The sequence below is a fragment of the Macrotis lagotis genome, chromosome 1, assembly GCF_037893015.1.
Source record: "Macrotis lagotis isolate mMagLag1 chromosome 1, bilby.v1.9.chrom.fasta, whole genome shotgun sequence".
Classification (NCBI taxonomy): Eukaryota; Metazoa; Chordata; class Mammalia; order Peramelemorphia; family Peramelidae; genus Macrotis; species Macrotis lagotis.
The window spans coordinates 50,996,353-51,140,531 of NC_133658.1; the positions used below are offsets into that span (position 1 = coordinate 50,996,353).

Genomic DNA, 144,179 nt, shown 5'->3' on the forward strand with positions numbered 1-144,179 from the left:
TACTGTTCAAATCTATTAAATACTAAGGCAGACCTCATCTTTAATATCAGCAATTTTCACAGCCATCTGCAGAATTTTTACCTTGTAAGCTTATTTAAATAACTTGTCTTTCTTTATATATAGAAATGCCTCTTCTTCATCCTATCTTCACACCTTTTGATTGGTAGCTAGACTAAAAGCAACATTTTGTTTTTTGCCTCAGTCAATATAATCATGGACTCATTAAGATTGAAGGCTGGGAAGGCACTTTTTCAGATGAGGAAACTGAGGGTTTGAAAAGATATTTTTTTAAAAGCTTTTCTGTTACTATCTTTTATTTCAACATGTGTGCTTCCCTCCTTCCCCTTTTTGTATTCCTATCACTTAGCACAGTGCAAAAGTGCTCAAATCCTAATTTAAGTTTTGAACCAATGAAAAAAAATACCCAGCTCAGCCAAGCCAAGCAACAGGACTTGGTCTGCTCACATGCAGGTGTAGCAGCACATCCCCAGGCTGCCTTCTTCAAAGGGAAGGTAGAGCAGTATAGTAAAGACCAGATCTGAGCTGAAGCCAGGTCACCACTGCCAATGTCTGTCCAGTGCACCTGTTTACACTAAGCTTAAATCAAAGCAGCGGCTTTATTTCCAGCGGAGCCTCTTTTGAAGGGATCCGGGTCCCCAGGGTTTGCCTGGGTGTACTCGCCACACCCTACAGACTTCTTGAATGCTGGTTTAGGGTCAGGGATACCCACCTCTCCCTTTGGACTCTTGGTTCAAATCTAGACTTTGGTCTTTTTCTAGAGGACCAGAAGGAACAAGTTAAACCTCAGCACTTAGTAGGTGCTTTTTAAAAGCATGGGGTGGACTTTTAAAAGGTCAGTGGGGATCAAAAGGCTAATAAAGGGAATGTCCGTATCTTAGAGATATTTCCCTTCAGGTTGCAAGCCTTTGGACACAGGAACCCCATCATTGCCTAGACGTGGAGGATGGACCGCTTAGCCCCCACCAGCCAGCACCAGCTCTCCCACCCCCCTCCACTCCCATAGTTCTCAGGTTTGGTTTTTAAATTATCTTCTCCCACTAGCACCAGGTCCTCGAGGACCCTACTGCACAGGGTCTGGCACACAGTAGATACTTAATGTTTGCTTACTAGGGAAAATGAGATTGGCAGTTCCATTGCATCTTTTCATTTGTTCCAGTAAAATCTTTTATCAAGATTGTTCCAAAGAACTTACACCAGCCCCACCTAGTGGTGACATGCATTTCTTCTCATAAATCAAGACCCTCAGGCACAGTCTTGATACCATCATGGTCCTTTCCACAAGGAATAATAAAAAAAAAATTTGCATTCTTTTGTTGCTAACTAATTTGCACAAGTTCTACCATATGCAGGTTTCTTAAGTCTATCATAAGTACAGCCATGACGGCAATAAAACATCTATATGTAGTAGGTACACAAAATCATCAATGAGAAAACAATTCACCCAAAGCCTACAAACAAGAAACAGATGCGAAGACTGGCATATTAAACATACATGTTTAAGTACAGCTAGGTAATGCAGTGGATAAAACACCAGTCCTGCAGTCAGGAGGACCCGAGTTCAAATCCAGCCTCAAGACACTAATAAACTGTGTGACTTTTGGGCAAGTCACAACCCCATTGCCTTGCTAAATTAAAAAAAAAAAAATTAAATGGATGTTTAGAGAATCCCAAATGACTCAACCTTTCTGCAGATCAATTTGCAATTTCATAATATCCTAGAAGAGGGAAAAATAGAAATTGAGGGGCAGCTAGATGGCCCAGTGGATAAAGCACCGGCCCTGGAGTCAGGAGTACCTGGGTTCAAATTCAGTCTCAGACACTTAATAATTACCTAGCTATGTGGCCTTGGGCAAGTCACTTAACCCCATTTGCCTTGCAAAAACCCCCCAACAAAATGGAAATTGAGAGAATCCACCAATCTGCCCCCCCAAAAGAGATCCAAAAAAAAAAAAACCAACCCCCAGGAATATTATAGCCAAGTTCCAGAACTCCCAAGTCAAAGAGAAAGTATTACAAGCAGCCAGAAGGACCCAATTCAAATATCATGGAGCTGGAGTCAGGATCACACAGGACTTAGCAGCAACTACATTAAGGGCTCATAGGGCTTGGAATATAATATTCCGGAAGACAAAGGAGCTTTGAATGCAAAACTGAATGTCCTCTTCCAAGGATAAAAGATGGCCTTTCAATGAACCAGGGGAATTTCAAATGTTCCTGTTGAAACAACCAGAGCTGAACAGAAAGTTTGACCTTCAAGTACAGAACTCAGGTGAAGCATGGAGCAGAGAAGGGTACAATATGAGGGACCTGCATGGAAAGATGATACTGATAATGCTTATATGAAACTTCTCATTTAATAGAGCAGGTAGAAGGAGCTTTTATAGATGAAGCACAGGAGAGAGCTGAATCTGAAGATTACTATATTGTAAAAATGGAGTTAATGGCTAAAAGGGAAATGCACTGGGGCTAAGAAAAAGGAGAGGTGGAATAGGATACGATATTTTGTATAGATATTTTTTTTTTACAATGAGCTTTTGCAATGATATGGGGGGAAGGCGAGGAGAGAACCATCACTCTCATCACAAATGACTTAGAGAGGAAACAGCATACACACTCAAAAGGGTAGATATCTAGAGTAAAAAGGAGAGGGGGGGAAGGGAGGAGGGGAGGGATATGGGTGATAGAGAGGGTAGATCATAGGAGAGAATAGTCAAGTGTAACATTTTTTTTTACTTCTTGCAAGGGGCTGGGATTGGGTGGCCTGTCCAGGAACATGGGTGGTTACTAGGTCTCAGGGGTGATATGTGGGCTCTGGGCCTCCTGGCCCCAGGGCCAGTGATCAGACCACTGTATTACTCAGCTACCCAACAGCACATTTTAGAAGAGGGACAGCATGAAACAGAGAAAATATAGTATATGGTAGTGGGGAGGAATGGATGGAGGGAATTACAATCAGCAAAAGCAACAGTGCAAAAATATGGAAACTTATGAACTGATCATAAAAAACCATAACCCAGACAGAGCTTATGGTATCAGAACACAGAACGACATTTTTTTCCTTTCCTTTATTTCTCATGAGTCTATTTTTTGGGGGGAGGGGGTATTGTTTACTCTTTAAACAAGAACATTTTAGCAATGTATAAAAAATTATTTGTACTAAAATATTCATAGCAGCTGTTTGTGGTGGCAAAGAATTGGAAATTAATGTAAATGTCCTTCAATCAGGTAATGGCTTAACAAAATGAGGTATATGTACTAGACGGAACACTTTCGTTCTATTAGAAGCCAGGAGGGATGGCAAAGATTTGCATGGACACTGAGTAAAATGAGCAGAACGAGGGGAACATTGTGCACCCTAGCAGCAACATGGGGGTCATGACCAACCTTGATAGACTTGCTCATTCCATTAGTGCAACTATCAGGTGCAACGCTTTTTCTTCCTTAAGGATATGATTTCTCTCACCACATTCAACTTAATAAACCATGGAAACAATGTAAAGACTAAGACTGCCTTCTTTTTAGGGAAAAATTGTAAAAACAAAAATTCAAAATTAGTCCTCTACAAATTTGTCCCCCTCCCCAAAAAATAACTAGGCTCTAACTGCAGTAACTCAATCAGTTAATTCTTGAAAGAACTAAAGTTAATTGTCATCAACTGGGTAACGGTTAGAGAGTTCAATAACCCTAACTCTCCCAACTCCCAAAATGTGCAATATCAATGTACAATAAAAAGATGAATAAGCCAACTTAAAGATCCTGGAGAACTGTTAAAAAGAAAATCTTTCCACCTAACAAGGAGTATATATGGCAGAATGTCAGAAATGACTGATGTGCTGTTTGTAAGGGCTGAGAGCACTGTCCTCAACCATGCATGTGATTGGGGAAATGATCAAATGAAATGCAGGTAGTTGGTTTAATTAAGGAATGCAGAAATGAGTGATGAGCTAGCTTTACTGCCAAAGAAGTTCATTGTTAATTTAAACCCTGTTAAAATTAAGGTTCTAGGGGCAGCTAGGTGGCACAGTGGCCAGAGCATCTGCCCTGGAGTCAGGAGTACTGGAGTTCAAATGCGACCTCAGACACTTAATTACCTAGCTGTGTTGGCCTTGGGCAAGCCACTGAACCCCATTGCCTTGCAAAAAAAAAATTAAGGTTCTAAAGGGGCTACTGGCACAGAAGCGGAAAGTAGAGCTAGCAATGTACCAAGGGGATGTTATAAGGTCACCTACCAAAAGTACCCTAACAGAAAAAGAACCCCCCAAACCCTCTTCCCTTTACTAAGGCTTAGGTGAAAGAAGCCTCTGAGTGGGCTAATTGGCTGTTTTAAAAATAGAGTACCCAGGGGTGGCTAGGTGGCGAAGTGAATAGAGCACCTGCCTTGGAGTCAGGAATACCTGGGTTCAAATCCGATTTCAGACACTTATTACCTAGCCAAGTGGCCTTGGGCAAGCCACTTAACCCCATTGCCTTGAAAAATTTAAAAAATAAAAATAAAAATAAGAGTACCCAATCACTGAATAAATGGTAAAAAAAATCTTCAGGACAGGTCATGTCCAACAAGGAAATTAAGGCACTCAATGGCAACAGAACAGCTGAAGGCTGTCAATAAGAGTTGGATCAAGGTCAGGTGTTCTGTCCCCAAGACCCAAGCTTCTGTCAGCAGTATTTGTATGGACCACAGAACCTAGTGAATGGCCCAGAGTGGCTTTTTAATCCCTCTCCAGTTCTTCGCAGCTGATCCAAGACAATGTCACAAATATTTTGAATTATTTTATTAATTAAAGTTCTCAGAAGCTGTTTACTTTTTCTTCTCCACATCTTGCTCTGCAGCCTCCTTGGCTCGCTTTGCACGGATTCCAAAGAGACGGGCATTGGCCCTGGCCATACGAAGACTGGCAAATGCCTTGAAATTCTTCTCGTCTTCAGTAATGACACGAGCTTTCTCTTTCTTGTAGACCTGAAGGGGCAGAAAGACCTCTAACTTATCTCATTGGACATTATTTCCATCTAAGTTCCCCGATAACCTGACAGTGTGAATAAGCCCTGTAGACTTTGCTGGGAACCCCTGGATTTTAATTGTTACTAACAACTTGAGATGATCAAAACAAAACTTTCCATTTTGTCCTATAAAGACACCACCCAATTGTAGCTTCTGTGTTTGGCAATGTCTTTCCCTCTTTCATCTCCTCCAAAGAATCATGTGGGTTCTGACCCACCTCTGCTCATTAATATGTTCACTTACATTTCTGATGGGCATAACTGGTCCTGTAAGCTGAGATGCCAATTTGAGTTCTTCAGCCTGTAATAAGAGAATCAATATTTAGTATTTTGACTACATTAGTAACACTAAAATATTCATATATCTAAGACTGCTTTCTTTGGTCAGATATGGAAGGAAAGGGAAAAATTTGATGTAACTTGTCATATTAAAAATTAAATAGGATTTTAGACCTTGTTCAAAAGCAAGACATACATTTTGCAAAGTGTTGCTGCAAAGACCTCCATAACCCCAAAGAGTAAACTTTATGCAATAATGTGCCTGAGACAGGGGAAGGAGGATATTCTCCCAAATTCAAATGTTCATCATTATCAACAGAGGTGTCCTCAAATATCATAAAAATTTTTTGCATAGAGCTCTGTACTTTTCAGACATCAATGAATTTGTATCACTATTGATTTCATTCTTGTTAGTGTCTAGTAAAGAGCATAGCGTTTTCATTTGCTCCTTCCAGGCCAGGAATATCCCCCCCTTAATCACTTCTCTACCTCTTTCCCTCCCAACCTAAAGTCCAGTGACCTGTAGGAAGCCTTTGTTGGTTAGACCTACTTATGTCATTGCCTTTCCTCTGTTGGTTATTTTCCCTCTACTATGCCTGTCCTACACTTACAGAGCTGTCACCCTTCTTGGGTGCAGAGGGTTTCCTTGGGAAGAGGATCAGTTTGGAACGATATTCTTTCAGTCGCTGCACATTTGCCTGAAGAGACTCTGTAGACTTATTTCGGCGCCGAGGGTCCACAGAGATACCAATGGTCCGGGCCACTTTTTTATGAATTCCAGCCACCTACAATCCAGAAAGAGATATATTAATGCTGTTCATATCCTATGACTTCTACATCCTAAAGAAAGCCCAGTCATCAGATGGAAAAGGGTTCAAATATAATTCATCAGAAGCAGTACAGAGATTCCGGAGATTTTGTCATCATTGACTGTGCAACCAAACAGGAAGTACTATGTTGCATTTACTTAAAACATTTAACTTACCCGAAGTTCTTCCAAGCTGAAGCCTCTACCAGCACGTACTTTGGTATGGTATCGGACAGTGGGGCATCTAACAATGGGTCGGATAGGACCAGATGCAGGGCGAGGAGCAATTCGACGGGCTTTTGCTAGACGGACCTTCCGCCTGTTCAAATAAATTTAGTTAGTTTCCTTCTTTTCCTTGAAGATCAGTCCATGAATAAGGCAAAAAAAGTTATGTCTTCAAGAAATTTTGTTTTGCACTGATACACAAACATTAACTGCTATCAAAAGCCTGTGGTTTTTATGTGCCAATGTAAGAGATCACAACAGTCATCAGATGGAAAAGGGTTCAATTGTACTTTCATCAGAGGCAATACAGAGATTCCGGAGAATTTGTCATCATTTGACTGTGAGACCAAGTTTCTGCTAAGATATCAAACCTCTGGTCTAGTATCAGACTACAGCCCAATTCAACCAAAATGAAAATTAAATATAACTACAAAAGGACCAAGAGGTATGCTCCCCATTTTAACAACTACAAGGGGTATAAAGTGGATGCATTAAGTTCTATCTTTCTGAACCAGAATCAGAGCACTAAGACCTGGGATGACTTCAAATAGAAAAGTAATGGGTCAACTAAAACCTCTCAAATTACTTACCTTCTGATCTTCCTGGCTGGCTGATTAAACCATGTGGCGACTCGTCTTTGCCAGTCTTTGTGAAAATGGGGCTTCAAAATCATGCCATTTCGGCTGGGCGCCATGGCTACTTAGAGCCCTGAAGACAAGAATGCCACGTTATATTCATAGAAAAAAAAGACATTCAGGACTACCTAGTTAGAAGTTGTATTTGCCATTGTAGCTTTTGGTCCACTTTATGCTAAACTTATGCATCCTATTGTTATAACCTACTTTTATGATAAATTCAATAAACACTTCCTAAGTACTTTTGAAAAGGTGCTGAGCTAGATGTCAGTTGAGTCTTTGTTCTCAAGATCTTATACTAGGGAAGAATGTTGTATTCCCAAGTATAAGCATAAAGTAGTGCTAGGAAGAGATCTGGGAACACTGGGGCTGAAGGATAGATAGGAACAATTTTATCATTTCTATTTTTTAGTTTTTGCTAGGCAATAGAGTTAAGTGGCTTGCCCCAGCTAGATAATTATTCTGTGTCTGAGGCTGGATTTGAACTCAGGTACTCATTCCTGTGCCACCCTATTTTTATTTTTTAAGTTTTATCTTGAATTATATCCCTTGGAAATGATAAAACTTAAAAAGCTGATTCTATTTGAAGGATCAAGGATAGAATATGAGGTTTCAAAAGTGAGTGATGAAAATAATATCTAGTTGTACATGGAATACAAATGCTAGAAAGATAGGAGACTATAACATGTTTGATGTCTTTATGATGTCCAGCAGGCAGCTGAGGAAAAGATCGAGAATTTATCTGCATGAAAATATTTGAAATTGGGAGCTGAGGACACAGAGGTAGAAAAACTAGGAGAGTAGTTGCAAGAAAACTTAAGACAGTGCATTGTCTTCCCCCCTGCATTAAAATTAAAATTCATCTGGGCCTCCCTTGCCCTTCTCTTTAGGCCTGACAGGTACTTTTCTCCAGTGCAGTAACACTGGCGCAGCAACTTACTCCCCTTTTGCTAGTCTCACCTTCCCTCCTAACAGTGGAGGAAAATAAAGCCTAACTGACTCGCCCTGGGATGGTATCTAATCAATTCAAATCGTTCCTCTGTTATCTATGAATCAACCTATCATTGGAGTCTTTTAAAGCTTTTAAAGTTAGTCTCTTCGGCGTTTCCGGGCAGAGCTCCAGCCATGTCCCTCCTTCTGGAGGGGCCTTCCAGGGCTCCGCAGGGCTTCAGAATTCCAATCCACTCGGGCGGCCCCGGTCCGCGGGGCTCCGGCGGGCACTCCGGGTCTGGGCACGCCAGCCGGCTCCTCCCCGGCGCCACTCTGCCCTCGGGAGCCCTGGGGGCACGGACAAGGGCCAAGCTCGACTTGAAGGCCGGGGACAAGGAGGCCCGGGGCTCCCGGGGCTAGGCCGAGCCGGTCCGGCGTGGGCCCCGAGCGCAGCGCCCTCCTCCGCCCGGTCCCCGGAAGCCCAAAGCTCCCCCAAGCCCCGGGTCCGGAGGCCGCCACCTGGGGGCTGCAAGAGCCGCCGGGGCCGGTCCCCACCCAGGAGGCCGCGTGGCTCTCCCTGAGAGTCCCGCTCCCGCCGGCCGCGGTAGGCCCGACGTCTCCCAAGGCCCGGCGCCGCGCGCCCCGCGGGCAAACAAGAGACCCACGGAGGTGGCCTCGACTCCGCTCCAGGGCCTCACGGCCCACGTCCAAGCCCATCACTGCCGTCCGGCTCGAGAGCCGGGTGCGATGAGCCAGCCTGAGGCCGGATGGCAGCGGATAGCTTCGGCCACGACGCGCCCTTACCTCCTCACTGCTACCTCAGCCGAGCGGAAAGGAAAGCTGCGCCCCGAAGCACGCTGGGATAGCGATGATTTCAGCCTATCAGAGCCCTTGATGCTTGCTAGCCAATCGGATTCTAAAAGCAGGCGGAAACGCGAAGCAAGGGCAAAGGGCAACCTACAGACTAATGATTCCCTTCCCAAAGATGGCGCCAACCTTAAAGGTCCATGACTTTATTTTCACCACTTCCGCTGCAGTAAAACTTGAAATCACCCAAGTGATATGGTCGGTGTTACTTCCTGTTGGTGTGCAAGAAGGCACAAATTCTCCTTCCTTAAGGATGTGCCTCCCCCCAAAAGATGCCAATGCAGGGAAAACAGCAGTGTCCTAAAGCAGACTTGGTGCCTTTCTGGCAGTGAGCAAGTCTTTTCATTACTGGACTGGCCTGGTAATTTAGGGGTCTTTTTTTTTTTAATAGTACTTGTTAAAAAATTTTTATTTTTTTAAGGATCTAGATTTATTTTATATTATTACAATAATTTTGTTATAAGAGTAAACATAACACCCCCCTCCCCCCGAAGATGAGAAACCTCAAGAATAGGGAGAGAGAAATAAAAATATTTCAGTCTGTGTTCAGATTCCACTGGCTCTGTCTCTGGGCTGAGCTGCCTTCATCATAAGTCCACCAGAGAAGTTGCTTCAATATTTTCCCCACAGTTGCTATCACAGCTGTCCCTCCACCCTATTCCTCCCCACTCTCATGTATTCTGTTCTCTCTCTCCTCATCCTGGCCCTGTCCAAAACTGTGTTGCTTCTGAGTACCCTCTCTCTCCATCCTCCCTCTCTTCTATCACCTATTGCCCCCTTCCCTCCCCCCATTCCCCCTTATCCTATCCCTTTCTTCTCATTTTTCTCTAGGGTAAGACAAATTTCCTCACCCTATTAAATGTGTATATTATTGAGTCATTTATTTTTTTTTGGCAAGGCAAATGGGGTTAAGTGGCTCGCCCAAGGCCACACAGCTAGGTCATTATTAAGTGTCTGAGGTCACATTTGAACTCAGGTCCTCCTGACTCCAGGGCCGGTGCTTTATCCGCTGGGCCACCTAGCCGCCCCTCTGAGCCATTTCTAATGAGAATGAAGGCTCACTCATTCCCCCTTGCCTTCCCCCTTTCCACTCCATTGATAAAGCTTTTTCTTGATTCTTATGTGAAATATCTTGGCCCCTTCTTCTCCTTTCCCTTCCTGCCAGTACTTTCCTTTATCACCTATTGACTCCATCTTTTTACTATATTATACCATCATATTCCACTCCTTCCTTTGTCCTGTCTATATATGCTCCTTCTAACTGCTCTTACAAATGAGAAAGTTCATATGAGTTATCAATATCTTCTTCCCATGTAGGAATACAAACAGTTCAACATCATCAAGTTCCTCATAGTTAGTCCCTCTCTTCCACTCCCTCTATGGTTCACCAGAGTCCTGTACTTGGAGATCAAACTTTCTGTTCAGCTCTGCTGGTCCCGATAGGAAAGTTTGAAAGTCCCATTTCATTGAAAATCCATCTTTTCCCCTGAAAGAGGATATTTCTGGGTAGTTGATTCTCCATTATAAACCAAGATCTTTTGCCTTTTGGAATATCATATTCCAGTCCCTACAAGCCCTTAATGTAGTTGCTGCCAGATCCTGTGTAATTCTGACTATGGAGCCTTGGTAGTTGAATTGCTTGTTTCTGGCAGCTTTTAGAATTTTCTCTTTGATTTGGGAGTTTTGGAATTTGACTATAATATTCCTGCAAGTTTTTCTTTTGGGATCTCTTTCAGGAGGTAAATTCCTTCAATTTCCATTTTACCCTCTGCTTCTGGGATCTCAGGGCAATTTTGCTGTATTATTTCTTGAAAAATGTAGTCTAGGCTCTTTTCCTGATCATGGCTTTCAAATAGCCCAATAATTTTTAAAATATTTCATCTGGATCTATTTTCAAGGTCAGTTATTTTTTTCAGTGAGATAGTTCACATTTTCTTCTAATTTTTGGCTTTTTGGAAGAGTTTTATTTCTTCCTGCTTTCTTGCAAAGTCATCAGCTTCCTTTATTTCCATTCTGCATTTGAAGGAGTTATTTTCTTCAGAGAGCTTTTTTATCTCCTTTTCCAGTCGGCCAATTCTGCTTTTTAAGGCATTCTTGTTCTCATTTGCCTTTTGTTTTGCTTTTTCCATTAGGCCTAAACTGGTTTTTAACATATTCTTTTCCTCACTATTTTTTTGTATTTCTTTCACCAAGCTGTTGATTTGGTTTTCATGATTTTTCTGCATCACTCTCTCCTCCCAATTTTTCCTCCACCTTGCTTCTCAAATTCTTTTTTTGAGCTCATCCATAGTCTGAACCCATTTTCTATTTCTCTTGGAGGTTTTGGATACAGAAGCTTCGATTTTGTTGTCATTTGAGTATGTATTTTGATCTTCCATGGGACTAAAGTAATTCTCTATGCTCAGATTCTTCTTTTTCCCACATCCCAAGAATAATTTGCAACACTTCCAAGGCTTTGGGGTTTTTTCCTTAGAACACCCCACTGGGATCTTTATTCCTCCAAGGTCTTATGCTCTCTTTCCTGTGCTTTGATATATAGATGGCCACAGACTCTCCCCTCTGTCCTGGAGGTGTGAGGAGGGTCCAGACTCAGCTATCTTAGTATGGAAGGTCAAACTACAACCTGGATCTAAGTGTGGGCAAACAGCAGAGTCCTGCCCCAGGGAGAGCAGAGAGACTTCTTCAGTCTCCCTGGAACCCCTTAGCATCTGTGGGCTGTGCTCTGGAGGTTCAGGCTGGCTTCCCCGATTCCTGCTTCATGTTCTCACTGCAGGGCTGTTCCTCGTGCTGGCGCTCCTCACTCCTCACTCACTCTGGTGCAGCAGAGTTCTCTCACCACCCCTTCAAGATGTTCCTGTGATCCCTGGGCTGCACTGCAGCCGCCGCTTTTTTTCCAACCCTGGTCCCGGTGAAACACACCTTTCCCGTGGAATTTCTAAGTTATCTTGGACTGGGAAATTGTATCACTTAGTCTTTCTGTGGCTTCTGCCCCTCTAAATTTTGGCTAGAGTCATAATTTGCCAGCTTTTGGAGTTTTGGGGGGAAGGAGTTTCTGGGAAATCCTGCCTTCATGCTGCCGTCTTGGCTCTGCCCCCTGCTAACTTGTTCAGTCCTTACAACATCCCTGTGATCTACTCTTACAGATGAAATTGAAGCTTACTAGTTGTGTGACCTTGTGAGAGAATTTAAGTGACTTATGCAAGGTCACATAGCTAGTAAGTATCCCATGAATGATTTGAAGTCAGGTTTCCTGATTCTAACACTTTATCCACTGTATCCTGAGTTTCTAATCACTGGGAATCTCTTAAGTGGTCACTGGATGGTCATTTGGTTATTTATCTGTTATATTATATTGATTGATTGATGATTGATGTTTGTCTTTTTTCTCCAAGAAGATCATGACACCAGGGAGGTGACACCATGATAAACAAGTGAACTGGATTTGAGTGTGCTAAGTCACCAGCCTCACTTTCTGTTTCAAAATCATCTGGGTTTCATGGCCACATATGAATCAAGACAATTGGAAATGGTCCTGGATGTGAGGCAGTCAGGGTTAAGTGACTTGCCCATTGTCACATGTAAGTTTTATATATACATATATATGTATATATATGTGTGTGTGTGTGTGTGTGTGTGTGTATGTGTGTGTGTGTGAAATGTTATATAAGAGATTCCAGATTGTTCTATGTGATACCAAGAGCAGTCCTCAACTTGAGGTTCCATGTACTGAAAAAAAATCAACAAGAAAAAATGATTTCGATATAATTGAAATATATAATCCTTTTTATTTGATTTTGTACATTTAAAAACATTATTCTGAGATTAGATCTAGAGACTTTCCCAGGTTACCAGAAGGATGTTTGACACCAAAAATCACCAGAAAGTGATTAATCACTTAATTTCCATTTCAATAGCAATAATAGATGTTTAAATCACTTTCCTCTCAGCCATAGGTGAGATCAGTAGTACAAATATTTTTATTCTTATTTTGCAGATGATGAATCTTCACTTGCCTAAGGCCACTAAGTAATGGCGGATCTGGGGCTAGAACTCTGGCCTCCTGGTTCTTTCTTGAACAAGACACTGTTTCTGGACTCTGGCTATTTTCTCTGGCCATAACCCAGATCTAGAACTCACTCTCTCCTCACCTCTTGCCTTCCTACCTCCCTGGCTTCCTTCAGGTCCCAGCTAAATCCCCACCTTCTACCAGGTTTCCCCATTTGACTCTATAATACTGGTGCCTTCCCTTATGGATTAGTTCCACTTGATCCTGCCTATAGCTTGTACATTTTTGTTTGTATATATTATCTTAGCCTGTGACCTCCTAGAGAGTAGGACCATCTTTTACCTTTCTTTGTGTTTTCAGTCATTAGCAGTGATGCCTATTTACAAAATAGGTGTTTAATAAATACTTTTTGGGGACGTTAGGTGGTACAGTAGAGTGCTGGACCTAGATTCAAATTCAGCCTCAGACTCCTTTTGCATTTCAGCCAAGTCATTTAACCCTGATTGCCTTCTCACATCCAGGGCCATTTTTAGTAGTCCTGATCCAAATCTGGCCACTGAACCTAGATGGTTCTGGAAGAGAAAGTAAGGCTGGTGATTTAGCACAGCCTCCTTCATTCAAATCCAATTCAGGTGCATTTTATGGCAACACTTCCTTGATGTCATGGGCTTCTTGGAGAATGAAGGACAAATAACAAAATGACTTGGAGAAGAAAATGTCAAACTACTCCAGTGGTTGTCAAGAAAACCCCAGATGGAGTCACAAAGAGTCGGAAACGACTGAACAATAACAACAAAAATAAATATTGACTGATTCCATAACTAGTATTCACTTTCAAAATCACAGATAATTCTTGATTATCAGGGGATGTTTATTTAAGCAGAGGGTCTTAGACAACTCCAGGGGTTCTTGTATAATTCAAAACCGATGAAGAAATAATTTAGGGTTCTGGAAAGTGCTCACCCACTCTCTTCTCACCTGTCAGCCAGGAAGCCAAAGGAAAACAGCTCTGCCGGTCTGGGGCTGAGGGGTGAGGATCTTCCGGAGGAACTTTGGGGCTAGTCATGGTGATGCTGGACAGAAAGCCACGGGTCCTTTGCCTGTGCTGACCTCCCCAGGCTAGGCCAGACTGGCCACCCCCTCAGCCCACGGAGGGCAGTGTGCATGACTCTGAGACCTCCTCCTAGAGAGGGGTGGGTCTGCTGCCCAGTGGCCGGGCCCCTCCTCTGCCTGCCAGAACCCCGCACCCCGAATGTACCATGCCCAAACTCACTGCACCATGGAGTGTGCTCACTGCCCCTGAATGTGCCCCCTTCCTCCTGCTTCCCTGTGCTAGCAGAGGGAGCCCAGGGTGGCACCCAGGCCCTAGGCCTGGCCCCAAGTCCTTTCTCTGTCTGTCTGTCTCTGTTGCTTCTCTCTCCCTCTCTCTCTCTCTCTCTCTCTGTCTCCTCTCTCTCCTCTTCTCTTCTCTCCTCTCTTCTCTCCTCTCTCCCTCCCTCCCTCTCTCTCTCCAATGTCTCCCTATCACCTCCACAATTATAGATTTCTCTGTTTGACTTTTAAAGTCCTTCATAACTCCCACTCACCACCTTTCCAGAGAGGTCCAGGTTCCACAAATAGGATATTACCTAGTACTCTGTAGGTGTTTTATAAATGTTAATTGACTCAGTTTCTTCAGTCATAAATTGAAGGGAGGAGGGCAGGTAGGTGATACACTGGTTAGAGCACTGGCCCTGGAGTCAGGAGGATCTGAGTTCATATCTACCCTCAGATACTTGATACTTTCTAGCTGTGTAACCTTGGGCCAATCACTTAATCCCATTGCCCTACCAAAAAAAAAATAGATAATATGAAAGGCTATGGACTAAAGAAGCTATAGATCTCTACACTGTGCTGGTCTATGGGGATACAAAGAAGCTCCCAGGGAGCTTCACAGTCTAATAGAGGAGACATGAAAATAATTATGTATAAACAAGATAAATATAGAACAAACTGAAGGTAACTACAGCTACCAGTATTAAAGACTTCTTGTAAAAGGAGGGATGTCAGCAACCTTTGAAGGGCTCCAGAGAAGCCAGAAGTGAGAGATGAGGAGCGGAACACTCCAGGCCTGAGGGTGTGTGTCTAGGGGGGTGTGTGTAAATGTCTGGAAGCAGATGAAGTGTCCAGCGAGGCAAAAATGGAGGATCCAAGGTTACTGGCTCAAAAAGCCTGCAAAGTAGGCAGGAGGCAGGTGATGAGAATGTTTAAAAGCTAAAAGGAGAATTTTGAATTTGGTCAAATGGGATATGTATGTTATGACAGGGTAAGACCTTTGCTTTTAGAGAGATCATTTTGAAAGAGAAGATGAGAAGGACTGGAACAGACAGAGATTTGTGACAGGGAAACCAACTAGTAGGCCATTGCAATTGTGAGGGCAATGAGGCCCCTGCATCAGGGGTAGAGATGTCAGAGGAGGGAAGATATTATAGTAGACTTGGCTATAAATTCATAAGAGATGAATGGGAGGAGTCAAGGTTTATCCTAAGAGGAAAGAGAGATAGGGGCAGCTAGGTGGATAAAGCACCGGCCTTGGAGTCAGGAGTACCTGGGTTCAAATCCAGTCTCAGACAATAATTACCTAGCCGTGTGGCCTTGGGCAAGCCATGTAACCCCGTTTGCCTTGCAAGAACCTTAAAAAAAGAAAAGAAAAGAAAAAGACAGAGGAGAGAGATATGCTAAGTAGATCCATGATTCTAAAATAAAATATTTTAGGGCCTTAATGATTCCCTTACTACAAAATTCATGACTTCTTAAGTAATTTTTTAGTAAATCAGTCCCTCCGATGCTGATGATCCCGATATTTATTTTCTACTCCAGAGTGCCAGTGTTAGATGGACAACTTTATCTCCATCTAGATATTCTAATAGTACTTGAAACCCATCCTCATCAAAAGTGAACAGGTTGGGGCAGCTAGGAGGCATAGTGGATAGAGCACCAGCCCTGGAGTCAGGAGTACCTGAGTTCAAATCCAGCCCCAAGACACTTAATAATTACCCAGTTGCATGGCCTTGGGCAAGCCACTTAACCCCAATGCCTAGCAAAAACCTATAAAAACAAAAAGTGAACAGGTTGCCATTTTTATAAATCCTACCCTTCCTATTACCTCTCTATCTCTGATAAAATCCTCCTAGTTTCTAGGGATTGAAACTATTTTATTATTATTTCAGAATTATTTTGGTCTCATCCCCCACTTCATCACTTTCTAATCAATTGACAAACTCTTGTCCTTATCATTCTCTAGTATCTTTCATATACTGGCTTTACTGTTACCACTAGGATTTGGCAGAATTTCCTTTCTTTAACTCCAAAACTTAATGTTGTATTAGTGTTTACATTTTTGTGATACCCATTGCCCCAACCAAGAGTTCTTGGGGGTTCATAAATTCCTTGGGAAATTTAGTGACAACTATTTCTCCCACATGTTAAAAACAATTTTTACCATTTTTTTTAAGTTTTAAGTTTTTAAGTTTTTTAAGTTCAAAATTCTATCCTTTCCTACCCTCACCCTGAGAAGGTAAATGATCTGACAGAAATTATGCATGTAGAGTTATAGAAAATATTTTCATATTGGTGATTTTGTACAAGGAAAGGAAGAAAAGAAATGAAAAGAAAGAACAAAAAAGAGAAAGTGAGAAAGAAAAGAATGAAAAAGGAAGGAAGGAAATAAAGAAAAAGAAAGAAGGAAGGAAAGAAAGGAAGGAAAGAAAAAGGAGGAAGGAAAGAGAATGAAAGAAAGAAAAAAAGGAAAGAAGGAAGAAACTAAAGAAAATGAAGAAAAAAAGCTAGCTTCAGTCTGTATTCAAACAACATCAGTTATTTTTCTGGTTATGCACAGCATTTTCCTAATGAATCCTTTGGGACTGTCTTGGATCACTGTGTTGCTGAGAATAACCAAGTCACTGAAGTTGATCATCACACAATATTGATGCTACTGCAGTGTTCTGCATCAGTTCATGTAAATCTTTCCAAGTTTTTCTGACATCATCCTACTTATCATTGTACAACATGATAATATTCCATTACAATTATATACCACAACTTGTCCAGCCATTCACTATGGTTGGATCGGTTCACAACTCTACCAACATGCATTGGTGTCTCAGTTTTCCCACGTTCCTTCCAACATTTGTCATTTTCAATTTCTGTCATTTTAGCCAGTCTGAGTTGGTTTTGATTTGCATTTCTCTAATCAGTAGTGATTTGGTTCTTGTCCATTATTGAAGAAGACCAAAATGACCTCACTATATTAGATGAGTTACAGTGTGTCCAACCGTGGCAGATCAGACTAATATAAGCTCAGAATGCTCTACCACAAGTGGGGCACAATTAGTCCATGTGAACATCTGGGGTGATTACTCTAAACTCATTTATCTCATGTAGTGATTTAGAGAATTTTTATATGAATATCTATATACAGATATTTATTTGTCTATTCATAACCTTTAACCATTTCTCAATTGGGTAATGACATATATATATTTCACACCGTTCTCTATATAATTTAAGAAATGAAGTCTTTGGGGTGGCTAGGTGGTACAGTGGATGGAGCACTAGCCCTGGAGTCAGGTGTACCTGAGTTCAAATGCCACCTCAGACACTTAATAATTACCTAACTGTGTGGCCTTGGGCAAGCCACTTAACCCCATTTGCCTTACAAAAACTAAAAAAAAAAAAAAAAAAAAAATGAGACCTTTATCAGAGATACTGCAATTTTTTCTACTTCCTAATTTTGGTTACATTGGGTTTATTTGTGCAAACACTTTTTAATTTTATATAATCAAAATTATCCGTTTTACATTTTGTAGTATTTTTTATTATATCTTGTTTGGTCCTAAATTTTTTTCCTTAACTAGAAATCTGGCAGGTAAGTTATTATGTGCTATTCTTTGGGAAACCACTGCATGTCCACCTGAGAAGGGGTAGAGTTACATATCAACAGATATGTACATTCCCAGGAATAAGTAGTTTGTGGGCAGAGACTTTCATTTTTGCTCCCATTGAATATTATTTTATTGTTTTTTAGGAAATGGAACTCCGACCCTGTCACTGTCCTATTGAACAAACTCCAGAGCTCATCATTACTCCCAGGATCAACTACTAAATCCTGTTTGGCCTCAAAAACCCACCTCCTCCCTTCCCCTCTCTCACACCTGATTGGCCCATTGTACTCTGCCATCTAGAGATAATGGTCTCCTTGCTTTCCCTCACACAAGATGCTCCATCAACCTGAGCATTTTCCCTACAGGTCCTCCATACCTGCAGAGCTCTTGCACCACATATCTATCTCTTGGCTTCTTTCAACCTCAACCTTTCTTTACAAAGTTGAGCCGACTTGATTTGATTACAGAGGAAGCTAGGTGGCGTAGGAGATCGAGTATTGGCTTAAGCGTCTGAAGCCTGGAATAGCTCAACAAGCCACACTCCAGGAAACAGAGCTCGTACCCATCCCTCAGGGATGCTACGAAGATCAGGTGAGATAACGTATGGGAATGTCATCTGAGTGAATATATCCTGCCAATGAAGAAAGGGACTGAGAGACAATATAAGGGAAAGGCTATGCCATCCTTGAGAGTCATATATACAGAAGAGTTAATATTCTGGTACAAAACTCATCTCAAAGGCTCAATATAGGTTGAATTGAAATGTTTTGATTTCAGGGCAGGGTTGGTTCCATTCCCTTCCTCTCTCTACACTGCCTTGGGCATACCCCGAGGCCTTAGACATTACATATTTAAGGTCTAAAAGGAAAGAAGTTGGGAGAATAAAATGATATGCCTTTGTACTAAGCTTTCCTGTAAATTTGGGAGGTAGCTTTGATATAGTCAATGGAGGCCAAACTGAAATCATAACCAGAAAGCCCTGGCACAAGTACCATCTCTGACCTATAAGGTATCTCAGTTTTCTGCCTTGGTAAAAGAAATTCACCTAGAAAGCATTCCTTCTGCCAATGATATCACAGAAATGGTACCAAATATGGGCAGCTAGATGGCTCAGTGAATAGAACATCAGATCTGGAGTCAGGAGGACCCGAGTTCAAATTTGAACTGACACTTAGCTGTGTGACTTTGGGCAAGTCACTTAACCCCATTGCCTTGCAAAAACCTAAAAAAAAATGGTACCAAATAAAAAAGTTCCTGCCCACTGGATGTTTGGCTATAGGCTTAGGTTTGCTGCAAATAATTTGGTCAATTATTACTTGATTAAATTTAGGAACTCCTTTCCTAACATTAGTAACTATTTCCAAACACCTACCTGCAATCCTTTAGCATCTTAGTCCTTCATTTCCAGTGTTCACACTAACTCTGGGGAAGATTTGGTTCTTTCCTGATACTGATAATCTTTTTTAGTTTTTTTTGCGACTCTGAATAAACCTACCCAAATATCTAGTGTCTGAATTCCTAATTAGCCAGTCACAATGAATGTTTGAATAATCGAGGTGACCAATTTGTTTATAGATGCTTCAAGAAGTTTATATCCTTTTAGACATTTAACAAGGGTAAGCATGTCAGGAAGGACAATTCCTTTGCAAGCCTCCTGGAGAGCAGGGCCTGTCTTTTAGCTTTCTTTATGTTCCTGTACCAACTTATAGTAAATTTGTTGACTTGCTGACTTGTTATTCTTCTGGATTATACTTTTTGATCTGCTTTGCTTAATCATAAAAAAAGAAAATTCAAAAAAGGGCCCATCTTTAGAAAAAAGAGCAAAGAAAGCTTCATAATGTGAAGACAGCTTTGACCACCAATGCTGTGCACATTGACATAAGGTGCTATCTACTTCCATGTTCCTAGTTCAAATCCTTTATAAGAGTTGCTAGTTCTTTGGGCATTTACCACACTATCAATTGCTGATTATTATTATTATAGTTATACCTAATATATTTTAGTTTCAATTTTCAAGTAACTCATGCCTTTGGCCTTTCAAAAGGCAGGTAAATCAAATGTTTTCTATTAAAATTTAAAGTTTGAGCAAGCTAGTATACAATGGTTAAGAAAAGAAATGGTTCTTTTCTTTAGGCTACTTCTAATCTCTACTTTGGAGATGAAGCTGGTATAAAGGGTAACACAGAGATTTAGACCAAACTTGAGGAGAAAGCACTTTTAGTTGGGGAGACAAGAAGGGTTTCCTCAAACTGCGCCTGGAAGAGTATTTAAACTGGTAGAGATGAAGGAAGGGGGAGGATTGAGAGAGAAGGTTGACTGGACAGGGATGGTCTCTGAGAATGCCAGGTGGTGACTGAGGCCTCACCTAAGGTAGTCTAGTGAAGGTGACTATAAAATAAAATTGGAACATGAGGGTAAGGAGTAGGTATTTCAACACAGAGGAAACCAGGAGCCACTGAAACCTTCAAACTTTGGTGGGCAGGAATTGAATTGTTTCTATTTTTTTAAGATTCATAGTAATCATGTGAAAGATGAATCACATCAAGTAGGAAAACAAAATTAGAGATAAAAACAATACTTAAGAAACTTTTAAAATTGAAAATAATGAGCTTTGGTCTCCATTTAAACTCCAGTTCCTTCTCTGGAAATGGACAGTATTTTCCATGGCAAGTCTTTTAGAATTGTCTTTGATTATTGTACTGCTGAAATGAACAATTCACATTCATATACCACAATTTGTTCAGCCATTCCTCAAATGATGGATATTCCCTCAATTTCTGAATTGAGTCATTTCTACCAAAAACAATTAAGTTCTAATCAAGTTCAATGAGTCCTCATGCTGGACTAGTCCAACAGATTTTATGAATGTCCATTCTCCATGGGGTTGCCCTCTGTGGGTCATTACTCTGGAGAACCTTCAGCAGTTCCTCCTTGAGAATACATCATGAGGGATAGCTAGGTGGCAGTCAGGGGAACCTGAATTCAAATCTGGCCTCAGACACTTAATGATTACCTAGCTATGTGCACAAGTTACCTAACCCCACTACCTTGCAAAAACCCAAAAAAAACCCAAAAATCAAAAGATTAAATCATGGCCTCTGTTTGGCAAATCAAGTCCTTCACCAGCTTGATTACAGGACACTTTTTCAGTCTCATTTCACATTCCCCACTAGACGGTGGCCAAACCCAGGGACTCTAGGTTTGGTAACCACCTCCTGCCTCCTCACCTCCTCCCTCAGGTGTGGGATTACTCACTTCTGCTTCTTAGAATCCCTTATGTTGACCTCCTACAACATTTTCTCTTTCCTCAAATTGTCATCCTTAGTTAAATTTACATATAGCATTGCTTCCAGTAGAACGTAAGCTTCTTGAAGGCAGGAGCCATTTCTTGGTCTGTATCCTCAGTATCTAGCACAATTCATGAACTTGAAAAATGCTTGTTGAGAGGCAGTCAAGATGATGTGAAGGCAGGATTCTCCATTTACTCCTTCTCCCCCAAAATTCCAAAAGCTGTCAAATTATGACTCTAGCTGAAATTTAGAGGGGCAGAACCCAGAGAAAGACTGAGTGATACAATTTCCCAGTCCAAGACAACTTAGAAGTTCCACAGGAAAGGTGTTTCACCGGGACCTGGGGTTGGAAAAAAACCTGCAGCCGTAGGGCAGTGCAGCCCAGTGCAGCCAAGTGATCACTGGGAACATCTTGAGGGGGCAGTGAGAAATTTGCTGCACCAGAATGAGTGCGGGGTGAGGAGCACCGGCCTCAGAACAGCCCTGTGGTGAGGACTTGCAGTGGGAATTGGGCAAGCCAGTCTGCACCTCCAGAGCACAGTCCACAGATGGTAAAGGGGTCGGGGGGAGACTTTAGAAATCTCTCTGCTCTTCCCCGGCTGTTTGCCCACACTCAGATCCAGGTTGCAGTTTGGGCTTCCATGCTAAGGTAGGCAAGCAGGGAGCCTCCTCATAGCTCCAGGACAGAGGGGAGTGCTTTTGGTCATCTCCATATCAAAGCATAGGCAAGAGAGCATAACCTTGGAGGAATAAAGGTCCCAGTGGGGTGTCCCAAGGAAAACCCCAAAGCCTTGAAAGTGCAGTAAATTAGTCTTAGGCTGAGGAAATGAGCAAGCAACCAAAAGAAAAAGAAGAATCTGACCATAGAAAATTACTTTGGTCCCATGGAAAATTCAGAAGACAACAAAATCAAAGCTTCCATATCCAAAACCTCCAAGAGAAATAGAAAAATGGGCTCAGACTATAGATAAGCTCAAAAAAGACTATGAAAAGCAATTAAGGGAGGTAGAGGAAAAACTGGAGAAGAAATGAGAGCAATGCAGATAAATCACAAAAACCAAATCAACAGCTTGGTGAAAGAAATACAAAAAAATACAAAGAAAAGAATGTAAAAACCAGTTTAGGTCAAATGGAAAAAGCAAGAATTCTTTAAAAAGCAGAATTTGCCAGCTGGAAAAGGAGATAAAAAAGCTCTCTAAAGAAAGTAACTCCCTTAAATGCAGAATGGAACTAAAGGAGGCTGATGACTTTGCGAGAAATCAGGAAGAAATAGAACTCTTCCAAAAAAGCCAAAAATTAGAAGAAAATGTGAAATATCTCACTGGAAATACAAACCAACCTTGAAAACAGATCCAGAAAAATAATTTAAAAATTATTGGGCTACCTGAAAGTCATGACCAGGAAGAGTCTAGACTTCATTTTTCAAGAAATACAGCAAAATTGCCCTGAGATCCTAGAAAAATGCTTGTTGGGTCCCTTTGGTAGGACTGGAAAACTACGAAGGGATTGTCCTTCAGTTGGGAATAGTTGAACAAATCAAGGCACATGAATGTTCTATTATAGTGCAAATGCAGAAAAAAAAATGGAGGCCATTCTCAGTGAGCTCTCTTTTCTTTTCATCATCTCCTCTCTGTCATGTTTTCCACTACTACTCTCTTCTCCTTCAACTATAGCATGATAACTTGCCCTTACTCTTAGCCAAGGCTAATCCCTCTAAGTTGTTCAAGTGATCCCATTCTACTCTTCCAATAGACTGAGCCCTTTGTCTTCCCCACCGTATCAATTTTTTTTTAAGGTTTTTGGAAGGCAAATGGGGTTAAAGTGGCTTGCCCAAGTCCACACAGCTAGCTAATTATTAAGTGTCTGAGACCAGATTTGAACCCAGGTACTCCTGACTCCAGGGCCAGTGCTTTATCCACTGTACCACCTAGCCGCCCTTGTCACTTATTTTCAATCTCTTGCTCTACTGGCTCATTTTTTTTCTACAAATATGCTGTTTCCCTCATCCTGAAAAATTCCTCACTTGATTCTACTATCCATGCTATCATCCTGTATCTCTTATGTCTTTTGGAATTATAAAGTGCCTCCAACTTTCTCCCCTCTCTTCTTAACAACTCATAATATGGCTTCCAACCATATTTCAATTTACCAAAACTACTCTCTAATCAATAATCTTAGTTGCCAAATCCGATAGCCTTTTTTTCAGTCATTTATAAACCAATTTATAGACCTTGACACTATTGATCACTCTCTCCTCCTTGAAAGTGTCTGTTATTTAGGTTTTCCTCCTGCCTAGCTAACTATTCCTGCAGTCTCCTTTTTGCTGAATTAACCTTCCCCCCCCACAGACCTTAACTTCTCACTATTGGTGTCCCTCAGGGTTCTATGCTGATTTGCCTTTCCTAATATTATTAGTGGAGAGGAGGAGGGTTTAGTGAAGATAATGAATTGTTTTGAGCACACTGAGTTTAAGATGTCTACTGAACATCTAAGTTGAGATGTCTGAAAGGCAGTTGGAGAATTCAAGATTGGTGGTCAGCAGAGAGTCTGAGGCAGGATAGGTAGATTTGTTAGTCATCAGTTTAGAGATATAATTAAATCCATGGAAGCTGATGAGATCACCAAATGAAGAGGGACATAAAGAGAGAAGAGTGAAATTAGCAGGAAAAAACCCAATTTATATAAGAACATTGTAAAAACAGAACTTGAAACAAAAAAATTGATCAAAGCAATGAAATGGTTCCAAAAGATCAATGATGAATCCAAGTCATGGATGCAAGGTACAGAGTGAATCATATTTTTCTGGACATGGCCAATGGAGGAATCTGTTTTGCTTGATATATTCCTTAGTATTAACAATGTGCTTTTCTTTTATGTTTTCTCCCCACTATTTTTGGGGGGGAGGGAGAGAGGCATTTTGAGAATATCAGAAAATCAATTTTTGTTCAGAAAACTGTTGGCTTGGATTAGTACCAGAGAAGTAACAATGTTTAAAATACATCACTCCAAATTTTTAGGAGATGGTACCCAGAACTGTCTACTATCCTGTCTTCCTTCTTTCCATCTTTACCACACATATTTGTGAATGTTATAATCCAAGTTTCCTCATTGTAAAAAAATTTAACACTTTCAGAGGAGTGCCATGCAAAATCAACAATAAATGATGTTGAACTGAATTTGATGAAATACATGCTTCACTTTGCTATTCAATAGTTAGCAATATATTGAAGTAATTTGCAACAAGTCTCTTGCCCTATGCAGTATTTTGCAAAGATTAAAATCTTTAAATCATGTGCCAAATAGTTATTTTTTAAAAATCATATAACTGGGGGGAGCTAGGTGGCACAGTGGATAGAGCACCGGCCCTGGAGTCAGGAGTACCTGAGTTCAAATCCGGCCTCAAACACTTAATAATTACCTAGCTGTGTGGCCTTGGGCAAGCCACTTAACCCCATTGCCTTGCAAAAACCTAAAAAAAAAAAATCATATAACTGTAAAATTAAAACAAGTTAGCAAAAGACAGAAGAAAATTATGTGCAACTCCTGAATTTGGATACAACCATTCTTTTCAACAGTCAATAAAATGTATATTGGTAGAGACAGCAGATAAATGACACCAAATGGGTCTCTTTCAGTTCAGGAAGGGGTACTTCTGTCCACACAATGAATTGGTTCTTAAAATCATATGTGAACTAAATTTTTGAGATGAAAGACCAGAAAAATTTAATATAAATTTTACCTTGAGTGCCTTGCACAACAAATGAAACTTTTTTCCAGATCCTCTCTTTCCTATTCAAGGTTAGAGATTAGATAGAAAGAGAGAGAGAGAGAGAATTTATGTATGTATGTATGTATGTATGTATGTATGTGTATATATGTGTGTGTGTGTGAGTCTATCTTATTAATTCTACTCTAGGAAGTTTCTCTCTGATTTTGACACTCTTCCTGGAATTTTGTCTCAGTGATTTTCAGCCGGTACAGAATACCTCCCTCAAAATTTGGGCTAGGATCTATCAATGAATAAAAAACAATCTAAGACCCTATCCTGTAAGATTCTAGGAATATGAGGGGCAGCTAGGTGGCAAGATGCAGAGTACCAGACCTAGATTCAGGAGGACTGGAGTTCAAATTCAGCCTCAGATACTGGTTACCTACTGGTTGGTGACCATGGGCAAGTCACTTATCCCAATTGTCTACCCTTCCACCCCTGCCACATGCCTTGATTCTAAAATATACCTGAGCATAGCAGGAAGAAATTTAGTATTCCATTGCATGGCAGGACTCAAGTGAGCCAGAGGCTTCACTGTAAGGCCAGGGCATGTTCATCAACAGCTAGCTTTCTTTCAGCTATGTGTAGTGCCTGCAGACTCTGGACAGATTCCAAAGCTAAGCCAACATGGTGCTGTCTTAGGAAGTTCTGGATCAGCAGTCTGGAGGACTCCCAGGAGGGTAGATCAATTCCAGGGCTTTTGGAATTCCATCAGTACCCTTTCCAACATGCACAATTGCCATTCTACAAGTGTTTACAATTATTACACAACTGGCATTTCTTCCTGCAAAATGATTCCTAATCCAACACAATGAGAATATTTAAATAACATTTAAAGGTTTACAAAGACATATATGTGTATGTATGTATATATTTATCTGTATATATACACACACACAAATGTATTTATAATCTTAGTCTTCATCACAACCCTATGTCACCTCTGTACACAGATGAGAAAATCAAGGTTCCAAGAAGTGACGTGTACAAGGTCACCCCACTCACAGATGGTCTCTGCCAATTCTAAGTGTACCACTATTCCCACTACATCAGGTTGCCTCTGTTATGTCTAAATCAGAATTGGGTTTATTTCATTTCCTGAACTCCTCCAGACTCATAACAGATGATTTGCTAAGCTTAATAGGAGAATAATTCACTTGGAGATTTAGTCACAGGGTGGCTGTGAACTAAATTGGATGCCCTTTGGAGGCTTTTCTGGAAGGTCATCTGAATTCTGCATACCAAAATCAATTGTGAGCCCAAGCTATCCTGAGCTTAGTCGAAAATATCTGGTTAAGAGGGGGCTAGGTGGAGCAATGGATAAAGCACTGGCCCTGGAGTCAGGAGTACCTAGGTTCAAATGGGGTCTCAGACACTTACTAATTACCTAGCTGTGCGGCCTTGGGCAAGCCACTTAACCCCATTTGCCTTGGGAAAAAAAAAATATCTGGTTAGTCCAAGTTTCTGGTGGGCTATGGAAATCTACTAACTTCTGGAGGCCAGTAGAGTGCTGTCTGTGCATAAAGCAGCCCTTGATAAAAATCAATTTGATTTAATTGGGGCTTATGCCCAAAAGCAATATGGCAAATCTATTTCAGTGCCCTCTCAGAGATAACAAATTTGCCATCCTAGAATTCCTTCCCTGCAGGTATTTGTAACTGTTACTTGATTTCACATACCTAACACAAACAAGACATTTCTTCTTCTACAATGATTCTGAGAATAGCAAATTAATATGTTAAATCTGATTCCATCATGACAGTACCCTCACATCCATGCCTCAAAATAGTTTTTTGTAAATAAAATTGAGGGATTGAGAAAACGGTCAAACACATCAGAGACATATTTTTATACAGTTGTTTCCCCTTCATCAACCAGGGAAGAATTATTGCATCTCTATCTATTAATAATAAAAAGGGACTTTTAGGGGCAGCTAGGTGGCACAGTGGATAGAGCACCGGCCCTGGAGTCAGGAGTACCTGAGTTCAAACCTGGCCTCAGACACTTTAATAATTACCTAGTTGTGTAGCCTTGGGCAAGCCACTTAACCCTGTTTGCCTTGCCAAAAACCTAAAAAAAAAATAAAATAGAATGGGCTTTTCCAGATAGTATATGATGTTTGTATTGAGAGATTAAAAAATTATTTTAATACATGGCTCCTACAAAATGGGCTTTTTACTAGAGCTACTCTAACAGTGGAATCTACAACTTATTATCAAAAATAAATAAATAAATAAGGGGGCAGCGTAGTGGATAAAGCACCGGCCCTGGAGTCAGGAGTACCTGAGTTCAATCTGGTCTCAGACACTTACTAATTACCTAGCTGTGTGGCCTTGGGCAAACCACTTAACCCCATCTGCCTTGCAAAAACCTAAAAAAAGAAAAAAAATTAAAAAGACACATAAACTCAACCACTCCCCTCAATGAGGTCTGTTAAGTTGTGCACAGCTGAATGTCATCCTGCAAAATTTATTATTCAAACATTACAACAGTTCTCCAGTAAAAAGGAAGTTGTCATAAATACTTTGAAAATAAAGCATTAAGAATATCTCTGTAAACATAATATCCAGTTAAATAGCATCAGGTGAAACTATTTTAATTCCATAACTTTGATCTCATTTACTGTAATATTATAAGCTCATTTACCAGGTGACACAATGAGAGGGCTCACAGATAAGAGGTGCAAAAATGATCAGATCCGTGTAATTGTAGAGTCCTTTCTTGAGCATTTCATTATTCTGATAAAGTCAGAAATCAGGGGAGATGGTCATATATCAATTGTCAGGCAGACATGGGATTCTTAAGAAATATCACTATTGCTCTTCATGAGCAACAGGTCAGCACTGCTCTATGTGTTTACAAACCTCTAAATACTAGGTAATATGCAATACCTGTCTTCTGTGATGGAGCGTGTCCCCGTAGGGGAAAAGATATAAAAACCCCAAATCCTCTGCAAAGGGATTTATTAATGGTTAATGATAGCTCAGACCTGTATCTGGCGATTTGTGTGATATTATTCTAGGTTTCAGGGTATTGTTGGACACAAGAAGCCTGGTTTAAATGAAAACTAGTAGGTCAAAAGATTGAGATGTTTGTTTCCTGCTTTCTGGAGGAAACGCTGCCTCCTTTGCTAGCCTTCTGAGCAGGAGTTCAGACTATTTTTGTTGGGATGATTCTTCCTCCTCCAAGTCCTCCTCTCGGGGGTGCCGTGGCAGGGGAGGATCTTCTTCCTCGGTGCCTTGTCTCTCTTTCTCTGCATCAATCCATTTCTGCGGAGTGATCATTTTTTTAGGCCCATGGGGAGGTGGACCAATCAAAGCTTCAATGTCCTCATAGTTTATCACTTCCTTCTCCAACAAGGCATTAGCCAACTAGAAAGAACAAATATACCAGTGTATAAGCAGTGAGAGCAGGCTCAAAGATATAGACAAGAGCCTTTTGAGATCAGAATATCAATGAATGAAAGAGAAAACCATTCACCAGAATATCTATGCAGGCTAACAAACTTCAGAGTAAAACATCTCTCAGCCTTCCCAGGATCCAGGAAATGAAGCTCAAAAGGGTATTTCTATGAGTAGTATATATCAAGCTCTAGGACAAATCATTTTCCCATGAAAGCAGGGAAAAAATACAGGCTGGGGGACAGAAGAAGGATACATCCTGAGAATGATGCTCTACCTCCCTCATTCCTCATTTTTCTGGCATTAAACTTTTTACTGGCAGTCAGGGTTTAGGATATATATTATGAATTTATTTTATACATATATTTACATTATACATTAGGATTATTTATATCTATATACATACATAAAACACTCAGTGGAGCTGGGGAAAGAGAAGGGTACAGTCAGCAATGGACAAAGAAGAGGAAGGGGAAGGGGGAAAATCATCCCTGACACTAATTATAGTATAAATTTCAAGTAAGTAGAGCTTTAAATTAAGAGATAAAGGAAACTGCAAAGCAAAATTAACAGGACTAGCTCTATTGTTCCTCCACCCAAGTGCAAAGAATGCCACCAGAATAATACATTTCTTGTTTCTGGTTAGCCAAGTCCTTGCCCTCAAGGAACTTAAAGGGGGAGATTAAAAGACAAATAAGGGTAAATGTGATAAATACTCCTGAAAGAGGTATTTGTGATGGGACCTGAATGGCAGGATTTTAACAGACATACATAAGGGTGATTGGAGCAAGGAACAGAGGTAGGAAAATTCAGGCTTTGATAAGTTCATGTAATGAATGAAGTTTGATTGAAATACATTGTACATGAAGAAAAATGGTGGAAGCTAAGATTAGAAAGCAAGGGTTAGGGCCAGACTTAGAAGAGGGTTTCAACATCCACCATGACTCTCTGATGATAGGATTTCCAACAACCACCCAACACATTTCTGCTCTGAAGGACCCTGGAGGCCCCTTGTTCAGGGGCTATTGAGAGGGCAAATTAGTTAAACTACTGTTTTTGTGATTCTTAGCTCAAAGATTGGGTTCCAATTCAAGCAACAGATAAACTACAACTATTCTAAGGTGGTTATGAAAAACAGATTAAAGATAGTTTTTCAAAGCTTTAATCTTCTTGTTCCACAGCTTACCTAGCTACTGCTGTAGTGACAATTTGTATCTATTTTTCAATTCATCCTCAGAAAGCATCCCATTCCTTATACCTTCATTTCTAGTAGTAGGAGAAAGCTAAGAAATGGGGAGTCCCCATTGAGGACTCAAAGGAGACAAGAATGAGAAAATGGAACTGTCTTATTTCACTTTTGATTCTGCAATCCTAAGAAAAAGAATCAAGATGTGATCTGGAAAAGCTATTTTAAGGATTTCTCATATGAATAAACTGCAAACTCACAAAAAAGTCAACAGCAATCAAAAAGAAGAGTTAACATTTGGACCGCTTCTCCTGCTAAGAGCTTTATCCTAGAGGAAAAAACTCATGGGCAGAACAATGGATCACAGACTAAGAGCTGGAAGGGACTATAGTCAGTCAGTAAACACATACTAGGCAGGGATGATTTGCTGGGCACTGTGCTAAGCTCTTGGCAATGCAAAGAATGGCAAAAAGCATCAAGCCCAATTCCTTCATTCTATATTTTCTATGTAGGAGCCAGGAGTTGCAGGAGCCGACCTCACCTTAAACTCTGGGGACACCGACTGGAAAGGTGGTGAAGATGGGTGCCCTGACTCCACCCCTTTACCACCCCTGCCTTCATCAGGACAACTCTGCCTTGTTGTCTCTGTAGCCCCCAGCTCCCCACAATGTATGGCACATAGTTAAGTACTTGTTCATTTGTTTGTTCATTCATTCATTCATCATTCATTCATCTGTTCTTTCCTTCACAACACTGCCCCCCTTGGAAGATGGAGTGAATGGATGAGAGAACAAGTGAGAGATGTTAAGGTGAGGAGTTTCTGAAATGCAGAGGTGGGCTTCCTCTGGAGCCACCTTTGGCCCCTCCTCACAATGGTTGGAAAGCTTGCTCAATGATTCTGAAATTTTTCTCCATCTCACAGAATAAATCAAAACCTTCCAAAGGGACAGAAAGGAGGAGTCTGGGCTTGTAGGTATGGGATCAGAGTCAAGTCTTAAGCCTCCCTTCCAGCCCAGCCCCTCCTGCCTCAGTCAGATCCATACTTGATTCAGCCCTCCACATTCAGCATGTCCATCATGGTCTTATCTATTTTCTGAATCTCCTCCTGATGTCATGTCTACCAAGGGCACATCCCTACCCAGGCAGCTTGAGATTGAACTCATGATGTTGTCATTGCCTCTTCCCGCCTCTGACCTCTCAAGAGCCCAACCCTATCAATTCTGTCACAATAAAATGCGGTCATCTAGAGACCATCTCTCTTGAGATGCCCTCTTGTCAGGAGCATTTTTCTTCAACAATCCTGCTCTATGCTAGAAATTCCTTTGGTTTTTCAAGCTTCCTCCTTGTACATCTGACATGAGTTCCATACCATAGCCAGACCCTCTTCTACCACTAATATCTCCTCTTTTCTGCAACCTCAGCCCCACATGATGATAACCAAAAATACTTGAGCAACCCTGGCCACTGGGTCACCCTGAAACATGACCTTTGAGGAGCCAAGCCTCAAATTCTTAGAGTAACATCTTCCAAATTTCCTGGGGAATAATAACTGCTCATGGAGCCTGCAGACTATGGGACTAGAGGCTCTAGAGAAGTCATGGGTAGAATCTTTACCTTCCCCATTCCCAGATCCTCTCTGGAGTTATCAGTCCCAGACTGTCTTGAGCCTACTCTTTTCTTATGGTCACTTCTCTGGACTTTCTCTTACCCAGAACTGACAGAAAAGTCTCCGTCTTGGGCACTGGTTGGCTTATTCAATTCTTCTGCAAAGCTTGCCAAGGCCTCCTGCTAAGGACCTGTGCTATTCTATCTGACATCACTAAAAATACCAAGTCGTACAGATCTAGAGTCAGAAGAGACCAAAGGTCTCATAAGCCCTTAAGGTCAGCCCCTGAGAGGGCCAATTAATCAAACCACAATCACTGATCAGGTTCTTAATCTAAAGCAAGTAGAGACAAAGAAGGAAGGAAGTTCTTGTCCCCTAGGAGCTTCCATCTAAATGGGAAAGACAATACATGCATACCAGCCCTTAACAGGGCCACAAACTGTGCTAAGGCAAGAGGCAAAGGATAACCCCTGCTCTCAAGAAGTTCACAGGGGAGACAACACACAAACCACACACACAAATAAGATTTCCAGAATGAAGAGTACAATGTAGGTGAAGAGGGAGAGTACCAGTAGCTGGGCTGATCAGAAAATCTTCCTGTAGAAAGCAAGGCTTCCAACAGGGAGAGGGAAAGGGAAAGGGGAGAGCAGGGTAGGAGCTGGGGACAAACAGGGCAGAGGCTCAGAGATGGGAGATGTAGTGTCTTGTGTGAGCAAGTGAGCACAGAGACCAGTATGGTTGGACCTTGGCATGTGTAAATAGATGATAAAGAACGGAAGCAGTGACTGGTCCAAGGTTACACAGGGAGTCACTAGCAAAGGTGGGATTTGAACTGGAGTCTGACACGCCATCTGACTGCCCACATCATGGAGGTATCCTCCTGCTACCAGGCTAAGCTGCATAAAGGCAGGGCCTGGATTTTAGGTTGCTGTTGACTCTGAACTACCTAACAATCAGTAGTTCCCAATGTGCCACAGTAAGGCAATTTGTGACCATCCAGTATCATCCATATTTCACCCAGTCTTTCCTTAAAAAATTCAAACAAGGGGGGGACCCATGACTATAGCCTATTCTACTTTGGAGGAGCTCTGAAGTCAGAGGATGTGGGTTTAAACCCTGCCTCTGAGCCTTACTCTGCTGCTGTAACCCTGGCAAAGTCACCTGTTTTCTCCCTTGTAAAAGGAGGGGCTGGACTAGATGGTCCACGTGCCTTCTAAAACTCTAGCTATTCTGGACACTTCAGAATGAAGATTGAAGGAGACAAAGCCAGAGATTCCTGAGTCTTCAGAAAGGACTGAAGCTGACTTGGGTCCCTCCCTATAGGCCCATCAGCCCCAGATGGGTGTGTAAATGTCTGTTTACTTAGTTACCTAGCAGCACCAGCTCTAGGCAGACCAAGTTATATAAGTCTACATGTGATAACCTGAAGGATGGGAGGGGTCACCAGGAGGCCTCAGAGACAAAAAAAATCACAAGCTAAACATCACTAACCTTGCAGGTTTTTGTTTTTAATTTTAAAAACCAGAATCCAATTGTTGCTTTCTTTCTAGTCCTTTGGATAAAATGGTATTTCTGAGTCTTCCCACCTTATACAGTCTGAGAATGATGGTGATAGGTTAACCCTGAACCCTATATTCTCCTACAATTTTGGGAATCTTTATGTGGGTTAGGCTTAGGGGTTCATGAGATTGAATAGAGTTCTTCCCCTTTATAAAGATAACACAGGGGACAGAACCAGGAAAAATGGTCTCTTTATTAATAGGCTCTCAATCAGTACAAGCAATTTCCTTTGCTCTGTGAGGGAGGTATGCCAAGACATGCATGTGTTGAGTGAAGGGGTGCTGTGCTAAGTCACTGTCATCACTTTTTTTTTTAAGGTTTTTGCAAAGCAAATGGGGTTAAGTGGCTTGCCCAAGGCCACACAGCTAGGTAATTATTAAGTGTCTGAGGCCGGATTTGAACTCAGGGACTCCTGACTCCAGGGCTGGTGTTCTATTCACTGTACCACCTAGCCACCCCCACCTTCCTTAGCTCTAAGGGCTACCAAACATTTCTTATGGATACTACTAAGGAGAAAAGAAGAACAGAGCAGATGAAAGAAAAGAGGCAGAAAATGCACTTAGTGGAGAGGGAGAACCCCAAGCTCAGTGGGCCACTGGTGCTTTCCCCTATCCTTAGCCCTGGTTCTAACTGGCCCAGATCCCAGGGAGATAGCTTACCGAATGCAACTTGGCCTGGTTTTCTTGCAGAACCTTCTCTGTGTGTCTGTATGCTTTAGCCACCAGCTGTTTTGCTTCCTGGAGGAAAAGAAGAAAGGATTCTATGAGGTGAAGTTACAATAGACAGCTGCAGCTCCTAATTTATTTTTTGCTTTAAAAAAATAAATTTTTATTTGAGCAATTCCCTTTAATTTTGGGAGGGAAAGGGTTTCTTAATCAGTAAAACAATAAGATGAGATTAAATAAACTCTTTAAGATCCCACTCCCAGCTCTAAATCCTAGAAGTCAAACCTCCTGGGAAGCTCAGATTTGGTCTGCTCCTGAGGCTGTCCCTTCCCTCTCTCCCAGGAGGCATACAGGTCCTCTTTGGCAGCAACCTAAGGTACAGGCACAGGCTCTTTTCATAAACAGAGCTAAGCCAAGCAAGGTGCAGTTCTCTCTGCTGTGGTCACTTTAACTCCAAAGGTGGTTCAGCTCCCTCTCAGGACTCTTCCTAGGTCATGGTGTTCCATCTTCCTAGCTCCCTGACCCAAAGATAACTTTAAATCTGGAAACATATTAAAAAATAATAAAGTCTAGATAAAATAGACAGCAGCCTGAACTGGTTCGTAGAAGTTGGAGAAATCTTAGAAAAATAATTTTTTTACTTCCCAATGTTGGTTAGGGAGGAGAAAGGGGAGCTATTTTTTGTGATCTCACAGTAAACATAACAGTTGGGACAGCACTATATATTCTAGGAGGGCAGACAGTACTCACTTTTCCAGAATAGGATCTGATCCTCAATCCGGAAATAAGATAAAAACCAACCAAACAAAAAAGGTAGATGACACTGAGTTGATGTTAACTTCTTGTCAAGTGTTGAGAAGATATTTTCATTATTTACTCTATTTAGAGTGAGTTTATGGTCCTGAGTACTTTTTGCTTTATTTTTTTATCCCTTCCCTTTTGTTCCCTTTTGATCCCTTTTATTTTTTTCTGGTTTTTATAAGGCAGTGGGGTTAAGTGACTTGCCTAAGGTCATACAGCTAAGTGAGTATTAAGCGTCTGAGGCTGGATTTGAACTCAGGTCTTCCTGACTCCAGGGCCAGTGCTCTATCCACTGCGCCACTTAGCTGCTCCAGTTCTGAGTTTCTTTCGCTCCTTGCTAATTTTAGTTTGTATTTTATTTGGGGGGGGGGGGGAGTAGAAGAGATAGTAAGAGTTGGCTGATTCACATTTTTCTTTAAGGTTACTTAGGGACTCTAGGCAAATCTCTATACTATATACTATAGTGAACCTTCTTCTATCACAAAAGAAACTCATCAAGGATTAATTATTCTGTGGAATACCCTTTGAAGGAAGGGCTAGAGTTTGGGAGGAGCCAGACTTTTCTATTTCTGAGGATATGATCTTGGCTAAGTGTCTCCTCGAATTAGATGCTTGATGTGCAAATTAGTCAAAGTGTCATTGACTGCTGCATTTCATATAACAAGGAGCTCACAAATATTAAAATATAATATTCCATTTGTCAAACCTTTTCCATATAGAAAAGAAATACTAGGTAAGTAAAGGAATCAATCAGTCATCTCAGTATTTCTCACATATGGTTCATTTAATTTTATCCTGAAAGAATGACATTGTCTTGTTTGGTACTGGATTATCTCAATGGTTATTGGTTCTACTGAGCAGTTGTTTTCTGTTAATTTGTGATCAGAATTTGTATCACTGGCATAGAGTAGTTTAGCTGTATAAACTCTAGAGTCTCTTTCCATAAGCAATTCTTTGGTGTCCTGAATTTCAGTCTATGGGTAGCTATGATAAAGGAGCAAGAAAGGGAACATAATACTGATGTGTTACATGCTAATCTGTCCACTTAAATGAAAAAAGAAAGTAAATTTATTATTTTCATGTATCTTAAAGTATAACAAAAATCAACTCTAAAACAAAAAAAAAATCTTAAAAGGAAATCTTCCAGGATTTCCAAGCTGAGGGTATACTAAGCTTTTAAGCAATGCCAATCACTTTGTTCAGAGATCAGTAAAACAGAAAGATGTGAAAAGATATGGAAAGCTAGAATCAACTAGTGTTAACACTAGGTAGATAACACTGAATGGTGGGAAATCCTGAAAAATTATCAGTTTTATGAAGATAAAATATAGTAGTGAGTGAGCCTTTACACATTGCCCTCTCTGCTCTCCTGGACAATAAGCTTTAGGGTTCTGGAAATGAGGAAATCAGAGCTGCTCATACTGATGGGGATAGGAGCATTTGGGGCTCATTCCTAGTGAACTTGGATTCCCTTGCTAGGGAATTTGCACATTCAACTTTAGTAATAAAATATCTGTGATCTTGCAGTTAGATGCCTTTGTATTCTTACATGATCCATCATTTGTTGAAGGCCTTGGCTAAAAGGTCGTCGACCTATGCCCGAAGTACTCTCCTGCTGCTCAGGAAAGGAAATAGGACCAATGCTAGGCACCATCCCAAATTGCTTCACCATGGAATAGGCAATTTTAGTGACTTTCCTGAGGTCATCCTGTGCCCCTAAACAATCAGATTCAAAAGAAATAAAAGATTTTTTATGTTGGTCAATTTAATGGATTTCTCTAGTTAAGACTTCATTCTGAGCACAAACATGAATCTCAAAATAGAATTTAAGACATTCCTCGATGTGATTTCCCATTAAAAAAAACCTAATCAATTATTCCCATATCTAATTCTATCACATAAATAATGGGGGAAATAAAACTTAATTTTCTAGTGTTATTAAAATCAAGCACTAGATAAATGAACAATAATTATGAAATATGTACTTATATGGCAATGGAGATAGTTCCTTTCACACTATCTGATTCATTAGATTCACATCATTTGATAAAAAAAAATTCAAGTGGGCAGGTAGGTATTGCAATGGATAGAACACTGACCCTGGAGACTGGAGGACCTGAGTTCAAACTCGGTCTCAGACACTTAATAATTACCCATGTGACCTTGGGCAAGTCACTTAACCCAACTGCTTGCCAATGACCAAAACCAATAAAAAGTTGCAAGTTAATGCTATTTTGTGAATTTAGATTAAAATCCAGTACCAATACAGCAAATTTCCAGAGTAAGTCACCATGAATTCAAATCAGATGAAGATTTCACAGCTGAACTTCAGAAGATACTTGTTTGGGTTTGTGCTTTAAGGCCCCAAAGAGTATTAACATCTGTAGGTTCTTAATATTTGAAAGAGGATCTGTACTCAGCACTAAACCAATATGGATTTTTCATGTTTAAATAAATGTTCTTCTTCTTTTTTTTTTTTTGGTTTTAATGTTGAGACTCATGTGGGTACCAAAATAAAGGTTCCATCTCAACAAAGTGGTCATAAATAAGCTATTTGGCTTCTTTCTTACTCCTGGGAATAGATGCTATCTCTATGGTAGATAGTAACTTGATTATGTGGAACTGATTTTTACTGAAATATTTGAATCCAGAATTCTCAAACAACAAAATTAACTTACAGATACAGAATACATATACACAAAAATAAATACACTTTAACTTTAGAGAGTTTTAAAAAATTATTTTCCTAGTTCCATATTTTTTTGGTTATATCTTCTCTTTTGAGCACCTGAATAGGATGAATATTCAGGAAACAGTCTAATTTGTTCCAAATTTTGTGACCCTATTCATGGACACTGACACTGAAAGAAAATAATCTGGCTTTGAAGTTGCTTCTGTAAAAGAATATTATTGTAGTATACCCAATGCTAAGAAACTTTTCACTGATTCACCTTAGAGCTAGCTTCTTACCTGAAGTAACCTTATTAAAAGAAATTGCCTCAGATACTCGGCCTCCCAAAGCCATGCACATCCGCTCAAATAGCTGCTCTTTAGTAAAGAGATATTGGTCTTTAGGGAGAATCTGAGAAAATCCCAGGGCAGCATTTGTCCGTGGTGCTATGGAGACCTGCAAAATGTCAAAATGGACCTCAAATTTCACAAACATAATGGAGATTTCAAAAAAATAAATAAATAAAAGACTCAATCTGAGAGGAAGTAATGAAACACTGATGCTATTTTTAATTTCAGGATCTAAAGAAATTAAAACATACATACGAATCTTAAAAATCAAATAGAATTCCAATACTGAAATAGCATAGTTCAGAGAAGTAGAAAGGAACTTTCAGTTTAGAGTCACTATAACAGTTGTTTGGGGGCTGAAAGTATTCTGAAGCATGCAAAGTGCCAAAGAAAAAAGCATCAGAAAATAGTATCAATTACTAACCAATCAGAAGACATACTTTGTAGTGGGGCAACTTTTATAACATAGATCCTATATTAATCCATTGCTTCCTTAATTCCAGGATAATTCCCGAAATATAAACATGCAGAATAGAGCCTATGAAATCACAAATACCAACACCCTACAAACTGGAAATAAATGACCCTGTACCAATTTGGAAACAGTACATCTCTGTCCCTGGCACAAGTAGACTCTGAGACAAAAGGAAATCAGGTAAGATGGTCTGAATGGTAGTTTTGCACACCCTCCCAACCTTAGCTATAGTACTTCCCAATTTGATGTCCAAATATGGGTTCCTCCTCTCCATACCTGTAATCAGATTACAGACTTCCCTCATCACCTTTCTAAATCTTTCCAGGTGTAAGACTTTCAACAGCTGCAGTTTTCTCTCATACTTCATCCCTCGACCCACTTTGGTAATGTGTGGTTTCTTGGAATACATAGGCATTATCATGTTCTAGATGCTGGCCATGTGATAATGATCATCATTCTAAACATTTATTTTAGACTACACCTATGACTTTTCTTGGCAAAGGGAATTCCTAATGAGGAAACTCCCCTTCCCACTACAGGTTGGCACTCACAGCACTGCTGGGGCCCCAAGGGGTTGAATGACAGCCCAGGGTCTGTTCATGTGAAAGGTGGCCCTTTAAGCCAAGTCTTCTTGCTTCTGAGGCTGGGTCCCTAAACATAGAGATGGGATAATCATTTCTGTGTTGGGAGCCAGGGTCTCTCACACCGCCTGATGGAACAACATTTCCTTCTTCAATATATATATATATATATATATATATGGATTCCATGTATACCAATATTTGTAGGTCTAATATTGATTGTAAAACTTACTCATCCTAATAGTGGAATGACTATAAAGGAAGGCTTTCAGAGAAATTCCTTGAATAAAACAGATTGCAAACTGTCCAAATGATAGGACTGCCTCTCCCTGAGGCATACAAAAGGCTTCAACATTATGAAATCTCTGGAAAACCCAACACTGGGAATTCCAAGGAGATGTCAGAATATATACAGGGAAAATAGACACAAGATGGGTCAGAGAGAATTCCAGGGAAATTAACAGTTTTGCCCCCCCTTACCATCCATAGGAATATATGAAAAAGATGATGAGAGAATAGTTAGTATAGGTGACTGACAAGTGAACTCTAACAGCCTTAATTTCGTGGGGAAAAAATAAAAAAGTCACAGTAACAGTGGTTTCTACCAACAAGGGCTGAAAGGAAAATTGGTTATTGAAGAAGTCAACGGATGGGTGGACAAACATAACTACCCTTACTATAGGTTGTCAAGGGAGAGTATCAAAAAACATTACATATGCAGAAACATAAAAAACATGCCATTAAGCAAATTGTATCAGAAGATTATTATTAGGAGAGACCCTGCTTAATGAATAACTTCACATGCAGCAACAAACTAGGTAGCAGACAGGTTGAGGTCATCATGGCCTGAGCAGGGATAAAAATTAATTAACTACATGATTGATAATCAAACTTGTAACCACTACATGATCAAATTTGTAACCATATGAATTATATGATTGATAATGAAAATTGTACATTTTTGTAACCAAGGAAATGACCTTAGCTTGTTTGCTTAATGCATACATGATTCTGAGACTATAAAAATAAATCTGAGCAGCTGATGGTCAGTCAACCTGCTCCTGCCTTTAACCTTTGTGTTGACTCAACTCATTTCACCGACTCTATCCCTCCTGCCAGGTTCCAAGGACCCCACAGAGGCTGGACCTCCACATTTCTGTAGCCCAGGGAAGTCTGCCAAGTATTTTATACATATATATTCTCATGTGTGGGCCTCACTTGGGCTGGGAGGATAAAGACTACAAGAACTCTTAACCCAAATTTAGAAAGTAATAAACTGAGGCTGAAGGAGGTTAAGTGCTCACACAACTCCAAAGGGTCAGAGAGGGTTTGACTCCAAGTCTACCTCTCTACCCACTAGATTTTCTTCTAAACAATCAACAAATAAGGATAAAGCACTTATTAAATACACCAGGTACTGTGCCAGGCCCTAGGAATAAATTTTTTTTTTTTAAAAAGGGCTTTTGGGGTATTTACAACACATATAGTAAAGAAAAAGGGATTTTTGGGGGGGGCGGGAGAGGAGGAAGGGGATGGAAAGGGTAGAAAGAGTTGAATAAAAACTGGTGGAATCAGTGAAGTTCCCTTGAAGGACAGAGAGTCTGTGTAGTCTTGACGGAATCTAGAAGTTCCAAGAGGGAACTATGAAGGAGAGCAAAGGTCAGAAGACTGCAAGTAGAAGGTTGGGCTCGGGGCCCAGAGCCAAGAGGTCAATTGTGTGTGTGTGTGTGTGTGTGTGTGTGTGTGTGTGTGTGTATGTGTGAGTGGTGTGCATGAATGATGTGTGTGATATGCACATGTGTTGTGTGAGACATGCATATGATGTGAGATACACATGTGGTATATATTATGTGATAGGTACAAGTATATAATGTCTGCGTATGTATCTATGCTTGTGATATGGGTGTGGTTATGTGTGATGTGTAACCTGCCTGTAAATACAGGCTGGAGCTGGTCTATGAAGAGTTTGAAATGCTACACAGGGATTAGTATTTTACCCCAAAGGGGTTGGGGAGCCACTGAAGCTTATTGAACAGGGGGAGACCTAGGCTTTAGAAGCTTCCACTGGGCAGCTGTTTGGAGGATGATTTGGAGAACTGTCAGGGCAGATAGAGGTAGGAAGATGACATGGAGACATGAACTCCAGTAGCTGTGGTGTGAATAGAGAGAAGAGGACTGAGACAAGAGAGATTGGCACCAATCAGCTAAGAGAGGGAGATGAATGAGGGTCCAAGTATCATAGATCTGTGTGCCGTCGGCAGCTTTACCTTCATCACTGCCTCGGTGTGCTCAAGCAGCCAGCCAACCAAAGCATGGCCTGACTCGTGAAATGCCACAATCCTTAGCTCCTCCTTGGACAGAATCTTGCTTTTCTTGGCAGTACCTAAAGAAGCACCAAAGATTTTAGACCTGTCATGCAAAAGTAAAAGTCCTTGGCAATACCTGGGTGAAGTCTACCAGGCACTGTCTTGCTCACAGGTCCTATCTCTACCTTGTATAATCTAAGAAGTGAGGTACAAATTATTCAATTTCTCCAGCCATCTTGCCCTTCTGGATCAGTCTCCCATAACTTCTGTTCACTTAAAAAAGGTTAAAATAGGGCAAGATGTAGTTAGAAACATTTTCCTATTCCTACTCAAATTGTTTAATTTGCCATTGAGTATTCCTTAGCCAATGATGCATATTAGGAAATAGATCTGGAACTTCCAAAATGGCAAGGACCTGAGACCACTAAGTCCAATTCCTTCCTTTTACTTCTAGAGAGTCTCTGATCCACAGATATTAAATGATTTGTCCCAGGTCCCCACGTTAGCCACAGGTGCAGGCCTGAACTGAGAATCTGGCCTTTTCCCATTTATTACATCATACTGCCTAAGAAGCTCAAAAACTTCCTAGAGAAAAAACAGGCTATTTTTCAAATACATTTTAAAATCTCCTTCAGATGAAATTTAAGTACAACATGGCATAGTTGGTTATCACGCTGCTAGAAGTCTCTATTGGATATTTTAAGAAGTGCCCATTAGGGTCGAGTTTGAAAGAATTTATAGCATTATCATAGAACTTGGCATTTGGATGTAACAGATGGAAAGCACACTTCTCAAATATGGGTCACAGTTTCAGATTAGATTTAATTATATGTGGCACATAAGGATGTGATGATTTATGAACCTCCATCAGGAATAAGTTTGTTCCAGGTCACAGAGCCTATGGCATAATAAAAATGTTGCTGAAAAAAAAGTCACTACAAAAATTTTTAAAATAGAAGGGGAATGTCTACAAAATTCCTCCAAAATGTAGGATACGGGGTGGGGGGGGGGAAGGAAGGGATTGGAAAATCTGGGTGCTTTGTCTTGGTCCTACCCTGGGTGTGCCTTGGGGCAAGTAGCCACACTTGGCCTTAATTTCTCCTCACTCTGCTGACCTTACAAAACTATTATCTCCAGTATGATAAAAAATAAAAAAGCATTTTGACAACTGTGAGGCATGACACAGATTTAAGGCAGTATTAAGATTACTGCTTTGACAAGATGAGCAGATCCAGAAAAACATTATACACCTTAACAGCAACATGGGGGGTGTGATGATCAACCTTAATGGACTTGCTCATTTCATCAATACAACAATCAGGCACAATTTGGGGGTATCTGTGATAGAGAATACCATCTGTACCCAGAAAAAGAATTGTGGAGTTTGAACAAAGACCAAAGACTATTACCTTTAATTAAAAAAAAACACGTTATTTTATAATATAATTTTGTTATCTTTTATATTTTATTTTTTTCTTAAGGATATGATTTCTCTCTCATCACATTCAACTTAGATCAATGTGTACCATGAAAACAATGTAAAGGCTATCTTCTGTGGGGGGTGGGAGGAGAGAAGCAAGATCAGGGGAGAAATGCAAAAACCCAAAATAAATAAATAAATAAACAGCTAAATAAAGTTTTAAAAAGATTACTGCTTTGAACTAGTACCACAAGCCTAGTCCTCAGCCTTCATCTTTTTGTTGTTCTAGAAGTGTTGGAAAAACCAAAACTGTCTTCTAAATAAAGCAGTAATCATCTTGTACTGTCCCCCTTTCTCCTTTTGGAAAAGCATAACATCATCAGCCAAATGTCAGTCCTGCACTTAGGAGGCCTCAGAGAGTCTTTGTTATAAAGCACCAGAGGTTCATCTTCTTTGTTCATTTGGTTTAGTTTTGTTTTGAACCAGTGATTTCACTGGTAGAAAAAGGGAAAACCTTCTACTGCCAATGCAGGTCAGTAACTTTTTTGATAGGGATCAGTCTGTGACACAGAGAGGTTAAGGAAGGGTCCCAAAGTCATACAGATCACATCTGTGAGAAAGGGAATAGGAAAGCAGGTCACCCAGTTTGAGGCAGGACCTCCACCAATTACACTTTTTTAAAAAATTCATCTTAGATCAGACAAGAACTTTTCCATTTTCCCCATCTTAAACTTGTTTGATTCCCCTGTCAAATTGTAGTTACTTTTCCCGCCCAGTTTGCAGGGCAATGGGTTAAGTGACTTGCCCAAGGTCACACAGCCAGGTCATTATTAAGTGCCTGAGGTTGAATTTGAACTCAGATCCTCCTGACTCCAGGATCAGTGCTCTATTCACTGCATCATCTAGAAAATTGTATCTGTTGTTATGTCCTTTATTAAAAAAAATAAAGTCAAGTCAAATAGGAATCTTCTACAAAATGAAGGTTCTATAGATATATCTTGGTTAAATTCCCTTATTTGACTGAAAGCAATTCCCCAGAGGAAAAAAAGGTCTTCAAAATTAACAAAAAAGAAAATTAACATTTCCCAATATGAGTTATATCTATTTCCCAACATATCTACTTTTGTAGTTAGAAGATTACAAGCTAATGATGAAGAGGACAAGTTTAAAAAAAAACATCCTGACCATTTGTATAGATTTTTTTAAAAAAAGGATATGAGAATATTACAGGTATTTCCTTAAAATAAAAACCTCAAAATCCTACTGCTATTCTTATTTGAATTTACTTAGTTAAAAATGTTGGATACTTTCTAATGACTTATATGTAATTTTTCTGTGTTTTAGTCTACAGACAACTAGAAATTCTCTGAATCAATGGAAGGAAGCATCGCAATGGCTAGTCCAAAAACAAGCAAACATTTATTAAGTGTGTGCTAAGTGCAAATCACTGAGGAAAGAAAGAAAAAGAGGGGCTTATAAAGATAAAAATTCACACACAAATAAGTATTAAAAATGGCAGTTTTAGGAAGGAGCATTTGGTGAAGAGCAGGGCAAGCCACAAGTTAAAGTAAAAGTGATACATCATCTGACCCTTGAAGAGCAGAGAATTCATTTCAAGGTTCACAACTATGGCCAAAGGGCCAAATCCAGTCCTGTTTAAAGACACTAAAATGCTATTTAAAAAATATAAAAATCCTTTTTAGCTGGGGAGAGGGGAAGGAGGAGGCAATTTGGCCCTTAGTTTGCCAAATCCTGCTCTGATCTCAAATTTCTTGCTGTTTTCTGTTCTGTTGCTGTTCAAATCTATTCAAACCCTAGATTGCTCCCATCATCCACATTCTCCTCTCCTACTCATGTATTGCTCAGCTAGATAGATTAAGCTGTATAAACTTAACTGAGTTCCAACAAACTAATTTCAATCTCCATGTGTTTCAATTACCAGCTCCATACTTCAGATGTCCTGTTAATGTATGTTTGATTGTATACACATGATCTCCCCATCCTCAAGGCCCTATTGGACATTCTAAGTGGATGTTCTATAGGCATCTCGAAGTTCTGTGAGCATCTCAATATCCAAAAGACAACTCACCCCTCTTCTGAACTTCTTATCTTTCTATTCATTCAGGTCACAACTTCAGAGCTATTCTCAACTTCTCCCTCACCTCATATATTCATTCACTGCAAAATCTTGTCATCTCTATCATGACCAGATCTCTCACATACATTCTGTTCTCACAACCACTATCCTGTACAGGACCTCATTATCTCTCATGTGGAAGGTTGGCAATGGCCATTTAGTTGGTCTCCAGTCTTTCCCTACTCCTGTCCCTTATTGAGCCCTCCCCTCCAGTGATTTTAGTAAAGTTGAAGTTTGATTGGGTCACCTCCTCTTAAATTCAATAACTCCTACTATGTTGGAGATAAAATATCATCTCCTCTGTTTCACTATTTTACATTACTGAAAGCCTGGTCTTATCCTATCTCCTAATCCTCTTCAGGCATTTCTTAAGCAGGTCTTCCAATTCATCTTATTCATCACTCCTTTCTACACACTCTATGACCAGCTAACTTGTCTTTCAGTTGCTTAAAATGACTCTCCCATCACTAGTATTTATCCATGATTTTGCATTGGTTGTCCCCACACTATTTTTCCATATCATAGAATCCATCCCTGATTTCCTTTAAGACTTTACTCAAACACTATCTTCTGAATGAAGTTTTTCTTGGTCCCTATAAATTCAAGGACCTTTTCCCTCCATGGTTAACTACTGTGTGCCTTCTGTGTTTTATATATGGCAGAGATGAACTGAGATATAATAAGGAAACTCATATGGAGACAGCCCACAATGGGTCATCCTCTTGATTGAGTGTGCATGGAACTTTCCAGGCAACTTCTGGGCAAATATCTGGTTTGAAGCTGAAGACCAATGACAGTAGGCTAGGGATAGTGCATTGAATTGACTACAAAGAGAAACAGCTTCCTTTTTGTCTTTCTTTTATTGCCACTACAATGCTGAAGTGAACTGTTCTCATGTGGAAGCCAGCACATGGACTGACTTAGGCAAGCTAGAGACTGGAGCTCACAGGCCACAGCTGCCACTTCTACTTGGTGTCTCTCTTGAATAGATGACTGAAGAGGGTTTGAGTGAAGGATGTCTAGCAGGTTTTTTGATTGTTGGGATTATTGTTTTAATCTTACCTACAATTTGTTCAGTCCAATCAGAAAGTACTGTTTACTTAGATCTGAGATTTGCTTCCTAATGTTTTGTTTTATTGTTTCATGAAGTTAAGAAGGGAAAAGATCCTGAGTCCATCAGTCAGAGGTGACTATAAGCAGCTGAAATGTTTTACACTGTTCTTGGAGAAAAGGATGACAAGACAGTTAGCTCAAGCCCTAGTCCACCTACCAGAAGACTTGGTCTTAAAGCTGAAATGATCCTGAAACCCTGAATTAACTTTCTTTTAAAATGTTTCCAGGCGGTTAGGTGTCATAGTGGATAGAGCACTGGCCCTGGAGTCAGGAATACCAGAGTTCAAACTGGCCTCAGACACTTAATAATTACCTAGCTGTGTGGCCTTGGGCAAACCACGTGACCCCATTTGCAAAAACCTAAAAAAAACAACTTTTTCAGAGTAATGTTGTTACCTCTCAACCTTTTAGGAGTTATACTGCTACTTGTTTATGTCCCTGTTAATATATACTCATGAATCACTCATAGTAAACATTTCTTTTGTGTGGAGAAAATAATTAAGTGTCCTACATCTAATTTATATTGACATTACATACCTCTGTACTCCTCTCCTTGAGACCCTCAGGCACCAACCAAGTCTAAGTTTGTTTTTGTTTTTTTTTTTGCAAGGCAAAAGGGGTTAAGTGGCTTGCCCAAGGCCACACAGCTAGGTAATTAAGAGTCTGAGGGCAAATTTGAACTCAGGTCCTCCTCATTGCAGAGTCAGTGTTCTATCCACTGCACCACCTAGCTGCCCCCAAGCCTAAGCTTTCAATGATTTTTTTCCCCCTAGAACTTTGGGGTAAGGGTATAAAGAGTCAGAGTTCAAAAAAAGAATCTAACCCTTCTCTTATAGAGGCTAGATCATCCACCAAGACTGCATCTGGGTCTTTTCATTCCTACAGATTCAGAGCTAAGAGGGAACTTTAGTGAGTTAGGGAGAGGACAAAGACCAGTACCAGCTATTTGTGTTACCACATATATCTGTCCAGGTATAGGCTATTTCTTCTGTTAGGACATAAACTCTGAGGACAGGACTGTTGTCTGCCTTGTACAGTCTTCATCCCTTTAAGTACTTAATTAACACTTTCTGATTAATTGGTCAAAGAGTTCATGAGAAATGGTTTGAAACAAGGCTGGAAAGATAGGCCAACAGTCTGTGTGAGATGGGCTTTAAAATACCAGCTAAGGAGTTTGTGTATAACCAAGAAGGCATGGCCTTTAGAAGAACATATAGTCAGGCCTTAGGAATATTATTTTGGCAGTGATATGAAGGACAGAATGGAGAATGGAAAGCCTGGAAACAGGATGAATAATCAGGCAAATACAGGAATGCAATTGCAATTGAATAAAAAGAGTAAATAAAAGAAAATGAGTTCCTGAACTAGGGCAGTGACCATGTGGATAGAAAGAAGGGGGCAAATGTCAAAATTTCTATATAGAAAAAATGAATGAGACTTGAAAACAACTAGATAGGGAAATTATAGAAAGGAAAGATTCAAAGATGACTACAAGCTTATTAACCTTGGGTGACTAACAAGATGAGAGAAATAGGGAAAGCTGGAAAAGGATGGGTTGTAGTAAGATAGGGGAAGAAAAGGCAAGAAAAAAAATAATCAGTTCTATATCAGACATATTGTATTTGAGATGCCAGTAGGCATTCTCAGAAATGAGCAACTGATGACAGCAAATAATCCAAATAGCAGTTAATCAAAAAATAATATTTTAGAATTTATCTTAGTGTTACTTTTTCAGTTATGAAATGTTAATCAGTAAGATAATAGCTATACTGTGAAGAATTCATAGACTGATAAAATTTTACTGTTAAAAAAGTTCTTAAAATTCATTAATAAAATCCAGATGCATGAATAATACTAAATTACAATCTTTTTTTAAAAAATATCCCACTAATAATAACCTATTATATTAAGAAACATCTATTTCCATTTCCAAACAACTCTAGTGGTTGGAAGTGTTTTCTATACAATGTCTGCAATCCCATTCTTACAAAGACTTTGGAAATTCCATGTGATAAGAGCAATTCCTCTAATACATAAAAGTTGCTCAAACATCTGAAGGGGAGTGATGAGAATCTGTCCCAGATCTATTCTTCCTTGAAGCAATCTTCACATGCATGGCTCTATAAGCAGATTCCATCCCCATCTTGGCTATTCTAGTTCATATCCATTCCAGGTTATCAATGATCATCTGAAAATATGCCAACCATGACCGAACTTCTTATTCCAATGTAGTTTAATTACTAGAGAGCAGAATACTACATTTATTTTTTTAGGTTTTTGCAAGGCAGTGGGGTTAAGTGGCTTGCCCAAGGCCACACAGCTAGGTAATTATTAAGCGTCTGAGGCCGGATTTGAACTCAGGTACTCCTGACTCCAGAGCCAGTGCTCTATCCACTGTGCCACCTAGCCGCCCCAGAACACTACATTTTTATTAATGTAGCTTGATTTCTCCAGGCAAACTCCCTCCCATTCCTCCAATTAACCTTCATATAGCCTGAGTTCCCTGCCTGTCCTTGTAGTTCTCTTCTGCACATAGTCTTCATATCATATTCTAAGAAAAAGAGGCTAATTGATGTGAATTTCCTCTTATTCCCCCCACTCTAAATCTCAGCTATTTGACAGAATATTCTACATCCTACTCCCTATCTTCTCCTTTAATCCATATACTGATAAAGAATGAATGAAAAGGCATCTTTATTAAGCAGAGCACTATGCTAAATGCTGAGAATACACAGAAAAGAGTAAGATGGTCCCTGTTCTCAAGGACCTTGCATTTTGGTAGTTGGGGATGGGTGGATGGGACTGCTGTGCCTGGGGTTTGAGAACTTACCTGCCAAAGATGACTCATACCTTCTGTCATGTCTAGAGAATTGCCCTTACAAATCATTTCCAGTACTACTAGTAAATTCACTAGCTGTCTAGAAATACTACTAGGTTTCCTCCATCCTTAAAAAAATGCACACATGACACTTAAAGACCTTAGCTATCATATTATATCTCTTCTCCCTTTCTCAAATTCCTAATAAAAGTTATTAAAATTTGTTGCCTCCATTTACTCTCCTCTCACTCATTTCTTAAATCCCTTCAATCTAGGTCATCACAGAAATGAAACTGCTCTCTCCAAAGTCACCAACAAGCTCTGAATTGACAAATCTCATGGCCTTTTCTCAGCTCTCATCATTTGTGACTAATCTGCAGCATTTGAAACTATGCTTATTCTCTACTTCCTTGGTTTTGATGATATTACTAACTTTTAAGTTTTTCTTGCTGGGTTTTCACTCATGTCTATCCTCCTAACTATAAATGTACCCCAACGCTCTCTCCTGGACCCTATTCATTTCTCTACCAACAACTGCTCTTTTGGTGATTCATTAGCTCCCATGATTTCAATTAGTTTCTCTATAAAAATGATTCTCAGATGTCTATATCCATCACTAGATACTCTCCTGAATTCTAGTAACATGTCACCAATTGGATGTCATATAGGTATTATGAAATAAACCTAAAACAAAAATCATCATCTATTTGCCATATCCGAGCCCTCTTCTGAACTTCCCTATTTCTGTCAATAATACCACCAACATTCTTCCAATCACCCATATTTATTCAACTGTAATCAATTTTGACTATTCATTTTCCCATCACTCCATATATTACAACAGTTGTCTTTTGCATCCCAATGTGGTACAGTGGATAGAGCCCAGGTCTTGGGAGTCAGGAGGATGGGAGCTTGAATCTGGCCTCAGACACTTGATACTTACCAGCTGTGTGACTTGGACAAGTCACTTCATCCTGAATGCCTCACATCCACAGCCATCTCTAGTCTTCCAGATTCATATCTGGCCATTGGACCAGATGGCACTGGAGCAGAAAGTGAGGCTAGTGACTTAGCATAGCCCCCCTCACTGAGATGCAATTCATGTGCTTATCATGCCATCACCTCCCTGATGTCATGGTCTTCCTTTGAGAATAACGGACAAACATCACCACGCTTCTCTAAAGTCACATGGCTACCCAACTAGATCAGATTTTGACCACTTGTCCCATGAGCTACTGAAAATAGCCTCCTAATTCTTGTCTCAATCTCTCCTTTGGTTAATTCATTCTCCACACTGCTGTCAAAGTGATATTCCTACATCACATATAAGATCATGTCATTCCCCTACTTGATATACACCCCATTCCCATTAGAATAAAACAGAAACTCCTTTTTTTTTGACATTTAAAACTCTTCATAACTGGGCATCAGTCTCCCTTTTCCAACTTTTTAAACCTGACTCCCTTTCATAAATTCTGCCATCTGGCCAAGTTGACCTTCTTGCTGTTTCCTATAGAGGCAAAAACATTTCTTCACCTTCTCAGTGCCTTTGCACAGTCTCTATTCATGGAATGAACTTCTCCCCTTCCTCTCTATCTTTTAGAATGTAGCCTTTCTTTTAAAGTTCAGCTCAACTGGCCCCTGCTATGTAAGGCCTTTCTTGATCCATTCAGCTGCCAGTGAAATTATCTTGCATCTCTTTTGTATCTATTTATCTGTGAATGTCTCCCTGAGAGAACCTAAGTTCCTTGAAGCCAGGGACTGTCATTTTTGGCTCTGGATGTCTAAGGCCTAGCACAGTTTTAGGCACTAAGAAATGGGCTTGATAAATGTTTGTTGCTTGATTTCAGAGAACTTAAGGTTGTTTTTACTTATCTTATCTGATTCCTTAACTTTTCTTTTCTTCCCAAATCATATAAAGCTCAAATCTAAAATGAGATGATTCCAGTCTGTGAGGCTGCTGTATGTTTAGGAGGGATAATGAAATATTTTTTATATAATTGACCTCCTCCCATTTTACAGGTTTATCTATTCAGTGGATAGTTCAATAAATATCATATAATATTTATTTTTATTACACAATGAGAGAAAATACATTGTTAAGAATGGAAGATAAACAATTTTACAGAAATAGAGTCTATGTACCTGCAATTACTCGCTCCACAGCATATTCAAAATTAAATGTATCAATTGATTTGTGTCCTTCTCTTGCAGCATGTAGGGCAGCTTCATTACATATATTTGCAATGTCAGCTCCTATTGGCAAAATGTTTGACAACATTTAATATGTTTAGTAAGAAACTAGAATAAATATAGAGAATTCTGTTATAATATTTATATGGTAAAACATAGGAATTGGTGAATGACAAATCCTGAGGCTTTCCCAACAAAAGTGAGACCCAGAATAGACACAGATAGTGATGTATTTAGTTTGTGTATAATATTATTTCATGTTATTATAGTGGTAGAGCTCTAGACTAGAGTCTTCCTGACTGAGTTCAAGGGTGATCTCGATCTTACAGTGAAAACACAAGGGGTCAAATAAAAAGGAATGAATAAATTATAATGAATCATTAGGATAGAAGATAGAATCTGGATTCAGAATGAGAAAGATGTAGCAGTCACTTTTGTGACTGGCAGAATGTGTTGGGATATTCCTAGAATTGCCAAACCAAGCTCTCTTCCCAGAGCAGTGAGAACATATGGTCTGAATTTGTGGGTAAAGGAGGTAAACGCTTGAAATAAATAGTAGAACCAGTGCACCTTAAGGCCTGAGAGAACAAGAAACCAAGGAAGGAAATTCCAAGTCTTATATGTGCAAACAGGCCCTGCAAAGTCCTAGAGGGAACACTGCAGTGAAGTAGCTTAGGGATAGGAATATTGCTGCAGACACTGAGTTCTTTATTTAGGATTGACCTGCAAGAAGTGGGTGGTCTAACTATATAGTAAAATACTCTGTTCATTTCCCCCCTGGGTGGGAAAATGGCTGTTATTTATTTATAGCTTATTGACTTAACTTATCTTTCACCTGCCCTACAATGCAAAACTTATTCTCAACTCAGACCTCCTTTGAATTGTTTCCCTCAAAGTGAGACAGGAAGGGCTGTGGGAAAAATACACAAAGAACAGTTCCATACATACTACAAAGTAGTAGTTACCTACATAGCTGAAAGAACCTCAAAGAATTCTGACACTTCCTCAAGACAAAACTGAATTGTCCATCTCTACTGGCATTAAAAGAGATGACAAACAAATCCAATACAGACTTAAGAGAATTCTTTGAGAAGGGTCACTAAAATTCAGACCTTTAATTTAGCAATCTCATTATGAGCATATATTTAAAGAAGGTCAATGATAGCAAATAAGATTCTCTGTATAACTAAAAATTCATGACATCATCTGAAAACAGATTATTGGAGACAAAGGGGGTGTTCATTCACTGCAACATGACTAAATTGATATAATACTGCAATAAAATATTATTATGCTATAAGAAAGGAATGAGTAATTTAAAGAAATATAAGATTTGTGTGAAGCAAAGTGACAAAGAAGAACCATAACAGAAACAATGTCTATAATACCATAAAAGAAAGCCTAAGTCAAAGGCAGTCAAACTGATGAATAATGGTGAACAACTGCAATCCTCAAGAGCTAATGAGGAAGCACAGAGTGTTGAGGAACACAGATGTGGGACAGGTAGCTAGCTGGGAGGGTTGAAAGTCAAGTGGAAAAGTTAATTGTTGGGGGCAGAGGTAGTGAAAGGCAACAAGAGAACAAAAAGGGAGGGGGAAAGACCTTAGAAGCACAAACTCTAGGGACTTACAGAAGTAGCATAGAAAGAGATCCATGCACAGCACTAAAGGAACAAAACATTCCAAAAGAGAAAGGAATTCCCATACCGCTAAACCCAGGTGTGAGCTCTGCTAGGCGCTGGGAATAAAAACTACCAGTCTGGGTCAGCTTCAGACTCTTCAGATGCTGTTCAAATATTTCCCTTCTTTCCTGTCATAACAAAAGGACAGACAAATATTTTTTTGGGGGGACACAAACAGACTGGGGGGGAGGTGCCTATGGGATTTGTGTACCTCAGCCACAAATCTTTGGAACAATGGCTCTGACCACCCAAGGAAGGGGCCACCTTCCCCGACACTAAGAAGAGACTTGGTCATGGTTTGGCTTTCAAATACAGCCTGGTTGTGCAGGGTTTTGCTGTGTGAGTCACTAATTTGCCTTCCCAAGCTCCTCTCTAAAGGTGACAAGAACAATTTTGACTTTGATTCGGCTCAAGAAACCATTTCTCTGTCCCCACCACCCTTTGCCCCCTTGCTTTTGCTCCCACAGGACCAAAGTTCCCCTGCAGGCTTGAGTTCCTGTTCCTGGAGGTGCTGCTACAAAGACCCTCTTCTACCAGCAGAGGCTGTGTCCAACCTTAGCTGGGGGGGGAAGAGGGGTGGCAGGCAGCCAAGGAGTGAATGACTCAGCTGGTCCAGGAGGTCCTGATTAAAACACTCAGAGCTCAGTTGCCAGGGCTTTTTTCCCCTTCCTCCTTCAGGGGCAGCTGCACAGTTCAGGCTTTCAGTGCCAGATAGTATCAGGCATTTAAGGTATTTAAAATGAAAACTCTGAGGATGTCTACAAAGCTGCAGATGGAAGGAAGAGATGCCATGCAAGAAGAATGGGATTCTTTTACTTTTCCTCTCTGGATTTGGTTTCAGAGAATTTGCTATAAAACTCAATCCAGGCAAGCAAATTCAACCCCAGATGCTCGGGGAGAAAGAGGAAAAACAACAGTGGATGAACAAAAACAAGTTGCAAAACCAAAGAGAGAGCATTGAGCCAAATAAAGTCTGGACAGATAAGAGTAAAGGAAATTCACTCCCTCCATCTGCAGTGGAGGAATGTTACAAACAAGGGCCATCCCTGTGGGGGCAGCGCTCATAGCCCAGCAAGTTTAGGCAGCTCTTCATTACAAGGGAGAGGAGGCCAAAAAGCTGCACTCAGCCAGTATTTCCATGACAAAAGGATAACCTTACACCCTCAGCCCTGGGAACAAGGAACCAGCTAGTGATTGCTCTCTTCCGCTAATTAATATTTCTCATCCCCTCCCCCTTCCATTAATTGATAAGGGCACACAGGCGAATTTTAATTTTCACAAGCTTCATAATATAGCTATTTACCAGGAAAGAATTCTAAAGGGTCTTGCACATTAGCCTACTGAAAGTCAAATTTCTGTTTCTTACTTGTAGGGTAGGGAGATCAATAAAAATATGTCGGTCAAGTCTCCCTGGTCTCATCAATGCATTATCCAAAATATCAGCTCGATTGGTAGAAGCCAACACTATGACATGATCTGTGGTTCCCATTCCTGTTGAAAGAGCAGAAGAGAAGATTTATTTATTTATTTATTATTATCTTTTGGTTTTATATCATCTTTATTTACAAACACACACACACACACACACACACACATCCCTCTTTCATCCTGTCTAAAGAGGCATCCATGACAAAAAAAAAAAGATAAAGCTGACTTTGTAAAACTTTTAAAGCAATGTATAAAAGTTTGTTTCTGTTTTGTTTTGTTTTTCAGCAGAAGATTCAGAATACAGAGCCAGGCAGGAATTTTCTAAAGAGGTCTAACATAGAGACAATGAGCATCCTGAATCGAGTTATTACCTTTTATCCAAACAATTTTGACAAACAAATATTCAACTACTTTTATCACCTAAGGCAAGACTGTGTCAGAGGGGTAGTCACAAATCCAAGTCAGTAATATGCTTCACAGTAACCAGTTCTAAGTTCTAGACAATACTCCTTGGAGGGATTTAGGTTGCACATAAATGCTTAACAAGAGAGATAGTTTTACTGCACTGTTTAACCTAAGGATCTATGGAGCATTTTCTATTTTCCTCTATCTTCATACAATGGTTTTCCATTGCCTAAAGTGACTTTTTATTTGCACCATCTGCAGTATTTTATTACATTTGGTCAGATAGCAATGGTTTTTCAGGCACAGGGCTTCTTAGGAAAGAATTGTAAAAGAGAGTTCATGGAAAAATCACTAATGAATACTATTAAAATTCACTGACCCTGTCTTTTTAAACAATAAAGCTCAGTTGATACTTAAAAAAAAAAATCAGCCTTTAAAATTACCTATCAGGCCATTTCACCAGAGAGAAGGAAGCTCATATTACAGAGATAATTAAACAAACAAACCCTGCTATCTTCAAGCATATTTCTGCCTCTCAACAGATGGACGTCAACAAAACTCAATTCTGCTTTCTCACTAGCAGCCAAACTGGAAGCTGCCACAGCTTTCCAAGTGGAGAGTTCTATCTGGTCCACGTGCTTGGATGAGTCACAGGCCTGCAGATTCCCAGCACAGGAATTGCAGGAACAAGAGATTCTCACGGAGAGGAGCTAATCATCCTCTGAGAGTGGTTTTGCCTCTACATAAGTAATAGGATAGGGTGGCTTATTCCCAAATGTGTTCCCATCTTGGATCACAAACCCTCTCAAATTCTAAGAGATGAGAAACCTCAGTACTGTTTGGTCTGGTACCCAAGGAGAAACTGGAAGGATGTCAGTCACATGAGACTTAAGTTTTATTCATACTACAAGATCTTAAAGATACAAAAATAAATTCTTGTACTTTTGATAAAAAAAACCCCATCTTAATTAAAATTAGAATGACTTATATAAACAAAAAACCAAAAGTCTCAGACAGAGTACAAATGTCTTATTTCAGCCACTGTGTTCCACTTGTAAGGCAGAGTATTCTAAAGCAGAATCAAATACCCACAGATCCAGGAAATCAAAGGGTATGGGCATGGGAGAAAGCCCTAGGAGATAATCAGTTCATTTCCCTGCCCTCTAGGTGGGGCCTATAACTATCAGATAGATAGAAATCTAGTGTACTTTAACAGACCTCTGAGAATGATTCTATCATTTTCCCTCAGGAATCTAGGCCAGTATTTATCTTAGGTTCTGAAATGTTTCTCCTCTAAAGAGGTCAAGCCAGTGAGCACAGAATTTTTAAAATATATCATTTAAACAAGTAGCCAAGATTTTGGAAAAAACCACAGATGGTAAAACAGAAAACATGGTCAAAGTAGAAAGAACACTGACCTCACAGAAGGAAGACCTCAATTATAGTTCTGTCTCCTCCAATTACTAGTTGGGTGACTCTTAAGCAACTCATATAACCTCAGTGAGCCTCAGTTTTATTATCTGTAATGTGGGGATGATACATGTTCTGCATGTCTCACTGGATAATTATGAGGATCAAATGAGAATGTAGGTGAAGGTGCTTCGGGAACAATAAAGCCATGCAATTATATGATATCATGATTAAAACAAAACAGTACAGGCATACAAAAAACTTCAAAACACATGGGGTATGAGGAATAAATATTAATTTCAAAAAAGACCAATAAAATCACTGAAGCCTTTTTCCCCATGGCAGCCTTTCTCCCAATGGTGAGTTTTTCCAGGAAAGATCCACATCAACCCCAATTCTTTTTTTTAACTAGGAATTTGGCCCCATCCACCCAGCACCGCTAACCCCTGCAGGTACTTCCATTTCCCACACCCCACTTTTCTGGTCCCCTTCATGTGCTATCTATTCTGGCATTATAATGGAAGCTTCTTGATGGCAGAGACTGTCCATATATCCTCAAAGGTCAGGGCAGGATTTTTAGTTATTAAAGCAAACCAGATTAGAGCCCAGCAAAGGGTCTGGCAATGGTCACTGATGACTTATTTGGAAGAGGGATGTTTGCAATGCTATACAAAGTGAGCAAAAACTCTCCAATTTGGACCCTCTCCTTCAAAGCAAAACTGCGGGTCAGTTTGACCTACACATTCTGCATATTCCTGAGGCCATGTTTTCCAGGGTTTTTTTCTCCCCTTTTCTTCTGTAGTCTACTGTCATATGTAGAAAAATGTAGTCATATAAGATGTATCCCAAGAGATGGAGGACATATTTCAGAGGCTATTTTTAGCCTGGGTTTGAGGAAGGACTGGCCCAGTCAACTCCCTTTCAAACAAGTCACCATAACTTACAGAGGCTATTAGGCTTATGAACCTACTCTGAGTCTCTCAGAGAAACAAAGCTATCTTAGACTTACTACCTGAGGTCCTAGTGCAGGGTGACTTTCCCTGACCAAAGTTCAAGTGTTTGAGCTGAAAATGGACAAGTGAGTTAGCACTGGGCTAACCTCTGCCACAGAAGTGCCTCCAAATAGAAACGAGGAGATTTTTTTCTCATCCCAAAAAAACCCTGCAATACTGCACACCTCTAAGAGGTGGGCCAAAAAACTCTGGCATAACCTTCACAATGTACTCACCAATTTGACACTTTGAAGGAATGTAGTAAAATTAGAAATTTTCAGAAAAAAAAGTACAGAGAAGGGTCTATACCCTGAAGAGATGGGGGGGGGAAAGGGTAAAAACATCACTTGTACAAAAATATTCATAGCAGCCCTGTTTGTGGTGGCAAAAAATTGGAAATTAAATGAATGTCTTTCCATTGGGGAGTGGCTTAGCAAACTGTGGTATATGTACGACAGGGAACACTATTGTTCTATTAGAAACCAGGAGGGACGGGATTTCAGGGAAGCCTGGAGGGATTTGCATGAACTGATGCTGAGTGAGATGAGCAGAACCAGAGGAACGCTGTACACCCTGTACATGGGGGTGATGATCAACCTTGATGGACATGCTTATTTCATCAGTGCAATAATCAGGGACAGTTTGAGGCTGACTGCAATGGAGAATGTCATATGTCCAGATAAAGGACCATGGAGTTTGAACAAAGTTCAAGGACTCTTCCCTTTAATTAGAAAAGAAAAAACTGCTATCTTATTGTTGGATCTTGTTATCTCTTGTACTTTATGTTTCTTCTTTGGCGATGTGATTTCTCTCTCATCAAACCCAATTTGGATCAATGTACAACATGGAAACAATGTAAAGACTGGCAAATTGCTTTCTGTGGTGGGGGGAGGGAAGTGAGATGGGGGAAAAATTGTAAAACTCAAAATAAGAACTTAAAAAAAAGAATTAAAAAAAAAGTAAATAGAAGAGGTCCAATGCAGACTTCTCTATTACTGAAGTGCAAAAGAGCAAGCAGTTATGGTAGTGGCTATGGAAAGACCTGAAGAGAAGGCACAGCGAACAGTGACTAATGTAGAAATCCCTAATAAGAGCCAGAGCTAAGAAACAAAACCAGCTTCAGTTAAAACAACAACAAACCCCCCAAACTTTAATTATATGGCTAAGAAGGGGAAGAAAGGGATTTTTGAATAAGGAAACTGCCCAGTTGAGTAACAAAAATTTAACGATTTTCCCTTCTTAATTGTAATATAAAAGGATTTTCTCATTTTAATCATGAACCTGCAATGCTATTTAAGTTTCCAAATAGACCAAGGTCATCTAATACAACTATTCTTGGAATTCCATGTCAAAGTTGACAAATTTCAAATCTGCAAGCATCCTTGTTTATGTCCATATCCAGCTGATCTCACCATGGAGATTACAGACTTGCTGACAGATCTTTAAAAACAGTCAAGCTGCTTCCAAAGGCTTAATGTAGCACTTTCACCAGTTCTGCCAAGAATTCCGTATTAAAGATATGATGCACTTTATGTGAGCTTATTCAAACTGTCCCAGCAGAGCATCAATATAGATTCACATTTTCAATTTGTATAAACTTTTACATGATCACACAACATAAATGATCCTTACCTTTCTGACACTCAGACCAGAGAGCTAGTAATTTGAGCTTGGACTCACTCATTACTCCTGGAGAGATTTCTACAGTAAAAGTTTATAGCAGGGCGGCTAGGTGGCACAGTGGATAGAGCACTGGCCCTGGAGTCAGGAGTACCTGAGTTCAAATCCAGCCTCGGACACTTAATAATTACCTAGCTGTGTGGCCTTGAACAAGCCACTTAACCCCACTGCCTTGCAAAAACTTAAAAAAAAAAAAGTTTATACCAATCCTTCTAATCCTCTAATTGTAATTTAGGGTCATATCGTTCCATTATTATTTTCCTACATTAAGGGAGTATCTTCATCAAAAGAAAAGGATTAAAAATTGAAAGGAACTTTAGAGATCTAATTCAATTCCCTCATTTTATAGAACTGAGAAGACTCAGAAAAGGGGGTGATTTCAGACATCTGGGGTTCACAAAAGAACCAGATTTTTACATTCAAGTCCTAACATAGTATTTCTTCTTCTTCCTCCTTCCTACAAAATTTTTCCTTTCACTACTCAACATGTCCAAAATGGAATTCACCATCATCCCCCCAAAAACCATGCTTATTTAGAATTTCCCTAATCTTTTCATCATTCTTCTAGGTATGGTGTCAACCTTGACTGCCCACTCTCTCTCATTCATCATCAATCATATGTTATTTTGTGTTTAATTATTTATGTAATTTCCTTCTCAGGAAAAAAATGAAAATTGCTTTAGGGCAGGGGACATTTTATTTTTATCTTTTGCCTTCCCCCCTTCCAAAAAGTGATACAAGTTTCTACCATCAAGATGGACATTTCCTAGGTTAAATTCTGATCCTAAAGGGTCTTTTTATTAAATTTTTAAATACAATAAAACTTTATTTTGTAAAAAAAATTCTTAGCTTGCAGGGCCTGACTTGGCTACTAGCAGGTCAGGGCCTATGGCTTGTTGAGTTTTCTGAAGCACAAGAAGTAACCTGAGTATAGAAAGGTTTATTATTGTCCAAATTAAAAAACAAAAAACAAGGACAAATGAATGATTTCTTTCATATTTTGGGGAGCTACATTTGAAATAGGTAAAACTAGACTTGTTCAAGGCTAACAATGATACTAGAGAAGCAGCTAAAACTTTGCCTTTTGCCTTAGATAGAGGAGTTAATTTGGTCAATTCATCTATCTATCTGAGGCTTGTCAGTAAGAGGGAAAGTAAAAAAAAAGTAAAGGTAAAAGAGTAAAATGAATATTCTGATTGTTCAGCCAGTTCAATATTAAAAGGCAATAAATAGCCTTTTGAGTGCCATTTAGGTTGCCCACCTGAGAGAATGCCAGACTCTCAGAGCTGGAAGAAACCTCAAAGGTCTAGTTCAATCTCTGATAAACTAGGTCAATTATGCTCCTGGTGACAAATTAGTTCAATACAGTTCTTATGTCTTAAATATTTATTCTTTTAGGTAGAAAATGAAAAATGAAAATTTTCTGAAAGCAGGGATGAGTATAGTGGTTCAACTTGCCTATTAACATCTAATTCTTCTATCATTAAATGTCTAGTCAAGTTTGCTATGAGCAGTTGTTTGTGTTCCAGATATAGACTTCGATGTTTATCACAACTTTATCATTCCCAGGATTACTTTAAAGTCTTCACTGAGCTTTTCCTGGGAGCTTAACAAGCAGGACCTCTATGACTCTTTTCTCTCTGCTACTGTGACCCATCCCCCAGATAAGAGCCAACTGTCTTTTTAAGTAAGCACATGTATACAAGCAAGAAAAAGACTGTCTCAGAAGATCTTTGTTCAAAACAAGGATATACCAATTTGCTTGTCTAGGGAACTTGATAAATCACTTAATCTCACTGAGTCTTAACATGCTTCTCTGTCAAATGAAAATAATACTTATCTTGCTGCATCAAAGGGTTGCTGTGAGATTCAAAGAGAAATGTAGATGAGGCACTTTGAAAACCTTAAAGCATTTTTATAAATAAAGCCTTATTAACAAGTTATAGAGGTATTTCAGTTATAATACCAATCAAGCAAGTGATACTTAATAAATACTAATAATTACATTTAAATTTAATAGAGGGGGTCTAGAAGAAAGAGGTCTAGTGGGAATTCTAATTCTAATTCTGGTGTGGTATGGGGAACTAGTGGATTTACTAAGAGTCAGAAGACAAGGAGAGTACATTTTATACTGGTATTTCTGAGGGGAGCTAGGTGGCACAGTAGATAGAGCATTGGTCTTGGAGTCAGGAGAACAACTGTGCCCTCAGACACTTGATACCTACTAGCTTGGACAAGTCACTTAACCCTGACTGCCTCACATGCAGGGCCATCTCTAGTTGACTCTATCTGATCACTAGATCCAGATGGCTCTAGAGGAGAAAATGAGACTGGTGACTTAGCACAGCACCTCCTATTCCTCACTCAAGTCTAATTCACTTGCTTGTCATGGAATCACCTCCCTGATGTCATGTTCTTCTTTGAGAACAAAGGCCAAACATTATCATCAAAGAGGGGAGCTAGTTCTCATCTGAGGACGCTTCTTGATCCATAATGCTTAAACCATAGAGACTTTTCTATTTATCATCATTTACAGGAATCATTCTATATTCAGTTCTTTGGGATCTCACTATTCATGAAGTAAAACACTGGCTTTCTTATATAACAGAACTTGATTATTAAACTAGTGATCATCCAAGGTATAAACCGAAGATTTTTAATAGTTATCAATTAACTGGTAGTTAGAAGTAATGAGAGATAGTTAAGAAAGCTGGTCTTCAGGAGCAAAGGTAGAAATCATCATGTAAATACTTAATAATATTAACACTTGGTTTAGGTTCACAATAACAATCCAAGAGATGCAACTTTCCTGGTGGCAGAGGCCTTTTGAGGCATGATTTGGGACCCAAATAAAAGAAATCTTACTGGAAAAAAGCTATCATTTCCCTCACCTATTTTTTTCCTTCTGCAGGGAAACTAGTACCAATTCATTGTACCGCAAATCCCAGCCCTTCACTGCCCTTGCTGCCCTCCTCCAGATAGATATTCTGCAGCCTCCTAAAGATGTCCAAAACTGCAGATGCAGTAAGAGAAGGCAAAAACAAGTGGTGAGATCACCTTTCTCCTTCTGAACACAAATCTCCTCAAAGCATTATGGGACTAGATGGGCCCACAAATTGTGGGACACTGAAAACATACCAGAGAACCAGAATGAGCCTGGGAACCACTAAAACTCTCAGACCTTGTGGATGAACTTCTATCAACATCTGTACCAAACTGTCCATGTGAAAGTGATTTAAAAAAAAAACAAACCAAGTGTAGGGGCAGCTAGGTGGCACAGTGGATAGAGCACTGGCCCTGGAGTTAGTCAGAATCTGAATTCAAAATCCAGCCTCAGACACTTAATAACTGCCTAGCTGTGTGAGCTTGGTTAAGTCACTTAACCCCATTGTCTTGCAAAATCAAAGAAAAATTTTAAAAAACCAAATTTCTCCCCAAATTTCTTTTCTTTTTTTAGGTTTTTGCAAGGCAAATGGGGTTAAGTGGCTTGCCCAAGGCCACACAGCTAGGTAATTATTAAGTGTCTGAGACCAGATTTGAACCCAGGTACTCCTGACTCCAGAGCCAGTGCTTTATCCACTGTGCCACCTAGCTGTCCCCCCTCCCCAAATTTCTAAGAAACCTAGGAAGACTTGTATGAATTGATACAAGGCAAAATGAATAGATTCAAGAGAACAAATCATACAATAACAATATGGTAAAGTCAAATAACTTTGAAAGACTAATTCCAATCATGATTCCAGAGGGCCGAGGATGAGGAAGTAAGCAACTTTCCTCTGGGAAAGGTGATAGTCCCAGTGCAGAATGAAACAGGTTTTTTTGGTCAAAGTAAATATGGGAATCTGTGTGCTTCATTATGAATATGCTACAAACATTTTGGTTTTTTTTCTTTTCCTTTGGGGAAGGAAAAACAAGTTTTTAATTGAAAAAATTTAAACCATTAATCTCTCATTAAATTTCATCCTATTAGACTCAACCTAGTAAAGGCAGCAGGATAAACTGAAGTATGGGGAACCTTTTTTCTGCCAAGGACCAATTGGCTATTTATAAAATCATTCACAGGCCACACAAAATTATCAACTTAAAAATTAGCCTGCTATATCTGGTGAAACATTTAATTAATTCACCCCCAAAAAGCTTCTAGATTTAGTGAATATCAATTTCTGCCTACAGCTGCTATAGTAGTGTCAGGTCAAACGATTTTAAGGGCCTCATGGCCCATGGGCTACACATTCCCTTCTCTGTCTCTGAAATTGCAGGTAGAAAATTAATTTGGTCTCAGGAAGATGTAGGTTCAAGTCTGATCTCTGATACTTTCTCTCTATGTAACTTTTATTTTTAAAGGTTTTTGCAAGGCAAATGGGGTTAAGTGGCTTGCCCAAGGCCATAAGAGTTAGGGAATTATTAAGTATCTGAGGCTTATTTGAACTCAGGTACTCCTGACTCCAGGGCCGGTGCTCTATCCACTGTGCCACCTAGCTGCCCCCTATGTAACTTTTCTAAGTAACTTTTCTGGGACTTATCTGCTAATATTTTTTAATTCTAACTTTCCTGTCATTCAATGTATCAGCTATCTTAGTTTTGTGTTATGAAAATGTAACAAAACATTATCATCTAAAATTTCATCATGTTCACTTATGAAAAATTCAGAACAGAAGCAATCATAGATTCTCTGGGGTATTCCATCAGAAAATCTTCTCCAAATTGACATTACCAACACATAAATGAGTATTCTTTGGGTTGAACTGCATACCCAATTAACTGAACTACTATCAAATACACATCTTTGTCTTGTTCACAAGAACAACAGGAGAGTTGTCCAATATTGGTGAAATGTGAGTAAACTATCTACACTGAGACATCTCAAAAAAGAAGAAAAAAGTCACTTCAGAAACCTTTTCTTTAAATTTAAAATATTATTTAAATATATCACTTATAAAAAGAAGACAATTTGGGGGCAGCTAGGTGGCACAGTGGATAGAGCACCGGCCCTGGAGTCAGGAGTACCTGAGTTCAAATCCGGTCTCAGACACCTAATAATTACCTAGCTGTGTGGCCTTGGGCAAGCCACTTAACCCCATTGCCTTGCAAAAACCTAAGGAAAAAAAAAAAGACAATTCTGTTATCTTCTACTAAATAGTACATGAAATAGGCAGAAAAAACTTTTATTTACTGTGTAACCATCTACTTTGTGTCATTGAATACATATCTAGAATTCATGAAACAGGTTGCTTATTAAAAATAAATAAATTTGGAGATGATGTACAGACATGTTGATCATGGTTGGTTTACTTAACTAATGACTGTGGTCAGGAAATCAAAAATGCTGTTCAACCTGGCAAAGTGGGAAATAATGCTAATGTTTCTACTTGTAAGCTGTATCCCTTTCTAATGGGCCAAAAGTCCCAAAGGAAGACAAAACCATTAGACTAAACAACAAAGTGTTCCTACTCATTTGCTCATCCTGGCAACTCCTGAGAAATCTTGGTTTATACACACTCTTTTACATTTAGAAGAAAGGAAGTAATCTAGTAGTCTCGGTGAGGAGAGGGGGCTGGAATATAATTCCATTTATATAAGATCAACTGATATTTAAGGGGATTTAAGTTGTATCAATACTTATTTTTCCTACTATATGTCAATGAATATTGAAGGAATTATCAGGAAGCTTAATTTGCTAATCAAATCATTACTTAAAAGGAAGTCTTTCAGATATTATTTGAAGACAACTGACTCCTTACTCTAAAAGCAACAATGACAGATATGAGGCCAGTATTTAAATAAAAAAAGCTACTGTATGACTGTCTACCCGCCAAACAGAGAGAAACAATTTGTTTTTCATCATGAACACCATAAGTAAAAAATGTTTTATCAGAAAGGATTTATACTAAGTAGAAATGGTTTGATATTAGGAAAACTCTCAACATAATTGAACAAATCAGTTACAAAACCAATAGAAATTATATGATTATCTCAATAGAAGCTGAAAAAGTCTTTGACAAAATACAACATTCATTCCTATTAAAAAAAACCTATACAATCTAAGAATAAATGGAGTTTTCGTTAAAATAATTAGCAGTATCATCTCTAATATTTTATTTTCTCCTTAAGGATATGATTTCTTTCTCAACACATTCAATTTCAATCAATGTATATAGCATGGAATCAATATAAAGATTATCATACTGCCTTCTGAGGGGGGAGGGGGGAAAAGTATAAAATTCAAAACCTTACAAAAAATGATAGGTAGAAACTACTTTTATATATAACTGGAAAGCAAATAAAATATTTTTTAAAAAAATAAGCAGTATAGGGGCGGCTAGTTGGCGCAGTGGATAGAGCACTGGCCTTGGAGTCAGGAGTACCTGAGTTCAAATCCGGCCTCAGACACTTAATAATTACCTAGCTGTGTGGCCTTGGGCAAGCCACTTAACCCTACTGCCTTGAAAAATCTAAAAAAAAAAAGCAGTATCTATCTAAAACCATCAGCAATATGTAATAGGGATAAACTAGGAGCACTTCCAAAAAGTTCAAGGATGAAACAAGGATGCCCATTATCACCACTACTATTCAATATAGCTATGAAGCAGCAATCACCAAAACTGTCTGGTACTGGTTAAGAAAGAGTAATGGGGAGTGGCTAGGTGGCACAGTGAATAGAGCCCAAGAGTCAGGAGTACCCCAGTTCAAAACAGGCCTCAGACCTAGCTGTGCGGCCTTGGGCAAGCCACTTAACCCCATTGCCTTGCAAAAACCTTAAAAAAAAAAAAAAGAAAAAAAGAAAGAGTAATGGACCAGTGGATTAGAATAGGTACAAAAGGAACAGTAGTAAATGACTATAATAATCCACCAGGAAAACTGGAAATACAGCAAAAGCTAGGCATAGAATCATAACTCATGAGTTATGGGAAATGGGAACAGGATTTAGACATAAAGGGTAATATCACAGACCAATAAAGAGATAAACACTCTCTATCAGTTGGATATATGGAAAAGGATGAAATTTAAGAGCATACAAATTTTTTTTATCATGAACATGAGGTGAAAAATTTTTTCCAAAGGCACTTACAATATATGTATGTTGGGGGGGCAGCTAGATGGTGCAGTGGTAGAGCACTGACCCTGGAGTCTGGGGGACCTGAATTCAAATCCATGCATTTGATAATTACCTAACTGTGTGACCATGAGCAAGTTACTTAGCCCTACTGACTTGCAAAACTCAGAAATAAATGAATAAATGATAATATATGTATGCTGGTTTGTAAATTATATATGTTACTATATTAATATAGTATGTATATTATACAGCTTCCACAAAAAAGGAAACTTAAAAAAGAGAAAATAATTATGAAATAAATACTTCAAAAGAAGATATTTTCTTTATTAATGGAGTAAAACTCTTTTTGGTTCTATTTTTATCCAAAGAATTTTAGTGAGAGCAATATGATTAAATATTTAATTATTTTTTGCAATTTTTCTTTTACACTTTATAATACGGGCATTCAAATGTTTGTTTCTAAGTTTGGTTTATTTTAAGACTTGGTATCAGCTTCAAAGACTAAGGAAATAACAGTCCCAATCTTAAGAGTTATGTTGAATTCTGGTAACAAGATTTATGAATAATATTAATAAAGCAGAGATTTTCTTGAGGAGGGCAGCTAGGAACTCCATTTTTTATACAGATTAGTTTAAGGAACTTGCATATTTAGGTTAGAGAGAAGATGGGAGTGGGGGGGGAAGAGGAAGAATATGATAACTGTCTTTAATGTGTCTGAAGGCAGTATATGGAGAAGGAAGGATTAAATTGTTCTGTTTGGCCACAGACAATAGAAAAGCAATGATAGGCAAAAGCTTCAGAGGCAAATTTAGCCTTGACAAAATGGAAGACTTTCTGTCAACTAAAACTGTCCAAAAGGATAATGATCTGTCCAGAGAGGTAATAGACTGTGTCTCCTTGAAGGTCTTTAAGCAGAAGCTAGATGACCAGTAAGTAACTGGGTGGGCTAAGAGTGGGTGTCCTTTTCATGTGTAAGTTGGACCCGATGACTGATGAGATTCTTTCCAAAGTTCATATTTTACGATTCCACCAAATCTAACAAAGACAATCAACAAAGGTAGGCAAATGAAAATAGAAGAAGTACATTACTGACTGTACTTCCTAAATCATGATACTCAATTTTTAATCTCATTCAACAATTATAATTATGCAAAGCTTTGCAATGAAATTTGACCATCGAAGTTCTAGCTTACCTGATGCTGTTTGTGGGTAGGGAGGGAAATGGGTCTCTAGAGGGCAGGAGCCAGGTCCATGTGGGTGGATGTTCCAAATAGTGAGAAAGGGGCAGCAGCAGATCAAATAACAAACTGCTTAGAGAGACTATGTTTCTTGGTAATTGATAAACTTCTGCATTTATTTCCAAGCTATCCCTCCAATGTTTTTCTTTTGGGGGCTGAGGGAGTGTGGGTTGGTAAGGAATCTTGGAAGATCTGAGAATGTAAGGTCCTTGTAAGAAGCGATGATTTTATTTATGATTCTTGTATTTCTAGATTTTAGCACAATATTTGTTGATTGATCCAAGAGAATTCTGTGCTTGCTAATATGCCTCTAGCCTCCTGCCTCTTGCTACTTACTGTTCACTTCTGTCATAGCTTGGCCTGCCCTGCTCCTTCAAAGACTTTCTTTGTTTTGATTCTTCCTCTAAATAGGGGGTAATGGAAGAAGCCAAGCAGAAAATGACTTTCTAGTCCCAAAAATACTGGGTAAAGATGGGAAAGAGGCTAGGGCTAGATGAGGAATGACTTTTGGTCCACCTACTTACCTATCTATCAGCCCATCTGCCTAGGAAGGATTACTGAAAAGACAGGTGGTGGCTCCACACACAATGCTGCCAGGAAGAAGGAAAACAGCAAAGACAGCTGGTGACCACAAGTATGGTCATCAGCTGGACTTCTCTCCTCAGATCTGGTATTTTCTTCCTGAATCCCACTGGAGCATCATGTGGCATCCTATCCTTGAGAAGGGTAGTAGACACTGTTGATTCAAAACTAAAAACTTTATCTATATAAAACTATTTGCTACAAGAGAGAAGAGACTGTCTTTCAGATGAACCAGAAAGTTAATCCCAGGGCCAGCAGCATACTAACCATCCATTTCAACCAAAAGCTGGTTTAAAGTCTGCTCTTCCTCAGTGTTGGAGAAACCAGACATGGTGGTAGAGCGTTTCTTGCCCACAGCATCAATTTCATCAATGTACACAATACATGGTGCCCTATTCTGGGCTTCTCTAAACAGGCTTCGGACTCGAGCAGCTCCAAGACCTGAGAAGAACACAGGAAATTAGAAAATATTAAGAAATAATACCATCATCTTCTCCTTCCAGAGAAGGCATACTTACAATAAGAATTTCCAAACTCCAACAGAATGCCATTATATAGCTATAGACAACTATAGATATATTTATTATTCATTTCAAACCAAACTACAGAGCTCATTACTTGTCAGCCTATTGACATTAAGTAAAAACTATTCATTTTAATAACATGATTATCTAAAATGAATTATTTTAATTTAAAGCTATAGTATTTCGATTTTCTTTCTCTACTTCTTCCCCAACTCTTCACTAATTTTGCATGTGAAGAAGTAAGAAGTACAAAGCAAGAAGAACTCAGAAACAGGTTCAATTTTTCCTTTACCAACTGGGGCAGTACTTCAAAGCTGTAACAACTCCCCCCTCCCCCAATATATGAACACTTTGCTTATGCCTCACCTCCTATCACTTCCACAAACTCTGAGCCAGCCATTGCCAAGAATGGCACTTGAGCTTCTGTAGCTACTGCCTTAGCCAACAAAGTCTTTCCACATCCTGGGGGTCCAAGCAATAAAGCTCCTTTTGGGACTTTGGCACCAAGCTGGAGGAAGCGCTCTGGACTCTAGAGGTAGAATACATGTTATATGAGCATAGTCATTTGGGATTTCAAATAATCTTTTAGAGAAATAGTACTAAGAGGCTCTTTTTCTTCTTTTTTTACTGATCCCTTTTGTTTTTACATCACCTTCACTTCTAAATATATCTCTTCTCTTTTCCCCACTCAGCAAGTTATTCCTTGTACAAAAAAAATCCAAGACATGCACAGATCTAACAATGAATGCAATGTTTCACAGCCACAATCTCTCACTTCTGCAAAGAAGGAAGAGAGAGGGGTGGCTAGGTGACACAGTGGATAAGCACCGGCCCTGGAGTCAGGAGTTCCTGGGTTCAAATCCGGTCTCAGACACTTAATAATTACCTAGCTGTGTGGCCTTGGGCAAGCCACTTAACCCCATTTGCCTTGCAAAAAAAAAAAAAGAAAAAGAAAAAGAAAAAGAAAAAGAAAAAGAAAAAGGAAGAGAGGGACATTATCTAATTTTTCTTCTGGGAAAACCTTGATCATTAACAGTGCAACATTCATCAACTAATTTATTTCCTTACCTGGAAATCTGATGGCTGTAAACTCAAACTGGAAAAAATGTTCAACAAAGTAGCTTCAGAGTAAGAATTGCTAGTATGGTGTGACTTGCCAGAGCATCAAGGGCCTAAATTAGGCAAATTTAGTTTGCTTGCCTAACTCCTTAGCAAAGTGTATCTGGCATATTCAGTAAGTACCCATTGCGTCTCAATGAAAAGAGGAAGGAGGGACAGCTAGGTGGTAGAGTGGATAGAGCATCAGCCTAGGAGTCTGGAGCACTTGAGTTCAAATCTGGCCTCAGACATTAGTATGTGTGACCTTGGGTAAGTCACTTAACTCCAGTGCCTTAAATTTAAAAAAAATAAATAAATAAAAGAAAAGAGAAAGGAGATGGTAATAAAAAAATTAACTGAATTTTACTGATATACAATACAGATAGTTTGGGGTTTTTACAGTGGAATTCCACTTCTGGAGATGATGCTTATTCTATAGAACATTAACCCGGATGTAAAGTTTTCTTCTGGGAAAACTAGAATGCCTCTCCTTCTGCTTACTTAGGTTACCAAAACTCAAAGGTGACTGAAATGGTTAATCAAGAGACCTCAAGAAAGGTTTTTAGACTGCTTCTATACTTTCAGCTCTCTTTCTGCCTCAAAATTTTTGGTTCTCACCTTTAGATAATCCACAAATTCCTTGACTTCTAATTTGGCTTCATGCATTCCTGCTACATCTTTAAAGCTGATCCCCTTCCCAAGCTTTCCATCCACAACAGTGAAGCGAGCCATTTTCAGTTGGTTCTATGATTAAAAAAAAATAAAACATGCAATTTTGAAAGAATAAGTCTTACAGAGAAAAGAAACAGTATGTCATCACATGACCTTTGGTCTATTCACCCTTCTGTTCACCTCTTACATGTCCATAGACTAATTTCTTTCCCATATTAGTATTGTCTCTGTCCAGAGTGTCCTATAACAAAGAGCAGAACCAATTAAGGACAGAGACAATATGAAAAGAAATGTTTTTCAATTATATATGGAAAAGAATCGGTGTTTAATATAACTAGCAATTAAGAAATGTGACTGATTGGTAGCACCAACAGCAATTTTCAGACTCTTCCTACATGCTTCAAAAAGTTGTTACTTATGACTGCCAGTGTGAAAAAATGACTTGTGAATTATCTCACATACTCAGCTTATAGGGCCTCCTCCACCCTTACTCTTAAGCCAAACTATACTTCAATCTATAGGAATGCATTTAAATTAATCATTTGCTTTGGATTTAGATTTTGTTTGCATAGCAGCAATCCAACCCAAAAGTCCCATTTTGGTTGTCCATAAGAAGACTATATAGAATCTTGAGAGTTTTAAGTGTCATTGATAACAATAAAAATGTAGAAACTAAGGAAGAAGACTGTAGGAATTGTCAGAAAAATAGCTAAGTTAAAATCAAGAGCAGCAGAGTTAAAGGGATTCCAAAAATCTAAAGAACTGGATCTGAAAAATAGATATTTGTGGCTAAAATGCTTCTTTGTTCCTGAGCTCACAGAAGAAACAAATAAATATGTAATTCAAAACTACTTCTGATTAGAAAGACTATATTACATAGTGAATGACTTAGCTCAGACATTCAAGGGAGGAATCAGGGGTTTGAGTGAAAACTAGTTAATATTTAACCTCCAGTCACCCTATCAGAATTAGAAATTACTCAAGACATGATCTTTGCCATCAATTCATTTTCATTTTTTATTTACATTGCAACATCTGGGAAAGAAGAAACAGAGACAAGTTTTGAGGTTATAAATACAAGTGAATATGAATTATGCAACTTACAAAAGCACTGAATCCCCCTTCCCTTCCTGTCATCCCAGCAAGGCGGAAAATGCACCATAATATGGCCACACCTACAGCTGTCATTCCCAGGGCATAGAGTGCACTAAAAAGAACAAAAAAGGCACCATTACAAATGAAACAAAGTAATCAATCAACAAATAGTGGGCAGCCCTTTGACACTCTGAAAATTATTTGAGGCTTTAAAGAAAAAAAAATGTCAGGAATGGAAGTCTTTCCTATCCAATTCCTATTGATTAGTCTCTTAGAAAAGTTTTCATTTTTAAACTCATGTTTTAACATATAAGCAAAATTTCAAACTGCACCATACAAGGTTTCAGCTTAATGAATGCATTCTCTAAGGCAGTTTGTGCTACAAACGAAATCTAGTTATTCCATATATTCATCAAATTATTTAAAGTGAATATGAGTATACATAAGGTATTCTAGATGATGTGCAGAAACGATTCAAGCCACAGGATCAAATGTTCACTTAAAAAAGGATAAAGAGCATAGCAGGAATCTCCTACATCTTTTTCACCCTTGTCAGAACCAGAAATCCTTAAGTTTCTTAAAGAAATATGGTTTTCAGGACCACATGGGACCAAAAGACCCTGAATAAGATAACTGAAGAACACAGGGAATCTAAACACCAGGCAAATTTCCATTCTTTCATTCCGTGGGAAGCCAAGAACTTTTTTAGTACCAGTAAGGAAAGAAAGAGGTCAAGAAATGGGGCAGCTAGGTGTCGCAGTGTACAAAGCACTGGCCCTAGAGTCAGGAGTACCTGGGTTCAAATCCGGTCTCAGACACTTAATAATTACCTAGCTGTGTGGCCTTGGGCAAGCCACTTAACCCCATTTGCCTTGCAAAAACCTAAAAAAAAAAAGAGGTCAGGAAAAAAAAGTCAGAGACTGGGATTCCAGTGAGACAAAGTCTGGCCACACAAGGCCCCTGTGTGAAGCACCACTGCTAATCAGCCACAGCATTTTGAAATAGGAGGTGACATAACTCCTTCCAAAGTGGTGTTTTTGCTGTTGTTGTGGTTTCTTTTCCATGGCTCAGGGCATGCTGCCAGAGTATTACTCAATAAAAAATATTTTTGCATGTCTGATTAAGAAAGGTTTGGTATATTTCTAATGAAGCAATTCCATTTTTAAATCTGACTGAATAAGCGAAAGGAGTAAACTTAGATTTAAGAATTGTCTATCAAGCTCTACATGTTGAAAAACTGAAAAGACAATTATGTGGATCCTACTGTGGAATGATTTACTGTACACATGTGGAAAAGGGTTTTTTCTTTTTTTTAAAAGGGCTTTTTTCTAACAAAGTAATTCTTAACTTAGGGATTTAAAATGGAGTTGTGGAGATTACTGTGTTAGTTACTTCATGGTAATAAATTTTATTATGAAAAATGGGTTGTTCATTTAAAACGAATTATAAAAAAACACTGCAACTGCCAAAATAACTGGAATATCAGCATATGGGGAAAAAAATTTGACTAGATCTTTTCCCTATCAATGAACCTACAGGAAATGTTCTTCATCTCCTCAGTCCCAGACCCCAGCAGGCTCTCCTTTCCTACCCATGCCACTGGTTTTGCTATTGTACCCTAAGAACCATCCTATCTTTCCATCAGCCCTGTGTTGTCTCCAGTCATTTCATCCACTTCCTGGCCCTATTACTAACATTTTGAACCACAAAATTATGCCTTTACTATTGGCTAATGCTGCAACTTCCCTCAGCACAGCAGGTTTCCTCATTGGAAACATCCCACCACCCTGTGGCATTCTTACTACAGAATCTCCCTCCATAAGGCCCATCTCCCTTCTCTCATCATTGAGTTCCTGTTCAAACACCATCCTTTTGAGGGGCCCAAGGCCAGTCTGTCTTCATTCCCCTCCTGATCCCTTTTCCTGACTTCAAACCATGCTCCCCAAACCTGTGCCCTTTTCAATTCATTTTTATATGTTTTCTTCCCCCATTAGAAGATACCCTCTTTGCCTTTGTTTCTCCCAGGATTTATAATGTCTGGCACATGGGAAGCAATTAAGAAATGTATTTTTCCTCTTTGCCTTCCCTCCCCCTTCTTCCTCCCTCCCTCTCTCCCAAGGAAGGTTTCTTTGACTTTTCTACTTGTATGGTCTATAACAAGCTCTGAATAAATAGCTAACCGCTCCATATCCAATAAGACTATTTTCTCTTTCTTCTTTCTTTATGCCTGGAATATTTCTATGGTAAAACCCAAAACTTTCAGTCTCTCAGTAATTTTTTTTTCAATAAAGGTCTACTGGCTGTCAAGGTTAACAGTTATATAAATGTGACCAGAATACTGGATTTCCCCGACACTGTGTCTTATTCTTAAAATGACCTCCCAGGGTTTTAAATTAATACCAAATCTATGTCTGAGCATCAAGCCAGAAACCTAAGTTCAAATCCCAAATTTGTTATTAGTACCATGTGATACTGGGCAAGTCATTTCATCTCTCTAAGCCTCAGTTTCCTCATCTATAGAATAAAAGAGTTGAATGATATATCCCTGCTGGCTCTAAATCTAGGACCCTAAAATCCTATAACTGCTTTGATGAACAAAATCCAAATTCACTTGACTAAATTTGGTTTCTCTGATTCCATCTATCTCTATGAATGAAATCATCAGGTTGCAGGACTTAACTCCAACCAACTCAATCTCTTTGGAATTTTTGCTAACAACACAGTAAAGTTTTCATTTGACCTTCATTTCCACACTTTGAAGGCTCTTCTTTGTGAGAAACTGACAATGTTACAAATTTAATGAATTACTAAGTCATAAAAATTGGAAAATACTAAACTATTTCAAGCCAAGTTAGAGATCTCCTGCTTTCTAATATTTAAATATTTCTTGAATACATTTAATTACTGTTGCCACAAGGAACTACATTGTTATATAAGTGCCCTTGAGATTACCAATTCAAGTTAGTTTCAAAGCTCTTTGGGGGTTTCTTGCTCCCTCACGTTATCCTGACTTAGTAGAAATGAACCTGACCTACTTAGAGCAGTCATGAGAAACACTGAGGCCACAATCATACTTTCCAAAGAAGCCTGTTCGTTTGTAGGACACTGGAATCCTGTCTTTGCTTTCAATGTTCAGTTCATCTTCAGCTGCTCGTAGCTTTTCTTCAAACTTGTCAATATTTGCAACTTGCATCCGGTACATCAAGGTAAATCGCTGGGGATACAAAGCAGAGGAGGCTGGTGATGTGAAAGAGATCCAAACCCAAAAGACTTGACAGAATCCTATAAATCTACTGGCACTGTTTATTCCATCACCTGAATGGTCAAGCTTATGTGGAACATCACAGATCTTTTCATTATTTCAAACTCAAAAGATCACATTGATACCTTGAATCAACTATAGGAAAATACAATTGACAAAAGTACTGTATCAGATGAATACCCTCCTTCCTTTTCCCATTAACCCAGCAGAAAGATTCCACTGTTGCAAGAAAGATTAAATGAAAAGAAGCTGATATTATGAAGAAGCTTATTTTTAAATCTCATATCTTGAGCTTAATATAAACACTGCCTAATTTCTGTAACATCCACAACTTTATACAGCAAAATGAGGTCTCAAACTTGAAAATATTATGTTCAACATTCTCTAATTATTGAGGCATTAAGAAAGCATATTATCACATTCCAGAAAAAAAACTGCCACAATGAGAGGCAACAAGACAAAGCAGAATGAGCTCTGAACATGGAATTAGATCTAAGTTCTAACAGTAATTCTATCATTTACTACTTTTGTGACTTTGGGAGACTTCACTAAACTGGGGCTCTGTTTCCAGAGGGTTTTCCAACTTCCTTCCAGTTCTGTGACTGGAGTTCTGTTTCATCTACCTGGGACTGTGAAGAAGGAATCTCTACTTAGCCTTCAAAATTTAATTATTCAAACTATTTCCATTCTCCTCAGGATTCCTGTCAATGGAGGTTTTTGTTGTTTCTATTATTCTAAATTCCATTCCTTGAATACCTGCATAAAAATCTTTACTCTGAAATTTTTACTCTTCAATTATTTGTAGGCAGCTACAATGTTCTCCCCCTAGAAAATTTACCTAAGACCCTTTGCTTCATCATATCCAATCTTATCTTCTATTTCACTCAATCAAAAAGAATTTATTAAGTGTTTATTATATGCTGTACATCGTGCTATGTATTAGGAATACAAAGGCAATACACTATTCAAAAACAGTGCCTACCTTCACAAAATACAAGAAAAATAAAAAATATCTCAGAGAAAATGATATTAGCAAATGGAAGGGACCAGGAAAATCTTAGTAGAGCAGATAGCACTTGATCTGAGTCTTAAAGGAAATCAGGGGGGCAGCTAGGTGGCACAGTGGATAGAGTACCAGCCCGGGAGTCAGGAGGACCTGAGTTCAAATTCAGTCTCAGACACTTAATAATTACCTAGCTATGTGACCTGAGGCAAGTCAGTTAACCCCACTGCCTTGCAAAAATTAAAATTAAAAAAAAAAAAAAAGGAAATTAGGGATTCTAAGGTTAGGAGGTAACAAGAAGAGCCTTCTAGGAACAGTGAATAGACAGATGCTGAGATGAAACAAGTTTAAAGAATAGTAAGTAGGTCATTATGGCTGGATCACAGGGTACCCCCCGAGCAGAAAATAAGAAAATTAGAAAGGTAGAAAAAGACAGTCTTGTTTAGTGCCAGGGAGAGAATTTCAGATATGTTGGTATTAAGGAGTTACTGGAAGCTATGGTGACATGGCTAGGCTTATGCTTTAGTAAAGTAACTTTGGCTAAGTCCTTTGGATAAGGAACTGGGATGGAACACCAAGAAGAAGGCCAGCAATTTAGAAGAAAGAGATGAAGGTCTGAAACAGAATACTAGCTGTAAAGCAGACAGAAGGGGTGGCACATGAGAAATACATAAAGGCAGAAATGATAATATAGCAACTATTGGGATATATGAAGTAAAAAGGAGAAAAGAGTAGAGAATGAAACCAGGAATGTGAATCTATATTACTAGAAGGATGAGGGTACCCTAGACAAATAAATAATGAAGTTCAGGAGAAGGGATAGCTTGATAATGAAATCTATTTTGGATACTCTTAATTTAAGAAACCTACAGGTTATTCAACCTGAAATGTCCAAAAGATAGGTGGTTGGTGATGCCAGTTCTGAATATGTAGATGTAGGAGACATTCAGATTTTTTTTTAATATCTGAGCTTCAAACTTTATCCTTTCCTCCCACCAATCCCTCTCCCTGAGACAGTAAGCAATCTGATATAGGTGCAATCATGTAAAGCATATTTCTATATTAGTCATTTTGTGGAAGAAAACTCAAATCCTCTTCCTTCTCAAAAAAAGGAAAGAAGGAAAAACAGCTGTCCACACCAAATCCAACATAAATGTGAACCTAGAAGAAGAGGGTCACCAGCTTGCCTAAGGAGGGCCAGGTGAAAAAACAAAATGGAATAAGTCAAAGTTTCCATGCTGATCAATATTGGGACCCGGCAAGTTAGTGACCAATGTACTTTTGGCCTTAGTGATATAAAAAGTCCTGGTATCAAATTTTAAAAAAAGTAACCACCCTACTGTGTTGTTATGTTAATATTTAAAATTAGGGGCGGCTAGGTGGTGTAGTGGATAAAGCACCTGCCCTGGAGTCAGGAGTACCTGGGTTCAAATCTGGTCTCAGACACTTAATAACTACCTAGCTGTGTGGCCTTGGACAAGCCACTTAACCCCATTTGCCTTGCAAAAACCTAAAAAAAAAAAAAAAAATTAAAATTACATTTTTTTTAGATATCAAAAGATAAGTATGTAAGCACCCCCCTTTTTCCGATGTTGGGGAAATACAAAAAGATCAGTAGGAAGATAATAAAGGCACACAAAATGTGGGAATTGCAGGACAAAATCTAACTTGACTTCCACAGAATGCTATCAACAACATTATAAAGAAATAGTATTCTAAGATTTTTCCATCCTGAGGTGGTCATTTAAAATTGATACTTCCAAGTATATGTTCCTTATGCAGATTTATATCGCAACCTAATTTTCGCAAAGACACAATAAATTCTACTGGGAGAGAGAAGAAAGGGAAATTTCCTAGTGCAAAATTATTTTGGGCCCCAAAGGCTTTCCAATTCAGTAAATTCCAATTCAGTAAACAGATACTTTAATTAACATATAATTTGAAATGAGTAAGTTATTTAAGAGTGGGTCAAAACCAGGCAGAATTCCTACAAGGGCACCTAAATTCGTTTGTTTATGAAAATCAAAGGGAGCTATTCATTTTATTCCCATATATACGAATGGTAGTGAGTTGAGTATATGAACAAGAATTATTCATTACAATGAATAACAACCCAGGGGAAAAAGAAACTTTTAAGGGGAAAGCATAAATCACTTTCAAGATCATTCAACTAATATCAGTGATAGTTCCCCAATTGACAAAGCACTTTTCTGAATCAAATTATCTGCTTGCAATGTCAAGATTCTGCACACACACTAAAAGTCTTCCTCTTTAGGGTCAACTAGGTGGTGCAGTGGATAGAGAACAGAACCTGGAGTCAGGAAGACCCGAGTTCAAATTCAACCTCAGACATTCTGGAGAACATTTTGAGAACATTCTGGAAAATAATTTGGAATTGTACCCAAAAGGCAATAAAACTGCACATACCCTTTGATTCTGTAAGACCATTGCTAGATCCTTATTCAAAGACATCATATAAGAGAGAAAGGACCCACATGCACAAAATACTTAGACCAGCTCTTTTCTTGGTAGCAAAATATTAGAAACTGAGGAAATGTCCATCAACTGGGGAATTGTTTTTAAAAATGATAAGCTGGGGTGGCTAGGTGGCACAGTGAATAGAGCATCATCCTTGGAGTCAGGAGTACCTGGGTTCAAATCCAGCCTCAAATACTTAATAATTAACCTAGCTGTGTGGCCTTGGGCAAGCCACTTAACCCCATTGCCTTGAAAAAAAGTCTAAAAAAAAATAAAAATAAAAAAATAAAAATGATGAGCAGTCAGTGTTGAAGCTAAGTGAGTAGAACCAGGAGAACACTGTACACAGTAAAAAAAAATATCATTGGGCCATGATAAGCTACAATTGACTTAGCTCTTCTCAGAAATACAATGATCCAAAACAATTCCATAAGACTCATGACAGAAAATATGATCCACATTCAGAAAAAGATCTGATGGAATCTGCATGCAAATCAAGACATACTATTTTCACTTTCTTTGTTTTTGTCTGTTTTTCCTTTTGCTGTTTCTTTTTTCACAACATGATTAATGTGAAAATATGTTTCATATGATTGCACATGTATAACCTATGCCAGATTGCTTGTCATATTAGTGAGGGAAGATGAGAGAGAGGAAGAAAACTTTGGAACCCAAAATCTTATAAAAAAATGAATGTTGAAGGGCAGCTAGGTGGCGTTGTAAAGAGAGCATGCTGGGCCCTGGAGTCAGGAGGACCTGAATTAAAAAACTGACCTCAGGAACTTAATACTCACTTAGCTGTGTGATCCTGGGCAAGAAACTTTAACCCCATTTCCTTGCAAAAAAAAAAAATGAATGTTGAAAATTATCTTTAATTGGAAAAAATAATATTCTATTTACATTGAACCTTGATCTTCATTGCAATGAGATTTCTTTTTGAAACATCAGAGACAATAGTTGTCATTCTGGCAGCATTGTCTCTTCATCTAAGTCACTATGCTATCGGACAGACAGATGTAATCAGACAAACTAATAAATTGTTACATATTTTAATGACACAGCTAGCACTGTGCTAAGTGAATGATCTGAAACACTGAAATAAAGAGTCATTCTAGCTTCTTGGTATAAAAAAGCTAGTCAGAAATAATCCCTCTGTGTTATAACTTTGTCAAGGACCCAAAGCAAAGATTGTGCCTCAAATTATCATATTCAAATGCTAGTACTTCCCCTCAAGGCATCTCTTCCTCTGAATTCCTACATCACTTATTACTAGATTAATTCGTATAGATTAAAAGCTCAATGAGCATCAATTGAGTGATGTGGTAGCCAAAAAAGCAAATGGAGTCTTCAGCAATATCTCGAGAGGTCAAGGTTCTAGAACCAGAGCAAGCAAAGTGAATTCTTTTGTATAAGGCCCTGGTTCAATTCTGAGAGTCATAATCCAGAGATGAATCAAAGCAAGCTGGGGCAGTGAAGATTCTTAAGTTCAGCTGAAGGAATTTAGGATGTTCAGTACAGAGAAGGAAAGATGTACGGAAATATGACCTGTCTTCAAGTATCTGGAAATGAGATAAGAATTTTTTCTTTTTAGCAAGACGAACTATAGTAAAAGATGAGAGAATATAGACTTGATGTCAAGAAAAATTCCTAACAATTGAAGTCCAAAAGTTCAATGGGCTACCTTGAGAAGTAGATTTATTCTCATCAGAGCACCTTCAGGAAGAGGCTGGATGACCACTTTCAGGATCTATTATAATGGAGGTTTGGTTTTTTTTAATCAGGTTTAACCTAGATGGTCCTATTCTGTGATCCTATGATACACACACACACACACACACACATATATAGTCTTATAAATTTTTATATAAATATTTTATTATTTTTCATAGTTGGCCTGGAATATACATTTAATTAACGTATCATCTTTCTACCTAAACTGTAAAGTTTAGAAAGGGATTGTATATTTTAATCCTTTGTATTTTTCCACAGCATTAAACACAATGTCACATGTATCTCAGACTTTCAGTATCTGTTGATATAAAACAAAAAGCTCAGCCAATATCCTCAGTCAAAAGTATTCCAGGATAAAGAACACTTTTTTTAATTTTTAAAATTCAAGCCCTGCAAACAGAAAATAAAAAACTAAATACAAAAAAAAGGTGGCATTTCTATTTTTGCCTAATCCAAAAGGAATGAACAAAGAAAAGTACCTTAGGTAAGGGGAGTAAAGGTAATTGTCAATTCTGCAGAAGCATACTATGCAGGAAGAGTTCTCAAATACTCAGATGGATCTGTGATCTCATTGATCTGAAGGTTTCCTCCAACAATGCCTCATCAGGGCTTGGAGGTGACCCTAGTTTCTCAAGAACTACTGTAGTGAAACACAATTTGTAGCAGGCTCTGTTATGATGGAAATGTTTTTTAAAAAGTTTATCATCCCTAGGGGTGGCTAGGTTGCTCAGTGGATAGAGCACCCGCCCTGCAGTCAGGAGTACCTGGGTTTAAATTCGGTCTCAGACTCTTGATAAATTACCTAGCTGTGTGGCCTTGGGCAAGCCACTTAACCCCATTGCCTTGCAAAAACTAAAAACTAAAAACTAAAAACTAAAAAAAAAAAAAAAAAAAAAAGAGAGAGAGAGAGAGAGAATATATTTTGGGCGGCTAGGTGGCACAGTGTACAGAGTTCTGGTCCTGGAGTCAGTAGTATAATCCAGCCTCAGACACTTAATAATTACCTAGCTGTGTGGCCTTGGGCAAGCCACTTAACCCCATTTGCCTTGGGAAAAAACCTAGAAGGCCTTTGGAAGTAATCCATTCTATCTCATTTTACATGGAGGAAATACACACTCACAGAGGTAAATTCAGGAAGGCAATGGATGATTTGGAGTCAGTGGTTTGAATTCTGGATTGGACACTTAACAATCTGATCTTCAGCTAGTACTTACTTAGCATTTCTAGGATTCAGTATCCTCATGAATAAAACAAGAGGGGCTAGGAATATATAACCTGTAATTAAGATCCCTTCCAGCTCTTAAATCCACTACCTAAGTAATGACTTTAAGGACAAACAGATGGTAACTGGCATTTAAACCCAATCTAATATGTTTTAGGAAATATCCCAACTTAAGAAAACAGAAAAGGAAGAAACAAGGGGGAGATGACTTAGAAGATTCACTCCCATTCAGTGGAATACCTGAAAATTCAGGGGTTGCTCATCATATGTATGGTGGAAGCTTTTATGTGTCTGATAAAATGTGCCTGGCAATGATACAGTAATGTTAGATGTAAGCTATAATCGTTCCTTTAATCTCATGATTCAGATAACTGAATCTTCGGGTGTTTCTCTTACTCTCTAGAGCTAACCTATCTAACAGTCTACTAAATTATATTCATGGCTCCCATAGTTACACCACATCCTATATGTTTATTCTGTCTCTCCATTAATTCTTTCTTCTAGTCAAACACAGGCTTCCCTTTATCTTGGAAAAATTCTTGCCTGACCCTGCTGCCTTCTCTGGCTACCATCTAAATTCTCTTCCCAAAGATCATGTTCCATTACCCTCTGCTCTTCTCTCTTTGTATTTACTCATACCTGCATACAGTAGGTATTTAAATGTTCATTGATTCTTATGGCTTCAATGCTCATTGCTATGTTGAAAATGCCCTGATTTATACGCAGCAGTTATGTTCTCTCAAATGAACTAGTTCTGTCTCCATTTAATTAACTTATCCCCTCCTCTCTCCTGACCTTTCCTCACCCTAACAATGGCATCAAGAAGCATCTAGGCACGCAAGTTTAGTTACCTTTAATTCATCTTCACTACCAACAGTCAATGAATCACTAAGATCTGTTCACCTATCTTATGAAACATCTTGCATTTATCTTTTCCTCCACTTATCCAAAGTTCCCTATTTCAAGTCCTCAACATCTCAAGTTTGGATTACCAGAGACTCCTAACTGGCCTGCCAAGTGCTTGACTCTCCAATAAATTTCTCACTAATTTGTTTCCCTTAAATACTAATTTCATCATGTCACTTTTCTGCTTAAACATCTTACATAATAGTCCTTTGTGTTGGCAAATGAAGTCTAAAATCCTTTGGTTTTTGCTTTCAAAGGCCTGAAAAGATTAAGTCTAATCTATACAATGAGTCTTACTGCCTATTCTTCGCCAATAGGCATTTCCATAGATTCACACTGGGTTCCTTTCTAGACCAATGGCTATATTCACATTATCCTCATTGCTTGGAATGTCCTTTCCCTAATTTAATATTTAAGATGACTCATCCAAAAGGCCCAACTCAAGGTCTCACTCCTTAAGGGAGCCTTCTCTGACAATTAAATTTCTCAGTAATCTCCTACAATTAAGGTCTAAACAAAATAAGTTAGAACTCTTAGAAATCACATTTTAATTCCCTATTCCATATATGTCAGTAATTTTATTTTTTTTCTTTATTGATTTTAGGGTCCTTGAGAGGTAAACTTTTTGCATTCTAGCTTACAGCAGCAAAATGCTAAGCACGTGTATAAGGAATGAGTATGGAAAACCACCTCCACCAATATAGATCTCCAACTTTTCAGTAACTTACAATCTTGTGGCCCAGGATACTAAGAGGTTAAGTGACTTGCCTACAGTCACAAAGCTATTGGTATATATCATCAAAGGTAGTATATGTCAAACCCTAAATCAAGTTTCCATGATTCACTAATGGAACATGTACTTTAACACTTCTCCTCAAATAATCATGGTTCACAATTATTTTAAAATGCAATAATACTTCTTTTTAAGGAAACTCCCAAATTGTACTTTACAAAACAATCAAATTAGGGTACAGTGATCTACACTACAAAAGGATAAACCCTCAAGGTTTCTATAAATTCTGACTCCTAGACCATGCAAAATTATATGAAAAAACAAAATTCAGATTCACACTAACTTTCTGAACAAGGTGAAATTCACCTATAATTCACTTTTAAGTTGGTGGATTTACTTACAGGTCGGCCAAATACAACAGCTCCTGGGTGCAGATAAATTTCCACTACATCACTCTCTGGTACCACCTGGACCCGTTGCACTTCCCCTTTTGCCAGCATCTCATTCACAAAGTCGCTCCAGGAAATGCTAGCCACACTAATGTTTAGAGAGTTCAGCAGGCTCATGACAACAGCAATGACAAATAAGGTCCGTAACCGTTCACGATACATCTGATCTTCCCGTTCTTTCCGTTTCTTTTCCTCTTTAATAAATGAGAAAACCAATGGAAAAGATTTCAGATCAATACATAAGGAACAGAAGATAAGATAACGTTAATATTTAAAGAGAAGGAAATTAAAATAAATGATGGAGTTGAACTAGAAAAACCCTCAATTATAAGCCTATAAATTATGGTAAGGAATTCTTTTTATTAATCATTAATGACAACTACATCCTCAGACCTGTGCAAGGTGCTTTGTAGGACACAAAAGCAATTAAAGTAGAATCACAGAATACTAGAGCTGGAGAGATTTCTGTAAATAATCTATACTAATAAGCATTTATTAAAAGCTTACAATGTTATGAGGCACCATGCTAAGTAAACTTTAGGGGCACAAAGAACAAAAATAGTTCTTGCCCTCAAAGAACTTGTATTCTAATGGGAAAAACAACCTATACATAAAAATAGTATGTACAAGATAACTCCCAAGTAGATAAAAGGTGAACTTAGAAGGATCAGAGCTAGTGTTCAGAAACCCCCAGAAAGGTTTCCCACCGTGGGTGGCAGCTGAGCTGAGTCTTGAAGGAAGCTGGGGCTACTAAGAGGAAGAGGTAAGAAAGAAGAGTATTCCAAGCAAAGGAGTCAGCCAGTACAGTAGCACAGAAACAGGAGATGGAGTGTCAGTGTAAGGAAACCAAGAGGCCAGTGTAATTGGACAACAGACTGCAAGGAAAGAGGTCAAATTGTGAAGGGCTTTAAATACCAAAGAGAGAACTTTGCATTTATTCCTAAAATTACTAGGGAATCAGTGAAGTTTACTTAGAGGGAGTAGAAGGAGTGGCATGAGCAGATTTAGGAAAATGACTCTAGCAATTATATGGAGAATGAACTGGAGAGGAGAGACTGGAGGTAGGGAGAGCCACTAAGTGATGATTTGCTTAAGAGAAGAGACTGTCTTCTGCCTCCTTTTTGTATTAGTATAGTGCCTGACACATGGTAGACACCAAGACAGACTGACTGACCAAAAGAACCATTAGAAAACTTTGGCAAGGATCCAGGACAGAGATGACAAAGTCTAAACTAAGGTAATGACTGTGAGTAGAGAGGAGGAGATGTAACAATGACAAAATTTGGAAAGTGAACAAATGGGGGCGACTATCCTTGAAAGCAAGAAGAAAGTTGGAGAAAGGTGGCAGCTCTGAAGATCAGGCCTGGATCTGGAGATTTGGGAATGGTGGCTGAACTTCTCTAGGAGCAGAGTCTTGCTAAGTGCTGGACTTACAAATATCCCCCCGAAGCAGGCCCTAGTCTCAGGGAACTCACATCTTACAGAGGAAGACAGCATAGAAAGGAAGTTTCAGAGGCCCACAGATCTTAGAGTGCAGGGGCAAAGCGTAAGAGTAATCAATCTTTCTTTTTTGATTTTTGCAAGGCAAAGGGAGTGACTTTCCTAAGGTCATACAATTACGTAAGTATTAAGTGTCTGAGGTCAAATTTGAATTCAGGTCCTCAACTCCAAAGCTCTATCCACTATGCTACCATAATGAATCTTTCTTAATGTAACTTCTATGAATAGAAACTTATTGGCTTCTGGTGCTCTGTAGGACAAAAAGCAATTAAGGTTCAACCATTTGACAGATCCAAAGACTTTGGAGGCAAGAACCTTGGTTACTGGGTCTTAAGAATACAGAAGCAGCAGGACAAGGAGAGGAAGCTGCCAGATCCTGTTCCTATCAGAGTGGATTCCTGGTCCTTTGGTAATGGGGGCCAGGCTGAAGGAAGGGCCAGTCACCTGAGGGGTACTGCCATTCCTGGAGCACTTGGGCTTAGCTGCCAGGAACCCAGGGGTTGGTCAGGGGTGGTAGTGGTAGCAGACTGATAAACCAACCTGGATCCCAGCAAAGAGAAGAGTGAATGGGATCAATGGTACATGCTGCCGGGTTGGACATGACAAAAAGAGTCTTCTCAATCAAAGATAGGGATCAAAGAAGGGATAATGAGGGATAACTTCAAGCGATTGAGAGTTGTAAAAGAAAAGAAGCTTGAGGCAAATGGCCTCAATTTTTTCAGTCAAGTGTAAGGTAGCTGAGAACTAGGTGGAGAAGGGATGCTATGGGAGGCCAGTTTCTATAGTGAGTGGGATAGAGATTAAATTAAAGAGGAGTGGAATGATTGCCTTGTTATCTAAGATTAAATAACATAGTAGCAAACCCAGTAGCAAAACCCAGTTTTGTGACTTCTTTCAGCTTTATTTAGCAGAATTAATTTAAAAGGAGAAAGATGATAGAAGATGCAGGGTTGAGGTTGCAAAGGCATGAGCAGCAAGAGGACTTGAGGAAAAGATATTTGAGCATAGAGAACAGGGTAAAGTTGAACAAAATCAACAATTTATTGAGATGGAAAGGGAGGATGGATTACCTGAACAAAGTATGATGACTTGGGAAAGTATTGCAGAGTACTGTCAATGGACTTGGAAATTTTTACTATACATGAAACAATTTGCAAACAGCACAAAACTGTACTAACATACCACCTTTACCCCATTCACTAGTACCTCCAAAGTGAATTCCCACCCAACTCCTCCAGTTCATAACTGACATTTCACAACTGAAAAGATACTTATTTACTCTAGACAGAGAAAACACAGAAAGGACATGCATGACAACTTAATTCAAGTATTTGAAGAGGCACCATGCAGAAGAAGGATTAGACTAGTGCTGCGTGGTCTTTGAGAATGCAACTAAGAATGATGGGTAAAAGCTATAGAGACAGACTTAGGTTCCAAGTAAGGGAAAACAGGCTGCTGGCTGGCACAGTGGAGACAGCCCCAAGTCTGGAGTCAGAAAGAATCATCTTCCTAAATTCAATCTGGCCTCAAACACCTACTAAAGTAGATGACACTAGGCAAGTCATTGAATTCTGTTTGCTGTAGTTTCCTCATCTATAAAATGAGCAAGGAAAAGGCAAGAAAAAAATGCAACGGAGTCATGAAGAATAGTGATAAGCTGTACCAAAGTGAAATAGGATACATTAAATAGTAATAGAAAAATTCCTTATTATATGGAATTGCTCTCTGGGAATTTGGGGGAGGAAGAGGAAGATGAGGGGGAGAATTTTGGTGGTATAAAATCAAAGAAAAATTTTTGAGTCATTATATAGAGGTTCTTGATCAGAAACAGATTCAACTATATGAACTCTGAAAGTGCTCTACACTCTAAGATTTGAAATTCTAAAAGAAGAGATCAATGTGGGCTACAAATTATTTTTTAGGTTGGTTTTTTTTTTGCAAGTCAAATGGGATTAAGTGGCTTGCCCAAGGCCACACAGCTAGGTAATTATTAAGTGTCTGAGAAGGGATTTGAACTCAGGTACTCCTGACTCCAGGGCCAGTGCTTTATCCACTACACCACCTAGCTGCCCCTGGGCTACAAATTATTACAGAAGACTTCACAGACTAGATTTGATGGAGCCAAGCCTCAAAGAAAGGTAAGAGGGGGCAGTTAAGTGGTGCAGTTGGTAGAACACCAGCCCTGGAGCTAGGAGGACCTGAGTTCAAATCCGGCCTCAGACACTTAATAATTGCCTAGCTGTGTGACCTTGGGCAAGTCACTTAAGCCCATTGCTTTAAATAAAAATAAAATTAAAAAAAAAAGAAAGGTAAGATTTGGATAGATGCAGAAGAGGGGTTAGAGAATATCAGACCTCTGGTAGGTAAGATCCATGACAGAAAACAACTCCACAGACCACAAAGAATGCAACCCTTATCAGACAAAAAGGCTCTATACCAAATTATAGGAATATGAAATCAGATTTAGTTGGTGAATAAGATCTGGGAGAGGGATAAATCAGGTAAACAAATGACTCTTAAGTTAAAATATGATAGACACAGAAGAGAGACATGAGAAGCTGTCCAAAGAAGGTTGCATCAGGGAAGGTTTCACAGAACAAGTCTCACAAAGGGAAAACAACAAAGTCTAGCTGTAGAGTCTGCAGCATAAAGCAACAGTTCTGACATCAAGAGTCTGAGTTCTATGGATCACATCCTGGAACTCTCTCAAGATTTAGACCAAGGGGCGGCTAGGTAGTGTAGTGGATAAAGCATCAGCCTTGGAGTCAGGAGTACCTGGGTTCAAATCCGGTCTCAGACACTTAATAACCTAGATGTGTGGCCTTGGGCAAGCCACTTAACCCCATTTGCCTTGCACAAGCCTAAAAAAAAAAAAAAAAAAAGACAGACCAAAATTCACCCCTCTAAAGATACCTTGCAGCCTACTAACACTTAATAAGTCATGACAGTCCTTATTGTTGTCTTTCTTTGTTCTTACCCCTTTGGGCTTCTCTTGACCTATTAAGTTACACTCAAACACAGGAGAAGAACAGCTTTCCCACATAGGAGCAAGTAGGCCAGCAGACAAAAAGAGATGAACATATAGCTAAAATAAAAAGAGCTCAGGCCCAGAGCAGGGAGGATGTTCCCAGTCTGATGAACTGTACCTGAAAGTCACAGGCAGAGGACAGGCAAAGAGGTCCTCCTTCACAGGTTAGTGGAACTTGTTCCTGAAAGTGGAGACAAGGCAAGAGGTAGAAAGGAGGAGCCTATAAAAGGAGTGATAGAATAAAGTAATGTCACTATTAATGGCTATAATTTTTGGTTCAGCTTAGGAGAGAAAACCAAATGAGCACAATTGAAGTTGGAAAACAGAAGGGTATTTTGGAACATCATTCAAAGTCTTATTTTCATAGAGTAATCTAAATTCAGGTTCTTGCCTCCAAAGTCTTTGGATCTGTCAAATTGTTGAACCTTAATTGCTTAATTGCTACAGAGCACCAGAAGCCAGTAAGATTGTATTCATGGAAGTTACATTAAGTAAGATTCATTATGGTAGCATAGTAGATAGAGCATCGGAGTCAAATTCTCTTCTAAGTTATAATTTCAGATAAATAGTTTACTATAGCTATAGCATTAGAACATCTGATACATAATTTCAATTTAGTTTTCTAATTCAAGAGACTGTTTCCAAAGAAACGGAGAATCCATTGTTAGAGATGGATGTTTTAAAAAAGTTTCCAAGAGTTAATTAAGTAATTCTTAGTAGTGATAAAAATGAAGATTTTTTTCTTAGACAATTGTATGATCTCAATATTTGATGTAAGAGTAAAGTAACAGAAACAATTTAACTCATGTTGCTGAGCATTTTGTATATTTATTTGCACCAGAGATTAAAATTGAGTAGAAATGATTGTAGCAAAAAAAAAAAATTGTAGCACTATTATTTCTCATGAATCTGTCTTTAATGCCTCTGCAGAAAAGGCGCATAATCCAACTAGCTTGCTGAAATTATCTGCTCTTCAAGCACAAAGTATTTTCTAAAAATTTTATCTGCCTTTTGGTTTAAACCTTTAGAAAGGCAAGGTTTAGTTATAAATAGAAGCACTACAGTTTTGTACATGTAACAATACTGGCTCTCACACCTCCTCAGGGATCTCTCCAAAAAAATCTAGGTCCTTTACTATCGACGTGATCTAGACATTCTAAAATAAGTTAATTAACCATATTAACATAGACTAGTCTTCTTATCACTCATTGGAGGATATTATAACTGAGGCAATCTTTTTCTTTACCCATCACCACATCTACTTTATATTCAAAACTGCTCTAGGTGCTGTGAGGGAAATAGAGAAGTGTCTGTCCTACAAACTACCCTCAGGAAGCCTAATTAAGAAAAAATCATATACTAAGTGTTAATGAGCAGTGAAAGACAAAAAGTAATGAAAAGCTAACAATATGGTACAGGCTACATAAGTGTAATAGGAATCTAAAGAAAGAGAATCAAAGAGATCTAGAAGAAAGGAAGGTTAAAATAGGAAGAGTGACCTAAACTAGGCTTGAAAGGATGCCTAGGTCTTAGAACTCTCTAGAGCAAGGACTCTTAACCTGAAGTCCATGAACTTGTTTCGAAATGAGTAAGTGGAGATATCAATAGAATTGATTTCCTTTGTAACCCTAATATTTTATGTATATTTAAATAGTGCCTTATTATAAGAAGGGATTCATATGATTCACCAGACTCCCAAAGGGGCTCATGACGCAAAAATGGACAAAGAACCCTTACTGTTGCAAGGAAATGGAAGTCAGTTTCAAGCAATGGAAGCAACAAAAGTGAAGGCAAAGAGTCAAAAAAAAGCACTAGATAGTGAAAAGTCTAAAATCTGCCAAAATATAATGGAGGTGAATAAGTGTAGTTAGCCCAGTTTAGGAAAGCACTTTGGAAAATGTTCTGCAAACGTAAATGGCTAATTATAACATAAAGGGGCCAGAATACGGTAAGCATTAAAAGAGGATACCAAGAAGTTAAGCTTTACTACATGAGAAATGGAGAGAAAGAACATGATGGTGGATGGAGAGTAGAACTTGAATAAGGAAGTTCTGACTCCCACATCCTAGCTGTGTGACCCTGAACAAATCACTTATCTTCTTGGAATAGCAGGCAACCTTCAAAGACTTTAAATTGCAGACTAAGAGCTGACAGGCCCTGGCAGAGGAAGTATATCCTCCTATGAAGTTTCCTAAACAATGAAATGACAAGTCTAATTCAAAGAAACATTAAGAATATAGTAAGCAATGAATGTAAAATTAATTTCAAAGAAAAAAATAGATTTAAAGGTCAAATGAATATAGAGAATGAAGGAGAGAACTTGAATCAAGATCTTGAATTAGACAGAGATAATTATTTTTTGTCCCACATTTTACCCTAAAACAAGTTTTTAGAAAGTGCTTTTTACAGACACCTAAGATACTACGTCAGCAATAACAATGCTCACTTCTCATTCCTGGCAAGGGTCTCCTTACTCTCCATTTGCTCGTGGTACTCTCATTCATTCTCGTGACTTTCATGACCCCTTCTACAAAAAGCTGAATCTCAATATTCAGGTGTAATTTCTTTGGAGCTTCATCACCCAACTGTTGGACATCTCGATCTGGATAACTCAAACACATCTCAAACTCACCATTTCCAAAACAGAATTCATTCCATCATCTCCAAATGTACTTGTCTTCCTGACTGCCCAATTTCAGTCAAGGACATCACCATCCTTCTAGTCACCAAGATTGACAGCTTGGAATCATCATACTCTATCCTGTCTCATATCCCCATCTTCTGAGTCTGCCTCCATAGCAACTCTTGTTTGTTTTCTCTCCCCATCCATGGCCACAAATCCCTTCCACCCCTACACACCTCCTTATGGAAAGAGTTTGGTCAGGAAAAAGTTTGGCAACATACATTTGGGACAATTTTCAGATCTGAAGGGCTCCAACTCCACATGGGTGGGTCTTTTTATGGCTTTGGGTGACTATGAAGCTACAATAATATGGCATAGCTAAAAAGACCTAGGACTGTAGGGCAATCAATTACAGGTAACAGTTTTGTCACCCTTTAAAGATCTATGTGGAAAGGGGAGAAGGATACAGATAAATAGAGGTCGTTAAATTCCTCTTTCTATTTTTTCCTTCTTTTGCTCCATTTTCACTCATTGGGGCTGTAATTTCACATCCCCAAAGTGATTGCAGTATTATCACCGAAGGAGAAAATTTTTTATGGAAATTTTTCCAAATCTTTTCCAACTTTCTATGTTTGTTATTCTTCCTTCAGTTTTAGCCTGAAATGCTTTCACAACTATCTAGCTTAACTGATCCTATGTTAGCCTTTCTGCAAACTTCATTTTTCCCTACACTGGTTTTCATTGTTTTAAGAATTGATGACATTCATCAATAATCCAAACTTTTATTCTGAAATATTTTACAAATGAGCTTATAAACTAAATTAGTATTATTTTTTTTAAGTCAATGGGGTTAAGTGATATGCCTAAGGTCACACAGCTAGGTAATTATTAAGTGTCTGAGGCCGGATTTGAACTCAAGTCTTCCTGACTCCAGGGCCAGTGGATACACTGTGCCACCTAGGTGCCCCATATTATTTTTTCCCTAACAGCTCCTCTCTGCTTGGTTAGATGATTAAATGTTTGTTAACTCAAGCTGTTTCCAGATTTTTTTGGTTCTCCTTGAAACAATCACTTTACATTAGTGAAAATTCAAAAACACTTATTCAAAAATATTTATAGCAGTTCTTTTTGTAGTGGCAAAGAATTGGTGATTCAGGGAGATACCCTCCAATTGGGAAATGGTTGGACAAGTTATGGTATATCAATGTTATGGAGTACAACTGTTCCATAAGAAATTATGAGTGGTCAGACCTTAGAGAAGCATGGAAAGAATTACATGAACTGATGCTGAGTGAAGTAAGCAGAAGCAAGAGTACACATTAATAACACTGTGAGATGATCAAATATGATGGATGAAGCTCCTCTCAGCAGTGCAGAGATCTAGGACAAACCTGAGGACTTGCTATGGACAATACCATTCACATACAGAGAAGAAAACCAAGGAATCTGAATGCATACTATGTTCATTTTTTAAAACTTCCAATTTCACAACATGACTCCAGATTGTACCTGCACAACATTTATCAGACTGTTTGCTGCCAGTAAGAGGGGAGAGGGAAGGGAGGCTATTAGAAAAATATGGAACTCATAAATTTGCAAATGGATGAATGCTGGAATTGGAAAAATGGGAAAACAGAATAAAAATTAAATTAAAAAATTCAAGAAGAAATAGTGATACTCTATATATTAATATCTATTCTTTATTATCTATATTTTGCATGAAAAGTCTGTTTAACTGAATCAAATCAACCGATCAAAATACATATAATAAACACCTAATATGTAGCAAGTACTATATTAAGCACCGGGAAAAAAATTAAAAATGTTTACTGGACATTCAGAACATCTGAAAGGTGGTCAGAAGATACAACATTGAACATCAGCAGAGAGATTAGGACAGAATAGTGAATTTGAGAATCATCAGCATTGAGATGGTAATTAAAACCACAGTAACTGATAAGATCACCAAATGAAGTAGTATGTAGAGAGAAGAGAAGAGAAGATGGTCCAGGACAGAACCCTAAAGGATACTCATCATTAGAAGGTGTGATCTGGTAAAGACCTAACAAAAGGAGCAGTCAGAAAGGTAGGAAAAGAATCAGGAGGGGGTGTTCTGAAAACCTAGAAAAGAGTGGAGAGTAATTAAGAGTGTCAAAAGCTACAAAGAGATAAAGGACGATGAAGATTGTGAAAAAGCTACTGGATTTGGCAACCAAGAGATTTAGAGAGAGATAAATTTTGGAATGAGAAGTCAAAAGCTGGATGATAAAGAGTTAAGAAGAGAGTGAGAGGAGGATCTTATTGTACATGTCTTTTTTGAGGAATTTAGTTATAAGGGACAGAAGAGATATATAATGATAGTGTAATAGTGGGGAAAGAAAGAACAAATAAGGATTTTTTTCAACATGGAAAAGACCAGGGCAGGTTGGTATGCAATACAAAATGAGTAAGTAAAGACAGAGAGATTGAAAAATAAGTGAAAGAAAAGGGGAGGACAATAAGGGACAATTTTTTGGAGATGGGATGGCATGGGATCACTTAAAAACAAGTAGAAGTACCTAGCTGTGGAGCCTTGGGCAAGCCACTTAACCCCATTTGCCTTGCAAAAACCTAAAAAACAAAACAAAACAAAAAAAACAAGTACAAGGATTAGTTATGGTAAGGAGTAAGGTCACTTCATTTTGTGAAGTTAAGGAGCAGAGTAACAGAAGGCACCCTTGTAATAAAGGAGAAAAAGGGATTATTCATTGACAATTTTTAACTTTTTTCTAAAATAAGCACAATCTGACCATATACTGACTTCTGAATTAGAAATAACACCCAACAATTATTTACCATTAATATATAACAGTTTTGGGGCGGCTAGGTGGCCTAGTGGATAAAGCACCGGCCTTGGAGTCAGGAGTACCTGGATTCAAATCTGGTCTCAGACACTTAATAATTACCTAGCTGTGTGGCCTTGGGCAAGCCACTTAACCCCATTTGCCTTGCCAAAAAAAAAAAACTAAAAAAAAATATATAACAATTTCATCTCTTGTGGTGGTACATGGTAATTCCCATTTCCAGTCCCTTCTCTCTTATTCAATAGTTTATGATATATTAGATAGATAGACACATAAATGTAGACATATGAATGTAGATTGTTTGGATATATATGTATATAGAGCAAAAGTATTCTGCATAATTGTGTAATGCCTGTATAAAGGCATGAGAGGCCTCTTCTTTTGAAATCAGAGTTTCTATTGTTTTACCCTATCCCCAATGATTTATTAAAGTTATTGAACATTAAATTCTGCCACTTATTAAGTGGTCAATAAAAGTTTATTAAATTGAATGGTTTTTCAGTTATTAAAGCATTTGTTAAGCAACTCTTACATGCTAAGCACTAGGGAAACAAAACATGGAACTCCTAGTTTAATGAGGGAAGGTAATATGAAAAACAACAATATTCCTAAGATATACACACACACAAACACAAAATATCAATTGGAGATAATAAAGAAAAAACATTTGCATTAAAGGGGAGAGGGGAAGAAAGTGTTGGTTGTGGCCTGAAAAAAGGCCAGAGATGGAGATGAACAGAAAAAGTCTGGAGACAGAAGGAAAACCCAGCCTACAGAGTCTCTGGGGAGGTGGGCAAGAAGAGACAATTAAGAAGGAAGTCACAGAATTTTCATGTTTGATTCTGGAGGTGATCAAGAGCAGCTTGAGAGGGGCAGTTAGGCGGTGTAGTGGATGAAGCACCAACCCTGGAGTAAAGAGGACCTGAACTCAAATCCAGCCTCAGACATTTAATAATTACCTAGCTGTGTGACCTTGGGCAAATCACTTAACCCCACTGCCTTACAAAAACCAAAAAAAAAGTGGGGTGGCTAGGTAGCACAGTGGATAAAGCACCAGCCTTGGAGTCAGGAGTACCTGGGTTCAAATCCAGTCTCAGACACTAAATAATTACCTAGCTGTGTGACCTTGGGCAAGCCACTTAACCCCATTTGCCTTGCAAAAACCTAAAAAAAAAAAACAACCCCAAAAAAGAGCCACTACAGTTTACTGAATAGAGTAATGACAACATCAGATCTGTACTTCAAAGAAGTTAACTTGACAGTTGATTAGTGAATGGATTAGAATGGAGAGACTTGAGGCAAGGAAAGAAACAGCAAGCTAAAACAATAGTCTGGGCATGAGGTGATGAGGACCTACATTAATTTTTTGTAGAATGTCTTTCCCAGGATTATTGGTACATAAACTGAATCTTGAAAGTAATTTTTTAAAAAAAACATATACTTATTTTCAACACAAAGCAAGATCTCATAAAATTGTTTTCTGAACAAAAGAAAATTCAAAAAGACATAACCATATTTTGCTAGCTTAAAATATATCATGCAGGGTGGCTAGGTGGCGTAGTGGATAAAGCACCGGCACTGGAGTCAGGAGTACCTGGGTTCCCGTTTGCCTTGCAAAAACCTATACACACACACACACACACACACACACACACACACACACATCATGCAAGTTCAAATCATATTTCTTATTGCTTTGAAAACACAATAAAACCAAACTGGAAACACAATAAAACCAAATCTACCAGGATAAGTTGAGATAATAAAGAAAAAGCATGAAAATTAAGGGGGTTCAAGAAAAGTTTCCTGGAGAAGGTGGGATTTTAGCTAGAACTTGAAGTAACTCAGGGAAGTTAGGAAATAGAGAAAAGGAAAAGAAATCTGGGCATGGGGAAAACCAATAAAAATGCTCAGTCTGAAGATGGAATGTCTTATGAGAAGAAATAAATATCCAATGTTCAGGAAGGATCCATTGTTATTGAATCACAGAGTATGTGAGGGTGAGGGTTCAAAACATCAATGGGGGTGGCTAGGTGGCGTAGTGGATAAAGCACCGGCCTTTGGAGTCAGGAGTACATGGGTTCAAATCTCTTCTCAGACACTTAATAAGTACCTAGCTATGTGGCCTTGGGCAAGTCACTTAACTCCATTTACCTTGCAAAAAAAAAAATCAATGGAAAGAGAAATGCAAATCAAAACAATTCTGAACTTTCATCACATAACCAAAAAATTGGTAAAAAAATACAAATAATAGAAATGATCTATATGGGTGGAATACAAAAATAATAGGCATACTACTGTACTATGAGTGAAATTATGCATTGGTACAAACCATTTCAAAAATCAATTTCAAGTTAAACAAAAGTGACCTAAATGTCAATAAGAGAACCCAATGAGGCATATAAAAATGTCAAAAATGAAAGAAAAAAAGACTGCATAAATCAAAATATTGATAGCAGTGATTTTTGGCATAGCAAAGAACTAGAAATAAACTAGATACCTAGTGACTGGGGAATGGTAAACAAATTGTTGTACATTAAAGTAATGAAATTTCACTACAATCTAAAAAAAGCAAAAATATAAAAAATTCAGAAAACATGCGAAGACTTATATATAAACTAATGAGGAGTAAAGTAAATTGAACCAGAAAAACAATATAAACAATGAAACAATGCAACTGGAAAAAAATAAAAACAAAAAGAATACTATATTGTTATCATGACCAAATTGAGGGCACAGAGAAGAACTAAGAAAATGCACCTCCCCTCCCATTCTTTTTTGCAGTTGTGAAGGACTATGTGTGGGGGAGCGCATATACTCTTTTTTTTTTTAAGGTTTTTGCTAGGCAATGGGGTTAAGTGGCTTGCCCAAGGCCACACAGCTAGGTAATTATTAAGTGTCTGAGACCGGATTTGAACCCAGGTACTCCTGACTCCAGGGCTGGTGCTTTATCCACTGAGCCACCTAGCCGTCCCCCATATACTCTTAAATGTTATTAATGAGTTAGTTTTGCTGAATTGCTCTATTCACTGTTTTAAAATGTTTTTATTACAAAGGATGGCTTACCAGGCAGACAGGGGAAGAGATATATTTGAAAATGAAGGCGATATATAACAAAAGTTATAACTCAACAATTAAAAATTTGAAGAACTCCAGAATTATTTCTCTAATCACCTGTTTCTATCTACCTCTTCCCCTTCAGGCTAAAAAATCATTTGGGCAAAAAAAATTTTTTTTTCCATCTTAAATACAGAACATTTGCAAATGCTTTCTTTTATTCTTTTGCCTTTTTACTTTCTAGTTTATGCAACTAAACAAAAGTGAAGACAGAAGACTTCACCAGGGACCTTCATTCATTTAAACAAAATCATCTGTAAAATTAATTATGGGGAATTCTGGGAAAATGGTGGTACTTTGTACCTAGAAGAGCACGGATTCCAAAAAAACTTGTAGCTAAAGTTCTATGAATGCACAGAAAGAACAACAATAAAACAAACCAAAGAGAAATAGCAATGCAGGTTGCTTCTACCAGGCCAGAACCCAAAACCTGCTATCAGAACAGCAGTAACATCTCACTAATGCCTATCAGGATCACAGGAAGGAAAAGGAGTCCATTCCAAATTCGGAATTGTCCAAGTTGAGAAACACAGTCTATGTTGATCCACCAGGAGACAAGAGCCAAAACTCAGGAATTCCTACAGAGTGAGTCCTTCATCAAGGACCATACAATCTAAGAGTACAAAAGGGAGGTTAAGTCCGACTCAAGTACAATATCTAAATCTAAAGTCTGAGGCTGGAGATAATGGTAAACAGAAGAAAATGCTGAATAAAAATAAAGAAATAGTATTGTTCAAGATATAAATTCAAAAGAGGAGAATAACTCAACAAGATTAACTGAGACCTCAAAGGAAAATCCTGGCCACGAGGACTGCCAAGAGTACTTGAAAGAAATTAAATGAAAGATTCAAATGTAATGTTAAAGGAAACAATTGAATGGGGGTGATGATCAACCTTGATGAAATTAAGTGAATGTCCTTCAATTGGGGAATGGCTTAACAAACTTGTGGTATATGTATGTCATGGAACACTATTGTTCTATTAGAACCAGGAGGGATGGGAATTCAGGGAAGCCTGGAGGGATTTGCATGAACTGATGCTGAGCAAGATGAGAAGAACCAGAAAAACATTGAACATCCTAACAGCAACATGAGGGTGAAGATCAACCCTGATGGACTTGCTCATTCCTTCAGTGCAACAACCAGGGATAATTTGGGGCTATCTGCAATGGAGAATACTATCTGTATCCAGAGAGAAATTATAGACTTTGAACAAAGACCAAAGACTATTACCATCAAATTAGGGGGAAAAAAACCCCATCATATTATTATATAATTTTACTACCTCATACTTTTATTTTTATTCCTTTAAGGATGTGATTTCTCTGTCATCACATTCAACTGAGATCAATGTATAACATGGAACTAATATAAAGACTAATAGAATGCCTTCTGCAGTGGGGGGAGGGAAGCAAGAATGGGGGAAAAAAATTGTAAAATTCAAAATAAATAAAATCTTTCCAAAAAAAAATCCAACTATGTACTGGTGGGAAGGGGACATAAAATATTCAATTATAGGGGGAAAAACTACACCAATTATATTCAAGGCTTTATGTTAATTTGGTGGGGGGTGGCTCAAAACTAAAATGGAAATAATTCCTACTCTCAAAAGAAAATAAAAAGTAAACAATTGAAAAAGACAAAAAAAAATTAATAGCTTAAAAGAAATGGTAGTAAACCTTATCCAAGAACTGAATTACTTGAAAAACAGTATATTAGAGATCATTTCTGAGGGAAAGTGACAGTAATAAAGGGAACTGGAAAATGTTTCTTAGCGTAAGTTGAAATTTCATCCAAGACTTGAAGGAAAACAGGAAAGCTAATAGGCAGGGAAGAGAACAGAGAGACTTCTCGGGACATGGGGATAGCCAGTGAACAGAAAAATTAAGAAGTAGATATATTTCATTAATTAGAAAAGCTCATATGATGAATTATTTTACTTTCCAGAGTGAAAGAAGAAAAAAATGGCAAGGCAATTCAGAATCTTAATGTTCTCAAGGTCATTAAAAAATTAAAATAAAAAAAGTACATTGCCATACTCCTGCTCCATTTTAATGTTCTTAAAAGAAGGAAATGAGAGGAAAATGGAATTTACATGAGAAGAAAGAAGAATGGGAGGGAACTTATATCAACTATAATAGGGCATGATATCAAGAACATACATACAAGAAAAGATGGTGGAGAAGAAGCATCCCATGAATCTGTTTCACCTGAACTGGACAAAGTACCTTCAACCCTAAAACAGACAAGACACACACAAATCACATCCACACACAAAAACACACACACACACACACACAGCCTTGATGACTACTGGAAAACTACATTAAACGAAACAGGGGAAAAGATAGAGACAGAAGGGAGAGTTGTACAGAAGAAACAATGATATACATTACAAATTCCCAAGAAGAAAAGAAAAGAGTAAATAGTATATTAAAAGAAAAGGAAAAGGGGCAGCTAGGTGGCACAGTGGATAGAGCACCAGCCCTGGAGTCAGGAGTATCTGAGTTCAAATCTGGCCTTAGACACTTAATAATTACCTAGCTGTATGGCCCTGGGCAAGCCACTTAACCCCATTTGCCTTGCAAAAAAAAAAACCTAAAAAAAATTTTAAAAAAAGAAAAGAATAAAAATGTGATCATAGAATGGGACATGGCTAGATCTATGGAAAGGGAAGCAGTTTATGACCAAGGAAGAGATGGAGAAAATCATTAAAAACAAACTAGATAATTTTGATTCCATTAAATTAAAAAGTTCTTGCACAGACAAAACCACTGTAACCAAGATCAAAAGAAATGTAGTAAATTGTGAAACAATTTTTATAACTAGTATTTCTGACAAAGGACTCATTTCTAAAATATACAGAGAACTGAATCAAATTTTGAATTAAAAAAAAAAGCCATTCCCCATTGACAAAATGGTCAAAGGATATGCAAAGGAAATTTACAGATAAAGAAATCAAAGTGATCCATAGTCATATGAAAAATTGCTCTAAATCATTACTTACTAGAGAAATATAAATTAAAGCTTCTCTGAGGTACCACCTCACACCTCTCAGACTGGCCAATATGACCAGAAAGGACAATGATCAATGCTGGAAGGGATGTGGGAAATCTGGGACACTAATGCATTGTTGGTGGAGCTGTGAACTCAACCAACTTTTCTGGAGAGAAATTTGGAATTCTGCCCAAAGGGCAATAAAAATGTGCATACCCTTTGATCCAGCAATATCACTACTGGGTCTATACCCTGAAGAGATGATGAAAAAGGGTAAAAACATCACTTGTACAAAAATATTCATAGCAGCCCTGCTTGTGGTGGCAAAAAATTGGAAATCAAGTAAATGTCCTTCAATTGTGGAATGGCTTAACCAACTGTGGTATGTATGTGTATGTATGTATATATATATATATATATATGTCATGAAACACTATTGTTCTATTAGAAACCAGGAGGGACTGGAATTCAGGGAAGCCTGGAAGGATTTGCATGAACTGATGCTGAGTGAGAGGAGCAGAACCAGAAAAACATTGCATACCCTAATAGCAACATGGGAATGATGATCAACCTTAATGGACTTGCTCATTCCATCAGTGCAACAATAAGGGACAATTTGGGGCTATTTGCAATGGAGAATATCATCTGTATCCAGAGAAAGAATTGTGGAGTTTGAACAAAGACCAAAGACTATTAACAGAGGCGGCTAGGTGGCTTAGTGGATAAAGCAACCGCCTTGGAGTCAGGAGTACCTGGGTTCAAATCTGGGCTCAGACACTTAATAATTACCTAGCTGTGTAGCCTTGGGCAAGCCACTTAACCCTGTTTGCCTTGCAAAAACCTAAAAAAAAACCCACTATTACCTTCAATTTAGGAAAAAATATATTATATTATATGATTTTGTTATCTTTTATACTTTATTTTTCTATGATTTCTCTCTCATCACATTCAACTGAGATCAATATATACCATGAAAAAAATAAACAAAAAAAAAAAGAGAATGGGACAAGGAGAAAATGGGTAATTGCAAAAACAAACTAATTATAGATGTCTAGTGTTAAGCTAACTTTATATTTCACTGCCTTCTTTGAAAACAGAAGGATAGGGGCAGCTAGGTGGTATAGTGGATAAAGCACTGGCCTTGGAGTCAGGAGTACCTGGGTTCAAATCTGACCTCAGACACTTAATAATTATCTAGCTGTGTGGCCTTGGGCAAGCCACTTAACCCCACTGCCGGGAAAAAAATCTAAAAAAAAAGCACAAGGTAAAATAAATATCAATACTTAACATATTCAAACAAAAACATGGCATCTAAATATTTAAAGAACAAGTTCCCTAAATTTCAAGGAAAAACAGATGGTAATATCTTAATAATGGAATTGTTTTAGAACTAGAAAAATTTAGCAAAAAATTATAAGTTAAGGACCCTTGGGTAAAACTTTAGAAAAGTTATAACAGATCTTTGAAGATTATTCAATGGAAACTAAAAGAAATTTAAATATTTTTCAGCAGTTTATAGTATCCAGATAGCACAGTGGATAGAGTACCAGCCTTGGAGTCAGGAGGATGGGAGTTTGAATCCAATCTCAGATATTTACTAGCTATATGACCTTGGGCAAAATCTAACTGTCTTGTATCCAGGGCCATCTCCAGTCGTCCTCATTCCTATTTTGGCCACTGGACTCAGATGGTTCTGGAGAAAGTGAAGCTGGTGACTTAGCACAGCACCCCCTCACTCCAATCTATTTCATGGTATCACCTCCCTAAAGTCATGGTCTTCTTTAAGAATGAAGGACAACAGGGGCAGCTAGGTGGTGAAGTGGATAGAGCACCGGCCCTGGAGTCAGGAGTACCTGAGTTCAAATACGGCCTCAGACACTTAATAATTATCTAGCTGTTTGCCCCATTTGCTTTACAAAAGCTTAAAAAAAAAAAAGAATAAAGGACAACCATTATTATTATACGGAGTCAAAAAATGATAATTATGTTAGGACACAGACACATCTCAATTACAAAAGAGCAAAAAATCAAGTGCATATTTTTCTGATCATAATGCAGTAAATTATATTTAATAAATAAGTTCTGAAGAAAAGATTAAAATTCCTTCTAAACTAACTTAATCCTAAAGAACTGGTTATTAACAACAACATTATGTCTATTAACAACAAGATTGTGAAATGCATCAACTATGATAGACATACTCCTTCAACAATTCAGTAATGAAATAGAAAATGACATTCACATCTAGGAAAAACATTATGGAGTCAAAATGAAGAGCAGAACATACTAGGTTCTCATTTTAAAAATTTCTTTTATGTTTTTCCTTTCTTTCTCATGGTTTTTTCCTCCTTAGTTCTAACTCCCCTTTCACAACATGACTAAACATTGAAGTATATTAAACACAATTGTACATGTACAACTTTTATCAGATTATTCAGTCATGGGAGGAGATGCGGAAAGAAGGGTAGTAGAAAAATGTGGAACTCATAAACTTGCAAATGAATAAACACTGAAAACTACCCTTTCATATAATTGGAAAAAAATTAAATTAAAGTTAGAAGAAAAATAGAATCGGTGGGTCAAATAACAAATCAAAGAAATAGAAATTTCATCAACAAAAATAACAATGAGACAACACACCAAAATTTATTAACTGCAACTAATGCAGTCCTTATGGGAAAATGCAGTCCTCTAAATTACTTAATGAACAAAAAAAAAGAAAGATCAATGAATTAAGCATACAATTAAAAGAACTTAAAAAGTATAAGTCACAAAAACACAAATTAAATATTAAAGGACAAATTCTGAAAGCCAAAAAAGTTTAACAAAACTAAGAAAAAAATTCTTGAACTTTTAAAAAGAATTCACGACTGAAAATGCACTAATACTTAAACCAGGAATACAGAGCTGGTTCAATATAAGGAAAATAATAAGTATAATAGATACATTCTTATTGTTAAATAGTTATAAGATAGAAATATTATATTTAAAAACAAATAATTTTAAAAGACATGATTATGATAGACTCTGAAAAAAGCTTTTGACAAAGCCAAGCAACCCATTTTTGTTAAAAACACCTAGGAATAAATGGAGCTTTCCTTATAAGAAGTGTTGATCTAAAACTAAAAGTAAACAATACATATAATATTATTGAGAAAGGTTAAAGTTATCCAATTTTATTTAATTTAGTGTTAGAAATACTACCTATGGGGCGGCTAGGTGGTGTAGTGGATAAAGCACCGGCCCTGGAGTCAGGAGTACCTGAGTTCAAATCAGATCTTAGACACTTAATAATTTCCTAGCTGTGTGGCCTTAGGCAAGCCACTTAACCCCATTTGCCTTGCAAAAAACCTAAAAAAAAAAAAATACTACCTATAGCAATAAGACAAAAAAGGAATTAGAAAAATACGCATGGGCAAAGAAGAAATAAAACTATTGCTTCTTCTACATGACTTGGTCCACTTAAACAAGAGAGTCCATTAAAAATTAATTAAAATAACTTCAGCAAGGTTACAGGATATAAACAGATCCTTATAACTCATCAGCATTTCTGCATTGTATCAATAAAACCCAGCAGGAAAGAGATGGAAGAGATATTTCATCCAATATAATTCAAGATTTTAAAAAAATATTGCAAAGTCTATCTAGCAAGACAAACATAAAATTATATGAATATAATTACAAAGCACTCTATAAATACAGATCTCTATAATCAGAGAAATATTAATTGTTCATGCATAGGCAAAGACAATGTAAAATGACAATCAATACTACTTAAATTTAGTATTCAGTTACTAAGGGATTACTTTAGAGGTAGAAAAAGTAATAACAATTTTAACTACGATTCAAAAGGTAATGAATATCAAGTAAATGAATGATAAATGGTCGAAAGGAAGAAGACTACTAGGTTTCAAACAATATTACAAAGCAGTAAATATCAACATTATTTTGCAATGATCAAAAGTGAAGCTTATCAGAGTAACATATTATGGAAACAAGATATAGAGAAAAAAATATATATAGTAGAATAGTGTTCAATAAACCCAAAGACCCAGGGAAATATTCACTATCTGACAAAAACTTCTAGAAGTCAGAGGAGGTAGCTAGGTGGCGCAGTGGGGGGGGGGCAGCTAGGTGGCGCAATGGATAGAGCACCGGCCCTGGAGTCAGAAGTACCTGAGTTCAAATCCGGCCTCAGACACTTAATAATTAATAATTACCTAGCTGTGTGGCCTTGGGCAAGCCACTTAACCCCATTGCCTTGCAAAAACTAAAAAAAAAAAAAAAAAAAGACAAATTAGATATATAACAGACTCTAGCACCATAGAGCAAGATAAGTTGACATATAATTTGAATATTAAAGGGTACACAATAAACAAATAAGAAAGAAAGGAAATATCTTAAGCAACCTAACTATCTTGAGAATAGGAGATTTAGTTAATAACCAAAAAAGGATGAAGTAAATAAAATGGACAATTGTGATTGTCTATAATTGATAAAGTTGTACAAACAAAACCAATGCAACTTGAAATAGTAGAAATTATCTGGAGAAAAAAAATCTTTGTAGCACGTTTTTATGATAAAGGTCTTCTATACAAGATATTTAAGGTGATTAAAATTGATAAGAACAAGAGCCCCCAACAGATAAACAAATGGTTAAAATGATTTATAAACAAATGGTTAAAACAAATGATTATAAACAGGTAAAAGAAATTCAAGCAATCATATTTTTAAATGGTCCAAATCATTAATAATTGGAGAAATGCAAATTAAAAGAATATTAGCAATGATGACAAAAAAGAAAAATGAGTGTGGAGAGGATGTTCTATTGATGGACAGCAAAACTGATGGACACCTAAAATTTATTAAATTGTCTGTAACCTTTAACTCAATGATATTACAAGGTCTATATCCTGAAGAGATCAAAGAAAGAGAAGGACATAAATGCACAAAAATACTTAAAAGCAAAAATAGTAAGAAATGACACAGAGACAGTTTCAGAGAAACTTAGAGTAATTTCTTGTTTGAAATGATGCAGAGTAAAATGAATTAGGGTGAAACTGGGAGGGAGGCAAGAGTAGAAGGGGAGAGAGAGACAGAGGGAGGAGGAGGAGGAGAAGGAAAAGAAGAAAAAGGAGGAAAGTAAATCACTGAAGCATTTCTAAAATGCTAAAACAAAACGTCAGAAAAACTCATAAACAGGACAGTTTTGAAAATTACATGTTGAATTTATTATCCCATTTGTAAAACAAAAAGCAAACAGTATATCCACTCTACAGGACTACATATTCTATGTATACTGAAATGTCCATTTTACTGTATGTCTGTTAAATTCAGAATAGAAATTCAGAATCTTAAAAAAAGCAATCATGGGATTTTCTAGCTGACAATAGTGACTTAGAAATCAAATGTAAAACCTGGAATTTTCAACTCTGCTCCAGGAAAGTACAACTCACAAAATCAAATTACATAGAAAAGCCAATTAGCTGAAGCACCTGTAACTACTGCCAAAACCACCAAAGTCAGAGAGATAATAAAGAAAAATATTTAGTCAAACTATTCTAGACCACATACAAAAAGCTCCTGAAACTTTTGTTTCCTTTTAATTTTTTTCAATTATATTTAAAGACAGTTTTCAACATTCATTTTTGTAAAGTTTTCTCCCTCCCACATTTCCCTTTCCCCACCTTAGGATAGCAAGTAAGCTGATAAGAGGTTTTACATGTACAATCATGTTATACATATTTCCATATTAGTCATTTGGTGAAAAAAAGAATCAGAATAAAAGGGGAAAAACCATGAGAAGGAAAAAGCAAAACAAAATTTAAAAGGCTGAAAATAGTATGCTTTGATCTGCATTCAGATTCCATAGTTCTTTCTTTGGATGAGGATAGCATTTTCCATATTGAGTCTTAGAATGCTCTTTTATTGCTGTATTTCTGAGAGTAGATCATTAGTTGATCACTGAACAATGTTGCTACTAAGGTATATAATGTTATATAATATATATATAATGTATATAATATCCTGGTTCTGCTCAGGAAATATTTTTCTCTTCTTTTTTTTAAATGTTATTATGCCTTAGTTTTCCAATTACATGCAAAGATAGTTTTCAACTTTCATCTTTTTATAAGCTTTTGAGTTCAAAATTTTACTCCTTCCTTCTCTTCCCTATCCCTTCCCCATGACACAAGTAATCTGATCTAGGTTGTACATGAACAATCATGTTCAACATATTTCCAGGTAAATATTTTTCTAATAGTAAGTAGTTAAAGCTTCTGACAAAGAAAAGGTTAGGCCCCTGCCACTTCCACCACATGCCTCCAGAGAAATGCCCCTGTTCCTCCCCTGCCCCAGTTTGGGAGTCCTCTTTACCATGAGAATGGAAACTCATCAAGAACAGAACTTGCTTGTCTAAGTATCCCCAGTGCTTAGCACAGATTAAGTTCTTAATAAATGTCTCATTTAGTGTGTATCTGAAGAGCTTCTCAAACTGAATGTGAAGTGTTACTTAAGAATACAAGCCTCAGCAAGCTGTGTTTGGTCTAGATACAGCTTAGATCTAAGTACAAGAAGCAGTGGGAAGATGTTTCTACAGTTTAAATCCATGATGGAGGCAATATATTAAATTAACCAATGAAACCAGCCCTGCTTTTGTTTCTCTTGTTGTAGCCAAGTCCTAAAGACTTTCATTAGGTTTAGTATGAAATATTTTAATCAAATAGATATTAACTACTTATTAACTAACTAATCCCATCTACAGCCCACTCTTGGGAGTCAACAGAAGTGACTCCATGTGATAAGGGGAACACAGAGAGAAGCTGGTGAGGACAATATCAGTTCCAAGGAAGAATTTCTGAGTTTGGGAAATAGCTCCAGATATAAGCTTAAACAATGACTTCTTCCAATAGCACTATATGTATCATCTATGGTCCTTGAGATCCAAAATAGTTCTGATCTTCATTGGAGGCTTTTCTTTTTGGCAGAACAGAACCATCTACACAAAACAGATTCAAATGTCTGAGCTTCATGAACACGGACTATTCCCAAAAAGACATATTGACTCAAATACTATCACATAGGTGTATAAAAACTGGCTTTCTCTTTGACCTGGAGACCTCAAAAACAGATGGATTAGAGGAGTGCTATTTGACATGACCATTCTAAAAATGTACCAAGTTGGAGGAAAAGTCAAAGGTATTTTTCTGAGGTTCTCTTGCAACTGCAGAATGTCAATAAAGCTTGACTTTTGCTATATAATAGGATTAAACATACAATATATATGTATATATATATATATATATGTATGTATATATATATATATATATATATATATAAACAATTCCTGACTTGAAGATGCATGGAGAGGCTGGGGTGGCAGGCAGATTGAAAGGAATAGGGTTAGAGAGAAAAGGCAAAATGACTTGACACAGAAAAGAAAATAGAAAGTAATTTGAAGAAGGAGAGGGCAATAACCATTAGAAAGTGGGTCAAGGAAGGTTTCACAAAAGGGGTGGCAGCTGAAATGAGTCTTGAAGGAAATCCATCCTACTGGTTTTTTTTGCAAGGCAATGGGGTTAAGTGGCTTGCCCAAGCCCACACAGCTAGGTCATTATTGTCTGAGGCCGGATTTGAACCCAGGCACTCCTGACTCCAAGGCCAGTGCAGTATCCACTGAGCCACTTAACCACCCCTATCCCACTGTTTTTTAGTGGTCCAAAAGGACAGTACCTTTACCTGTTCTTTTCTCTCCATTACTTCAGCCCTCTTGGAGTAGCTCCCAGGTGAAGGCAGCAGTAATCATCAGATCAATGCTGACAGTCGGGCACTTATAGTTAAATCATCCTCATTCATTCCTCCCCGTCATTCCACTTACTGGGAAAAAGAAGGAGACAGACTCCAAATGTGGGAGGTCACCTTAGGTATGTATAGAATCGAAAATATTATTATTATATTTAATATATAAACTTGTGTGTATGTGTCCATCGAGGAAACTAATGAGGTCTGAAAAATAGATAAATGAAGCAGCTTACACAAAGGATGGGGTCAGAAATGAAACTACTTTTTTAATATTAAAAAAGAAACGAAATAAATTTTATAAACAAAGGTCACAAAAATGTGGTATTCCATAAATCAGATTTATATAAAGTTGGAAAAGACTTAATGGATTGAAATGCCAATCAAAATCCTAACACACAGAACTATGACATCTCCTGAATCCCACTCTCTGTAAGGCTGGCTTTGGCACATTACTGGTATTTCTAACTAAAGAAAAGTCAAGGGGCGGCTACATCACCGGCTTTGGAGTCAGGAGTACCTGGGTTCAAATCCGGCCTCAGACATTTAATAATAATTGCCTAGCTGTGTGGCCTTGGGCAAGTCATTTAACCCCATTTGCCTTGCAAAAACCTAAAAAAAAAGTCAAGTGATTTCTGAACACCACTATTTCAGAATCTCAGACCTACCTTCATCATCTTCTGATACTTTTTCTTTGGATTTTTCTTTCTCCTTATTCTTTTGCTTCATTCTGGAGGTGCTAAAATAAGAAGTGCCACCTACAAGAAATAAATGCAGCATTTAGTGACAAGGTATGAAACTAGAGGAGAAAAGTTCACTACATGATGAAATGAAGCAAGGCAGAATATTTGAAAATTTTTACTCATTTGTTGGATAAATGAATGAATGTGATTCATGAAATATACAGTGAATGATTTAAACAACTACAGTATGATGGATGCAACCCCTCTCAGCAGTTCAGAGGACAATCCTAGGAGACCAGCTATCCACAATGTTAACCCCATCCAGGGGAAGAAAAACAAAACAAAAAAAAAAATCTTACAGAATCTGAATAAACACTACATTCACTTTTTGAAAAATTTCTCTTACGTATTTCTTCTTCTCAAGGCTTAATTTTTTCCTTTAATCTTAATTCCTCATATTGAAAATATATACTCTTTTAAACATGTTAAACATGAACAATATTCACTTGACTGTCCTCAGAAGAGGGGAGGGGGAGTGGGAAGAGAGGATGGAAGGAAATTATGTAACTTAAAAATATGCACGTGCACGTGGATGAAGGCTGAAAAACTTTCATGACATGTAACTGCAAAAATAAAATATCAATTGGAAAAATTAAAAAATGAAACAACTAAGGTAGAGCAATTCATATTCAGTGATTATGGAAATATACTGGGAAAATGTCATAGGAGACAATTAAAGCTCTTTAAACAGATCATTAATGTGGAAAAAAAATCTTATTTTTATCCAGATCTGCTAAAAGGTGGAAAGTCACTCCACCAAAAAAATAATGAAACTTACTCGTAATCTCCAGGCCTCAAGATTTGTGAGAGAGGTTAACAGACTCACACTGTATATGTAACTAATAGGTTTCCAAGGAAGGACTTTACCTCAGGTCTTTATGACTGTAAAGTTGCTTCTCTATCCACCCTGACATTCAATATCTTAGGAATTTACAAACAAATAGCTTCCCTGAATGAGGAAGTATCAACAACTTTTGTTACTACCTCTAGGACATACCAGAAAAACAGCACCTTCTACACAAAAGATCTCAGACTGTCCAAGGTCTTTGGATAGGAGATTAACCTTTAGCAAAATTTATTTTTATAAACACATACTGAACTTTAATGTTCCTTACAAGAACTCTAATACACCTACAAATGAATCTTGTTAGAGAGTCACTGTCATGTACTAAAAGAATTATTTTGAAGCCATGAAGCTATATGCCACCTTCCTCTGTTTCTCACACGTCAGAGCATTTTAAAAGGAAAAACCACAAAGAATTCACATGTGCAAACTACTGACTCAAAACCAACTGGCACGCATAGACACTCTCCATTATCACATATGGATAGCAGGCTGCTTGCTGGTAATTAGGATTCTACATTTTTCAATCTTTTTCTGCTTCTCCAAATAAAAACAAGCTGAACAAGAGGCATACTGTATCTATGCTAAAAGTTCTTTTAACCAAGGACTAAAAGAAAGCATTATATAGGAGGTCAGCCAAGTAGTAGAGTGACTCACAAAAGGGCAATACCTCTCTATTTTAAGAGCTAAATTCTTTGTAGTTTATTTTCAGTTCCATTCTGAATTTGAAACATTCACAGCAACACTGCAGATCTGCAACAGAGCTGCTTCCTTCAACAGCTGACAGGAGGCCAAAGACAACAAGGAAAAACAGATTCATACAGTTTGGGGAACAATCTTTTTTATTCTTGTTTATATATCTGAAGGTTTATTTTTGTTAAGTTTACAAATAAAAAGTTTTAAAATTCAAATTTATTTATTTTTCAAGTAGTACAATGTTACTTCTTGCTACATGAGAAATATTACATAAAAATCAAAACAATTCCATATCAAGCTAAAAAGTATCATTCAGACCTCATACTACCTTTCCTTAAATCATTTAGCATATTCTAATAACTTATGAATTTCACTGATGGAAGAAATTCAACAAATATTTCTTAAGTACCAACTGTGGGCTCAGTCCTTTGCTGAGCACTAGGGATAGAAAGAATAGAACAATCCAAGAGCAGAGATAAAAATTCTTTTTTGATAGCCAAATAACTAGGGAAAGGACAGAAGAAAAGGAAAGAAATAAGTGTAAGCACTTACTAAAGTGTAAGGACTTACTAAATGTGTTTTAGGAACTTTAAAGATATTATCTCACTTGAGTCTCACTACAATTCTGGGAGACAGGTATAACCCCCCCATTTTACAGTTGAGAAACTGAGGTAGAGAGGTTAAACGACTTGCCTAGGACCATATTGCAAGTTAGTGTCTGAAACTGTATTTTCATTCAGGTCTTCCTGACTCCAGGCCCAGAGCTCTCCCCACTGCACTACAGAGCTGCCTTTAAGAAACAGGCTTGTGATTTCAAAGGCATAAGCAATAACCAGGACAGGAATCTGCTCAATGGAAGTTGACCTTTGCTGAGGGTCACATAGCCAACACGTGTCAAAGGACAGACTTGAACCCAAGTCTTTCTAACTTGGAGGCCAACTCTATATCCATTATGTTACAAGATCTTTTATCACCCAATGAAGAAATGGTTAAACTTTTTTTTGCCAATACCAAAGTGGTCTCATTATTAGCTATTCCTAATTTAGAATAGTGGCTTTTAGAGCTGAAAGAGTTGTTAAAGCCTTTCACTTTCTAGCTGTGGAAACTGAGACTCAAGGTCAAATGACTTACACAAGGTCATAGAACTATTTAGGGGAAAAGTTAGGGCAGTTAGGCCTTGCTTTTTCTCTCTCATGCTCATCCTGAAAGGTAAACACTGCACAGGTCTGAAAGGACTAGAGAGTCAAGAAAATCTGGGTTTGCAATGGATACTTAAACTGGCTGTGTGACTTTGATGAGAATGAAGCTCACAAAGCTTCAGTCTAACAGCTCCCTCACAAAGTTATTACAAGACTCAACAGAGAGCCTATGGAAAGGATTCTGTAAATTTTAAAAGCACTAAATGTCATCTATTATTGGTGTTTTTCCTATTACTAAGATGGCAGCTGCATTTCAAAAGGTCCACACCTGAAGTTCACACAAAAAGTTTCATACCTAAAAGTTTCCAGAGTCTGACTGGATTCTGAATTAGATGTTGTTTCAATAACAATCCTCTGATTCCTTGAAAGGTAGGGGACAATGTCCTCAAAAGTAAACTCTGAAAGAAAAAAAAAATCAGGGATCAAAGTAATATAGTGTTGTGATTGTTGTCCAGTCATTCAATCATATTCCACTCTATACAATTCCATTTAGGGTTTTCTTGGCAAAAATACTAGAGTAGTTTGCCATTTCCTTTTGCAGCTCATTTTATAGTTGATTGAAGAAACTGAGGCAAGAAGGTAGAAGGTGTCTCACAACTAGGAAGTATCTGAGATTGGATTTGAACTTGGGAAGATAAGTCTTTCTAATTCTAGGCTCAATCCTCTATTTATTTTACATCACTGAGTTTACAGCTGTGTCACAAAAATATTACCCTATATTCATTCATTTGTTCTATTGTTAGCAGTATCTATCAAATTAAATGCAAACTGATACTCTTTAATGCTTATCGCTTCCCCTGGGAAAAGATCAAGAACATAAAACTGGCTGGTGGAGGTGACAAGCTTGTTTAGAGCAGTGGCACCACTTAGCTAAATCATAAATAAGAAATAATTACAGTTACATAATCCTTTAAATTTACAAAGCACTTTAAATAGCATCTGATGCTATGAGCTGGGTAGGCAGGCAAAAATCATTACTTCCATTTTACAGATGAAGAAACAGAAGCAAACAGGATGAAGTGACTTGTCCAGACTCACTTGACTAGCAAGTATCTGAGGTCACATCTCAACTCTTCCTGAGGCTTGGCACTTCAATATCTAGGCAGCACCAGCTGCCCCTGTTTCCTCCTACCACCTAATAACTCCTTTTTCTTGCCTACAGAAAGTTTACCTATTTTATAAGAGTGATAGATCAAATGATTTGAGGTCAGCAACAGAAAACGCAAAAGAAAAAAAAACTTGGGTGGCTAGGTGGAGCAGGAGTACCTGAATTCACATCAGGTCTCAGACACTTAATAATTACCTAGCTGTGTGGCCTTAGGCAAACTTTAACCCCATTGCCTTGCAAAAACAGAAGGAAAAAAAAAACACCCCTCTAAAAAAGAAAAAACACAGAGATGAGTCATATGTGAAACTAAGCAGCATAAGAGTGATTTGAACAAGTCTGGAAAAAATCCTAATATCTATATACACAGAATCAATCAATGACCATGTATTTAGTGCCAACTCCATGCTCAACATCATATTAGGAATCAGAGATAAAAAATGAAACCATCTCTCTCCTTGAAAATTCTATTGAGGGTGACAGACAAATACAAATACACACAAACACACACATAACACATATAAAACTTTTGGCAATCTTAAAGAGCTCTCTATATATGTATATACACAATACACAGAGACACAAATTTACACAAGTATGTAAATATACATAAATATACATATATACATATAAAACACATGTGTGAATGAATAAAAAATAAAATTTAAAGGTTTCTGCTCAAATACAATTAATGTATCTAAGATAAGAAAGGAAGCTACTGAGCTAAAAAAAATCGTCAAATTTTTTGAACAAGCATTTGGTAACTTACAGAAATGTTCAGAACAAAAATAAGACCAAAAGCAATTATTATTCCATTGATAAGTATTCAAATGATATGAGAGGTTTCAAAGGAAAAATTTGAAATTTTTAATGTGATAAAGAATGTTTTCAATCACTAGTAACAGAAATGCCAATCAAAACAATCCTGAGGTTTCATTCCACATACTGCAAGTTAACAAAGATGTTAAAAAAGGGAATTTAAGTTATAAAATAGGCATTCTACTACGTAGTTGAGTACAATGAATTAGAACAATCATGTTGGAGCAATTTGTAACTAAGATAAAAAGGAAGCTGTTGAGAAAAAAAAATTATAGTCAACAATGATTGAACAAGCATTGGGTAACTAACAGAAATGTTAGATTTTTTTTCTCAGTTAGCAGCTTCTTTTCCATGTCCACTTACCATAGATTCCACAACTAAGTGTTTATCCCAAGGAGGTCACTGACAAAAAGGGAGGGAAGGAGTCCATATGCACCATATTTATCGAAGCCCCCTTTTTTAGGTGTTTTTTTTTGCAAGGCAAATGCCCAGCTAGGTAATTAAGTGTCTGAGGCCAGATTTGAACCCAGGTACTCCTGACTCCAGGGCCGGTGCTCTATCCAATGCACCACCTAGCTGCCCCTATTGCAGCATATTTTTATGGTAGCAAAGAACTGGAAACAAAAGTAGGTATCATTCAAAGTGAATGTCTAAACAAACCATGGTACATGAATATAATGGAACATTACTATGCTGTAAGAAGCAATGAAAGAGGCAGCCAGATAGTCCCATGGATAGAAATCTGAGTTTGGAGTCAGGAAGACCAGAGTTCAAGCCTGCTTTCAGACACTTACTAGTTATGTGATCCTAGGCAAATCAGTGGAGAAGAAAATGGCAAACTAATACAGTATTTTTGCCAAAACAACAACAACAACAAAAAACCCATGAACAATATGATTTACAGGGTTATGAAGAGTAGGACACAACTAAACAAGAAGAAAAAAATAAACGTGATAAATAAAGATGAAAAGACCTACAAGAACTAAAAGAAAAGTAAGTAGTCAAGAAAATAAGGGCAATAACTACAACAATGTCAATACCAACCACCACAATGATGCAAAATTACCAAAACAAGGCTGTTCCTATAGTAAATATAGAAAAAAACCTTTCCCTTCTCTTTTGCTGAGAAGGGGAGAGTTCTATAGACAGGTGTGGAATATTCCAAGTACTGTCAAGTTTGGGATTTTTTAAATATACAGATTAGTTTTACTCAAAAAAAAAATGTATTGATCAATTTTGCTAAATTTTTTCTTCGTGAAAAAAAATCTTGGGGTGGCTAGGTGGTGCAGTGGATAGAGCACCGGCCCTGGAGTCAGGAGTACCTGGGTTCAAATCCGGTCTCAGACACTTAATAATTACCTAACTGTGTGGCCTTGGGCAAGCCACCTAATCCCATTTGCCTTGCAAACCTAACAAAAAACAAACCCAAACAAACAAAAAAAAACTTTACTCCCAAAAAATCATTGTATATTGGATGGTTCCCTGGGAGGATAGGAATGGATATGTCAGAAAACAGGTAATGTAAAAACAAAACGTATTTTTAAACTATAAAGAAAAATATTCATTGGAGACCATTCAGAGAAGATGGTGAAGTAAGCAAGAAGATTCCAAGCTCTCCAGATTCCTTCCACAATAGTGCCTCAGGGGGAACATAGGTGTGACAAAAATAACTAGGGTTGAGGCAAAACAGTGATCTTCCTGGGACAAAAGAAGATCCCAGGATGCAGATGCAGATTCAGCTGGAGTGTAAACAACTGTAGGTTAGCTCCACTGAAATAGCAGTGAGTCTGGGGGCAGTGAGATAGCCTCAGCCACAGGAATTTTCATTTCTAGGACAGTGTGGAGAGTCAGAAGTCTGAGCACCAATTAATTACACAAGATTTAGCAATAGTTATGCACACCAAAAACCCCCACCAAAAACCACTGATCTTAGAACTATGTACAAAAATACACACACACACACAAACACACACACACACACGTATGTATATATAAATAAAAGACCTGGGGTTGAGGGCAAAAATACCAAACCCAGCAATGTCAAGTATAATCCTGAAAGTTAAAAAAAAAATATTCAATGAACTGAAAGAATTTCAGAATTTGTTGCAAAAAGACCAGCACATAATATAAATTTTAACATACTAGATCCAGGAGAAATAAAAAGAAAACATCAAAGACTAATATCAAGAGGCCTTGTTTACTTTTTAAAGTGTAAATATAAACCATCTATCTAAGATTATCATTAGCAATTGGGCAGTTCAAAAGAAAGATCGGGATAGAAATGAATATGATGGGATTCTCAAAAGGAAATTGGTAGAGGAAAAGGTTAAAAGTAATTATTTCTTATATATGAGCATTGACACAAAGGAATTGGAGGAGGGGATTGATAGTTCTGGAATCCTATTCACATTGGGAATGGGCTAAAGTGGGAACTATACATGCATACATTTATAATATACATAGAAGGGTATAAAAGTCTTCCAAATCCAGATACAAACAAGAGGGAAAGGGTAAGGGTGGGGAAGATAAGGAATTGGGGGGGAATAGGTTAAAGAACAGGGAGAAAGACAGTGGATAGAAGTAAAAAAAAAAAGAGTGAGGAAGGACAGGGATGGGGGGGAAGACTAGTGAGAAAAATAGGTAGAAGTAAATAAACAATAATTATAACCTAGAATGTGAATGAGATGAATTCACCCATAAAATGGAACCAGCATATTAAAAATTTATATTCAACACTATGTTGCTTTCAGGAAATGCTATAAAAACGCAAGCTATACCAAAAGATGAAATAAAGGTAAGAGTAGAATCTATTATGCAAAAAAAACAGGGATAGTAATCATGACCTCGGACTAAGTTAAAGATATAACAGATTTAATTAAAAGAGAGGAGGAAAAAGGGAAACTAATCAATATTGGTTTTAGATTATTTAAAATAACTACAGGATATAAGGATGGAATATTGCTGTGAAGTGGAAAATGAGTTGATGGATTTAGAAAACTATGGAAAGACATAAGAAGGAAGATGTATTACATATATGTGTTTGAATGCATATATATGTATGATTATAGAGTTCTATATATCTGTATGTGTGTTTATATATCTATATATGCATATATATATTTATATAAAAATATATGTGTTTAATTGTAGCCTGGGGGTGGGGTTAGAGGAAGAGAAATTAGCACAGCACAGAATAAGAGAAAACCTACAAGAAGTAAAGATAGACATCTTTGAACACAAGGTATAGTTATTATACAGGTTTTCTTGAAATGGAAATTCATTAGTTTATACTGAATCCTCTCACTTTCTGTTGTTTTTTCCCTTATTTTATATTTAAGTTAAAAAAATAAAAATAAACAAACAAAAAATTAAGTGCTCTGTGCCAAAAACTGTACCAAGGATTGAGAATACAAATACAAAGCTAGACAATTCCTCCCCAACCTAAAAGAAAAAAGGAGGAAAGTCTCTGAACTCCAATTAAGAGACAAACCTCAGGCACTTCCCAAAGGATAAATGGTCCAAGTATATAAACAAACAATTCTCAAAAGAACTGAAAACTAAAACCTTGTTGAAGACAGGGGCGTGAAGGCAGCATTTCCAGGAAACTCCTTCCCCAAAAAACTCCAAAATTGAAAATTTTTCACAACCACATGAAAGAATGCTCCAATCACTAATAATAAGATGGAAATTAAAAAAAAAACCTCAAAGGGTACACCTCACATCCTACAAACATAGAAGGGATTGTGGCAAGGAAGGCATACGATTATCATCTTGTTGGTGTAGCCAACAATCTGGAAACCAGATTGGAAAGCAGGGCAGCTATTCTAGAAAGTGAAAAAATGTCTAAATATTTTGACCCAAAGATTCCATTATGGAACTCTCATACCTTCCTTTAAGAGATTGTTAACAAGAACAAAGGTCCCCAATAAAAGAAAATGTTTATAACCATATTTGTGATAGCAAAAAATTGGAAACCAAGTTACTATCCATGACTGGGAATGTCTAAACAAGCTGTAACATATGAATATAATGGAATATTGTTGGACTGTAAGAACAGATGATGACTGCAAAGAAGCCCTGTTTATTGTAAGGTTGTTTTTCAGTCATGTTTAAATCTTCATGACCCCATTTGGGATTTTCTTGGCAAAGAAACTGGATGGTTTAACATTTACAGATGAGGAAACAGAGGTTAATTGTCTTGCTCAGGGACACACAACTAGTAAGTATGATCTGAACTCAAGTCCTCCTAACTCCAGGTCAGTGTCCTATCCAGTAGACCATTTACCTGCCCCCCCCCCCAAAGAAGCCTGTGGAAAAATCTATATGAACTGATACAGAAGCAAAACAAAGAAAACAATGTACACAGTGACTAAAGCAATGTAAATAGAACTAAGAAAAAAAATCAAATGAATATTACAAAATATAATTAAATAACAAGCATGACTTAAAAGAACTAAAAGACTCCCAAGCTTGCCTATGGTGAGCCAAGAAGTCCACCATTATTGTACATTGCACATCTTTTCAGACTTTTTCAATGTATTGATCAGATATGCTGATTTTTCCCTCTTTTTCATTCTATTTAAAAAAAACTGTTTTGTTTTGTTGAATGGATCTTTGGGTGGAAGGGAGGAAAGGATACTGGGGAAAATTACAGTTATTTAAAAAAAATTAAGGAAAAACTTTTTGAAAAAGAGACCAAACTTCAAAAAACAACTTACATTCTAAAGATGAAAAACAAATTAATAGGAGCCTGGGAAGGAAGGAAGTATTTCTTAAGCTCTTATTCTATGTTATGCATTGTGCTAAGCACTTTACAAATATTATCTCCTTTGATCCTCACTATGCCCTGGGAGGGGGGTGGATTTACTCCCATTTTACAGTTGAGAAACTGAGGCAGACAGAGGCTAAATGACTTGCCCAGGGCCACTGAGGAGGTCACACGTGAACTCAAATCTTTCAGAGCTTTTTGCAGGGATGCCAGGAAAGGGAGTTGTACTCACCCGGTTCAATGGCAAAAGCATTGGTGAAAGTAAGAGGCGGCTTAGGATAAGAAAAAAGTGGCAGATGAAAAACTTGCAAGGATCAATCCTGTACCTAAATAGGAATTCTCTACAACATCCTCAGTCATTATTCCAGCTTCCAAGCTAAGACCTCAGATGGCAGGATGTTCATTACCTTGGCGGACCATGAAAAGGCTCAAATGAACTCAAGGGCACAAAGCAGATTTGATGATTATTATTATATTATTGTTTCTGTTCCTTGAGACAACTTACAATTTACTTTTGGACCACTCTATGTATTCAGAGATTTCTTCCTTAAGAAGAGGCACAGGGGGTAGAGCACCGCCCTGGAGTCCGGAGGGCCTGAGTTCAAACCCGACCAAGGACACTCAATAACGACCTAGGCTCGGCCTTGGACAAGCCACTTCACTCCATCTGCCTCGCAGAAACTTAAAACGCAGGCTAGTCTTTCTTCCAAGCTGCATCCACTCTGTTTGTGCACTTGGGGGTCACAGCGCAAGTCTCCACTACGGGGAGGGATACAGGGATGCCGCTCCCCGCTGGGCTGGGGGGCCCCGGCGAGGCGCGAGCAGTGGGGGCGAGGTGGGGGAGGGGAGGGGGCTGCACTTTGTTCTCGAAGGCCGTGACGTCAGGGAGGCGATGCCCCGACAAGCACGTGATCCGGGGGACCCCGCGGCCCCCTCCTTGGCGCGTGCAGGCCCCCGCCGGTCCTCCCCACGCAGACTGTGGGGCTGGCGGCCACGGTGACCCGGTCGGGGGGCTCACCTGCCTGCACCCCTCCCCCACCGCCTAGGCGTGGGGGGAGGGGCGCGGCGCCTGCGGCTCCCTCCCCCGCGCTCCGCACGCGGCCCCCCCTCAGGATGCGCCCGGGGGCGGGGCGGGAGGGTCAGAGGTCGGGCCGGGGCGGGGCCCGCGCCGCCGCCGCCGCCCCTCCCCCGCGGGCGGGGCCGAGGCGCCAGGCCCAGGAAGTTACCTGCAGGACCGGGCCGCCGGGCGCGGCGGGGCCCCCCGGGCCGCGGGAGAGCTGCCTGCCCGCGGGCGCGGCGGCGGCGGCGGCCGGCGCGAGGCCCCGGCTGGACGCCGCGGCCTGGAGCCGCCATGGGCCCGGCCGGCGGCGGAGCGGGAGCAGCAGCAGCAGCGCCGCCGCCATGATCCTCGGAGCGCGGCGCCTGCGCACTGGGCGCCTCCGGGCCCGGCCGAGGCGCGCGCGGAGGGGCCGGGGCGACGCGTGCGAAGGCCCCGCGCAGCCGGGCGCCGGCAGTCCGTGCGCATGCGCCGCTCTCCCGCCCCTCCCCCAGCCCGCTCTCTTCAAGGTCGAGGTCGCGCCCCGCCGCCCCTCCCTCCTGCTCCCCCCGCCCCCGAACCCGGAGCGGCCCCTCGCGCGGCGCGGTCCCGCGGGGAAGTCGGGCGGAACCCGCGCGGGCCCCGGCAGCCCGGGGTGGGGGAGGGGAGGTCTGGCCAAGCGCCGCCTCCGCCCCCTCCCTGCGCAGAAGTGGGATTCCGTGCGAAGCAGATTTCCTTTCCCTTCACTGTACATGTTTGTTACAAGCTTGGGTGTTCCTTCCCTTTTTTCCCTAAATTTGGATGGAAAAAATAGGAGGAGGAAAAAATCAATGTGAGTAAAATTAAATTTTTTAAATTAAAGAATAAAGTTATATTTCTAGATTCAGTCAAATGGACTTTTCTTCTATTAAGAGGCAATCCCACCATGGAAAGCCTCAGAAATCCCAGTCCTGTTTTGAGTCTCGGGTTTCTCGGGTCAGACCCCTCCCCCCACTAGCACCAACCCAGGCTCTCTTTAGAGGAACCCCTCACCAAAACCGAAATGGTTGGAGGAAGAAGACCCCCAATCACAGAACTGTTGAATTGGAAGGGACCTCTGTGGCTGTCCAGCCCAATTTAGATCTAACAACGCTGACTTTAAAAATAAAAAAAGTGGCCAGGGGGCAGCTACGTGGCACAGTGGAGAGAGCCCGGATCCGGTCTCAAACACTTCATAATGACCTAGCTGTGTGGCCTTGGGCAAGCCACTTAACCCCATGGCCTTGCAAAAACTAAAAACAAAAAAGTGGTCATTCACCCTTTACTTAGACACCTGCTAAGAGCAGGAACTCATCACCTTTCTAGAGAGCTTGTTTAGATGTTGGAAGGCTCTACCAAACACTAAGCATAAGTATGCCCTTTGCAACTTTGTTCAAAAACAGAGAAGGAATTATAAATTAAAAAAATACTTAGAGCAGCACTTTCAGTGAACTAGAAACGACATAGGCAGATGTAGGCAGATGTCCCGAGGACCTGACTTAAAATCTGACTTCAAGATTCTAGCTGTGTGACCCTGGGCAAGTCTCTTATCCCTGTTTGCCCCAGCGCCTCGACTTTTCCTCATGAGTTAAAAATGAACTGGAGAAGGAAATCTTTGTATCCAGTGTCTTTCCCAAGATAACCCTAAATGGAGACATAAGGAGTTGGATGCAACTGAAATGACTCAACAATTAGGGAATGACTGAAGAAATCATGGCATATGAATCAATGGAATATTAAGAGATGACAAGATGAATGGAATCAAAGGACTGAGAAGACAGATGAATGGATACGATGACATGTTCAGTCAAGTCAACAGGGATCTATTAAGTACCATTTGTCATGCAATGTTCTAAGCACAGAGTTCATAAAGGAAGACAAAAATAGTCCCTACCCTCCAGGAACTTAAAATTAATGGAAAGGACATCCTAACCCTAACCATAAATGAGGTGGGGATAACATTCCACAGGGGAAATTGTAGGTGGACAGAGCAGGAAGGTTTCCAAGCCACTTTTAGTGAGGGGGTGTTGAAAGTTCCCAATCAAAGAAAGAAAGTTGCTTTGTTTTATGCATATAACTTAAGGATTTGCACTGGTGGTTTGCTATCTGGTAACCTGGATTTTTAAAACCACCCAGCCAGAGAGGGTCCAATGTTATGTCATATACCAATCATGAGCCACCATTTTAAGCATAATCTCCATGATGGGGAAGATGACAAGAGGAAATTTTGGGACTCAAATCAACCTTCTTCAGAACTAGAAACAGAATTATCAACCCGGGCCCTTGTTTTCAATATCCAGATCCTTTTAACCTAAGGAGACCTATTCTTGTCCAAGCTCCTTGCTTTTGCTGGGTCAATCATTTATACCATCTGGATAACCTAGATTTGGGATAGCCTCCTGAGCTGCCTAGCGCAGCATTGCAAATTTCCAAAACAGAACTCATCTTTTCCTGCAAATTTCTGAATTTCACTGTTAGTATCTAGGGTGCAGAGACTGTGCTTAGCCAGACCTCCACCTGCCTCTCTGGCATCCTGGACTGGATATCCCCTTAACTCTTCTCTTTCACCCCCTTCCCACCCCCCACCCCCATCTCCACTCAGGCTCACCACCTCATCATCCATCATCATTGTTATTCACTCTTACATATCTAATCCACCATCAGGTCTTGTCCTTTTTGCTTTTACCTTCCTATCATTTCTCAGATTCTTTTCTCTCCCATCACACTGCCTAGTTCTGCTATATCCCCTCCCTCTCTTCACACACCCTAGCCCAGTTCCACATCATCCCTTCTGTGGATTAGGACAATACTCTTCTGAATAGCCCCCTGCTTCAATTCTCTTCCTATTCTGTCCTCTACTCAAGAAAGAGATGTTTTCTGTCATTTAAAGCCCTTTGTAACCTGGCCTGACTTTCAGGTTTTTTGCATTGTACTCCCCTCCATCAATCTAAAATCCAACTACACTGACTTGGTATTCTCATTCTTTTGTTTCCTTGGATGGGCTGTCTCCCATGTCTAGAGGGTCTTCCCCTTTACCTTGACTTCCTAACACCCTTGATAGTCTTGCAGACTTAGCTCAAATCCTCCCTTCTGCTGAAGGCCTTTCCCAGCTGCTGCTGTCACCTTTCTGAGATGACCTTCTATTTATTCTGTATCTATCTCTTATGACCCCAATTACTTTCATGTTGTCTTCCCCATTAGAATGTGGACTTCTTGAGGGAAAGTTCTATTACTTTCTGTATATTATCAATACAACATAAAAATCTCTTACTACCTATTTGTCAACTGACTGATTGAGAGTAAGTACGTGAGTTTTTGACATCAATCTGTATGATCTTGGGCTTATCACTTCACTGAACATGGGTTTCTTCTGTGTAATGAAAGGACTGCCGTATAGTTCCTTTCAACTTTGAAATGCTGTGTTAGTGATTCTTATTTAATGGCCCAAAAGAGAGTTTTGGTTTATCATTTATCCTCTATAAGATAACCTTTCCAGAATAAAGCTTTTAATGTACTCAGTGGGATTGTAGATTTAGCCTGGAATGAATCTTAGATGTCAGCAAGCTGAACCCCACATTTTGTACCTGAAGAAACTGAGGTTTAGAGGATTTAAACTATTTCTCTAGGATCACACAACTAGTAAATGCTTGAGGCAGAATTCTAACACACTTTTAAAAAAATTTTTATTTATTTAAGGCAATGGGGTTGTGACTCACCCAAGGTCACACAGGTAATTAATTATTAGGTGTCTGAGGTCAGATTTCAACTCCTGGCTCTAGGGCAGGTGCTTTGTCTACTGTACCACCTAGCTGCCCCCCTCCTAACTCACTTCTTAATGCCTTCAAGTCAGTCTTACATTCATTTTGCCCCTTTGAAAGTTTCTGCCCGTCAGTCTTTTTTTACAATCCTTTATCCTGATAGTGGAAATTTGTCTTCCATTACAGAGGTAAGAATAAAGGGTCCTTTTTTCCCCCCCTTTAGAAGTTATCATGCATTTTGTCTGGTCCCCAACTATGTCAATTTGCCTCCCCTCAAAATGAGGAAGGGGTCCTCACTGGCAGTTTTGATCTGTTGGAATAAATATCTGCAGAGTTTGTCCAACTTAGGGACAAATATTACCAGAGGTTTTGGCCTTAAGGAAGAGCAAAACTGAATTAGACTAACCATCATATATTTATTGATAATTATCTAAGTCATGGACTTGATGAGTTTGCATGGGGAGGTGCAAGTGGGTTTAAATTCATAACTATAAGAAATAAGCTCTTTTAATATTCCTTAAAATTAAAGGATTTTAGATCTAAAAGTAACCTTTGTATTTATGTCTTATGAACCCTACAAATTAGGCAGTGGTTGGCAAGAGGAAAGGTGATTTGTTTCAGGATTACACAGGAAGAGTGAGAGATGAAAAATCAAGCTCTCTGTTGCCAAGGAGACAATTTTGGGTCTTAATCAGGTAGGCTCACTAATATTCTCTGTCTTGATAAGTTCTGGAAGGGGTAATATACATTTTTTTAACAAGTTTCCAAGCAATTAACTAAACAAAAATATGTTATCACAGTTGTGGGTTGAATATTCAATTTTAATTACAATTCTTACTTGCTCACAGATATATTTTTAAAAATTTCCATCCTGATTCTTATCAAGCCCAGGTCCCTGGAGCCCATATTAATTTTCATGGCTAATCTAGTAAGTGTGATATATTTAGCAAACGAGAAGGCTGGAACTGGAGTCAGGTGGATCTATATCCAAATCAGCTTCAGATACTTGAATGAACGAATGGATGAATGAAAAATATATTTATTAAGTGCTTCCTATTCACAAAGCATAGTGAATAAAAATAGAACAGTAAAACTGTCCCTGCTTTCAAGGAGTTCACCTTGAAATAGGAGAACACACATGGATGGTTTCATTTGTGAGTCAGAGGGGTAAACCCCATGGGGCAGCAACAAACAAGATGATCATACCTCCTGTTTAATGCCATTTCCATTGATGAAATGAAATCAGCTTCTGATATTGAGTCATTTGACAGCTTCGAAAACTTAAGACAGTAAGAACTTTCTTTTTTGGATCTTCAGGGGCTTGACTGTACCTGGGAAATAGATGCAAACTTGTATCCTTTTATTTTGGCATTGAATATGATGTTTAAGATTGTCTTTCCTTGGCACACTGCGCCTCGCAGCCCCGGCCGCCTCCAGCCCTGCCACTGTTGCTCTGGCCCATGGGGAGGATCCACCGGGACCCCTGGCTTTAAAAAGAAGAGAAGATGTCCTTGTATGATGACCTGGGAGTGGAGACGAGTGATTCAAAAACAGAAGGCTGGTCCAAAAATTTCAAACTCTTACAGTCTCAGCTGCAGGTCAAGAAGGCAGCTTTAACCCAAGCAAAGAGTCAGAGGACAAAACAAAGTACAGTCCTTGCTCCAGTAATTGATCTGAAACGAGGGAGCTCTTCAGATGATCGGCAGATTGTAGATACTCCTCCTCATGTTGCAGCAGGCTTAAAGGATCCTGTGCCTAGTGGATTTTCAGCAGAAGTTTTGATTCCATTAGCTGATGAATATGATCCCATGTTTCCTAATGATTATGAAAAAGTAGTAAAACACCAAAGGGAGGAACGCCAAAGACAGCAGGAGCTGGAAAGGCAAAAGGAGATTGAAGAAAGAGAAAAGAGGCGTAAAGACAGGCATGAAGCTAGTGGGTTTTCAAGACGACCAGATCCAGATTCTGATGAAGATTATGAGTGAGAAAGGAGGAAAAGAAGTATAGGAGATGCTGCCATTGCACCACCAACTTCTCTCGTGGAAAAAGACAAAGAATTACCCAGAGAGTTTCCATTTGAAGAGGATTCAAGACCTCGATCACAGTCTTCCAAAGCTGCTATTCCTCCCCCTGTATATGATGAACAAGAGAGACCGCTGTCCCCAACAGGACCCAGTAATTCCTTTCTTGCTAACATGGGTGGTACTGTAGCTCATAAAATCATGCAGAAGTATGGCTTCCGAGATGGCCAAGGCCTTGGAAAACATGAGCAAGGACTGAGCACAGCATTGTCGGTTGAAAAGGCAAGTAAGCGAGGTGGCAAGATCATTGTTGGTGATGCTACAGAGAAAGATGCATCCAAGAAATCAGATTCAAATCCATTAACCAAGATCCTTAAGTGTCCTACAAAAATGGTTCTACTAAGGAACATGGTAGGTGCTGGAGAAGTAGATGAAGATTTAGAAGGTGAAACCAAGGAAGAATGTGAAAAATATGGAAAAGTTGGAAAATGTGTAATTTTTGAAATTCCTGGTGCTCCTGATGATGAAGCTGTACGAATATTTTTAGAGTTTGAAAGAGTTGAATCAGCAATTAAAGCTGTTGTTGATCTGAATGGGAGGTATTTTGGTGGATGGGTAGTGAAAGCTTGTTTCTACAACTTGGATAAATTCAGATCTGGCAGAGCAAGTCTGATTTTAAGAACTCAAAGCACAAATCACCTCTGGCAATCCTTAGTAAGCCTTTAGGCTGAAAGCAAAAAGGAAAGAAGGCAAGCCTGCTTGGGTACTGAGGCTTTTGGGAAGGATTCCTAAAATTCATGTTGACTGACCCTTTTTTTATTTTATTTTTTTATATAGTATAAAATCCTTTAAAAAAAAAAGATTGTCTTTCCTTGATGAGTTGAGAACAAGCCCTTTATAAATTTTTTAAACTTTCACAACATAAAGATCAGTAAGAATTCTGGTCACAGATAGCACAATACCCATTTTGAAAAAAAAAGTATTTTTTGATTGTCTTCATTGCAAGATGGATGTCAGGGTTTGTGGAAGGAATTTTAAAATTCTACCTTTTAATTTTTCTACAAAATTTAAGAAAATATTTCTCAAGTCAAAAAACTCTTTCTAATTTTGACTGGTTGAAGGTGCATCAGGTCAAAAACAACGGGTCTTTTTTTTTTTTTTGTAAGGCAAACAGGGTTAAGTGGCTTGCCCAAGGCCACACAGCTAGGTAATTATTAAGTGTCTGAGATGGGATTTGAACACAGGTACTCCTGACTCCAGGGCCTGTGCTTTATCCACTTCAACACCTAGCCTCCCCATTTCTAGGCCTTTCTTAGGAAAATGAATTAGAACAAATCAAATCAAACAAAGAATGCTGATCATATTTAGATTGTGGCCTTCCCCATCCCTGGAGTGGCTGCACTACTGACCTCTTAGTCCATTTCCAGGTATTGATATGATCAGGGAGGAGTCCCCTTTTCAGTCCTTGAGCAGAGTGGTCAATTTAGGAACTGAGTGGAGGGTCCTGTTTTCAAGATTCCTATAAACTATCTTAAATGGTCCTGAGACAGAGACATCATGCCAATTTGATTAACACTCCAAGCTAAGTAAAATTACCCAATATATTGCAGACCTTGTGCTAAGTGCTGAGAGTTCTCTTGAAGCTCACAATCTCACAGGGAGCTATAACATGCAAAGGATGAAGACTGTATAACTTAGAAAGCAACATGAAGGATGTTAAAGAGCAAGGTATCTGAGATGAGGAAGGTGGAAGTTCCAGGCACTGGGGACAAGGACTATGTTATAAAGGTCAGGGAAACTGAATTCAGAACATGAAGGGGCATTAGGTGGAAAAAGCCTGGAAAACTAGGAAGAGGACTGAAATATCATGTTCCACTAAATAAAATTGTTTCTGATAGGTTTATGCCTAAAATACAGAATTTGACATTAATATGTTTTGTCTGTCATCATGAACCAAAATCAATAACCACTCCATTCGGTTTAAAAAAAAAGACCCAGATGGGGTAGTTTTGTGATCTATCCTAATTACTCTGTGAGTTTTTACTCCAAATGAAAGGATTGGTTTCAATATAGCCATCATTTGGCTTGAGCCATTGTTCATCAGAGCAGTGTCTTGCCTCCCCTCCCTTCCTCCCCATTAAGACTATTGAAATAAACTGGGATATTTTTGTTGTCAGTTATCAAGTCTTTCCCACAGGGAATTTGGGCAATGTGTTTTCCTCAAAAGGTCCTTTGTGGAATGCTTCATGTGGCTGCTCTGAAAAGGTCAGAGTTTGGTGACCTTCAGGGTGTGATGTAAGGGTGAGCTTTTAAGTCAGCAAGGACTCAGAGACACTTGGGACAGTTTGGTAAAGTACACCATAGCTGCTGTAGGTAGGATTCAGGCCAATGTTTTCAGTCTGTACATCTACTCAGAGGCACTCCTGTAGTGGGTACAATTTTAAAAATCAAACTGGAAATCTATTGAAAGTGAGTTTCTCATTTTTTATTGATAACAGAAAACTTTAATGATTATAAAAAATTTGTTTCAGTTGAGATTTTGCTATTGGAAGTCGGGCGTTGTATAGTCATGTGGACTAATGATAGAGGAGATTCTAATTGCATCAAAGACAATTTAAAAGTGATTTATATGGCAAATGAATACAAACTATCAATCTCACCAACTAACAGGTTTTTATCTATAGACATATAATATACAACCCTTGCTTTAACATGAAATCTATCCCTATATTTTCTGAGAGTAGTTTTTCCAAGTTGTAGAATGATGACAGGTTCCAGTCATGCTAGGTGATGAAGTGGCTCAGAAGAACCTGATTTTCCATGTGGTCTCAGACTACCATTAGCCCTTTGAGCCTGGGCAAGTCATTTAACCTTCTATAAAGTTTCCCATCTATAAGATAAGCTGGTGAAGAAAACAGCATTCTAGTATCTTTGCCCAGAAAAACCCTGAATGGGATCACAGCTGAACAGAAAATAAGTTTTCCTTATTTCCCATATTTCCCAAGTGGTAAAGTTTGAAACCCCTTTCTGACAGTGTAAAAAAGGTGATTTTCAAGAATTATGAAATTCATCACTTATGGCTAATCTGGTAATGGCCTCCTTGAGAGTTTACCTAGGATAGCCCTTGGACAGGACCCTATAGTCCATTGTTGAGCCCATATCAGAAGCTTTTCCAGTTTAATGCAACCTGCCAAAGCTTCAGCTCTGTTAACAGCTTTAGTGTTAACTTCATACAACAATGGAGTAGGTGGGGCTTTAGTGAAAGAATTCATATACACAAATAAATGGCTGCTTATCTTGATTATGACTTCAGTGGCAATGTGACACTTTGGAATTTCTGGACTCTGATCATCTGCTTGCATGTAATCAGACCCTTCAGGAATGGTTAGGAGAATTGTAACCTTGGAGAATATGTGAAGTGGTGAGATGGAAGGAGCATGGGTGAAGTCTATAGGACCTTGAGCTGGAGGCTCTGACATGGCCTAGCTGTTACTTAACTTCTCTGGTGGGGGTTTCCTTCCTTGTAAACTGGGGGGGGGAGGTGTCAAATTTCTATCTCTTGCCCAGGATAGTCATGAGGAAAGTGCTCCAGAGATCTTTGAGTAGTAGCCAAGTCACAATTTTACTTGTGGCCATGGAATGACTAATAAACTTTCCTTTTGTGGACAGTTGTTTGAGAGTACAATTGATAATCATTCAAAATTGATAATAACCTTAATTTGCTCTTTTCCAGGTGTGGCATTACAAGGACACATGGATGAGATTTATTTTTGAGATGTTGACAGATTTAGTATTAAAAGTTCTGAACTGAAACTCCTGGAAACTCCCCAGTCCTGGCACCAGCCACCTAAGCTGCTGTCTCAACAACAGACTCTATCAGTTTAACCCAATTGTGTTCCCAAGGGATTACTTCTAGGGATGAGAAAAGAACACAGACTCCACAGCCAATTTATCTTTGGCTTCCGTGCAAATTTGGGAAGAGGTTGAATATGGCTTTATACATTCAATTAATTGCCTCTGGTCACCTAGGAAAGTTTCCAGTAAACTCAAACAAATCTCAGTTACTTTGAGATAAAACAGCAATTTCAGATTTATTATGTTTTGCATCTTGATTTGAAAATCTTGACACAATTTAGAGATATTTATTTTTCATTAGTAGTCTTACTAAGTTAATTATCCCTTTTTTATTGACGAAAACAGGGTTAAGTGACTTGCCCAGAGTCACTCAGCTGCTGCTGTCTGAAACTAGATTTGAATTCAGGTTCTCCTAACTCTGAGTGCTTTATCCTGTTCACCATCTAGCTATTCCAAGTCCATCAATTTTTATTTATCTATTTAATTAATTTAAGGCAATAAGGTTAAAGGACTTGCCTGAGGACACAGCTAGGCAATTATTATTAAGTGTCTGAGGTTGGATTTGAACTTTGGTAGTCCTTACTCTAGGGCTGGTGCTCTATCCACTGCTCCACCTAGCTGCCTCCCAAGTCTATCAATTTTTAAAAGGTCAATGCAATATTCTCATATACAGTAAAGAAAATCCTTTTGAAGTTTTAAAATAAAGTCTTTTTAGATGATCTATTGCTGTATGATTTTTAAATGTCGTTAAAGCATAAATTGAAACATTCAGCCTCTTTATAGAAAATGATAACACTAAAGCAAATAAACTAAACCAAAATTAAGCAAAAAAGACCCTACAGTTTAAATATGACAAAATTTCTTATTCCTGAAGAGCATTACTGGATATCAGACAAACCCAAAATGTAATGATAATCTCTAACTAAATAGATTGATAATATTTGCAAAGGGTTCCAAATGATATTGAAAGCAACGCTACTATTTTTGAGCACATAGTAGGCATTTAAATAAATGCTTATTGATTGCTTTCTCCTAGCTTTTCCACTTTCATATTACTACTACCAGGCCTTCCATATCAAAGAGGACCACATTTACCAACCAAGTGATTGGTGGAATGAGTTGTACAATTATATTGATTATAGTGGGGGAGGGGTGTGCATCCCTTCACCACAATCATTCCACCCCCTTGACCTGATTGATAGGAAATAGGACTATTGATGTCTGGCTGCTTATGGAGTATCTTGGCCTTGAATTGGTTTAGCTACCTCTCAGTGTACCAACACACACACACACACCCAACAACTCTGGGTAAGCATTAGCATATGATATTTGGATACCAGACACATCCTAACCTGTCTCTCCATGGACTAATCAATCATCAGTACAGTCTTTCCCTTCAAACCTTCCACCTTTCAGCTACTCATCAGCAAAACTGGCAACAGCTTTACCAGTAGGACAATGTTAGCTTGCCATTCCTAGGTCTGTGCTTTGTTCTGTTGGTACATGCCCCAGAGTTTGAACTCACTGGTCCAGAACTGATGCTTTTCAAGTGAGGGCCTCTCTCTCAGAGCAGTTGAACCCATTCCAGGTTGGCCCTGCCCTTCATACAGAAAAGAGAACTCTTCCTGGAGCTCCCACAGAAGTTTCTCTAGGATCAGTCTTAGACACTGGAAGCCTTAAGGTACCCCCCTTTCAGTCACTCCTGATTTGGGGATCTCAACCCTATTCCCTTTCTATCAGCCCAGGGTTCCTGATATTCACCTGTTCAAACAAGAGCTTTGAAGGATGAAGAGGATTCCAGGCAAATAGCAGTTGAGCATGGGTCAGTGTGTCCTGAGAGATAGCCGAGTGCTGTCCCAAAGGGATGGGTGGGGGCAGTGGGTAGAGCACTGGCCCTGGAGTCAGGAGGACCTGAGTTCAAATCCGACCTCAGACACTTAATCATTACCTGTGTGGCCTTGGGTGTTAACCCCATGGCCTTGCAAAACCCTAAAAAACAAAAACAAACAAAAAGAACTGGAGGGATAGGTGATGGCCTCTGTTGCCCTGGGCCCATCAGAAGGGAGCTGGTTCAGATCCCTCCCCTCACATATCCAGAGCAACAGATATAGGCTTTTTTGTTTCTAATTTGTGGCACAGTTATAGAGAGCAAATTTGGCTGTTTAATAAATTCTAGTTGATTGCTTTCACAGATGGCTCGGAAGACAAGTGAAAAACAAAAATAAAATGCTCCTATTGTAACTTAGACTCCGTATTTCAGTCAGAGCAGCCGTTGCAAACAAGTTCCACAAAGTTCCCAGGGCCCTAAATGAAAAAAAAAGTTTTATAGCTGTCTTGTTTTTTTTTATACCAGGGACATTTCCTCATATTCTTTCCCCACCCCCACCCTCCCAGTCACAAAGAAAAACACGCAAAAACAAAGCTGTCACCACCCTAGAAATTGCTTGGTGGCTGCTGCCGCCCCCCAGAGAAGAACAATGGGGTTCATTGACTCCAATTAGCATTATTTTCCAGTCTCTCAGCTCCACTGTTGCAGGAACCCCAAGTGTTTTCCTCCAGCTTCTGGGGGGCTACAGAAGGTGGGCTGTCGCGGGAGGGGCTCGGGGCTTTGGTTTCTGCCGGCTGCCCGGCCCCGGCCCCGCTGCCCCCGCCGGCCCTGGGGTCCGCCTCGCTGGCTCTCCCCATTCTTGGGTCCGCGGAGGCTCCGGGGGGCGGCGGGGCCGAGCCCCCGATGCCAGGGGCCCCGCCGGCCCTGGGGCCCGGCCCCGCTGCCCCCGCTGCCCCCGGGGCCCGGCCCCGCTGCCCCCGCTGCCCCCGGGGCCCGGCCCCGCTGCCCCCGCTGTCCGGCCCCGGCCCCGCTGCCCCCGCTGCCCGGCCCCGCTGCCCCCGCTGCCCGGCCCCGGCCCCGCTGCCCCCGCTGCCCCCGGGGCCCGGCCCCGCTGCCCCCGCTGCCCCCGGGGCCCGGCCCCGCTGCCCCCGCTGTCCGGGCCCGCTGCCCCCGCCGGCCCTGGGGCCCGCCCCGCTGGCTCTCCCCATTCTTGGGTCCGCGGAGGCTCCGGGGGGCGGCGCTGCTCGCGGGCGGGAAGCGCGGCCCAGCGCGGCCCCCGACACCGGGAGGGAAGGGCCTGCCCGGGAGAGAAGAATCAGTAATAGCGCGCAAAGGGCGGCCCCGGGCAGGGCGCTCCGTGGGGCACTGCCCGGACCAGGCCCGCGGCCGGCGGGGGGAGATGGAGCCCGGTGCCCACGTCGGGCGGGATGCTTGTGCGGACTGGGACGCTGGCAGAGGCCGGGCCGGCTCCGAGGAGCCCCTGCAGCCGGGGGAGGGGGTGCCTGGCGGGCACCGGCGCCGCCCCGCCCCCCAGGGCGCCCCCAGCTCCCAGGCTGGGATGGCGGGGCTCCGGCCGGGCCCGGGACGCGGGGGAACCAGCGGCGGGAGCGCGGCGCCGGGGCCGGGCCGGGGGTGGGGCCGGGCGGGCCGCGTCAGGGGCGGCTCCCGCGGCCCGTGTTTACGCGGCGGGATCCAAGGACGCTCCTCCCGCCAGGAAGGGCCCGCCCCGCGCTCCCCCGAGGCCGCCCCGGGACGGCGCGAGGACGAGGCCCGCCGGGGCCCGGTCCGGGCTGGGCGCTCGGCCCGCGGAGCGGGAGCGGAGGAGCGGCCTCCCCGTCCGGGTCAGGCCCTTCGGGGGCCAAGGAGACGGGGATCCCGGGGAGCCCCGTCCGAGGGCGCCTCCGCTCCGCGCCCAGGCTCTGCCTTTCTCCGGCTTATTTCCGGCATTTAGAAAGGGCCAATCGCCGACGAGAAGCGCTCGAGAGCCACCCAATGACCGCTCCGGGCGGGCGGCCAATCCGCGGACCTCCTCCTCGCGCGCCCACCCTACGTAGACAGCCTCCGTCGGGAGCCGCGGCCGCCAATCGCGCCCCTGCGTCCCGCCCCCTCTCCGGCCTCGGGAGGGGGGGGAGGGGGGGTCTGCCCATTCCCCTCTCCCGCCCCTCTGCCCCCGATTAGCGCACTTCCTCCCCGACGGCGTGACGTCGGCGGTCTCCTGCGCTCCGTCCTCCGGGCCAATAGCGTCGGCGGATACGGCGGGCCAATGGGCGCGCGCGTCTCTTGTGTGTCCGCGGCCGCCGCAGCCGCCGCTGGGTCCTGGAAGTCAGAGGCCGCCTCGGAACTGTGCGCTATGGATCGGGAGCCCCAGGCCCGGAGGCGCCGCCGCCAAGTCCGCGGCCAGACGGCCCCCTAGGACCGCGGCTCGGCCCCGGCCCGCCCGCGCCCGCCGCCCCCTCGCCGCGGGCCGTCGTCCGAGGGGCGGGCGCGCCTCACGCCCCGGCTCTCCCGGCCTCCGGCGCCTGGCTCCGGCCCTCGTCGCTTCCCGGGGAGGCCGCGGCCGAGGCCGCCGGCGGCGGCGCGTCGTGGTCCCCGCGGCCGAGCGGGCCTCGGGGGGCGGCACAGGCGGCCCCGCGGCCGACGCGGCCGGGGCTTCATGGGCAGCGGCCGCCGGACCCGGGCCTGGCGTCGCTGACCCCGCTCGCGCCCCGCGCGGCCCCGGCCGGAGCGAGCGGCCCGCTGGAGGTAGGCAGGGCCCCCGGGCCGGGCGCGGCGCGGCGGGGCGGGGCGCGGGGGGTGTGGTGGGGGCGGCGGGGCGCCGCGGCCGGGGATCCCCGCCGCCGGGGGGTGGGGCCGCGAGGCGACCCCGCGCGGGGTGGGCTCCGGGAGGGGGAGGGGAGGCCCCCGGAAGCGGAGCGGGGGCGTCTGGGGGCAGCGCCGGGGGAGGGGAGGAATGCGGGGCGGCCTGCGCGCGCGCGGCTGTGTGTTGTATGTGAGCATGTATGTGTGCGCGTGTGCGCGTGTGTGCGTGTGGGGGAGGGGGAGGGGGCCGAGCGCAGGCCGCGGCGGCGGCGGCCGCGGCTTCAAGGAACAATGTGAGACGCGGCCTGAAATGCTAATTTCCGTTCCTCATTTCATCATCCCGGGCAGGGCGGGTGCTGTGTGTGCTTGTGTGTGCGTGTGTGCGTGTCTGTGCGTGTGTGTGTCTGTGTTGTGTGTGTGTGTGTGTGTCTGTGCTGGGGGGGTCGGCGTTGCCACCAGTCAGCCGACTACGGAATCGCCTCTTATTGTTTTCGTGGATTCCTTACTGGATTATTATTATCTTTTTTTTTTTTGAACGAAGCCCGAAATTCTTGCATTTCGCTTGTGGCTCCGTTGTAGTTGTCCTGGCGCTTATGGTTCTGGCAAAACATGCCCGCCTTAAAAGTACTCACTTGGATCGAGTTCGAAAGAGCTGATCTTCTCCTAGGATTTGAAAAAGAACCTTGGATTTAGAGGACTCTGGGTTCAACTGACCATCCTGAGATGAGGCCCACGGACAGGTCTGGGGTGCTGGGGTGAGTTTGGCTGTTTTAGAGTAGCCGAGTTTTCTTTTGTTCTCTCGGGGCTATTGAAAACAGAGATTTGCATGGAGGGATAACATCCCTTGCCCTTTTCACTGTGGAACTGAAACATTTAGAGTCTTGCTTCCTTCCTTGGTGAGAAGTGAAAGGCTCCATACGCATAGTTAGGGTACTGGCCTTGAAGGAAGAAAGACCTGCTTTTATGTCTTTTCCTCAGACACATAATAGCCTTGTGACAATGGACAAGGCATTTAACAACTCTCTTGGACTAAATTACAGAGAATTTCCAGTTGATCATGGCTCTGGAGCTGGAAGGCTCCTTTGAAGTCCTTGTTTTCATCTTTATTTTATAGATGAGGAAATTGAGGCCCTGGGAGTCTATGACTTGCTCAAGGTCACAAAGGTAATAAGTATCAAAAGCTGGGACATAACCACCAAGTCGCTGATCTCAAGACGTTTCAATGGGTCATGTTGAGATCCGTGGAAAATAAATCACAAAATCATTACTGGGAGAAGGAAGACAAAGAGCCATGTGGGATTGGGTGGAATCAAGATAGACTTTTTGTAGTTGTTTATGGAGTTCAGCTTTGTTTATTTTATAAGGCCTGGCAGAGGAGGGTGGCCTATGTTGTAGGCATAGGAGAACAATCTGGGCCTACACAGGTATGTAGGCTATGAAGGTGGGCCCTGAGGGGCATCACAGATGTCTTTTGAGCTGAACTTTGGAGTGTGTGTGAAGAGGGGGAAGATAGAGTGAGGTTGAAAAAGGTAGTTTGGAGTCAGATTGTAAAAACTTTTATAATCCAAACAAAGGAATTTGTATTTTGTCCTAGTCATTGGGTCATAACAGCGCCTTAAGAATATTAATATGGCAGATGTTGACATTAGTTTGAAGAAGGGGAGACTGGAGACCATACCAATTAATGAGTATATGGTAAAATTGGAATGTGAACAGATTCCAGGTCTAAGGTTCTTTTCATTATATCCAGTTACTTCCCTAATCTGAAGTAGTTGAGGGAGTTTCCACACAGCATATCCCAAAGGAATGAAATCCAGCCTGAGGTTCATTTTTCTTTCGCTTTCTCCTCTGGGGATGCTTTCTGTGATTGTATTAACTTTTGAAAGAAGTGCTATTGTATGATATTCTTGGTTTGGGCAAATTAATGACTTAATTTGGATAGTTTTTTAGTTATAACCCTGAAATAGTATGTTTGCTTGGTACCTGCTTGATGGATTTGATCAACTCATTGAAATATTAGTAGTCTCCCAAGACTTCTAAGACTTTCCAAGATCTACAGTTGTTTTGTGACAATTGCAGAAGCATTCTTAGATTGCTTTCCAACTTAAAGATGGAAAATATCTTGCTCACCTTTGGGTCTTAAACTTGAATTGTCAGGGATGGCCTATCTACATCCCTTCCCCCATTCAGCTGTTCTCTTTCTTTATTTTCACAGTTTAGAGCAGAAGTTTATTTGACTGTTCATTTTGAAGATAGTGAAAGAAGGGAACAAAGATGGAGTTGCTTTTTTTTTTGCATTCATTATGTATATCTAGTGAAATTTTTAATGAAAAGCTATCCAAGCTACATTCTACAATTTGATCCAAACCCGAAACTTTTCTAAGTTTTTTTTTTTTTTTAAGTGACATGTCTTCAATTCCTCCTTTGCTCTTTTGATTGTGTGGCAGCCTTTTCACTTGGAGTACAACTGTCAGATGTTTTTCTATAGCCTCTCTGTAGACTAGCCATGTTAATCACACTGCACCAGCAGTGCCTTTCATCTTACTAAACCAGATGGGCTGCTTATGACTAGTGGTTGTCATTTTAGCTATAATTACCATGTTGACATAGTGACAAATAGAACTTTCCACAAATTTAGTTAGAAAAAACTATGCTACTCGTATTTGAGAATAATGTTCATAAAGCTTTGTAATGTCTTGGATTTTAAAGCAGCCTTGACATATTAAGATTATGGTTTATCATTTAAAAGAGGATACTCATTTTGCATATGGGCAATGAGCCCATCATCAATTAAATAACATAATTAGAGTGTATCAGTATATGCTAGTTCAAAGAAGAATCTGCATCAGTTGCCAAAACACAAATGTTTTGATCTGTCCATTACTGCAGGTCATTCAAAACTTCCATTTGAGGGCACATTTTTTTAATAGTCAAATATGTTTCAGTTGAGCAGCAAAACATGATCATTGATTATCATTGTCATTCACTGAGCACTAAAATGAGTATTAGAGTGGCCTGTTCCATTAAACTGAGCAAAAATCTGTGTTGAACTTAAACAATTTTAATATAAACATGTATGCTTGCTTATTCATGTTCTAATAAAACACTTGTTGCTTATTTAGAGCTTTGATTTGAAGTTTTGTGCTCCTTATTCATTCTCATTTTGAAACTTAGTTGGAAATGTGCTGCTAGTAATAGAGAAGATTTCTCCATAGGAAAATGGTGAATGTTACTGAACCATAGGCGGTAGGGCACAATTAAGTTTTCATGGACAGCAAAATGGTGTGGATAGGCCTGTGTTTGAGGAAGAGCATTTTGATAGGTGTGAGAAGGATGAATTGGAGAGGAGAGACAGTAGATTCCAGGAAACAATTAGGAGACTGTTCTCTAGAGGAGAAGCAATGAGGCTCAAGTGAGTTGGTGACCTTTTCAGTGAAGAGAGAGAAAGAGTTGAGAGGTTACCTAAAGGGAGGAGAGTGAGGAGATGGAAGAGTTGCTGGGAAATAGAAAGCTTATGAACTGGAACGACTGGAGGAATTATGGTATCCTCCTTAGAAGTAGGGTTTGGAGGAGGGATAGTTTTAAGAGGTGGGGGGCGTGGAGGACTAACAATTATGGCTTGCTTCTGATGCTTCTACCTGGTGAGTTCAGTGAGCATCTAGTCACCACCTGCTCTGCTCCTGGCAGTGAGCCCAAAGAAAGGGAAAAGACCCTTAAGCTCATGGTAACTTCAGTTCCCTGAGCTCTGGATTCTCCAGTTCTTGGTCGTTGACCTTTGTTGGCTCATATAGCTCTAAATTTTGATATTATTGTTTATGTACATTTGAGAGTCATCTGCATAGATAGGGCATTTGACCCCATGAGGAAAGAACCCAGAAGTAGGAAGTTCCTTCTTTCTACCCTGGACTGGTCTAGGCATGCTGCATGCCATTAAATAAAAAGAATGAAATACAGTCATTTCCACTGTCGTTGAGTTTGCATTTGAATAGACAACAAATATATTAATATATACATCTATATCTAAAATTATAAAATGAACAAATGCAAATAAATATAAGGTAGTCTGGTAAAGAGGGCTACTAGCTGGGGTGTGGTGTTCAGGAAATGCTTAATGAAGAAATGTTTGGGATGTCTTAAAAAGGAAGAGAATTCTGAGGCTGAGGTGAGGAGGAGGGAGTGCATGCATTGAAGGCCTGGGCAATATAAAACCAGGGGCCTGGAGCTGGAGTGTTGTGTATGAGGAAACAAGGCCAGCCAGTTGGGTTGGATCCAGAATGTAGGAGGGAGATAATATCCTTTGAGGATGGAAGGAAAGATCCGGGACCAGGCTGTATAGGACTTTAAAAAAGCTAAAAAGAAAGATTTTCTATTTTATTCTTAAAGGCAATAGAAAATTGATTGCCTTGATCAACTAAGGGAGTCATATGGCCAAATCTTCAGATAATGAAAATTTGGCAGCAGTGTGTAGTATGGACCAGAGGGAGAGAAACTCCAGTAAGGGAGACCAATTTGGAGGCTTTTCTCCTAATCTAGGTGAGAGGTGATAAAGGTCTGAACCAAAGGGGCAGCTGTTTGTAGAGAAAAGGATCAGATCTGAGATTTGGAGATGGAAAGGGCAAGATCTGGCAATTAATTGGATATGTAGGGTGAAGGGGGGGGCGGTGTAAGAAGTGAGGAAAATTCTGATTATGACCCTGAGACACTGCCATGATCACCAAAAGTTTAAGGCAGGAATTCTTAACTGTTTTTGAGACATGAATTCCTTGGACAAGTTTGAAGCTTTATGGACCCCTTCTCACGATTATCTTTTTAAATGTATAAAATAAAATTTATAAGATTAAAAAGAAAACCAGTTTTATTTAACTGCAATTGTAAAAGTTACTTAAAAATTATTGTAAAAATATTTTTAAAAAAATTCACAGAATCCTAATTTGAACTCCTGATTTGGAGGGAAGATTTGCTGTGTTTTGGTTACATTTAGTATAATGCATCTCCAGAGCAATCAGTTTGAAATGTCTAATAGAAAAATTGGTGTTGCAAGATTGAAATGCAGGAGGAGAGAACATCAAGTGAGACTCACATCCATAGGCTTGGGTAAAGTTACCAAGCGTATATAAAAAAAAAGAGGAGCTTGGACTGAACCTTGAAGAACCCTATATTAAGGTTAACACTAGTGGGGATGAGCCCTGAAAGAATGGCGTCAGAGAACTCAGAGAAGGGAGGATGTTGAGCTGTTTCAAATACAGCACCTAGGTCTGGAAGTATCAGGATCGAGAAAAGACTATCAGACTTAGCAATTAGGAAAAAACCTGGGGTAACTTGGGAGAGAACAGTTTCAGTTTAGTGCTGTAGTTAAAATCTTATTGTAAGGATTGAGTAATGACTCAGAAGAAAGGCAGTAAAGGCAATGAATATAGACACCTTTTTCAGGTAGTTTGGTTTTAATTGCTTAAAGGGATAGTAGGATCTCCTGAAGGGCTTTTAGAAATCCAGAACATAAGTAAGGGATCCTTCCTTATTGGAGTCTGGAACATGGTAAAAGGGAGGGAGAAGAAAGAGACCATAGCAGGAACTTGAAGAATGGGAGAGGGTGAGCAATGTCTTTAGAGTTGCTGAGGTCCAGAAAAGGTAAAGAATGGGTTAAAGTCTGTGGAGCTATTTGAGATTGTTGATTTTCTTGGAGAAAGCAATTTTAATTAACTTCATCTCTCTCTCTCTCTCTCTCTCTCTCTCTCTCTCTCTCTTTTTTAGGTTTTTGCAAGGCAATGGGGTTAAGTGGCTTGCCCAAGGCCACACAGCTAGGTAATTATTAAGTATCTGAGGTCAGATTTGAACTCTGGTACTCCTGACTCCAGGGCCGGTGCTCTATCCACTGCGCCACTTAGCCGCTTCTTTAACTTCATCTCTTTCTCTAGTTTTCGGATTGCTCTTTTCAGCAGATTATTTAAGATACCTTAAACAATGAACTACTTCAGTTGATGAAGCATTGTCATACTTCTTGATACTTCTTGGAACATGGTTGCCTTTTTATGTTTCATTTGAAGGATTTTAGCCATATTCACTTGCTAGTTGCTGCCTGTATGACATATTTCATGGCCCATATTTGCCAGTGACATTACATCTTTTGTCTCCAGGACCCCAGTGCTGGCATGTTCTACCTCCTCTATCTCATGAAAGTGCCTGCCTTCTTTCTCAGTTCAACTAAGTGTTGATAGCCATCGAAATCCTGTCTGGATCTCCCTGAAAGTCACCTTGTACATAGTTCATATGTCCTTTCTTATATAGATGTTGTCTCACCAATATCATATAGAAGTTTCTTGAGGGCATATAGTTTCATGGATTATCTTTGTATGCTTAGGTCCTAGCACCATAATACGATCGATACTTTAATAAATGTTCTTTGAATGATTGAGTAGTAAACAATTTAGGAAGAAACAGTCACATTCATTGATTATCTCTTTTTTAGAAGTTAAGATACACACTTCTTAGTTTGCTATTTGAGACCATCCATAATTTGACTTCTTACTTTTCCAACTTTATTCTTTAAATATTGACCTTTAGGAACTCTTAAAGGCTAGCTTCCATAGTGGTTCTCACATCAGATATTCCTTTTCTGCATTCCCCTCTACTTCAGTTCCTTCCCTGGAACAGCACTTATTTTTCATCTCTGCTTCTCAGAATCTTCTTCATCCCAGATTCCACTTCCTCCTTTAAGATAGCTAGTGTCCCAAGGTAATACTCTCTCCTCCAATTTTCTTCCACAGCCCTTATTTGTATGTTCATTCAGTATCATCCTGGACAATTTGTCTCTTAATTTGTTTGCCTCAGTTTCCTCATCTGTAAAATGAACTGAGAAGGAAATGGCAAACCAATCCAACATCTTTGCCAAGAAAACCCCAGATGGGAACACAAGAGTCAGACATGACTGTAATGACTGAACCAACCTCACATCCTTTCATTAATACTCTAGAAACCCCTGAAAGTAGGGACCAGGTGTTGAGTTATTGTAGCTCCAGTTCCCATTAAGGTTCTTTGTCAAACCTTTAAGAGACTGTTGATAAATGTTTGTTGAATTTATTTGATGTGAATTAAGAATTTCCATTTAGTGGTACTAAGGATCTGCTCCATGAAATTTGAAAAAGGGTTACAGTTTGGAGAAGGAAATGCATTATGTGAAATAGAGACCTAAGTCAAAGGCAAATTCTCAAATATCTTGTTATTGTTTGTTTTTTTTAATATTTTCTATACAAATTTTTAAAATTAGTAATATTTTGTTTTTTCCCCCAATGACATGTAGGATAGTTCATTTTTGTAACATTTTTGAGTTCCATTTTTTTTCTCCCTTAACCTCCCTCCAAGAAAGCAAACCATCTGATATTGGTTATACCTTTGTGCATTATATGTGCAATAATATAAAACATATTTCCACATTAGTCATGTTGTAAAAGAAGAAACAGAACAAAAGAAAAATCATGAATGAAAGGGAAAATAATACTAATATCTGCATTCAGCCTCCATCACTTTTTGGATGTTTATAGCATTTTCCATGAAGAGTCTTTTGGAATTATCTGGGGTCATTGTTTTACTGAAGAGAGCTAAATCATAGTTGATCACATGATAAATTTTAATAGAAGGGATTTCTCTGGTATTTTACCCTAATTGAAAGTTTAATTGAAGGATGAAAGTTCATTGTTTTACTGATATATGGTATATTTGGTGTGGTATTAAATTTAATAGGAAAAAGTCCAGTATACTGGGTATGTTTTAATCATAGTTTAATCTCAACAATTTGTAACTTCTCTTTGGGATGTTAGCAATGTAGGTTTGACTTTGATCCAAACTTGCGTGGTTTTTAATCTTCATTTAAGAAGGGCTAGATAGTTTTGTTGTTAGGTCTTGAGTGTTTAGGTCTGAAAACATGAAACTAAGAAATAGAGCCAGAGCCCCTTTCAAAGCTTTTGTTTTCCAGGTAGTTGACTGTTTTCATCCCAACCTGGCTATTCCCCTATCTCTAGAATGTGCTTCTCTCCTACTTTCAATCTCCTTTGAGACTCAAGAATCACCACCTCCTTCCTGCAGAAGGCTTTTCTTGTCTCCCTCCTTCCCCCCCAGAGTCTTGCATGCCCTTGAAAGGCTGACTGCCTTCTATCTAGTGTTTTTGGTATAATTTCTGTCACTTGACTGTGAGCTCCTTGAGGGCAGAGACTGTTTATGCTTTTTGGGGGGGGGTACTCCCAGAGTTTAGCGTAGTGGATAGTAAGTACTTTGTAAGTACATAAAATGGGGGTTGTAAGTACATAAAATGGGGGCAGCTAGGTGGCGCAGTGGATAAAGCACCGGCCCTGGTGGAGTCAGGAGTACTTGGGTTCAAATCTGTTCTCAGACACTTTATAATTACCTAGTTGTGTGGCCTTGGGCAAGCCACTTAACCCCATTTGCCTTGCAAAAACCTAAAAAAAAAAAAAAGTAAGTACATAAAATGCTAGTTGCATGATCTCTGTGGAGGAAATATGTTTTGCGTTATTTCACATGTATACTTTTTTCCCCCATTTGTCATTTGTGGAAGAAAACAGACCAAAATAATCAACAAGAAAAATAAAGTAAAAAAGTTTGCTTCAGTCTACATTCAGATGCCTTCAGTTCGTTCTCTGGAGATAGTTTTTTCCATCATTAAATCCTTCGAAATTTTCTTGGATCATTGTCTTCCTGAGAATAGTTAAGTCATTCATAGTTGATCATCATACATTATTGCTATTACTGTTTCACAAGTATAATTGATATCACAATTCTTTCCTTCTCAAGGGTTGGGGGAGGGGAAGGAGAGAAGGAGAAACTAGAAATTCAGAATTTAAGAAGGAAAGAATTGTTTTATATATAAAATATAAAAAAATAAAATGCTTCTTGATTGAGTTCTATTTTCAGGGACATATTAGGAATCTATATTGTATACCTCTTACTTTGGTTGGATTAAAAAAAATATGCAGTCTTAAAAAGAATTGAATTTTGGGTCCCCAAAGAGATTTCCTATTATATTTTTCCTTGATTTTTTTTTTTAAACTTTAAGATTGAATTCATTCTCAGGTTAGTGTGTGGAGCATATTTAAATTTTTGCATCTTTACCATCTGGGTAAATATAAGACTTACGTTTCCAGGACTGCCCTTACATATTTAAATTTTTGCATCTTTACCATCTGGGTAAATATAAGACTTAAGTTTCCAGGACTGCCCTTAGCATCTGTGCAGTGAATTATTTATTATTCTAAAAATCAGTTTGCAGTCTTTTTCACTTGTAAAGAAAACCAGTGTATACCTGTTTGGCATTTGAAAAATAAAGGCACCTTTTAAAAAAAAAGATTTTATTTATTTTGACTTTCACAATTTCCCCCCTAATCCTACCCCCCCCAAAAAAAGCAATTTTCCAGTCTTTACATTGTTTCCATGGTATACACTGATCCAAATTGAATATGATGAGAGAAATCATATTCTTAAGGAAGAAACATAAAGTAAAAGAGATAGCAAGATCAGACAGTAAGATAGCAGTTTTTTTTCCCCTAAGTTAAAGGTAATAGTCCTTGGTCTTTGTTCAAACTCCACAGTTGTTTTTCTCTGGATACAGATGGTATTCTACATCGAAGACAGCCCCAAAATGACCCTGATTGTTGCACTGGTGGAATGAGAAAGTCCATCAAGGTTGATCATCATCCCCATGTTGCTCTTAGGGTATACAGTGTTTTTCTGGTTCTGCTCATCTCACTCAACATCAGTTCATGCAGATCCTTCCAGGCTTCCCTGAATTCCCATCCCTCCTGGTTTCTAATAGAACAATAGTGTTCCATGACATGCCTATACCACAGTTTGTTAAGCCATTCCCCAATTGAAGGACATCTACTTGATTTCCAATTCTTTGCCACCACAAACAGGGCTGCTGTGAATATTTTTGAACAAGTGATGTTTTTACCCTTTTTTTCATCATCTCTTCAGGGTATAGGCCCAGTAGTGGTATTGCTGGATCAAAGGGTATGCACATTTTTGTTTCCTTTGGGTGGAGTTCCAGACTGCTCTCCAGAAAGGTTGGATGAGTTCACAGCTCCACCAACAATGTAATAGTGTCCCAAATTTCCCACAATCCTTCCAACAACGATCATTGTCCTTTCTGGTCATATGGGCCAGTCTGAGAGGTGTGAGGTGGTACCTCAGATATGCTTTAATTTGCGTTTCTCAAATCAGTAATGATTTAGAGCAATTTTTCATATGACTATGGATCACTTTGATCTCATCTGCAGTTTGCCTTTGCATATCCTTTGACCATTTGTCAATTGGAATGAAAGCCACCTTTCCTTGATACAAAATGTTGTTATTGGTAAGTCAGACTAATTCTTTTTCTGTTTGTCAGAATTGGGTAAAATTCAGGATTCTACCAATGCTGGTGGACTTCTAGAAAATGTGACCATTATTAAATGGTTGAAAAGTTGAGTTTACCTTTTAGAAATGCTGTCAGAATGTCAACATAACAAACTTCATTTATAGTGAAATAGAGTAGCAAAGTCTTACCTGATTTTATTCAGTAGCAAGCAGGCATCCCTGGATCCAGCCTGGATTCCTCTTCCTAGAGGGTGACTTCCAGACTTTGAACTCAACAGTATTAATTGTCCTGGGACGCAGCAGCATTTCTTAATGGGAAGAATAGCAGATCTGTTGGCTCAAAAATTTGTCATAAAGATTTTGATTGGTTCTTTTCTCCAACGTTGTGATATTTGCAAAAGCTAAAAAAGAACTTACATTTAAATCAGGGAAATACTATAAACTTTAGATCATCATAAATCCATTTGAACATGTCTAAACTAGTGAGAGAGGGAAAATAGAGGAGGAAATTTTTTATCATTCTTTTTGTAAATTAAATCTTGTTAGTAAGCAACATGCTTCTACATGTGGTTTTACATCCTGTAAAACAGGAAATAAAAATTTAAAAAGCCCCAAGTCCTCAAAGAAGCATTTTAGAAAGAATTAACTTATTTTTCTTAGCACTAACACATCTGACTAATGAAAAGTTATATAGAATTTTAAAAAATGTCTTCACTTAACTTTTGGGAACATTTTTTAAAACCATAGTCTAGGATATTTGAAAAGTGTGAAGGAGGCTCTCAGGGTTTTTAATGTCCTGTGGCAAAGCTTTGTGATCTTTTTTTCTAGGAATCTTTAGTTCTTGTTTAGTCTTTGTTGTTTTTCAAGGGTATAATTCTTTGACCATAATGTTAATTTCCTGACTTTAGTTTGAGCCTGGCTGGCTTTTGTGCTGGTTAATATATTAGACTGAGTGCAAATGTTGAACATGGTGAATGAAGCCTTGTAAATTATGGGGAGGAAATGGTTGAATCAAAATTTAACTTCTAGTCTTTATTAGGTTCTTTAAATCCCTATTGCCTCAGTTCTTTGTTTTCAACTTTTGTTTCTCCTTGCTTCCATTTCTAGTAATTAGGACTGGGTAGTCTAGGGATAGTATCTATGACTTTGTTGATAGAAGGAGCCTTCTCCAGCAGTTTGGGTCAGCACTTTTTCTCAGTTTACTCCTTAGAATGATTTGGAAGGGTATATTGTGTGTGCTGGGGGAGGGGCAGGGGATTGGATCAGTTACTGACAAACCAGCCAGCATGTGTCAGGAGGCAGGACTTTTGGTCCTGGGAACCAGGACCAGCTCTCTATTGAGATGACCACTGCCCTTGGAGTAACTGAACTAAATGGAGTGATAAATTGTGGAGGAGGTAGCTTGGTGGAGGAGAGACCAGAATGATGTTTACAAGGCTCCCTGAGGTGGAGAGAAACAGGAGGCATCATGGTGAAGACTAGACAAACCAGCCCCTGACATCTTGACAACTATCTCCTTCTAGATACCTATGGATATTATGACTATGACTCTGAGCCTTGAGACCAAGAGCCTTGAATTCTTGGACTTTGCATTGTTTTCATGGTATACATTGATCAAGGTTGAAGGTGTTGAGAGACAAATCATATCCTTGAGGAGAAAATAAAATATTAGAGATAACAAAATTATGTAATACATAAGGCACTTAAAAAAAAGCGCACAACATTGAAGGCAATGGACTTTGGTCTTTGTTTAAACTCCACAGTTCTTTTTCTGGATACAGGTGGTATTCTCCATCACAGATAAACCCAAATTGTCCCTGATTATTGCATTGATGGAATGAGCAAGTCCATTAAGTTTGATCATCACCCCCATGTTGCTGTTAGGGTGTACAGTGTTTTTCTGGTTCTGCTCATCTCACTCAGCATGATCTCATGCAAATCCTTCCAGGCTTCCCTGAAATCCCATCCCTCCTGGTTTCTAATAGAACAATAGTGTTCCATGACATACATATACCACAGTTTGCTAAGCCATTCCCCAATTGAAGGACATTCACTTAATTTCCTATTTTTTGCCACCACAAACAGAGCTGCTATGGATATTTTTGTACAAGTGATGTTTTTACCCTTTTTCATCATCTCTTCAGGGTATAGACCCAGTAGTGGTATTGCTGGGTCAAAGGGTATGCACATTTTTGTTACCCTTTGGGCATAGTTCCAAATAGCTCTCCAGAAGGGTTGGATGAGTTCACAGCTCCATCAACAGTGTAGTAGTGTCCCAGATTTCCCACAACCCTTCCAACAATGATCATTATCCTTCCTGGTCATATTGGCCAGTCTGATTGGTGTGAGGTGGTACCTCAGAGAAGCTTTAATTTGCATTTCTCTAATAATTAATAATTTAGAACATTTTTTCATATGGCTATGGATTGCTTTGATCTCCTCATCTGTAAATTACCTTTGCATATCCTTTGATCATTTGTCAATTGGGGAATGGCTTTTTGTTTTGAAAATATGACTCAGTTCTCTGTATATTTTAGAAATGAGTCCTTTGTCAGAATCATTAGTTGTAAAGATCATTTCCCAATTTACTACATTTCTTTTGATCTTGGTTACATTGGTTTTATCTGTGCAAAAGCTTTTTAATTTAATGTAATCGAAATCATCTTATTGGTTTTTGGTGATGTTCTCCAACTCTTCCTTAGTCATAAACTGTTTCCCTTTCCATAGATCTGACAGGTAGACTAG

At 39.3% G+C, this 144,179-nt stretch overlaps 3 protein-coding genes, 1 long non-coding RNA gene, 2 other non-coding genes and 1 pseudogene across 12 annotated transcripts in view; 2 read left to right on the top strand and 5 right to left on the bottom strand.

The window, feature by feature from the left end:
- Positions 1 to 4,776: 4,776 nt before the first annotated feature.
- On the bottom strand, positions 4,777 to 8,805 carry RPL13 (ribosomal protein L13). The gene is made up of 6 exons (XM_074200938.1): positions 8,701 to 8,805; positions 6,922 to 7,039; positions 6,284 to 6,425; positions 5,910 to 6,083; positions 5,264 to 5,320; positions 4,777 to 4,978 (listed from the first exon to the last, which is right to left on the bottom strand). The coding sequence occupies exons 2-6, from the start codon at positions 7,023 to 7,025 to the stop codon at positions 4,820 to 4,822; spliced, it is 636 nt and encodes a 211-aa protein (XP_074057039.1). The 5' UTR covers positions 7,026 to 7,039; positions 8,701 to 8,805; the 3' UTR covers positions 4,777 to 4,819.
- Positions 6,141 to 6,224, bottom strand: LOC141510690 (small nucleolar RNA MBII-202). The gene has a single exon (XR_012475115.1). It is a non-coding gene; the product is annotated as a small nucleolar RNA MBII-202 (small nucleolar RNA).
- Positions 6,577 to 6,664, bottom strand: LOC141510689 (small nucleolar RNA MBII-202). Its single transcript, XR_012475114.1, has one exon. It is a non-coding gene; the product is annotated as a small nucleolar RNA MBII-202 (small nucleolar RNA).
- Positions 8,806 to 27,199: 18,394 nt separating the features above from the next.
- On the bottom strand, positions 27,200 to 117,160 carry SPG7 (SPG7 matrix AAA peptidase subunit, paraplegin). Of its 6 annotated transcripts, none has more exons than XM_074200946.1 (17): positions 116,984 to 117,160; positions 109,361 to 109,463; positions 106,252 to 106,341; positions 81,632 to 81,873; positions 72,970 to 73,109; positions 69,905 to 70,007; positions 68,747 to 68,872; positions 67,397 to 67,559; positions 66,774 to 66,947; positions 53,081 to 53,205; positions 51,740 to 51,842; positions 49,986 to 50,096; positions 40,314 to 40,429; positions 36,940 to 37,096; positions 35,519 to 35,685; positions 33,163 to 33,240; positions 27,200 to 28,121 (listed from the first exon to the last, which is right to left on the bottom strand). In XM_074200946.1, exons 1-17 carry the CDS (start codon positions 117,158 to 117,160, stop codon positions 27,906 to 27,908), a joined length of 2,391 nt encoding a protein of 796 aa, XP_074057047.1. In that variant the 3' UTR covers positions 27,200 to 27,905. The 6 variants fall into 6 exon arrangements, with proteins under 6 accessions (XP_074057047.1, XP_074057060.1, XP_074057054.1 ...); XM_074200959.1 differs by lacking the exon at positions 116,984 to 117,160 and adding an exon at positions 116,263 to 116,594; XM_074200953.1 differs by lacking the exon at positions 116,984 to 117,160 and adding an exon at positions 115,990 to 116,243.
- LOC141498058 (uncharacterized) lies at positions 53,285 to 66,767 on the bottom strand. Its single transcript, XR_012471533.1, has 2 exons — positions 66,449 to 66,767; positions 53,285 to 65,721 (listed from the first exon to the last, which is right to left on the bottom strand). It is a non-coding gene; the product is annotated as an uncharacterized LOC141498058 (long non-coding RNA).
- Positions 117,161 to 122,038: 4,878 nt separating the features above from the next.
- Positions 122,039 to 123,338, top strand: LOC141513321 (splicing factor 45 pseudogene; annotated as a pseudogene).
- Positions 123,339 to 130,947: 7,609 nt separating this feature from the next.
- The window catches only part of ANKRD11 (ankyrin repeat domain containing 11), a 347,116-nt gene continuing 333,884 nt past the window's right edge, over positions 130,948 to 144,179 (top strand). Inside the window, exon 1 of one of the 2 annotated variants that reach the window (XM_074200999.1) lies at positions 130,948 to 131,015. The gene's annotated coding sequence lies outside the window, so the exon portion shown is untranslated. Of the gene's footprint in view, positions 131,016 to 131,341; positions 131,828 to 144,179 lie in introns of those variants that run through there. The other variant, XM_074201025.1, reaches the window with a different exon arrangement.

What these genes read in the sequence shown, in the direction of transcription:
- RPL13 (XM_074200938.1), bottom strand. Translation starts at nt 7,025, where the DNA reads ATGGCGCCCAGCCGAAATGGCATGATTTTGAAGCCCCATTTTCACAAA. An exon ending in CCAGCCAGGAAGATCAGAAG is followed by an intron (nt 6,426 to 6,921) that starts GTAAGTAATTTG and finishes TTATTTGAACAG; the next exon opens with GCGGAAGGTCCGTCTAGCAA. An exon ending in TCAGCTTGGAAGAACTTCGG is followed by an intron (nt 6,084 to 6,283) that starts GTAAGTTAAATG and finishes TCTGGATTGTAG; the next exon opens with GTGGCTGGAATTCATAAAAA.
- SPG7 (XM_074200946.1), bottom strand. Translation starts at nt 117,160, where the DNA reads ATGGCGGCGGCGCTGCTGCTGCTGCTCCCGCTCCGCCGCCGGCCGGGC. An exon ending in CAGACTCTGGAAACTTTTAG is followed by an intron (nt 106,342 to 109,360) that starts GTATGAAACTTT and finishes TATTTCTTGTAG; the next exon opens with GTGGCACTTCTTATTTTAGC. An exon ending in GTTTGTGGAAGTGATAGGAG is followed by an intron (nt 66,948 to 67,396) that starts GTGAGGCATAAG and finishes TGTTCTTCTCAG; the next exon opens with GTCTTGGAGCTGCTCGAGTC.